Source organism: Odontesthes bonariensis, chromosome 8 (assembly GCF_027942865.1).
Source record: "Odontesthes bonariensis isolate fOdoBon6 chromosome 8, fOdoBon6.hap1, whole genome shotgun sequence".
Classification (NCBI taxonomy): domain Eukaryota; kingdom Metazoa; phylum Chordata; class Actinopteri; order Atheriniformes; family Atherinopsidae; genus Odontesthes; species Odontesthes bonariensis.
The window spans coordinates 7,620,513-7,736,841 of record NC_134513.1 but is presented as its reverse complement, the minus strand read 5'-3'; the positions used below and the strand labels follow the sequence as shown (position 1 = coordinate 7,736,841).

Genomic DNA, 116,329 nt, shown 5'->3' with positions numbered 1-116,329 from the left:
TGTCCCTTGATGTAAATGCTATGTATACATCTATACTACATGATGGAGGTGTTGAGATTTCTTATTTCCAATATTCTGCTAATTTTACATAAACATTACAAGACTGAACCGACTGTAGCAAAAACATATTTTAATCGATGAGGAGGAGGGAGAAGTAAGAGCGACATAGTTAACACAGGTCTACTGCAAATGATAGATGAAAAATGACTGAAAACTGGTTATGTCAACAATGGTTTTACAAAATACAGATAAGTGCTCTTTATAGCTATCATGGTATTTATAAGGCCCAGCATTACAAGCTTCCCAACAACTGAGATGAAACATTTCGATCAAATTTTCTGACCTCTACTGAAAATAGAATAGTCTACTAACAATATAGAGCAGTGCAGATGACAAAAGTAAACGGAATAGTCTTTGTGTTTAGAATGGGCTTTTTCTTGATTTTCCAAGGACACTGCAGAGTCCTCTGAATAAAAGGGTGACCAATTTGGCCACAACCCAGCACAGGGGTGCTCTATTGATCGCCTCACTTCGACCAAGCAATAGACTCAAGGTACTAAAAGCCATGACGTCTACCTCCAAAAGTCATTACACTATCTGAAGAAAGACAAAGCTATTAAAATTCTCCAAAGGAGGCTGGCTGTGAGTTATTTTATATGTGGCTCCTTAAGGAAATACAGCACTAAAAAGAGAGAGATACTACTGTAGTCAAGGAAGTCATGCAAGCATGAATTCAGACTAGAATACAAAGCAGGTGGCACATAGCTTGGGGGGGTCGACAAAAGCCACATTCATTTCTCATCTGGTCTGTGTAATTTGAGGTATTGCACATTAGAACCATACACAGAAGAATCTGTTTTAAAGGGATATGCCACCCCCAGGCCAAATTAAGAGTATCCCCGCATTCCCGAGACATAAATAAGTGTGTGGGAGCGTTTTCCTGGCGACCCAGGCATTGTCCGAATCTCACAGCACTGACCACTGCTTGGTTGTGCGTAATACATACATGCTAGCGTCGCCAGCGTCGCCAATCGAAATATTTCGCCCAACATGAATTAATTTACTTGCTTTACCTTCTAATTACTATGTGAGTGGTGTACTTTCACATCGAGTGCAAATGACTGTGTAAACAACACGCAAGGCTTGGTTTGCTCATGTCGGTTTGGGAACTAGTAGCGGGGAGTGTGCTTCAGCTGTTTTCTGCACAGAAAGCAATGCTGTGAAATTGCCTCAGTTGTTTTCCTCTGTGTCAACTCCCTGAAACTATGGTCTTTGGGTTTTTAGATCCATCCATCCATCCATCCATTATCTTCCGCTGCTCCGGGGATCGGGTTGCGGGGGCAGCAGCTTAAGCAAAGAGACCTAGACGTCCCTGTCCCCGGCCACTTCCTCCAGCTCTTCTGGGGGGACCCCGAGGCGTTCCCAGGCCAGCCGAGAGACATAGTCTCTCCAACGTGTCCTGGGTCTTCCCTGGGGCCTCCTCCCAGTGGGACGGGCCCGGAACACCTCACCAGGGAGGCGTCCAGGAGGCATTCTCACCAGATGCCCGAGCCACCTCATCTGACTCCTCTCGATGCGGAGGAGCAGCGGTTCTACTCTGAGCCCCTCCCGGATGACCGAGCTTCTCACCCTATCTCTAAGGGAGAGCCCAGACACCCTGCGGAGGAAACTCATTTCGGCTGCTTGTATTCGCAATCTCATTCTTTCGGTCACTACCCACAGCTCGTGACCATAGGTGAGGGTAGGAACATAGATTGACCGGTAAATCGAGAGCTTCGCCTTCTGGCTCAGCTCCTTCTTCACCACGACGGGCCGGTGCAGAACCCGCATCACTGCTGACGCCGCGCCGATCCGTCTGTCAATCTCTTGTTCCATTCGTCCCTCACTCGTGAACAAGACCCCGAGATACTTGAACTCCTCCACTTGGGGAAGGATCTCATTCCCGACCCGGAGAGGGCATTCCACCCTTTTCCGGCTGAGGACCATGGTCTCGGATTTGGAGGTGCTGATTCTCATCCCAGCCGCTTCACACTCGGCTGCAAACCGCTCCAGTGAGAGATAACACAATTTAACACCATTACTGGTCTTGAATTGCTTTTTTACCAACATTTTTTAATGTGTCGCATGACTGAAATGCCGGAAGGGATGTATCCTAACAAATCAAGTGAAGTCAATGAGACAAAACATGAAATGTCTTGGGTTGATACTGTCTGTCATGAAAGATAAGTTCAAATAAATGTTATCAAAATGTGTCACAGACTCATATTTATTTATATTTTAGCCCCTCTTTTAGCAGGTAAAACAGTGCTCTTTAGACAGTAATGAACACAAGTAAAGTTGTACAAGCAGTAATCGTGTTAAGGCATCGTAGTCACATTGTACTTCGATTGTAGTCACACAATGTACACCACATCATATCACGATTATTTTGTGAGTTTTCGCAGCACCTGACGACACACACTGCTCTTTTACAACATGCACCCAGGCTCTGGCTAGAGGGAGAGTCTGAGAGATTTGGGTTTCATTAAGGCTTTAGACAGGTGCCTCAAACATCAAAATGGTGTACGGAGACATTTTTTTTAGTTTTCTGTTCAACTTGATTAAATATTCTAGTCATCAAAAGCAGACCTGGGGACTACTTTGGAGCTGTGGAAGAATAATTTTACTTTTGCCGTCTTGCGTGGGGTTACGAATTTTAAATATCCACAAATACATTCTTATTCTTATTGAATAATCTGGATTCCTGGAACATGCTCCCTCGTAGATTTGTGATATATGCATGTAATCCAGACAACAATGATATAATACAATCTGACATACTGTATTTGACACATAAAAATGAAAAAAAAAACTGACAAGTAAATACTAGCTGTAGATATATATAAAAGTGCAATAATAACAAATCATAAATTAACAGCTTCTCCAAGTAAGAATTCTCCTGCAGATATCCAAAATTCACATTCCAGATATCAAGACTATTTCTATTTGTTTAAAGAAAATCCCCTTTTAATTGACAAGTAACACAGTTTCTTATTTTGATTTTTTTTTTTTTTAAAGTATCCATACATTATATTTTTATCATTTATTATTTATTTAAATCTTTGGGCAAATTCACACATAATTCAGTATAATAATAATTTGTGAAGGAACATATTAACATTCTTAATGTTGTTCATTGTGAAAAGATACAGCTATACAAAATGTATACGAATTTTAATATTTAGTTTTTTATTGATGTATATATAGTATATTGTATGTAGAATTTAAAAAAATATAATAATTTAAGATTTATTTGAAGTTGAAGAATTTTTGATTGGTTTTGTTATTGAGAGATTAGTTTAAAAAGTAAAAAAAATGTATATAGAAATTTAAAAAGACATTAATAAAATAAGAAAAAAAACTGGGAGTATCCCGAGCAAACACAGACTCGTCTTGTGTGAGAATGCTAAACTCTGCTGCTATTTTCTCTCCTGATGTTTTTGCCTTTGTATAGTCGCAGATGTTTTGGCGTGATACATTTTTTTGAAGCTCCTCCACATTGAAGGCACCTCTGGCCTTTGCTTGAAAAAAAGGTTTCCATTGGAAGAAATTCCTGCGCTTCTGCAGTGATTATGTAGACATCTACTTGTTCTGGTCCTCCAAGTTTTTGAGACACGTCTTCTCTGCATGTTTCGCAACTGGTTCCATTTCGATGACAATTAGAATTTCTTCTTGAATTTTCTTTGGAAGTATTCCATTTCTTTGTCCTCTTCGGGTTCAGAAATCTTCTCCGGTTCCTGGACATCAATCGGTGGAGAAACTTCCTCAGCGTTTCAAGGTTCCTGGATGACTTCAGCAGTGGGTTCTACCGTCTTTTTGTAGTTGCGCTGACGCTTTTTGGAAGAAACGTTTTTTTTTGATGGCTCAGAGACATCTCTTGGTTCTTGGACTAATTCCATTTCGATGTAACTCAGCAGTTCTGGGACCATGTCTGGTTGTGGCACTCCAGTCTGTTGAGCCAAGTCTGATGTAAGAAATTCCTGTGATTCCGCAGCGATTATGTAGACATCTACTTGTTCTTGTTCTTGTTCTTGAGACACGTCTTCTGTGGCATGTAAATGGTCTGATGGTTGAGAATGGTCTTGTGTGAGAATGCTAAACTCTGCTGCTATTTTCTCTCCTGATGTTTTTGCCTTTGTACTGTCGCAGATGTTTTGGCGTGATACATTTTTTTGAAGCTCCTCTACATTGAAGGCACCTCTGGCCTTTGCTGGAAAAAAAGGTTTCCATTGGAAGAAATTCCTGCGCTTCCGCAGCGATTATGTAGACATCTACTTGTTCTGGTTCTTGTTCTTGAGACACGTCTTCTGTGGCATGTAAGTAGTCTGATGTTTGAGAGCCCTCTGCATGTTTCACAACTGGTTCCATTTCGATGACAATTATAATTTCGTCTTGAATTTTCTTTGGAAGTATTTTCCATGGCTCAGAGACATCTCTTGATTCTTCGTCTAATTCCATTTCAACATAACAGCAGTTCTGGGATCATGTCTGGTTGTGGCACTCCAGTCTGTTGAGACAAGTCTGATGGAAGAAATTCCTGTGATTCTGCAGCGATTATGTTACATCTACTTGTTCTGCTTCTTGCTCTTGTTCTTGAGACACGTCTTCTGTGGCATGTCTGATGGTTGAGAGTCCTCTGTGTGTTTAGAGACTGGTTCCATTTCGATGATAATGACAATTTCTTCTTGAAATCTTCTCTGGTTCCTGGACAACAATCGGTGGAGAAACTTCGTCAGCATCTTGAGGCTCCTGGATGACTTCAGGCGTCGTTTTTTTGGAGTGGGTTCTACTGTCTTTTAATTTCTTCAAAGACGCTTCTTCGATGTAATGTTCTCCTTCGGTGGGTCAGGGATCCCTTGTGGTTCCATTTCGTTGACTCTCTCCACTTCAGACACCATTTCTGGATTTGATACTTCAACTTGTGAAGCCATATCTTCTGCAAATACGTTCTCTGATGGAAGACTTTTCTGAGCTTCTTGGAGTTCTGGGATGATGTCTGTTTTTTCTTCTGGCTTTACAATGGCTGATGGATATGAGGTCTTCATTAGATCTGCCACCTTCTATTCCAGTTTCTTTGTTGCCTCCTGTGCTGTTTGGAGGCAAGTTCAATATTGGAGGCAGTCTTTTCTTTAAGTTGCTGCTTTAAGCTCTCCAACTCTTTGAGAACTGACTCGTGTTCAGTTTCTGCTACAGGTGTTTGAAATCTAAAGTGGGCTGGGATGAAAATCAAACCTACTAAGTCTAGAAGTATCTCAATAAGGAGAGGGAAATTAAGTGATAGAAAGTTTGTAATAGATGAAGAAAGCATTCCAATAATAAGGGAAAAGGCAGTGAAGAGTTTAGGCAGGTGGTACCAGGCAGACATGAATGATGGAAAGCAGTCAGTGCAGTTTCGTGAAGATGTTGTTGAGGGACTGGATAGAATAGATAAATCAGAGCTTCCAGGAAAGTTGAAGCTGTGGTGTCTGCAGTTTGGATTGTTTCCTAGGTTGATGTGGCCACTGTCTGTGTGTGAGATTACATTATCTGTTGTAGAAAAAATGGAAAGATTAGTTAGCTTTTATATTAGGAAGTGGCTAGGTGTTCCTAGATGTTTAAGTACTGTGGCACTGTATGGGAAAGGCATACTCCAGCTCCCCGTGTCTAGTCTAGTAGAGGAGTTTAAATGTACTAAAGTTAGGACAGAGCTCCTGTTAGCTGGGAGTAAAGATGTGGTAGTTAGTAAGGTGGTTCCAAACCCAACCAAGGGGAGGAAGTGGAAACCAAGATTGGCAGCTCAGGAGGCAGAAGCAACTCTTAGACATACAGAGATTGTGGGCAATGTGCAAATAGGCCGGGGAGGCTTGGGGCTTGGCCCAGGCAAACTAGTGTGGAGTAGAGCAGGTCCCAAGGAGAAGAGAAAGCTAGTTGTTGAGCAGATTCGTAGACAGGAGGAAATGTTAAGGGGTGCAAAGGCAGTGGCTCAGGCTAAGCAGGGACGGTGGGTGAATTGGGAAGGTGTAGAAAAGAAAAAGCTTAGTTGGAAAGAACTGTGGAGTATGGAGGAAAGGAGTATTAGATTTTTGATAGGGGCAACATATGATGTATTGCCTACTCCCCAGAACCTAAAACTCTGGGTAAATGGAGACCCGTTATGTTCGTTATGTTCAGGTACTGCAACTCTAAAGCATATTTTGTCAGGTTGTAAGGTTAGTCTGTCACAAGGCCGGTATACATGGCGACATGACCAAGTATTAAGAAGTTTAGCTGCAGGTATTGAAGATAAACGAAGGCAGGTAAACTTAGGAGGGTCCAAGGTACAGAGAGTTGCAATTCAGTTTGTTCAAGAGGGGGAGAAAGTTAAAAAGACGATAAGGAGGCACGGCAGCTTGGAGGATGCTTGTGATTGAGATGCAGGTAGATTTAGGAAATAAGCTTGTTGTTCCCCAGGAAATAGCCTCTACAAACTTAAGGCCTGATATAGTCTTGTGGTCTAGGAGTAGAATGAGAGTCTATTTCATAGAGCTGACTGTTCCTTGGGAGGAATTGGTAGAGGAAGCATATGAAAGGAAAAAGCTTAGATATGTGGAGTTGGGGGCAGAAGCAGAGCAGCGAGGATGGAAGGTTAGAATTTGTCCAGTGGAAGTAGGATGTAGAGGATTTGTTGCAAAGTCTGTTGTCTCATTGTTGAGGGAGCTGGGTGTAACTGGACAGAGTGTGAGAAAAATAGTGCAGGAGGTTTCAGATAAAGCATTACAATCCAGTCAGTGGATTTGGATAAGAAGAAGCAATAGCAGCTGGGGGCCCAGCAGGGGGAGCACTTAGGGTAAACAGACTTTTGAAAAAGCAAAGAAGAAGTTCAAGCTATTTAAGTGGAGGGTTTGGCACATGTGATCCTTTTGAAACCAGGCGGCCATTTTGGGTGAGTTGGCTTGGAGTGAGTTGTATGGATTTGTTTTTGCTGGTATTTTAGTGATTATAGGACTATTTAGGTGAGTTTATCTGCTGAATCTGCTAGTGTGTCTTGTCCTTCCTCCACCTCTGGCACCCTCTATATTTTCACTACCCCTACCCGAACCAGGGTTTGAATCCCATTCCTGCTTTTCTTACCTCTTTTATTTCTTCCCCCTACCCGAACCAGGGTTTGCATCCCCACCCCGCTGTGACTGGTGTGCAGTTGGTGAGAGTGAGTTGTATGGATTTGTTTTTGCTGGTATTTTAGTGATTATAGGACTGTTTAGGTGAGTTTGTCTGCTGAATCTGCTAGTGTGTCTTGTCCTTCCTCCACCTCTGGCACTCTCTATATTTTCATTACCCCTACCCGAACCAGGGTTTGAATCCCATTCCTGCTTTTCTTACCTCTTTTATTTCTCCCCCTACCCGAACCAGGGTTTGCATCCCCACCAGGCTGAGGTAGATTATGGTCGTTGTGGTGTGAGGGGCAGTGTTGGCTGGCATTAGGGGGGTGACTCCGGGACGCCAGTGGTCATTGTCTAGCCTCCTGGAGGTGTCGTGGGCCCAACTAGACGAAACACTGATGAAAGGAGGTTCCCACCTGATGACCCCAATGATATGTTGGTCAGCACTGCTCATTGATCTATATAATACGGAGTGTAGGGAATTATTCACTGAGTCTGGTCCTTTATTTTATTTTATTTTATTTTATTTTTTTATTTTCTTTAGCACAAGTTTCTTGTGTTTATATTGAACAACTCACAATACTAAAATGGTTTCATTCTAATGCCTGAGTTCCTGCTCAAACTTTTGGCTGAGATAACGATCACACGTCAAAGTGTTTTCCACTTTCTTCAGTTTATCTTCATTCATGCAGCAGCCGTTCTCTGCCGCAATTCTTCTGTCTTTTTGTCGCTTGAGAAAGAAGTTATTTTTCTGCAGCTTAGTCCTGATAACATAAACCCGATGGTTTATGTTAGATCGTTGATCTCTTCATTTTTGGATTGAGGCCGATGACTTGGCCGACTTTCAGAGTCTTGGAAACTGAAATTCTCCTGCGAGTTCTCTGAGCCATAATCTGCGTCGTCAGAAGAGTCGTTTGAGGGAATCCACTCGGTTGTTGAAATTGGAAACTTCCACTTGACGTGACGAGCTGCAGAGGCCTGGGGACGATCCTGCACAGGCGGGACATCCTCAGAGCGAGGAGTCACGGCGACAGCAGTGGCCTTTTCCACTTCGTTATTTACCGTTTGAGGAGATTGGTAATCTACAGAGACCTGGGACAGGTCTTCTCCCAACAGGACATTTTCTGAGCTTGATATTACATTTTCTGGCCTGTTGATGGGTTCCTCATGACTTTAGTTGTTGCTACTTTCAAAAGTATACATGTAGGAACCCTCAGACTCATTTTCCCGAATATCTTCATCTACAATGTCATCCCACTGAAGTGGAGTAGATGATATTTTGGTGTGACTCATTTTGCTTGTTGCTTTTAAGTGCCTGTCAAAATTACTATTAAAGTAAGTAATGAAGATCAAGTGTTTTTAGGCAATGAGAAAACCGTTTGACTTTCAAATGTGCTTCAAAAACTGGACGCGTTTCTTTGGATAGTTTTGGGAAGCTTCATCAGCAACACCAGCATTCAGAAGATTCTTCTGAGCGAAATAAGTTCGCAGATAACATCACAATGTTTCACGAAGCAGAACAACAATGCTGATTTATTGGAATATGCCATGCTCTGGGTAAATGCATGTGTTATTCAGTCAATCATGCTGGTAAACGAGGTGACAAAACGATTTTATTTCAGACAAAAACATGGAGGGTTTGTGATGATAATCTCAATGTCTTGGGGTTTTGGAAGGTTGGTGAGGTCATAATAAATAAGCAAATGTTAGTTGAACCTCTAACAGTAAATATCTACAACTACTATTTTTCGTGTACCACAACTGGGAACATTTAAGGTTTCCCTAAGCATCAGGTCAATTTTCACTCCCCAATCACCTTCTTTGCCACAATGTTTAGACTATTGTCTGTTAGATTCGGTTCTTTTAGTAGCCTTAATGAGAAATCCAGTACCATCTCCTTATTTTGCTGTTTAAAAAATTCAAATCATCTAGGGAACACATCCTCACGATCAACATCAACACAGTTGGTATAATCCTTCTTTATAGGACAACACCAGAATTCTCACCAAGTTGCTGTCCAGCATTCATGAGAACTTCTGTATTATCCATTTATTCTGCTGTGGAAAATCATTTAGACAGTTTTGGGATCATGACAACACACAAACAACACTCAACACCAGACACCACAGGTTAGGACAACAGATGACAACAGATGACAAACATATATCGCATTTCTGGGTTTGCCCAAGCAACCCTCATGTCTTCATTTAGGCCTAAGTAAACAAACTGTGGTCCTCATATTATGAGTTTGATCCATGTCTTCCTCTTCCAGGTCCAGGAAGTCTTAATGCAAAAGAAGACACAAACACACACAGAATTTTTGGGAAAACTTGAGAAGTTTGAATAATTAATTGTTAATTAATTGCCGAACTGCTCCACTGCAGTTTCTCCTCCTGTGTTGTTGTTTGCTGCAGGACAGAAATATTTGTGGTTAAATCTCATTTTGGGAGCAGCACAGCATCAAGAAAGCAGACATTTTTCCAATGACGAACTGATTAACTTGATTAGGATAAATATTGTCTGTCCTCTCTGAATTCAGGTCAGAGCGTTAAAAAATAAAATTTCAGCATAACCTGCTTTATTCTTACTTGTTAGTTAGTAATAATGTTGTTTACTTTTTTCAAGTGGCTGTGTTTTTTGATGCTGAGCCGTACACAGATAGTTCAGGATCAGCATTAAGTTTTTTTTCCGGTTCTAATTGAATCAGAAACACCTCATGTGGCACCAACGGTGTAGCCTGGCGACGCCATCCTACGTACTTCCGCCCAAAGATTTTGGCTCCGCACATAGTCTGGCCAAATCCCCCTACCTCGGTTCGCTCAGTGTTTTGCCAATCAGCAAACAGTTGCGAGTGGTGACGCAGAACTCACGCACGGAGTCCATTGTAGTCCATATAATTGTAGTTCAACCGCAGCGGAAATAAACATGGCGACGGAAGAACGCTAGAAGCTATCCATGAAGTTGTCTCAACTCTGGAGAGCATTACACAATTAAAACGAGAGCAAGAGGAATGCCTCTTCAATATTGTTAGTGGCAAGGATGTCGAAGCTCTCCTTCCAACTGGCTTTGGGAAAAGTTTGATTTATCAAATGGTACCGGTATAATGAAAGCGGATGTGGGAAGCGTGATTCGCGAGCTAGAGCCTCGCGAGAGGAAGCATGAACCTCGGCGCATAACCAACGTCATTTCTAAACATTATGATTGGTTAAGGGAACTCCGTTACTCCAATGAATTTAAGTTGCTGGGTAAGGTCCCGCCCTCCATGGAAACGGATTCCTCTTGGGTTTTCCCAGACTGTTTGACAGAGTCAACAGTCGGCTTTCGCCCAGGCTACCAACGGTGTGACATCAGAGCTGTTCCTAACATCACATGATACCATAACAGGTTTCCATACAGATATTAAAAGCCTAGTTTAATTTTATTTCTTTATTTAGCCTAATTCATCCTTTATTTTTCTTTGAGGATCACATTGTGATCCCTGCTTCCAGTATGTGTGGCGTGTGTGTGTGCGTGGCTTTATATGTGAGTGTGCATGTGTCTGTATGTGGCCTTGGGTTTCACTGCTTCGTTTGATCTGAAAGGTCTTTGTTCTATATTTTCTTGGGTTGAGAAGTGCTATATAAACTGCTATATAAATAACGTCTGATTGATCGATTTAGTGTAGTAGATTAAAAACTTTCTGGTCATCTCTAATGGAACGTCTTCCGATGATCCAAAACACCTAATTACAGAACATTTCATTCATCCCATTCATATCCTTTTTCTTTCAACCATCACGCCACCTATTGGCGTCCTTCTCCTTCTCCCTCAGGTAGCCCTTGTCCCCCAAGCCGTTAGTGCCCCTTTGGGAACTCCCCCTTTGGGAACTCCTCAGCCCCCACTCACCATGGCCATCGCTTGGCAACCGAACCTTTTTCCCACATTAACACAAATCCTCATAGTGTCCCAAAAAAGCTATGGACAGGGTATTTTCTCCTCGTCCAGGCCTCATGTGGGACAACCTGAAAACATTCATATATAGGTCATATATTATATCATATAAAATAGTAGGTTAATTAATGCATAATATAATGCATAATAGGGATAGCTTCAGCCAAATTAAGTCTGTGTCTGCATAGATCATTATTTTGGCTAACCAAGTTGCACTCTGCTCACTGTTTTTAAATGCGCCATAAAAACAAACCTTGACTTGTCTTGTTATGGCTCAGTCTTTGCTGCAGCTGTCCTGTTGCTATTCTCCCTAATCTATCCAAACTTCTATGAAGCACTTTGCTGCTTTATTAAGTTAGCATATTAATTGTTTCATAAATCTGTTGCAGTTAAGTAGTTAAATGATTTAGTTAAATAGTCAAATGGTTTAGTTTGAATCTAAATATTGGTGATAACTATTGACTCCGAATTGGTGACAAGAGGCAGGAAATTCCGAGCAGCTAAAATTTTAAAGTCAAGTTAATATCTCCTAATAAGAATAAAGGCTAAGCCTCAATAACTTTAATATGTTATCAAATTGTTTGATATCTGACCGTCTGGCTGCGATATTAAATCCTAAATCCTGTTTTTTCCTTTTAACTTATGTCATTTGGTCTGACTGCCTGCTCTCTGTCCTGTTTCAGGTGGAGAAAATGTTTTCAGATTGTATTTTAATTAAAGGAGCAAATCTCCTAAACACTCTGCTTGTGTTTATGACTTTTGCTTTTTAAGAGAGCTGTTAAATCCTTTTTCAGCAACAATTTGTATGAATGTTTCAAACACTATTCTTCCTGGATTTATTGTTTCTTATCTCATCTCTGTGATTTTTTTCATTGTAAAGCTGTTTTCAGTTTATCTACATACTTTGGTGTCTTTCCTAATCATATGCATGTTAAAATAGATGGATCAATCAATACGATTTGCTCTAGTACAAAATTAAACCCCTATTATAAGCAGTATATCATTATAAACTCAGTCCAATGATCACCCAGAGTCTGTTTGGATTGTTGTCACTCAGGTTTGAATGAGAGAAAAAACAGGGTTGAGAAAAGACAATCTTAGGGTGTGCGCATTTATGACAAAGAGAACAACTATAAAATTAAATTGGGAATATTATGGCTCAAAAAGTGTTTGAGGCTTTTCATTATTCATTATTCATTATTTCCTGTAATGCTGCTGCACAGCTGATCTTTAGTTAGTAACTTCAGGCCTCAGGTCAAGCCTCCAAATCTGTTAATTTTTTCCTTATAGGTCTCTTATTAGTGCGTTGATGCTGAAAAAAAATTATTAACTTGTCAAACTTTGGGATCAAATATATCATATATCAAGTTTTTCCTTCTGTACCCTGCATGTGCTTGATTCTTACACTCTCGTTTGTTTTGAAAATATTTTGAACACACACACTCAGCCTCATTGGAGCAAACTCGCACACTCTTTTTCTGCATTTCTCCAGTCCAATTTATCTGTCCCTCGTTTTTCTTCTCTCCTCGGGACCATTTTCTTCCATCTTTCATTCATTTTTTTTTGTGACATATTTTCGAAAGTTATACACGTGTTATTCAAAGTAGCCTATATGGAAGACGTAATTGCCCAAATGCTGAAAGTAGTGAAGAAACTTCTACGCAGAACGCTGTGTTCTGTGCGCTCCACCTCTCGGGGTTACCCCACTTATCAAAGCATTTGTTTATTCCAAAACTTTGGGTCACTTTTAGTCATTAAGTGGTGTTCTGCTCACCTTTTTCTTGGCGCCTGATTGTCTGAAAAAAGCTGTCTCCTATCACCTCGAGGCATCCTCCCTCGGACGGGGTCGGTCTCACGACACGGTGGTCCTTTAGCCTTCGAACCTCGTGTCACGGCACCATTTTGTTGGATTCGGTTCTTTTAGTAGGAAGCTCAAGAACGGACCGAAGTAATTCAAGTGAAAATGAAGTGTTTATTGGTAGTCACACATCAAAGCATATCAGCGCTGGGCTCAGTGGAACAGAGCTCCCGCAGGAAGTCTGTCAGACTGGCCATGATTTCCGGTTATCATGTTTATTTATAGTCTCATAGGTTGGACTCACATTCGACCGAGTATGATTGGACATGAGTAGGTTCAACATGCTTCGTCATATTCTCTGGATCAGCCCAAAACAATGTGTGTGTGTGAATCTGCCCTTGCTTTCCCAGGCTTTCCTAATTGTTTTGTCTTTCTACTCCTGTATCACTTTAGGTCATATGGAAAAGTACTGAGCCCTATTTCATTCATAATGTCTAAGAACAAAGCCAATTTTAACATGTCTAACTTAACAAACTGGAAAAAGTTGCTCTATGATGTATGCTGCTGAATCAAGACAAGCAGGATTGTCAGTGATTCTAGCCATCACAGTGATGGCCAGTAGTCAGATTCTCCAGAAGCTCTTTCACTCCAGACTCGTCCTCAACTTAAATAAAAACCCTTTACTTATCCCCTGCTGAGCATATAATACAGTCAGAAACCCATAGACTGCTGCTATGTCACCAGGTGCAGTTATTAGCGTGAAATACATTAACTCTAATCTGCAAAATTGTATGTATGGAAATTTCCCCCCAGAATATTTTATTCAATTGTCTTATTTATATCTTGTCATTTCTACTCCATTGTGTTTCTGCTATCGAATGTTGTTTTTTCCTCTGTACTCTTTTTATGTTGTAAATGACAGTTAAATTAATCCACACGATCTGTTCATTTTAGAATTTGGGTTTGGTGTTGTTTTCTTAAATGACCTGTAGATGGCGATGATAAGCAATTCAGCCTCGTGTAAGATTGGTATTGGTATTGCGAATAAGACGGATATTTGTCGGCAAAGTTTGTTAAATTATTTCGCGGTGTAGTTTTCATTATTGATATTAATATATCAGATGTGTTAAGATGTCATATGAACAGTCATGGGCATGTAACGGAAAGTAACTACCGAATTAAACCACAAACGTGTTTTATCTACTACGCCTGCGCACTCTGAACAGACAATTGAGCCGCCCTTCCTCCCCGCCAACTTGCACCGCAGGGTCGAGCAGACGTCGACTCATAACAGCCCTGAGTTGATTTCCTTCTCTAATTGATTACTCTCCGACACAGTATGGAGAGTCCACATAATACCGAACATGGTAAGCTAAAGATAATTTGACCACCTGCCTCTCGTCAACAGTTATCAGGTTTTCTTTCGGAGCGTGTGCGCCCGATTTTGAACATGGCGTACCCCGATCTGAGATGGCGGTGGCTTTGTGCTACGTTGCACCGCCGGAGGGTTCATGTGTGCGTTAGTTTAAAGGAAGGGGTTTGAAATTGGTCTACATAGCACACTGAGGCCAATTCTATTATTTTAAATTGTCACAAGTACCTTAATGTAATTAGTTTAGATTAAAATGAATAAGTTTGCAGTTATAAACACTAACTGTAACGGCTAACAGATGTTGCCTTTGAGGGGTTCTACTAAACCCGGAGTTAGCAATAGTGGCTAAAAATAACAAACGTCCGAAAGCCGAACAAACATTTAAACAGACATATATGTCCAGTTTTGTTACGAGACTTGCTATAAAAAGGAGACTGATACCATCTCAAAGGACTGCAACTATTTCATTTTTGTCAGTTGCTGTATTTGCTCAGCAAGTAACAACCACCGGAGCCGTATTTATCTCTGTTTGGGGGGTCAGGTTTGGTCTGAAGTTTGTTATTACGACACGAGTTGTGGATCCCTGAACGCATCGAGGGGTCTTAAAGTTGCACTTTAACTAGTCTAACAGGAGTTTCTGTGCCTAATGCTTGGTCTTTACTGTTAGACTAGTTCGTAATTGAGAACAAATGTTGTTTGAAAATATGTTGGTAAGCTCCACCAACTGAAATATTGTCCAGCAGCATTGTCAAAATCCAGTTTCCAGACTAATTATTGATTAATTGTCTGATTCCTTCAATCCTTTTAACCACAAATCTCCATTGTGCATCTTCCAACAATAGAGCAGTAGTTGTTTTTCTGTTATCTGTTGCACCTGAGTGACTATTGTGTTCATCAGTTAGTCTATTAACGGTTAATAGAATATCAGAAAATGATGGGAGAATATAAAATAAATTCCCCCAACATACTGAGTTTGCTCTACATAGCCAGGTGAAAGTTACTCAGGACCCCTTGTCAAGAAAAAATTAAACTTCTATTTTTAATATGAGGATGGAACCATTGCATTTCAAGCAATGAGATGAAAGGTTTAAATATGCACATATACATATATATATTTACACATACTTACATTTTATATTCAGACTAAAGTTACCTCATTGTAAATGTCCTCCAGGTCCACCTCTCCTGCTGCCGTCTCTTCGCCTCTTCGTACCTCCCCTGCGCCTGGTGTCTGCAGCCATGTGGCACATCGTGCAGAGGGGCATTGTGCAGGACTATGGAATGGTGGAGGAATTCATCAGCACGGTGACAGAAATCGTGTCTGACCTGTTGAACGCAGATCAAAAAGCTCAGCTCCTCCTGGGACTCAGAGCGCGGGTAATCGAATGAATTCATGATTGTATCAAGAAGATCCCCTCTGACTTGCGTATCCTGTTGGTGCTGTTCTGTCCGCTATATTTTCACGGGGTAAACCATTTCTTGCAGGTTGTTCTTGAATTGTGTCGGTCTGAACAGATCACAGACAGGGAGTCTGTCGAGATGCACCTGGACCGGATCAAAGCCCTCGTATCCACATGGGCAGCCCAAGTTAGTTTTTTTTTTTAAATATGTCACGTGGATCTGCTGTGCTGTTTGTTTCCCATCAAATTATTGTTTTGTTTTTTTCTGCTTAAGCTACAGCTGTGCATTTCTCTTGGTTTCAGCCATGTTTTGCAGATGTGGAGTTTCCAGAGTCGAACTTTGTGGATCAGGTAGAATTGTTGTTAAAGGATCCTGAAGAGAAGGAGAAGTTCTTCCAGGTCTTTGATTTTATTTGTTAAAATAAAATCTCTTTATCCATACAGCAACAGAATGAGTAGTATGCTGCTGTTGCGTGGTACTCCCACATTGAAATTTTAGCTGTGATTATTTTCCTCCAGGATGTTTTCCCCACGGATTTTGGGCCTGAATATGACAATGCTCTGCAAGTGCTGATGCTGGATTTCCTGTCCAGACTGGAGAAGCTTCTCCCAGTACCGGACATTCAGCAGGTACGAGGACAAGTGTGGCATACGAACGTTTCTCAGCATCAGTCACATCCTCTGGCTGTAAACAGATTGATTGGCTACGTTCGCGCCTTAGCTGCAAGCATGTTTGTGTGGCCACTCGGGAGATTACACTGAGAGACGATTCTGAAAAGGAAGCTATCGCAGCAAATTTGTCATGGACATTTAGCTCTAGGGGCAGTGAACACTTATGAACAGCTATTTGGGGAAAGACTGGGGAGAATAAGAAAAGCTACACAGCCAGCTTTAGCTGTTCTAGTGGCTAATGGTAGCATTGCTGTAGTCGTGCTTCTGATTAATGGGGACTACGCTCAGCACATACGTAAGCAAAGGGCCACATGGAATCAGATGAGCAACCTCCCTCATGTCTCATAGCTATGTGTCAGATGTAGAAATGGCATAACTCTTATTGCTTTAACAGTTATCTCACATAAGCAGCACACAAATCGTTTGAAAGAATTGGCAGAAGGAGAAAAAAAGAACCAAATTGATGATTTTCACGATTACCAACTTAACCGGACGTTGGTTGAATATTGTTTCTTTCTGTTCATGAATCAACCTTTTATTTTCAGTATTTCAGTTGTCAATCATCAACTGAAAGACATCTGTTTCCTCTGTTTTTCTACATGCGTTTTCATTGTCGTCACCAGACGTGTTTGTGATCGCTACACAGTGTGCAGTACAGTTTCTCCAGAAATTTTTGTAAACATTGTCAGGTGTTTTTTTTTCTAAAAATCAGATGGGGTTTATAGATCCTGATTGAAACAACGTGTATAAGTCCCGTCTCAATTCATAAATAAATCTGCAATTATATGTCGTGAGAAGACTTTTAATTTGAACTCTCATGTCTGCTCTCAGACTGCGTCCTTGCTGAGCGCCGTCCCATCAGCCCTGGAGGAGTGTGCGCACTCGGTTCCCGACCCGCAGCACCTGAAAACTGTGCTCCAGTACCACACAACACTCGGACATTTTGATTTTTCTGGTGAGTCTCCTCTGCGTGTCCTGTCGTCTGTTTTTATCACAAGTCATCAGCTAAGTATGTTTTTAAAAAAACACGTTGAATAATTGTTGAAGCTATGAAGTCACCCGATGGTTTTACTGATTTTTCTCAGTTCAGCGGTGAAGAAAATCTGACATCAGTGATCATCAATATTTTTTAAACCTACCAAGAAGGTAAACGTATTCTTCATTTTCCCACAGATGAAACTCAGACCATTCCATCCTCCTTCGGGAACTGCATCCTCTCTTCGTTGTCCCTTCCGCAGCTGGAGAAGGTCATGATCCACCCAGACCAAATCCAGTTACAGTCCACATCTGAGCAGATGCAAGGCTGCATGACCGTGCAGGTGGAAGGTGAAACTGTGACACTGCTGGACTACATACAGATAGAGCAGCCGTCCGGTCTGATTGAGCCTGACGAACATGAAGAAAGCAACGTGGATGAGGAGCAAACAGACGGAGACGCAGAACGGGAGGGTTTGGACGACGCCTTAAAGCCCGCGGCTTTTCAGCCACTAAAGCAAAGCAAGCGGCTCCAGCTGAAGAGAAAAGCTTTAAAAGACACAAACGACTCTGCGACAGCAAAGAGGCAGCGGAAAAAATATCCCAACAATAAAACGTGTGCCGTGTGCAATAAGACGTTCCTGCGAGCCGCAGCCATGAGGCGGCACCAGGAGATCCACGATGCTAACCGAGACCTCAAGTACAAGTGCGGCAGCTGCGACAAACGATTCAGAGACCATTACGACATGAACCGGCACACCATGCGCGTGCACGAAAAGGGAGAGCTGGGCAGCGCCGTTAAAGACGAGGACCCGGGAGATCCCAACATGTGTGAGGTGTTGGAAAATAAAAACTGTTACCTGTGTGGGAAATTTTTTGCTCGGCAAGTCGACATGGAGCGACACATGAAGTCCCATTCAGAGGACCGCCCTTATAAGTGCTCGTTCTGTGAGAAGAAGTTCAAGAATCCTTACGTCTTAAGGAGGCACGAGAAGGAGATTTGTAAGAGCAGGGAGCAGAAAAATCCCAAAAGGAAAGAAGTACCACGCTCGAATCCGCAGCCACCTTCAGATGTGTCGGTGGAGGGCAAAATCTGTCCCATCTGCAGCAGGGTCCTCCCCTGTACTGCAGACATCGCAAAGCATTTGCGATCTCACTCCGAAGAGCGTCCCTTCATCTGCATCACGTGTGAGAAAGGCTTCAAGTACAAAGACACGTTAAAGAAGCACCAGATCATCCACGGTCATGAGGGCATCAGAGAGGAGCAGAGCAAGACGCTGGAGCAGATTCTGGCAGAAGCTGACGCTCAGAATTGTGACGGCGCCGGACTCGACACAAAGGAAGGACATTTAGAAGCACCCCCTGGGACGTCTGAGGAGAGCCCACCTGCGCCGGTTAAAAACGTCGCAAAGAAAGCCCTCAAAGTGTGCCCCGTGTGCTCGAAGGCATTCGATTGTGTGAAAACACTGAACAGACACATACAGTGCCACACGGACGATCGGCCCTATCACTGCATCCACTGCAACAAGCATTTTAAACACATGCACGGGCTGAAAAGACACCAGATTTACGCCATTTGCCACAAAAAGAGCACCCGTTTCTTTTGGAGAAAAGAGTCGAGAGCAGGGCCCAGTCACAGTGACGCGAGCGGCACCGACCACCAACAGGGGCCGTCGGCGAAGATCCCCGTGTGGTGCTCAAACTGCGGCAAACACTTCGAGTACCCGTCCGCCCTGAAGGAGCACCAGGAGAACGTCTGCAAAGTGGACCTGAGGGACGTGATGAAATGTGACGACTGCGGGAAGGAGTTCAAGAGCATGACGATGCTCAAAGTGCACCAGAGGATCCACGACCCGCTGTACTGCAAAGAGTGCGGGAAGATACTTGCCAACGAGCCGGCCTTTGAGAGGCACAAACTGATGCACCGGCCCATGCAGTGCACAATGTGCGACAAGACGTTCACCTTGTTGAGGCGCCTGAGGGAACATTACGAGAAGCAGCACAACTTCACCGGCCCGTTTCCCTGCTCTCAGTGTGACAAAACCTTCGTCCAGCTGTCCTACCTCGCCATCCACCAGAGGATACACAAAGGAGAGTTCCCCTACATGTGCAACATGTGCCCGGAGAAGTTCCGGTCCTCCAACTGCCTGACGGTTCATCAGCGGAAGCACACCGGGGAGAAGCCCTTCCTGTGCTGGCAGTGTGGAAAGTGCTACCGCTCGGCCTCAGAGCTCACGGTCCACATGGGGACCCACTCAGAGGAGAGACCCTGGACCTGCACACACTGCGACCAGGCCTACCGGACCAAGCTGCAGCTCACCAACCACGTGGAGCAAATCCACATCGGGGTTAGGTACCCCTGCAGCACCTGCGGGAAGCAGTTCATGAAGGAGACTTCGCTGAAAAGGCACGAGCTGATCCACACAGGCGAGCGGCCTCACCAGTGTACGGTGTGCGGCAAGACGTTCCTGACTGCCAACGAACTCCGGCTCCACAACCGGTACCACACCGGAGAGCGGCCGTACAAATGCGAAGTGTGCAGCAAAGCCTTCATCCAGTCCGGCTACTTGAAGTCGCACATGCGCATCCACACAGGAGAGAAGCCGTTTAAATGTGACATATGCGATAAAGGCTTCAGGTTGTCGTATCACATGAAGAAACACAGGCGGACTCACGCCGGCAAGCCAAAGAGCTACGCGTGTGAGGAGTGCGGGTTGGTGTTCCTCCAGAAGAAAGCGCTGTGGGAACACTCGCTAACTCACGACGTGAAAATGGAGTCCACTTTCCCGGATGCTGTCGGGATAGAATTTCAGTAGGAAGCTTTGTTCTCATTCGCGCTCTGGTGAGATGGAAGGCTCAGCCTGGTATGTCGGGCTCAAGGTCAGGGTTTCCCATATAACCAAGGCGACCTCTTAACCTGCCACATCGCCGTGGCAACTTAGGCCGCACACACAACCTGCTCCAGATCAGTTTATGTTCTGACGCACCATCCTGTCATCCATCTCCGACAGCAAAATCAGACTAAAGGAACCCTTAAATGTCCGACACCAAAGAGGCTTTGCAGCTAGAGTCGGCAGCTTAATGTAGCTGAACATTCAAATCGATTTCACTTTTTTTTGCTCTTGCATTGTGGCGATTTCCACATTGTTGTAGGATTGTATCGATGAATTAAGTTAAAAGTTAAAAGAGCTGCAGACATATTAATTTACTTCTTTGCACAACAAACTATTTCCTGATTGTGGTCCTTTCTTGTCTTACTTTCAGCAGCGCTGGTGCTTTTTTGCCATCTATTTCACTTTTCTTCACACCTGTCCGTTCATACATCCTCAAACTCTTAATTTGACTTTGTTTACAAACTGCTGTCTTTATTTTTCCTCCTGCGTTTATTTACAAATGAAATGATCTATAAGGCATGTGAACATGTGAAGCTAGTTGCTGGATTTTTTTTTTTATTAAATAAATCACTTTTAAAAATATTTGCTTCTGTTTCTTTGGGGGTTTTTTTTCATGTAAAAGGTAGAAAATTCATAGACGTCCATCAATTTAAGGAGCAAAGTGCTTGGACATGCCCAGACAGTATCAGATTTACATGAATGTGAACAAGTAGATGTTGGGCGAACGTGGAAGAAGGCGTGGTGAGTCACTCAGCAGGTGCACCAACTGGGTGTTATGGGGGTAATGACAGCAATTTCTTGGAGTTCTACAATTAGCTGAATTGATTAAATTCTGACAGAAATATTTTCTGGCTTTCCAGCCTCTCAGCTGGAATTAAAATGGGGAACATAATAGACCTTTCCAGCTGCTGCAAAAGGTGTTTTCTAAAGACACCACTCAAAAAAACTGAGAAACTGGTCAATTAGAAGAGAGATATGTTGTTTTTTTTTATTTTTTTTATGGATTTTGAAGAGCAGACGAAAGCCAGAAAACATCAATCCAGACACCTGGGTGAACCTTGCTGGACTAATCGGCTTAATCGTCGACAGGTGGGTTAACGAGACAGTATAAAAATAGCACTTTGAATTACCTTGTGTACGAATTGTGCTCTATAAATAAAATTGCCTTGCCTAGAAAGGGATTCCAGCTCGCTGGTTTCGCAAAATCAGCTGGAGTTCGTCGTCTGCATTTGTGTTTAAATTGAAGGATTCAGAGAATCCCCTGAACGCAAAGAACAAGGCTTAAAATTGGTACTAAATGTTGTGGTCTTTAAATGCATCAACAGCATAAATTTGCATTGAAATTCCTTGCAAGAGCTCATGGAAACGGTTCAGCATTGTGCTCACAGATATAGATATAATAAAACAACCAAGCATCTTAGCAAAAAAATATGCAAGATACAGAAACACTTCAAGCTTCTCCAGTCCCAAGCTCATTTACTGTGGACCCTGAATAAGAAATGTACGGAAACCATAGTGTGGATGCCGAACAGGCCCGCTCGCAGCTCACTTCTGTCACCAATCTTGCTCGTTGTGAAAAAACTGAATTGTGCTAGTTAGAAAACCTTTTGTTTTATTGTTTTCACAAATTCACCCACAGTTGAAATTCTGAGCAGTGATCATACTATGTGTAAGTAGCCTCTTTGGCCAGTAGATGGCAGCATAGTTGTGCTAATGAGGCTGAGGGTTTTGAGCTGGCAGTGCCCCTCCTGCACTCCATTCCTGCTGCCACAGCTTGTGTTGGAGAATTTTCTTTTTCTCTCTCTCTCTGCAAGCATCCTGTTACATACATTATTCAGTGCCTCCTCTTCATTTGCACCTTTTTATGTCAATTCTTAGCAAACGCAGAAGGAAATGCGCATAAAAGGCCTGTGTGTTTGTGCAGCTTTTCCCTTTATGCTACATTAATTTCACAACTTGTTTACACAGGCCCCAGTCATTGCAAGTCAATATTTATCCTCTGATTTTCCTCAGTCGTTTTCACCTGTTTTTCACTGTTGCAGCCTGAGTGACAGTTGAAACCGCAGGGGCTACATCAGCCCCAAATTCAAGAGAAACTGCTCCCATCTCTGAGAAAAAATCAAAGGCCCACTGCGTCACATTCTCTCCAGAGTGTTGGGAGCAGATCACTTTTTAACCCAAAGCATATTGATTTATATGAGGCTGTAATTGCTTCAGTGTGTCCTGGATTATTCCCCCCCGTAATTGAGGCCTGGCAGAGGTCTCTTTCCTAGACATAGCCTCCCCTGTGCCAGGTGGTGAGTGGAGAGGAGCACCGCACCCACTCTCCATTCAGCAGGAGAGAGCCAGGAACCAGCAGCCCTTACCCTCACGACCACTGCTCTACATGGGATAAGTAAACAGCACAGACAGTACTCTTCCCTGTGTGCTTTGAGGTGTCCCTCCCAGGCTCTTGTCCAGCTCCAAATGCAGCATGAGGCAGCACATTTCTAGTAAATCGCTGCATTATCATAAAAAACAAAATCCGAGCAACGTTTTGTATTGGATAAATTGACGAAGCCATGTTAAGGCTGTAATTACTGTACGTGCTATTGTTCTATTTGTTAGTGTTTTTGTCTCTGACTCAGTGGAACATTCCTAGATGTTGTAATAGAAGGGAATGGTTGCACGCTACAACAGGTCATGACAAAAATTGATGTCAACACTCCACCAAGGAGGACCCAAGTGTGTGTCTTATTGCACCTGCAGCTCAGATGGCGTCGCTTCTGATGCTTTTAGGTCACAATCTTGGACGTTTCTCTGGAGTTGCCAGATGCTTTTAGCTATTTGAGTTTTTTAAATTAATTTCAACAGCAATTTGACAGCAGTTTGTATGCAAAGTATGACGCTACAACCAGCTTAGCTTCACAGGAAGACTGGAAACTGTTTAAAAGACCCATCTAGCACCTGAAAGGGACACAGATTTATCTGTTATATTGTTTCGTTCCAACAAAACCAGTCAACTGCTTCCTCACAACTTCAAAACCAAGATTTTACAACGAATATTGTGCTTGACTGCTTGTGTGAGATAATAATGAACACAGTAGAGCTACAGTTGCAGCTGGAGCAGATGCAGGGGAACGGCTGTGTGGAATCTGCAGGATGCAGCACACAATGCAGAAATGATGTTGTGGAAGTCGCTGTTTTCTGTACAACACCTTCTGAATAGCAGATGAGGCTGTTCATAGTGTTGATGTGTGTACTTCATGCAGAAAGAACAGACACTCACCAGTACACACACTCGCGCAGCGATGTACATTATCTCTCACCCGCTGAGGTTTTACCATGGGGCTGGCTGGAAAACCTGCAAAAAGTCCGTAGTGAATGTTGCAGACATTAGCATTCTCAAATTTCATCATTCTGGAACATCTGTAGAACATTTCAGGACTCCAGTGCATGAATGAAAGAGGCTTATGAAGGGAGGAAAATTGCCCCTTTTAGATTGTTCATATAGTTTTTTCTATTTTTTTTGGTTTTGTTTGACAATTTATTTGGCAATAAATTGTACCGTTTTAGAGCTCTGTGTGTTTAGTATGTGCTCTTTGCCTAATTTTTAATAATTGGATAGGCGCTACTCCTTGTGGTTATTCTTGCTTGCCGGCTTCTGTTACCTCCGAGTTAAAGGATGGTAAAAGGGATGGAAACTGTGGAGCATGTGCAGAGTTCTGAGCCAGTTTATGTTCAACTGAATGTAAAGACAAGGAGTTGTTGAGGACTGTTCAAAAACAGCTGAAAAAGAAGATGACAGAGGGCAAGGAGGGGTACAGAAAGCAAGATCCAGCAGAATGGATCATAGGCTAGAAGGTGAAAGAGGATCAAAATAATAGTAGACTGGACAGAGCCAACAAGCTGAACGTGTTGTTCAATATGTTCAGCTCAGTCAGCTCAGCATGTGAAGAGGCAGCTGTCGAGACCCAACCAGAGCAAGGTTGCAAGTCTAGGTGGTGTCAGCCCAAGGGTCCTGAAGGCCTGCGTGGAGCAGCTATGTGGATACAGCACCTTTTCAACCTAAGCCTTGAGTCAGGAGAAAGGTCCTGTGCTGTGGAGGACATCCTACCTTATTCCAATACCTAAAAAATCTCATCCATCGGCCAGTGACTACAGACCAGTATTTGTGGTTTCCCCTTATTTTTCTTCCTATCTTCTTTAATAACCAACATGCCAATGCCATCACTACAACAAAGTTCTCACTGAACATATCCTTTAACTGCATACAAACTTTAATGGTGAGTGAACAGCAAAAGTGGAATAAGAAGCAAACTTTTTTTCTTGTTTTTTCTATCAACGCGGTCTTGCGTTTGGCTTGTTAAATACTGTAGATAGACTACTGCCTCTTCTGCTTTAAATGGTTATGTCATTTGGTATGAGTGGACATGGTGCCTCCAAGCTGGCAGTTAAACGTGATCTTTGAGGTGTGTTCAAGAGCTATTTCTTTTATTTTTTATTTCCCACAAGATGCAAGAATAGATTACCCTTACATCCCACTGGTTCTTATTGTGTGTTTGATGCACAGGAGCCTGTTTTCGGGGGCTTTTAGAGAGCCCATGTCATACTTAATGATTAGATTTTTTAATTCATCATGTATATTACAATAGGTTCACACCCCTTAATGTTGAAAAAACTTTTTTTCGTGAAGTGAATTGCTCCAGAAGCTCTTGTCAACTTCTGTCTGAGGCGTTCTATTGAGGAATTGTCTCTGCTCAAAAGGCACATTCTGTTTCTCGATCGCGCCAAACAAGCCACTTATTGAAGAATATGCAAATATGATTCATAGAGAGGTCGTGAAATAAAGAAAAGACAGCCAGGATTGCAAACAAGTCTTTTTAAGAGAAAGAATAACTTATTTCTGCCTGCACAGCTTCTTTTACATCAACAGAACGCTATAACCTGCTAAAGGAAAACTCAAAAAAAGCTCAATATGTTCTCTTTAATGTGAGCAGTCCTCACTGAAATGGAAGAATAATCCCTTTTTTTCAACTGAAACAATACTCGCTTTCTATAAATGGTTCATAAACGGCTCACCCTAACCCTAACCCCACCGCAAATTAACACAGTTGGATGCGAACTCAGCTCGTCTGCTGTTATGCAGCGTTTCTCAGTACAATAAATCAGCATTGTTTGATTTCTTATTTAATTATCATGAATTATAAATAGGAAATTAGACTAAAAGTCCTTCCTTTGTCGACATCTGTGTTTTATGTTCGGCTACACAGAACAGGCCACAATCTCATTAGCTTCAGTCCACACTGATTTTGCTTTCATCACCAGTAAATGGGGTGGTACAGCCTCAAAGTTGAGCTTGTTGAAAATCCTGCCACAAACAGTTAAACTGTCCCAGAGGGATTTTTGAAAAAGTAGGTTTTGATCATCAACAGGCACCACAGAATTTCCTGGCCTTTTTGCCAAAATCCTGTGACCCCTGCATGTTACTACGGAAACATAGCGTATCAAAACAAGCGCCCCATTTCTTGCGTTCGCTCCATGACGCACCTTTATTCCTTCCATATGAACAGCGTATGGCACAGCAGAGGGCTTTGATAACAATATCTGCTCTGACGGCATGGACAGCAGTGCCACACACAAACTCACACACCACACCCTGCTTAACCACTGAGCTTGGGAAAGTAATGCACACACTGAGAAATCTGAAATTACCCCTACAATCACTCGCAGCAGATGCCCGACTTTCATTGTTGTTGTAGAGTTGTTTTTGTTTTAGTCAATGCAGAAAGGAGGAAATGTAACACAAAGAAACCACTGAGCTGGAGAAACCCTCAGACTAATCAACAGAATAGAAAATAATTGCTCTCCTAATCAAGTGTGCGTATGCGCATGTGCTTGCATGTGTGTGTGTCCTTAAGTGAACCTGTTTGTGTGTGCCCAGACATATCCCCAGCCTCACACTTTCCCTCCCATCTTGGGTACCAGCCCTGTACTTCCCCCACGCCCCCCTCCGTTCTGCCTCTTTGCTGCAGAGTTCATGCAGGTTTCGCAAAATCAAAAGCTTCATCTCGTTTTTCATCCTCAGTTGGTTCGCTGTCTTCCCTTCATTTGCATTCTGCACTGCTGTCAGTATCCTGTGAGTACGCCTCTGACTCGGATGTTTGTTTGACAGGAGAGACCCACGGGGATGCTGTTAACGCTGCAAAAAAAATTACAAGCCTTTTGGTGTGCTGCTTTCTGTTAACACTTGAACACTCTTCCAAATGAGGTGATAAAACTCAGTCTTGAACCAAGAATCTTCTTCTAAGTTTCAACTCTTTAAAAACATCAGGACGTGGCAGATCTATCATCAATCATGGGAAAATCTCAGAAAATGAAATGAGAATGCATTGTTTGTATGAAAAACAATCCTTCTGGCATGGTTTTTAATGATTTCCTCTAGAATGTCTTTTTCAGGTACACAGCTGAACAAAATCACTTGCAAAGATGGACACTTTTTGCAGTGAACAGTGTCTCCTTTCCACACCAGAAGGGAGTGAAAACAAGCCTTTCCCTGGTCAATGAGTTCAGTGAGGTGGATGTCTCCGTAGGCAAGGCTGTGGGGGGGTTGGGAGAGGGGGGGTGGCGGTGAGGAGGTTCAAAAGTCTTGCAATCAAAGAGAAAAGAGAAGGAGTGAGTGAAAGAGAGAAAGAAACTTGGCACCAAGGCTTTTCAGAGAACTGGGCATTATAGACGCAGAGCAAGAGAAGGTCAGCCCCCTTCCACCCCCCCTTCCTCTTCTTCTTCCCACTACTGCATCAGCAGATGTACTGCACAAGTCCATCACCCATACTGTCAGACCGCAGCCACAGTGATAACAGGCAGATCTGTGATGGAGCATTTACACGCCAGATTGTCTCGGGTTTTTATATCAGTAGGCCAAGAAAGATGCAATCATTTTAGATCAGCTACTGACAGAGAGGCTTATGGGCACGAGTGACCGGCCATATCCCTCATCTGACGCTGCCAAGGTCATCTGAAAGCAGCTTTGTCCTTCTGATTGGAGGAGAGTCATTATCATATTCCACATTGTATCAGCAGGTACCGACAGAGACGCAATCCACCAGGCGAGGCAAACAGAGATGCTGCAGCCCTAAAAAGATCAGTCGCAGAAAGCTTCAGTCGGGACTTCAAAATTGGTAATAAAAGGTCTTTAGATTTAAATTAAAGTTTGACAAGAAGCGGAAATTTAAAATGCAGATGTTATTTAAAGCGGCAGCTGTTTGAGTTGTGTGTTTTGCGATGGTGGTCTGAAAATGTATAATATTTTTGATATGTAGAAAATTAATTTCTGTTATTGATCAAGGACTCAGAATAACTCCTAAAACAATGAATTGAAAGGGTTCCAAATAAGAGTTGTGTACAGCAGCAGCAAAGCCCTTACTTGGGTATGTCACGCTTCCTACTTTCAACATGTTTCATTAGTTTTGCTGTTTGGTTACATTCCAGAGAATTTATTTTTTTTATCAATAAAAAGAAACCCTTACACACATTAAACCGGAACTTGATACACTTGAGAAGAAGATGGACTTGGCTTAAAAATTTGAATGAATCTGACTCACAGGCTCCTCCCCATCCCTCTCTGCTGTGCCTCAGCTCTGGCTGTAAAAAAAGCCTCTCCCAGCATAGAAGGCTGTCATAAATGCACAAGCCGTAATCGTGGTAACCATAAAGAAGTGGCAGGGACTGACAACCCGCTCTGAGGCTCAATCAACAGCTTTCAACACACTTACCTATGATGCTTTCCCAACATTAAGCAATTACTTTGAATGCGTAACAAAGTAGTCTTGACGCATGAAATGTTGGCCTTAAACATGAATCTCATGCCTAGCGGTTGCCTCACATTCATGGTTCATAGCAAGCACTGTAGTGTAGAATGTTCCCTGTATGTGTTCATTAGCCTCGACATCAGTTAATGCAGCAATTTTCCCTAATACAGATACATATTTGCTTCTTATCCTTCGTTTATCAACATTTGTACATACTTTTTGTAATCAGTGTCCCATCACTGTTTTCTGACCCATTGCTCTTTAAGATGGGTCTGTTTAAACAGTGCACATCACGACAAGAGGTTCACCTTCAAAAAAAGTTCATTTCTGTGTTAAACAGAAAAAAAGAAATACCTATATTTTCTGTATCCTTCCGCTTAATCAGCTTGCACTCCAAATGTATGTGTGACCCCAACAAGGGACTTGCCATTTGGACTGCCTAAGGGGACGTTTGATGGTGCTGATGTGTTGTGACCCACTTTGCACCAATAACCCCTAACTGTTGCGTGTCTTTGGTCTCAGTCTCCTTTGGATCCCAACACGCTTGTGATGCACTCACACACGCAGGCCGTGTATGCTGGCATGTACGCTGTTGTCCTGTTTTATGATTGGGTCACAGCACTGATCTCATGTTTAGTGATTGGATCAGTGTTGATATCCCGTCCCTGGTGAAAACGGCTCCATTTAAGCCCTTCGCCCTCGTGTGAAGCCTCAGTGTGTCGCTGGAGCTTTTTCTTTCTTTCTGTGACACAGTGGGGGCCCTTACTTTAACATGATGACAGCAGGTGTCCCTTAACTATTTGCAGCATCAATGTTTATCGCCACAGCTTGGGGCAGAAAGTTGCAGAAATAATATGGCTCAAATGAGAGCAAGATCTCCCTGTAGACCACAAATTACCGCATGTTTCTGTTTTTTTGTGTTTCATCCATTCTTAGAAGCACTGGATATTTGGAGACAACTGTCTTGACTGAAAAAATCTGAAAGAAGTGAGGGCAAAGCAGAGCTATGAGGCATTTTTTTTTTTTTTTTACAATAAATCACAGTGACAGTGGCACAAAGTTTAGAAGGACCAGGACTTCACTTGTGCTCTTTGCTCTTTATTGCAATAAAAATGTCACTTTTTTTTCCATTATTTCTCCATCTCACATGTATTTAGCCTTTCCCATTTTGCTTTTTATTGGGTACTCAAGTCAGAGGCACTGCGGTGACTAAGTGGAAAAGTGCTTTTAATGATTTATTTTAGCGTTAATCAGATCATACTTTGGATATTCTTGCTGTTGAAATGAGCGACGCCAAATTACGCACAACCAATAGTCATATTTATAACCCCCAGCTTGTCTTTAACTGCTCACACGAGTTTTCAGGGCATAAAACTGTGTTGTGCTGTGTGATCTGCAGCTGATGGGGCAGCACCGCTTTTTTTCTATCTTGATGTGAACTACTAACCAAGTCTGAGAGATCAAAATTCAATCCCGTTCAGAGAAAAAAAGAGAAATGACGTTATTTGAATATGTGCCCAAAATCCTTAATGAATAACTTAGGACGAGTAGGAGGCAAATGCTGCCCCAGCTGTTTCCTGTTGAAAATGTCTGTGTAATGTAGATAAATGTGAGGGATTTTCTCTCTAAATCCGTCTCCTGTTCGCTAAATCTCACTTCTGCAAAACGAGCCTGCGCAATGGAACAAAGTCGGAATATTGAGATGTGACATTGCCCGCATCTCATCCTCTTTCTCCCCGTTTTTAATGACTTCAAACAAGTTCATTTTCGCCGGGCTTTGTCTTGCGGAGACCCGTGGGGATGTCTAGCGCTCATTCCTCTCAGTGGCATTTATATGATGTCCTCAAGGTAACTTACCTGATTTCCTTTGACACTATAGATTTTCACCTTGGTTCTTCACTTGCACACTATTTGCACTGAGCATCCTCACTGAGTTTAAAGCAAAGGAAATTTATACTGCTCAGTTGTGTTTTACAGTTTCTAAATGGATGATTTATGTTGATTATGTATCATACATTTATTTTTCTCGTTTTCATTCAGTTGTGGAGCAACATTCCTGTGTGTGTTGGTGATTTTTGTTCTTTAACTTTCAGTATTTAATCACAGATTGTTCACCTTTTGCTTCAATTGACTTTTTCTTGTTTCTTTTTTTTTTCCTTTTGGAGTCTTTGCATGAATGGTGCACGGACGGATGAATGGGGTTTTCGTGCTAAGCGCTTCTGTGCGCCCTGCGCTCCTTTTCACCAGAAAGCTCTGTATCTTTCACAGTAATTACTGCTGAGTCTGCATTATTAAGTGCTAAATATCTAACCCGATGCTGCGGGTTTAAGAGAGAGGAGAGCGTAACGTGAAATGCTTTCAGGGCGTCGGGGCTTTGCGCTTGAGATGCGGATGGATAATGTCCCGTGTTTATTCTCTTTATTGTGTACTTTTGGCCCAGCCAGCTTCCTCCACAGGCTTTGGCGGGAGAGTCCTTTCCCATCTCACGTTTTTGATAGGGAAGGTCCCTTGGTGCCCTTTTTTGCATGTTTTATTTCAATTTTTTATACACTTCTGTGCGTAATAATGCGCTAACTGCTGGTTTTTTTTTTGGCACAATGGAAATGTGGAACTCGTTGCTAATGATAAATGTAATGGATGAATGATGTTGACTAATATGGATCGTTGTTAACTTGCTGCTCAGTAGGAAGATAAGGACAAACGTGTGTTTTCAATTTGGACGGGCTCTGCTTGGTTGCGCACTGGCGCTCCGGAACATCGGGGCTGGTCAGCCTCCCGTTTGAATGACTTTGACACCAAATGGAAGTTTGGATTTAATGTGTTTTCCCCCACTTCTCCAAAACCTAGTAAAATGTGTTTATTATTCTTATTATTTTCGCAACAGAAACACTCTAAATGTTCAATTTAAAAAAACTAACTAACTTAAAGCTCATCGGTTTGAATTCCATGTTTGACATTACCACCGAGCAAAAAGGGAGTTTCGTTGGTGTTTAAATGCAACTCTTGTCCAGATGATGCTCTGTGTCCAGCAGTGAACATGTTAAAGCTCTCCGTCTCTCCCTGTGCGCAGGGTGCGATGTGCTGTATCTCCTGTAGCCACACCCTCTCACTACTGCTGTGCGTCCTCACCCTGACTCCGACGGCAACAGGGGCGGGCCCTGAGACCCTGTGCGGGGCGGAGCTGGTCGACACGCTGCAGTTTGTCTGTGGAGAGAGAGGCTTTTATTTCAGTAAGTGCACGTTTTTATTTATTCATAAAGGTTGGCTGTATATGTCCCAGAGCTCTCCACCTCCAGCGGGCTCATAAATAAAACAGCAGCCAGTTTGGCATCTTGTCTTGACTTTCCCTGCATTAATGTTTCTTCTTTCATTCATTCCCCTTCCGCTGTCTTTTATCTTTAACTATATTCTTGCACTTTTGTTTTAATGCTCCGCTTTCACTGTTTGGCTGAACATGCAAACTGAGATTAAATATGGAATCATTTTAAGTAACTATTGTTGGTGGCAAATCGAAGTTTTGCCCTCAGGGAAAGGGCTTTAAGTGGAATTTGGCTAACTATCTTTATGAAAAAGGAGGGGTAGAAACTAAATGTTGCAGTGAAGTTTTTTCTTTTTTCCACCAGAGAAGGAAAAACTACCCAAAGAAAACCCTAGACCAAGAATCCAGGATTTAAATCTCCAATTTTTCCATTAAGGGTACAACACGGCCCAGAACAGCACAGAACATATGAAGTTACCAAGGTTAGATGCAATGTTCCACCAGCAGCCAGTGTTGCTCAGGACATGTATCCTGATCTTTCTGTCAGACACCAGCAGTTTACTGAACATTAGCAGCTGGTAGAAGCTGCCGAGCTGCAGTTTACAAGCTCATGATTCAAATTTCTTTGGGTGACATCCATAAATTCTGCCAATTTGTATTAAATGTCCTCAGTGAGATTCACGTCTCTATCAAAACCCCTCTTTTCTACAATAATTGATTGTCCCTATGACTCAAGTGCAGTTTTGACCTAACAATCCATTATGAATGGTTTGGTTCTATCCCAAAGGTTTGAAAGATTTTCCACATGTGGTAGACTTTGTCAGCTGCCAGTTCGAAAAGAGAAGAAGAAGATATAAAATTTCTGTGGGAGATCAGCATCTATAACGCATTTGGAGTTGCTCTTTTTTCCAGTAATTGATTACTTTCACCTTAACCTGAACCTGGATGGGTTTGAACATACACCATTTCAAGAACCTGGTGACTGATAGAAGATTGAGAGCCAGAAGAGGGCTGGTCTTGGATTCCTGGCCTCAGCACAGCAGAATAATTACAGCAGTGGTAGCCAATTTATTGTGATGGAAATAAAAAAAAACACCAAAATCCCCAAACACTGTAGATAAGTGCATTGTACTGGTATGATGATAACAAAAAGGTCTAAAGCCATGGTAGCAGCTCAGTGTTTAGCAAGCACTAAATAGCACTAAACACAAAGCACAACTGAGCCTGAAAGGAAAATTCGTCCTCTTAAGAGCAAAAAAAATATCAGTACAAACATTTTGTGACAGTCCATCGAATGGATTTTTTTCATGTTGGACAAGAATGGTGGACCAACGTTAGCTAATGAAGCTAAAACTAACAAATAACTTGTTTTTGATATTTACAGGCAGCAACGAATAAACATACCAATGGCTACTTTTGCAAGCTTTTGTTCGTACCACAGCAACAGCAATAAAGAGCCCACACTCAAAAACAACATTCCCAAACATCAATCACTGCAGCGTTTTCTTAAAGATATGCATGTGGGGTCTTTTCACTGCAGCCAGCAGCATTATTAAACCTCAAAGACAAATGCTGCAAACATAATTCTGGATTGTTACCCGATAAACAAGCAACAAGTTGGATGAGGTGTCTTGAGGAGAAGTGGAGCGAAGTCACAGGACCTCTAAACATACAACTTGCACGAGGCAGTCCGAAACCAACTGGCAGTTTTAATTGTTTACTGTTGACTTTGAGTTTGGACGCCAAACATGGTTAGGTGTGTCAAAAGATGACGATGGCATTAGAAATCCACTGTCTCGTAATGTTAATCCAACACGTCAGATAAGGATGCTTAAATACACTGTTTCGTTATGATTATCTGCCACGCTGAAGTCTGATGCTAAAGGTCCAAGGATCCTGGCGTCATGTTGTCCATGTACCAAAATCAATAAATCAGTTGTTTCAAGCCTGTTTCACTAATTCATCAAGACTGTGTAGTAACATGTGCTTTGACAATGTTCTTGTTAGATATCGCGACAGCTTCAATGGAGTTTTGAATAGCAGAAAAGCCTTTCCTGTATGCTAATAAGTTCAAGTGCAATTTGAGGGCATCTAAAAGCATCTAAAACCGAGATCCATCATTCAATTCAATTCAATTAATTTTTATTTATATAGCGCCAAATACAACAAATGTCATCTCAAGGCACTTAGATAGTAAGTCCAATTCAAGCCAATTGGAATTCAATTAATTAATAATAATCATAATTCATAAAATAATCCAATTCGTTCATATAGAGCCAATTCAAAAACAATTTCCTAGCTAAGAAAACCAACAGATTGCACTGAAAACTTTTTGTTTTTCGGTCCAATCTCCCGGCCTGAGCGTGCCTGAGGCGACTGTGGAGAGAAACGACTCCCTTTTAACAGGAAGAAACCTCTGGCAGAACCAGACTCAGGAAGGGTGGCCATCCGCCTCGACCAGCTGGGGTTTGAGAAGACAGAAAGCTACTTTCCATGTGCTTTACGTGTGCCATGTACTTGTACAATTCAATGCCCGATGGCGATCCTATCTTGTTCATGTATAACTTAGGGAGAGTTGAATTCATATTGGATGAAATAGTAGCAGACGTCACATTTGTTGTCGCACCACTCCAATAAGTATCTACAGAAAACACAAGGGTGCCGGATTTAGGGACAGTGAATGGGAATGCTACCACAGTTCATGTCCTGTCAAACATTAATGTTTGATCCAACCCTTTCTTAACCAAGGGTGTCAATTATGTATCATTGCCATGCTATTGGTGCTTATGCAAAGGCACTGCACAAAGTAAGTCAACGGCATAAAGCAGCCCAATGTAATAACATTTTTAAACAGATTAATCAGTTGTCGGCTTTGTGGTATTCACATCATCATGCACCTTGCAACTTCAGCTCAACTGCAACATTACCCTACTTCATGTAGCTTTTCCATGACCCATCCACACTCTCTGCATCAGGCCTGCCAGACAGCTCTTGGAGACCCACCAAACTACTGCAAAGCTGCAAGTCTTGTTCATCCAGATGCTGCTGGCAGCATACGCATACTGTGAAGTGGTCATGACAGGCTAATCGATTGCCAGTTTTCTGCCTGTTCAGACTTTTTGGTCTATGGATTCCCTTTCCTGCAGCTCCTCTCTTGTATAAATGACCATTAAAGCTGAGAAACTGTGGAAAAATTGTGGACCACATGATCACACGTAATATTTTAGTAATTTCAGGCACAGAATTTCTGTTAAACTTGATTTGTCCTTCGCCATCAACCACTGTGTTGGATTCTAAGTAAATAGATGCTTTGATTTGGACTTTGACATCCTTTTTTTAATCAGTCCCTGGTTGAGCTAATGTTTTATATCTGTTTGCTTGTTCAGAAAATGGTCCCAAGTGTCTGCTGGCGAAGCTTAAACCTGTTAATTTTTAGGATTTTGACAAGGTATGAGGGTGTCCACAGATTGGTTGAAGGGGGAATGTGTTGGCTGTTGATAATGGAGTTTTAATACAGCTTTAGGAATGTTTCTAACAGGCTTGTAGGAGTGCTCATATCCATCTTATGAGAAAGTGTTGAATATAGGCCAATGTAATTCATGAGTCCTCATGCAGGATATAGTTCTTAAACAAGACCAGACCTTTTCGTGGTTGGGTGAATGTATTTGTCTTTCCCGCATTTTACGCTGAGCTGTCAGTGAACTACCCACCATCCATCTATCAATGCTCCACTTTCCTGCTGAAAAAGAGGTGTATTTCACAAACACTCCATCCTTTTTCTGAAAAGATGATGAGGTTTGAGCAGCAGGGTGTTGTGCCTTGGAAAATACACTGTTCACTGTCTTCCTCGGTTTCTCCCTCGCTCTCATATTCTCACCGTCGCTCCTTTTTTCTTTCCCCTCTCGTTCATCTGCTTAAAATACCTGGACAATCTGTCTCGATCCTGTCCTCCATAGGACTTGGCTTGGCCAAAGGAAGCCTGCTTCTTTCCCTGAACTCTTCTCCTCCAGTCTGGCCGTGTTGAACTCTGCAGCCTTCCGATCGATACGTGTTGCAACAAAAGTGAGCTTTCTGTGCTCGCTGTGCTTTTGCCAATCCACCTTAAGCCAGTAAGGTAGCACACTTGCATTTCAAGACTGCAAATTTCCTACCCTGACAGAAATGCTAAACACCATTTGGTGGAAATTTTTTTTTGTAAGCATAATTAAACAAACTGCGGTCTGTCACACAGAAAAAAAACAACCCACAACTGCAGTCAGTTTTTCCAATTATTAGCCTGACCTAGAAATCCTCAGTTGTCTTTGTAATGCTTTAGCAGGCAGGACTGTGGGGTGATTTCACTGGGATGTTCATTCCATGAATCAGATCTGTTATGGGACTCTTTTTGGCTGAAGTGTAACCACTAAGTAGCTGCGTGTCTTCAGTCACGTTTAGGACATACAGAAATAGTCAGCCATTCTAGATTTAAAATGAGATATCTTTATCTCTTCAAAATGAAAGACGCACAAGCTTTTATGAATTAAGACAATATGAACAAATTGGCCCAGAACTTATTGTTGACATTTTATCATGAAGACCAACAAAATATGAAAAGCGGTCATTTTTTGGGTTTCGGCAGTGGCACGTCATCTGAAGACAGAAAGAACCAGGGAGAAAATCACTTTAAGCAGCAATTGAGACTCGCTCCTCAGAATCTATCCTTGTCAATTTTACTCAGAGCTACTTGAGCTAGAGAGAAGTAGAATGTGTAAACAGCACATCACACGCATGCATGCGCACACGCTTTCGCTCAAACACATGCATACTGAGGCCTCGTCCCTCAGCAGCAGGGGATTATGTGGATTACAGGATGATCAGGACACCCCCTCCCTCCCTGGTTGTTCACTGGGCTTGACACACAGCGGAAAGATCTGAAGAAAGACCTCCTGTGTCCTCTCCATCACCACGAAAAGGTGTCGTTTTTCCCATCAAGACCTGAACCAAAAATCCCAGACCTCTCCGCGAATTAGTGCTCAGCAGAACAAAGAGGCATCTCATGAAAAGGACAGGCAGGCCTCCTCCAGATTTAGACCCTGAAGCTGAGACTGGAGGGATTTGACGACACTCAGGGGCTCAATAATACTTTACCTTTGAAACTCTTTGACTTTAATCCAGTTACGTAACGCAGGACCTCTATAAAGAAAAACAAGGATACATCTAGTAACATCAGTGCAGAGATCCCTGAGACTGTTCATCTGTTCCCTTTTCTAGCTTTTTTTTACTTTTGTCGTGATAAATTGCTTTTCGTATCTGTTTGTAGCTGAGAATTCTTGCGCGCTCATCACTGCTGCCAACATGATAAGACTTTATGTTATGCAGGACATTTTTATCCACTTGCATTCCCGTTGGTCAAAAGACACTGACGAACATTTATTATATGAAAGAAATAATTATTTTTATGTCGGTCTTATGATGGAAATGTTTTTCATCAAAATTGAGACGGGTGGTAACTCCTTTGATTCAAACACTTTTTATGATCCTAGTTGAACAAATTTTAGGCTCTGTGTTAAAGATGTTCACGATCGGTCTGAGTTGTCTATGGTAAAGCCTTTAGTTACCAGCGCAGCTATTCAATGGCTACTGTAATTACGCTTTTTCTGATTGATCTCCAGGTCTGTGGATATGAAAAACTTTCTTGACATACTCCTGGACTCTACCTGGTCCTCCTCTGTCACCATTTTCTTTGAATTCATATTTCAGATTAATGTCTTGTTGCGAGACCCAATGCTTCCCAGGAGCTAGTTTTAGTTTTTCTGTAAACTACCTGATATTTACCCTCATGATCTTAATCGTTTTCCTCTTTTTCCACAATACCACTCACTTTGACAAGGTTGCCCAGTGGCTTTAATGCAACCCAAAAGCAGTAAAGTGCCATTACCCTGCAACATGGCATCCAGGTTATATGTGGCACACTGTTGATTAGGTTGGATAGAAGGATGAGAAGAGGTGGAGAATGGCGTTAGGGCTGTTAACTCTACAAAAGACAAAAGGATCGTGACCCATCCCAATGGGTTAGGAGCAACATGGATACGACTTTAGTTTTGCAAAAAACTGGCTTAGGGTTAGAATAGTGTACATAGTAAAGGTTTGCACTCATTAAAATTTATGCATGTATATGATGTGTATATACATATATACATGTATTATAGTCCATAATATACAGCCGAATTGGTCAGACATGTATTCTTTGAATCTGTGGAGGGGAACTAAAGACCTCTGCCATTGAAATGAAGACTTCCAACCTCAAATACTGTGTGATTATTGTAAAATAGGAGGGATCAAAGATTCCATTGGGGACAATCAATAAGCTTGCAAGCAGTCATAAGAATTGTTTGGTTTCTTTGATGTCATATAAGTGCTTCACTACCGATAACTGAGAGTACGAATCATCTTTCATAAAAATGTAAAAAGAATGTATCCATATCTATTGTACAGTTAAATATCAACTTCTCTAACACAACACCATTGCTCACGAGTAAAATCTAATGTATTAGCTCCATACCTGCAATAAATCCTTTATTATATACACATGTTCACAATGCTGTTAACATCTCTTAATTCTAGACGCTGGATAAGGTTCTAGTGTCACAGCACAGGAACACTTCAAATATGCCGTAAAAACTTTGTGGTACCAGTGATAAAAGAGTAAGTTTCCAGTACTTTGAGCAGCTTTTATAGTCCCTGCCCAGCCGTAAACCGCCTGACACTTTGCAGGAAGAGCAGTGCATCGGATCCAAGAATCCACTGGTTTTTATTGACCATGACCAAGCTGTAAAACTTAGATGCTTTCTGTGCCACTCTGGAATGGGGGAATCCAACCATCTCTCTCCAGCACCGCTCCTTAGAGGAATGAACACTATGCATACTGAGCCTGTTGAACACAAACCAAATATGTCTGAGCCACACATTGACATCAGAAGGAACACAGAGTGAAAACTAAAATCCACAAGAAATCCTTTTAAGAATACTTAATTCTAAAGGACCATTCCTAAAAGCCACATCATAGTCTCACATTCAACTAAAAGATTTACTTTTCGAACATAAAACTTTGAGGGAAATGCCAACTTGTCCCACACGTGCCTATGGAAAAAAATACAGCTCTTCATAGTCAAAATGAAAAATAATGTCACTAACAGCTTGAAATTCCCCATTCTGACACACGGTTAGCTGATATGATCGTAGTGCAGATAATCCACACAACCTCAAATGTTGAGTTTTGTATCAATTCTGCATAAAAGATGGATGTTACTTCCCATCTGAAAAATTATGCCAATCTGGAGGTGTTTTCACCCTGCATTTCCACAAATGGCCATCAGGGGGGCAACTCCTTCGGTTGATGAAGAAGTCGGTTTCATTGTGATTACCAAGCTGCTCGTCAGTGTCTAGTTTTCACAGTTCGCAGTCTGATTGTGTGTCCACACACCAATGGGTGATGCCAAGTTGATCTAGTTCAAAAAGTCTTTGTGTTTAGGTTGTACATTTGTTGTAAATGTGATGTTTCATCAATTTCTTGATTGAGTTCCCTTGAATTTAGCACAAAGATTCACTTTGACAATCGAAGGCCATTGTAACCTCTAAGAGCTAAAAAATTTGCAAGTTAAATGATAAAATGATGTCATGATGGTATTAATTACACAAAAGGCCAAAGTTTAGGTCATAATTTTGCGCAAAAGTACTTTTCTGACTATTAAATGCCCTAACACAGCAACAGAATAGGGAAGTGGATATAAGCTTCAACTGAACTAGTTGACAGAGGCATAGCAATCTGATGCAGTAATTCTCTTTTGTTTAACAACAGTTTCTGAAGACAACTCTTTGTTTATGAGGGATTACAGCAATTATCCGTGGCACTGAAGCCTTTAAAACCAAAGCTTTCAGACCTGCTTATTGTATGCAGGTTTTTCCCTGAGCTGATTATTCCACGTTACAACCAGGGCAGCTGATTTCTTTCTTCCTTCCAGCTGTTTGTGCAGCAGGGTGGCAAACTATTTTCAGAATAATAGCGGATGTTAATTTGTAAAGCTTTATTGGGAGGGACTGGAAAACAGGCCAGGCAACAAGGCATGGCCCCACTTTTGGCTTTCAGCAGCCATTATATAATCGCCAGCCAGGGCTCAACGTCATATTCCCCTTTTTGTAAATGTCTTGACATCAGAGGTTGATATAACAGCCAAGATTGGTGCCACTGATACACACCATCTGTTTGGTAAGATGGTCGAGAACACAATGAAAACCTGGACATAAAACCCTGCAACAAATCATCATTTTAAAAGAATAAAGACACAGATTTTAACATCTTTTGATGACAGTTTTAGGCTGTCTAAATGTTTCATTTAGGAGTACGAGATCTGGGTAAATCCGGTTCCTCTGCTTCCTAAATAATGCAAGTGCGCAGTGTATTTTTGGCACCATGCAAAGCCTCGAACACCCCCCCACCCTCTCCCTCCTCTCATTCACACCTCCATTAACTTCCATTCTGCTTTGTGTTTGCGGGTTGGAGGAGAAAGATGCTTCTGTTTCTGAATGAAAGCTGCTCTGTCCAAAACAACGTTGTCAGGACAAGGCAGACAGAAAGCAGAAGTTAATGCACTTTGTCAGCACTGGCAGCCTTCTGAGCCAAGAGCTATTAACTGTGAGAGGGAAAGGCATTTCCTCCTTGTAAATGCCATATTAAATTATTATTATTTCATTTGGTAACAGGGAAAAGCCCATCAGGGCTATATTGTTCAAGGTGAGCAGGGAATTGTAAATGAAGGGCCTGGGCTTTTCTAAGCCACCAAAGAGGGTGTGGGACAAGGGAGTTAAAAGAGGAAGTGTGTATTGGCGTCACTGCAACTTAATGTGGTCATCGAGTCAAAAAGCACACCTTGAAATGGCCTTAGAAATGTAATTTTGACCAGAACGTTTCCACAGCACCTTTGCTCATACCTCCATCTTCAGCATGTTCTCTCGGTAAGCTTTTAGGGTGTTTCTGCCAAATGAAAATGTGAATGAACAGCGGGCCACAGCCAATGGGGGTTGCAGCCTTAAAGGCTGCCTGGATGTTTCTGCAGGTGGATCGGGCTCAAAGGGATTGTGGCTTGGCCTCACTGGATGGGCCTCTGTGTAAAAGATAACCGAGCCAAAATGGCTGGGCAGGATATTCTGAACGTTTGGGTGACTATGACCAAATTTTTTTTTTACAGCTGAGCAGCTGCCAAAATGGGTCCGCAGTGTGCAACGTGATACACTGTAAATTTCACATGCAAGAAATCAATGTCATTAAGACTGTTCATATATCAGGAAAATCGGACTCGTGACTGCTGCTTTACTACGAGCGTGACGTTTGGCCACTCGCCACAATGGGTTTGATTAATTTTGCTGCAAAAATATAAAGCACTGGAGAGGAGAAAGAATTTGATTTATAGGAGCTGAATTGACTATTTGCTATACCTGCAAAGTTCATGTGCAGTTTCTAACGACGGGGGTAAATTCACCACTTAAATTCCATATCAAATTTCAAATAAATCTATAACCCATCTCATAAACAGACCAAACACAAATTTTCTTATTCATTTTCTTTGGGATAGATAATTACCAAGTGAAGATGTTATCAGCTGTAGGTATATTGCTTTATTAAGCAAACCCTATCTTCGCTAATGGATTGGAGGGAAAGCATTGATTGGGGTTCGATGAAATTTGTCCAACCGTCCAGCGTCTTGAAGGCCAAGTGAAGACATGTTACCAAAAAAATATAAATATAAAAATAATGATTATTCAAAATCATCAGTAAGCCTTTTTGAAAACATGAATTTTCTAAATACTTTGGGTACAAATTAAAAACCTACTTTTTGTAAAGGTGGCTGTAACCCAAATAATTCCCCATTGCTCAAATATTTGGGATTCGTTTTCCAACACAAAAGAGTTGGGATCCCCGGTTGATGTTGAATATACCTCATAAAATCCCAGTTTAGGGGAAGGCACTTGCCAACAGTTACAATATAAAGAAGTGGCAGTGACCAGTTGCTCATTCACTTAAATTCTCCTGCTGTTGTTCTCAAACAGGTAAACCAACAGGCTACGGCCCCAATGCAAGGCGGTCACGGGGCATTGTGGACGAGTGCTGCTTCCAAAGCTGTGAACTGCGGCGCCTGGAAATGTACTGTGCACCTGCCAAGTCTGGTAAGGCAGCTCGGTCTGTGCGTTCGCAGCGCCACACAGACATGCCGAGAGCGCCTAAGGTTAGTACCCCAGGACACAAAGTGGACAAGGGCACAGAGCGAAGGACAGCACAGCAGCCAGACAAGACAAAAAAGAAGGTGAGCGCAACACCTGACACACTCTGAATTGGGTTTACTTATTAGAAAAGTTGATCAGTTTATGCACACATAAAATTGTAAGAAAGCTAAATAGTTTGACCTGAAAGCTGAGAAAAGGAAAACAGCTGTGCCCTGAAGTTGCCTGGCCAAGAAACACTCAAACAGAAATGCTTTTATGTTTTATCTTCTGATTAATGAAAGTGGAGAAATATTTTTTTTAAAAAGACTGTTTAGTACTGTAGATGAATTCTGTTGCCTTGGTATGTTGTTTTTCTGAAGTTATTTTTTGAAGAACACTTTCAAACAGAGCAGTTTCTCCTGATAACAGTCTTTGTGCAAAGCTATGCTATCTGACAAATAATAGTAGTAAACATGAGTGTGGTATCATCTCCTTAAGCAAATGAAGTGTTACTTCAAGGGGTCAGTTGGTTCAAGTAATACGCACTTTACTGCATAACAAGAGAAATTAATCCATCCAACTTAAGTGGCTTCATTTTTCTTCCACAGAGACCTTTACCTGGGCATAGTCATTCATCCTTCAAGGTATGCATGCAGTTAGATCTCACATTGATTATCAAACTCACAAGAAGACAAGATTAATGCTGAAATCAGATATGTTTACAGGTTAATAGTGCAGAAATGTTTATATCTTGGATTTAAAAAAAACAAAAAAAACACAAATGTCTAAATGCAAGTTCTATATCATTCTCCACTTGCCAATGTGCAGGAGAGGAATGGGCTTTTTAGCCTTTTCTTAAAAAAGAAAACCATTAGCAACAGAGTAACTAAGTGGTTTTTGTGGTAGACACAGCGGCACTCCTGCTCCCCTGGCAGAATCCCCTCTCTGCTTCTGGACATTATGTCTTGAAATTCAGACATCTCACCATAACAGACTGACACATGAAAGGTCTGGAGATAAAACATGAATATCACCTTTAGTGAACCTGTATCCGCAGTGGTCTCCACGCCACAGTTTTGTGAATGAATTGTCCATCCATCCATCCATTTTCTATACCGGTGGGTGAGCGTTTTCTTAAAGTCATTTACGACTCATGTTGCATCTTCTTGGCCTTTTCAACAGGCTACCATTCACCCTAAATTCCTAAGGGGGCCAACGCTGAAAAAAAGGCTGATTACTTGTAATATTTGCGTTGGTATTCCTGAAACAATTGCCCTTTTTCAATGTTCAGTGGATGGGTATGATGACATTGGTTATATGGTGAGTTTTTGTGCTAGATGTGCAACCCCACAACTGGGCAGCGTTCCATATTTTTTATCAGGTATAGTGTTTTTCTTCTTTACTGTATGTCTAAAAATGTGTTTCTGTCTCATTGCAGGAAGTGCATCAGAAAAACTCAAGTCGAGGTAGCGCCGGGGGCAAAAATTACAGAATGTAAGAGAGAAGCGAATGGACACATGCCCATCGACTTGGGAAGAGAGAGAGGAGTGGCCTTACCCGGTACCCCTGTGGAATGGTTCACTGTAAAAGAAAACAGAGGATGCTAACAATGGCCTGAGTGATTGAAACCTGAGAGCTAAGTGGTGTTTAAGGGTTTGATGAGGGATCTTGTGATTATTTTATACACTGCACCATTCCATATCGGGAGGAATTCTATGTTAACGCAATGTAACAGACTAGTTTAGCTGCTGAGACACGAACAAGAGCTTATTATACCTCCATGTGTGAGCTGCAGCATCCCCTGGCTCCAGGAAAGGTGGGAACATATCTGGGCTTCAGCCAATCAGAGAGCAGAAGGCTGTGGTTGGGAATGAGTGGTCCATCTTGTCCCCTTGAACTTTGTGGAGGTGCATCCTTTTACTCTGAGCGAGTGAATGCATTCACTCCTTTTGGTAAAACGGAATACTTTGTCACCAGTCACATGTAGCCGTTATTACCCCTGTTCAACGCTGATATTTTACCTTCAGAGTTTGTTTTTACGCACCATGCATTACTGTGGATATTTTGATATGTAATTACGTTTATTTTGAGGACAAAGACCAGGTGGTTCATCAGACTTTAAACATTGTTGTTGTTAATTTCACTTTGAGCCCGAGTCAAATCTCTACTAAGTGGAGTCAGTGGAGGGTTTGAGACCAATCCAAATCCCTCCTAAGCTGCAGGAAGTGTTGAGAACTCAAAGGCTGGGTCTACAATCCCCTCAAATCATGTTTCAGCAACAGATGAAGCATAATTTGAGGGGATTTTGAAGAAGGGTGAAGTGCAGTAGGTATTACTAAAACAAAATTGTGGCTTTCTCTGCTTTCAGAAACAGGAACAAATGAATATACAAACTAGACAATAAACTGAAATCATTTTTTTTTTAGCCTGTCAGTGCAAGGTGCTTGTTTGGTTGTCAGTTCAGGCACTGATCTCAAAGTCCATTTGGCATAAACGAGAGGAGCAGTCAAACAGTGACAATCGGATATAATGTTTGTCGTCTGCGTTCTTTTCCCATGTCACAACCCTTGCCAGATCTGATTATTGTCAACAGTCGAGTTAACCTGCAATCAACATTTAAGTCTGAGTGAAGGCCTGTGCTCAAGGTTCAGCTCAAGTGATGAAAGTTCAGTCTCAATGATCAAGTTACCAAGTTACCAGGATCATGGAACACAATGTTCCCAAATCTGACAGTACCAATTTGAAGTAAAAGACAGTGTGACCCTATCTCATGACAGAAGATGTAAAAGCTATCTTGATCAACAGCTCATAACCTTTCAGTTTCAAATAAAGTCTCAAAAAATTGTACAACTATTATATTGTCCTTACTTGTTTCTCCAAAAAGACGCAACTTACATTTCGCTACACGATGACGTGGATGTTTAACATCCTGTTACATGATGATGTCGACGTTAGACTTCTTGTCACAATGACTTCTGCAGTCAGAGTCTCTCCATACGACTATCTGCACCTTCAACAGTGACAAAAGTTTTATAAGGAGGAAGATGGGGTGGTCTGCCCACTCACAAGGGGAAAGACCCTGTTTGAGATCTATCCAACAAAATGTTTTCCACTAATTGTTCTACTTCGCTCTCACTAGCGAATGGTTAGGAGTTAAGAATACACGGTTGAGATTGTAATCAATAAACTTGGATAGGTTTATGTGTTACAAAATACATGGTTAGTGTTACACGATTATACTTACTTGGTGGTCATACATTTTCTCTTTAATAGGTCAAGATTCTTGATCTGTCACACGGAGGCTGCCCAACACAAAACAATAGGCTAGTGATTTGTTACCATCTCACACTTTCTAATCACAGATTGTGCCACTGATACATGGGGACAAACGTACCCAATTTTTGGTGAGACTTGGCTTCAGACAGGCTGTAACTGTGCCCCAATAAACTGAGAAGAGATATTTTGTTGGTTTAGAAATGCGAGTTGTCACTTGGACTGCACAATCTGAAGTGATGGCAAGAGTACAACAAAAATGACACCACATCCAATGCAAAGTCCACCAGAAAAACATGAAAATTAACCAGTTTAGTAAATATTGACAACGGACATGACAAGTCCACCTGGACATGTAAGATACGGGACACATACTAGAACACAAATACACATACAAAACACCCCCAGTGTAAATGAGAACTGTGCAAACATGAGCAAGGGTCAGGGACACACAAAAACCAGTTCTGAGAAGTCCTTGCATGAGGACTAACGGTGACTGCTCTTTGCTTGAGCCTCCATGAAATCGTCCAAGACAACTCATCTCTGGTTCTGCCTCCTCTTCCTGTGTATAATCAAACAATAATCCCATTATGTTAACCTATGCATTACTATCATTCATTGTACATGATGGTTTCATATAACAAAACTGTATAGAATCCTATCCACTGTATAATGGTGCTATTTTATAGTTTGTTACTTGCAAGAGATGGTTAAGACAGACAGATGGCAGGGCTTACATTGGAGGTCTTCCCTTTTGCACAGCCTTGTGGCCACCATTTTAATAGTGTTTTATTTGTAAGCTGTTTCAATAAGGTTGTAGTGTAAGCGAGTAAATGTATCTGTGTGAAATCTGTGAATGCATGGAGAATAAAAAAGAAAAGTATATACAATGTTGTGGTCCCAAGAAGGCAAAATGCTATTTTTTCTACTGTTTTTAAATTATTTTCTCAATATAGATCCCTTATGCCAAATAACTTGACAAAAGTACTGTGAACTGTAATTCTTCCAATAGTATTGAGATTGCTAAAAGTCATGGTGTGCTTTTGTCTGACCGGAGGTTTGTGTGTTTATGTGTGTGTATAAATGCCTCCCTGGAAGCCAAAGTACTGAAGAGTAAAATTATTCAAAGTGAGACTTTGCAACTTTTGTTGCACTCTGACCAGGAGATCCATTATAAATTTGATATTGTGTGTATCTTTAACATTTTCCAAAAGCCATGTTTCCAGCATTTTAAAGAAACACATTAGCAAAAATCTTGTCATTTTTACCCAGTAAACCTAGATAATATGCTCCAAGCTAGTTAATGAAATGTGCCTATTTCACATGTTCTTCATTCTCTTATTCATAAACATTATGTAACTTCATTCCATATTCGCCTTACAACAGTATGGAAACGTACTTGAGCTTGAATGTAGTGTAAGTAGTCCAGAAAAATGCCACAAAATACATTAAAATGTACTAATTAGCATATACAACTAACTATTCACTTTTTTTTAGCAAGACGTAACTGAACCCGCAAAAACACACTGTCATTCTTACACCTTATCTTTTGGACTGAGCCAAGCCAGCCATTTTTTTGTTTCTCTAAGCTAAGCTAAACTAAGCTAAGATAATCAGCTACTTATACTCATTGTAACTTAATAGTTAGCACATAAATATGAAAGTAGTTTATATCGTCTTAATATAAGATTATAACGTTAGCATATAAGTCACTGGTTGCACACTCTTATTGTAGTCATGACACTAAATCTCTTGGCTCTGTTCTTGTTCACAACGTGTTGTGTGTGTGCCTCCATTTTGAATAGGAGTAAAGTCCCTCTTTGGTGGTCTTACACATGTCCACCTTGTAGGAGTCCAAAGTTTGTTTCCCATCCAGTACCATGACTTTTTTGTTTTATTTCATTTTGCCCTTTACACTTCACTTATGCTTTTACTTGTTGTCTGTTTAGGCAAAACCACTTGGTTAGGTTAAGGCATTAAAAACCACTTGGCAAGGCTCAGTTAAGAAAACATCATGGTTTAACTTAAAATTTACCTTCTATCAATGTCTACTGCTTGGTAGAATTCAAGAATTTTTGTTTTGCAACTAAAACAAACTTTAAGAACAAAAGTACAAAACCTTACTCGTGTTTTGTTGCTTACGAATTCAGCTTTTGATTAGTTACTTAGATGTTACGAAAGTTACAAAGTCTCGCTTTAAGAGTAAGCCAGGATTTTGATTTATTTTGCCCAATTTACTACCAGCTCTCCAAATTAAAATGAGATGGCATTTTTTTTGGAGATAGTCCCGTTTTCTTTTAGCCAAAGTTCAGGAGCAGGACCACACCTGGAACCCTCTCTTACTGTCACGTCTATTCAAGCCCACCTGCCCTGCACACCTGTTGTGCTCATTTTCTGTCCACCAACCCCACCCCATTTTTTTTTTCTTCAAGGTGGGAGTCTGCAAGCCCAGGAGTTGCTGCTGATCCTAAACAAGCCTTTACTACACAGCAATTATTTACCTTACTTCTCGTCAACATCGTGCACATAACAATAAACTATTGTGTGAATCTCATTGATGGTGTGGTCTTTGCTCTTAAACTTTAACAAATAATTGTTACAGTGATTTTTATTTGTTTGTTTGTTTTTCATGTCATGATAAGATTTTATAATGGGAGTTTGGCATGTTTAGTTTGGGCCTGGCAATTGAAATGGACCGGAAGCTGGTTGAGGAAGAACTCTGGTCCTCTTCAGATATACAGTACAAACCAAAGACTTTTTGATGAGAATGAATCCTCACTCACCATTGTTATCTTGTCATAAATTAAGCTAGTCACAAAATCATTGATTATTCGATCATGCCAGACCTGTCTCAACTGCACTGCACACTTCACAAACGGTTTGTTGTACCTGAAATACAGCTTGAAAATGAAAATTAACCAGACACTTGGTGTATTTGGTATATTTTAAGAAGTGATGCAGAGAGCCACAGAAACCAACTTCAGATTATTTGACTATGAATCAATGAAACATTTCAGTTTGTCAGATGTGTGAAATAATCAATAAAGCCCATAACGTGGGAGTGTGTGAGTCACTCATGACCCCCTGAGGTGTTTTAATGAGAAATGATCATTTCCTGAAGCTCACTGTCCAAGAAACTGTTTGATTACAGCGCTGTTATCTATGGTGCTCGATTGCCTTCTGTAGAAAAAATACTGACAAACTGTTCACCATTCCTGCTGAATAAACCACTTGTCAACATCACAGAAATGTCTGGAGAGTTCTTTCATGCAGCATGCACATATACTTAGGGAAACAACATGAAAATATGGATTTTATCAGGGGGCCCTGTGGATTTTGACATATAAACAGCAGATAATTACAAAGAGGAAGTTTGTCCCTCTCAAACACTTTTGACAAAGAAATTTTGGCTACAGATAAAGCCGTAAGTCAAGCTGAGCATTCATGCACTGCTCAGTATGAAGCTGAGTGCACTTGTACTGAATGACAAAGTCATGCTTCCTATGAGGTGGTGGGGTTTGCCAAAGCAAATAGACAGGGGTGTGGTTCTCCTTGAGGCCAGAGTTGCATTTTCAGCTCTTTGGCAAACGTTCACAGTGACACTGTCGAGTTCCAGCTCACTTACTGTCAGCACTTTTTAAACGGACGTATATATGGGGCAATGATAAAACCCTCACAAACCGGCTCTTTGGCTTGAACTCGGCAGACGGCAGAGATCGAAATATGGAGCAGCAGGGAGGTCGGCGAGGTCCGGGTCATCGCGGCCATCCTGGATGTTATTTCATCCCTCTCTGTTACTAATACAGAATCAATTATCTCATCCTAACGATCTAATTGCAGGATGCAAGCTTGCAAGATTTAGAGTTAAAAAAAATCGGTGAGATTGTGTGCAGAGAGGCTTGGGCAGTGGCGAGAAACCAAGCCATAACAATTAGGGTAAGCCAATTATCTGTGTGAATATGGATGTGCAGTATTATCCAGATGTCATTTTTCTTAAGAAAACAAACTGAAGGGTGTTTTAGAAATCTGTTTGGTCTTATATATGTGCTAATTTTGGATTACATAGTAAGCCAAGAGAGTGCAACACAGAGATGTTTGAATAACCTCAAACACCAGGATGGTTCTGGAAAGAACACAATCCCTTCACATTGATCTACGTGCACTCAGGGATCCAGTGCATCTGAGGACACCGATTTTGGACTCAGCTCTGAAACACAATCTCTCCACTCTCTTCAACTCCTCATCTTAAGCACACAATTGTCTTTTGAATGACCTTGTGGTCTGTTTTACTACACTCACCAATTTTACTACTTATTCTGGTTGTTTTACAGAAAAAAAAGAGCTTGTAAGGCCTCATCAGTCTTAAGACGTTTATTTCTTTTCCAGTAGCACACACGTTAACTCTGTCAGTTCAGCATTTGTTGTCTCTAATACCAAAAAATCCACGAAAGATCCTCATGTACCGATGCCATCCAGTCTTGGAAAATGATGTGTTGATTGCGACAAATTTCAAAGAAGCCATGTGGTACATTTATTATCGTCCTGAACCAAGGCCAAACATGAAACAGACAGGAGTCCAGCGAGTGCACCGTGCTACCACAAGAATATTAGCAGCAAGATTAAAGCATGTTTGAAAAAAAAAAGTGTCTAAGCCATGGGATTTGGAGATTCTCCCTCTTTCTCAGTTTCAGTCGACAGTGGAAATTCACTGAGGCTTGATTATAGCAGGAGAGTGTTGGCTCAGCTGTGCGCTTTAAGAACCCATGATGTCAGAGCCTTATTTTGCTTGGAGAGACTCTCATCAGCTGCATTGTTCCAGGAAACCATGGTTTGTTCTCTGGACATAAATTATTATTTTTTTTTTAAATCCTGCCCAATGTGCGCCCCCTTCCCCTTTCTTTCCATCTTTGCATCCGCATCTCTGCTGAATGCAGTATGCCGACCTCTGGCTCAGCTCAAGGCACATAGATAAAGTATCCTGTGTAGAGCATCACAGTTCTTAGGATCTGAAGTTTCCTCTCTGCTGCGACAGTGTCAGTCTTTTTCCTAATTTTGTTTTTCACCAGAGGATGAGTGTCTGGGACGAAAAGTGGCTTGTTATTGATACACAATGAGGAAATAACCTTTTGGACCCTGGAGGATCATAGCAAACAGTGATGCTGCTGATGACACAGAGCTCAGACTTCTGAGGTCTCCTTATGCACAATGATCTAGGCGGTGTGATTGAAATACGGCACCAGCATTTGACTGGTGATGCAAGCATCTGACAGAGCTGATGAATAAAACACTCGGCAGCTTCTCAAGGTTCAAAATTTAAAACATACAAGAGGCATATCTGGACACAATTATACAAGACCAATCAGTAGTTGTATAAACTTTGCTGGCATCAACTGAAGATTGAATGAGCTGTGTTGTGTAAACATAAAGATTTCGTAAATATTGTTCATGGAGAGCCTCCAATTCCCATCTGGTTGTTATAAGATTGTTGACTCTTGGCTTTTTTTTTTCTGAGAATTGAGAATTATGATAATGCTTTCCTAGAAATCAAGAGCAGGGGAATAAAATCAGTTACCAGATAAAGACACCTCAGAGTTCACTGAATCCTCTCGCTTATTTCCCAGCTAAAGATTTGATTCAGTTGGACTTGGATTGAGTGATAGTCCATTCATTGTTCATATCAGTTTATTAATGCAGCCTTTATAAGGACAATTTTGGTTAAAGGGAGGGCAGCATTATCAAAGAGAGACAAAGTGTTTTAAAGGTTAAAACAACAGCACAAGGAGCTCACAAGTTCAGTTGTGCTTCTGCTGGAACAGCCTTGCCCCTGTGGACAAGTTCAGTCCTTCAGTAGAAGTCCTCGCCCTCCAACAATAATACTTACAAAATAAAGGTTGACCGCTCCAAGTAAAATCACTTCAGCTGGGTTTCATAGTTATTATTCATGCCCTGGTTCTCCATCCCCTCTGCTACGGCTCCTGTGATGTTAATAAGGTAAGCCCCTTTGAGCTGGGAAGAAGCCTACGAGAAGCTATGTCAACATTTTTGCTTGCCTCCGCCTTTTTATCATCAGCTGAAGGTCGGCACCCTTTGTGTGGGTGCCTGTCCATCAAACAACCTGAAGGCTTGATCACAGGGCTGTGGCATATCAGTTTCACCTGAAAGAAGAAGTTCAAATTGAGCTTTTTTTTGCATTCTTACTAAGAGTAATTTGAGAGAATCAATACCACTCTCTCGTACTGGAATGGTAAACATTACTCTATCCAAAGCAGCTGGCAATCCACAAAGAGTGGAAACAGCTAAGATGGCTCTTTCTAACAACCGTAGCAGCAACTGTAAAGCCCATACATTTACATTTTTAATCTTGTTTGCTTAATCTGTACAGAAGCTACAAAATAAACACTATATTTGAGAAAAATGTCATACACATGTCAACGCTGGGACCACCGTTGGTGTTGGGATATCAATGCTGTTTTCATTTATCCTTAATTTACCTGAGACACAGGACTCTGAAAACTTCAGAACTTTTAGAGTGTCCTTGCTAAAACAGGCAGCACCTCAAATCATCAACGTTTATACATGTATACACACATCATACTTACAGTGATAAACACAAGAAGGAACGAGATGGAACACATCGTGGGTCTTCTGTGGCATGATTGTATTTCTGGACACCTGATTTGAGATCTGTGGATAAGTTTTTATGCGTGTCTTTTGTCTTCTTTTTCACTTTCACTCACTATTTGGTTTGGTTTAGGCACAACCATTTGGTCAAGCTTAGCAAAAGATTGGATGACTGGAAATACGCCACCACAACCTCAACCCTTCTTATTGATAAAATGACAGTAACAGGTACCCATTCTAGACATCGAGGGGCCCTGAAAAGGTGGTGGAATGTGATTCCTTGGATAAATAGATTGTTTTTACAAAGTGGACATGGCTACTTGGATTTGAAAACTTAAGCTAAGCATTCAGCCATCACCGTCTGGTTCTTTTTGGAAGAAGTGACTATATTGGGACAAGAGAGTGAAGCTTAACAGTGATACTTGAAACTTGATAGGGCAATAATATGTATCTTTGATTCCTTTTATCAATTTATGTCTTCAGTAGGACTACCAGCAGAAGGATAAATATGAGTGGTTGTTAGATGACTGATGAGAGAAGGAAGTAAAAAACATTCTGATGTGTACCATATGTTTGATTCTTTGTGAGATGTTGGAAATAATCATGTTTTCATCACTTTGGTGGGACTTGGATGAGGTGTAGGCTCTAATAAACTCACAAAAGACAAGTGTTGGATTTCCTGTGTCTTTATTTGTCTCCTCCTTAGAGAATGATTTATTTTCCACAACATTTCCGGTGTAAGAAGTGTTTTTTTTTCTAACGTGTGTCTGCATCCACGCTGAAGACTGAAAAGTCTATAGATGCAGCAAAAGGTACTTCTCCTCTCGTCATCTCTGCAGGTCTTGAATAACCACCAATATTTTAAAGTAACTTTTAAAAGTAAGCCAGCGTCTGTTGAACCAACAGACCCAGAGTCGTTGCATTTAAGCAGTCCTGTTGCATTGTAAAAATGATCCAGGTTCAGTTTGCTCTGTTAAAAAAGTTGTATGAGATGGAGTCTGAGGGGGGCAGCTTTAGCCTCCCTCTGCCAGAAATCCTTGGAGTAAAACTATGGATAAAAGAAGGGTACAGACAAAAAGGGAAACCTAAGAAGTGATATCAAATTCAATACTGATTGGAAAAGACACAGTGATTAGAAAACAGAGGCAAAGCGTAAATATAAAGAAAGGATCTATAATCTGTACAAAGCAGAGCCAGGAGGAAATAAGAAAAGACAAGAGGGAAAATTGGAGAAGACAAAATGCACTGACCAGATTCAGCATCACTCTCTGTCCGAGACACCCCTATCCCAGTGTCCCCTAACAGGTTGTGAGTCCAAATCTCGTTTCGGCTCCTCAGCTGTGAGAAAGTGAGCAGAGAGCCTGAAAATTCATCACCAACATCCTCTGTGAAACTGGGTCTGTTGCTGAGCTACCCTTGCCTGCTTCACCAAAGAACTTACATGCCTCAAAAAGAGCACAAAAAGAGCAGAACAACTCAAGCTCGTGCCATCTGACAGTGCCTGTGCATGCCTTCTTCATCAGTTTCAGAAGGGACTGAAACCAGCAGTACTAATGTGTAAAACAGCTGCCTGGAAAAAAAAAGAGAAGTAATTTTCCAGAAAGCTCTTGACCGTGCATTTCATTAAGAAGACACCATGAAAGACAGCAAAAAGAGAGAAGCAGAACGCTGGCCGTGCATGAGCATTTAGCCCAGTATGGAGGTGGTTGTGGCGACTGGATGCACAGGGATGAATAAAAAGGGAGGGGGCCCGGGAGGATGGGAACATTACAGGTGTTATACTCTGACGGACCGGCAACTGGTTAAAATGAATTCCCAGGTGCTGCACAGCACAGTTGGTAATGTGCACAAATATGCGGTTTCAAATTTGTGCCAGATTGATCTCAGTTTCCTGGAACTAAAATCACATGTGAGCTCACTCCAGATTCACCATAATTGACTGATGTTCCACAGCACAAGTATGATGTGGAACTAATAAAAGGTGCACCTCTTTCTGTCATCACCCCCAAATCACATCTGCCGCCCAAAACCACAACAGCAACCCCATAAAACAGAGGGGAGGTGGAGGGGGTTTGGCCAGTTTTTGAAACTTGACTCGGGACTGCCATAATAACTCCGTATGAGAATTTACCCAAATGATTAGATTTTTTTCCAGGTTAGAATAAATAGATAAGTGAAGAAAAGGTTGCATGTGTGTTTTTTCGTCCACTACTGTGTATCAAAACGGTCAAAATTGGCCATGGTTTTACCTGGACCAGATTAAACCGGGGTTATTCGGAGCAGCAGACTGTTTATCAGCACCTTACCCAATAGCTTCAAAGGTTTCATCCTGGATCATGAATATCTGAACAATAAGACATGGCGGTCTATCAAACTGCTGTTGAGATATTTAAGTCTGGACCTAAAATGCCCAACAAAGTTGCTGGACACAAAGTCAAGCCAAAGGCAACGGTTAGCATTATGTGTTTCCATGTGAGCTTGTAAGTTAGGGCATTTTAAGAAGTTCAGGAGAATTCGGTATGTTTGCTTTCACAATGTTAAAAACAAAAATTTGATCATTGTCCAAGTCTAATAAAAAAATTCTTTTTGAATATGTGTTGATATATTCGTCTGAATGAAACTATACTAGATCAAATTTTAAATACATAGATAAAGTGGTTGATGGACTGAAATTGGCCAAGGTGCTCAGCATATCCCCCGAGGTTCTTCTCCTGGGCTTTGACCAAGTACCAGAAGATGGCGGCACATAGAAGAAGAAGCAAGAACGGAGAAAACTACAAGCGATAACATGCATCTCATTTAAAGAAAAAAGACTAAATCATACAAAAGTAAATGTACAGAGCTGTAAGGCTGCCCAATTCACCACTCAACATGGTACCAACTTCCTCCTAACTACATTATTTGTCAATTGTTTTGGTCTGTGAGGTTATGGTTAAATTGGAAAAAGCTTGATATTATTAATTTGAAAGGGGGCATATCGTCACGTGTTGAATTGGAGTTCAACATATAGTGCTTAAGTCAATAAATCAATTCCCTTACATGCTTCTATACTGGGACAAGGACAGTCGTCCAATTAGATAGCTTGGTTGAGCTATCTGACTTAATTGTGCATTTAAACAAGCTGAGTGTCTTCTAAAGGAGAGAATAACTTACTTTAGTTTGGATTTTAGGCTTCGTAACTTTGCAGACCAAGAGTATACATATGGTATTATGTTCTGCTATTAGTAACATCAAATAAGGTTTTCATAACTGTTGCAGCTTTCTGTCAAAGGTCTGTCAGTAGGATTTGTTTAGCCTCTGATGCCACTCAAAATGACTCCCTCTAACTACTCAATGGGCATCTTTTCTAGGCAGCCAGTCTCTGTCTTATCCCCTGCTGAGTTAATTTCACCATGTGGATTTGAAAAGAAAACATCTAGTATTACTTCCTGCCCTCTGACCTCCTGTGTGCCTTTCTTTTTCCCCACACTGACGTGGCTGAAGAAAGATCCAGCCATGTTTCCCATCTCAAATCGTGTGAATTAATAACCTCTTTAAACAGACTAAACAGAGCTATTCATTCTTTTCTTTCCCATTGATGGGATTGTAGCACATATGAAGTCACCTTTAACTTGCTGTGACCTTTGATCTTTAAAGATGGATGCATTGGTTTAATTTGGAAGGGTATTTCATTCTGTCTCTATATATAAAGCAGCTAAAAGCCCTGCCACAACAGTTATTAGATAAGGCCAGATTAGTGAAAGTCTTGAGTGCTGAATACTGTATACCATGATCTCCGTCTACTCTATCCTGTTCACTTTAGTGCTGTTCTCTGAGCTTGGCAGCCACTTGGTCACTGTAGCCATGCCTTCAACTAAAGTAGAGGATGGAGCAACAGAGCAAGACGGCATTGATTCCATATTGGGTGACCTGCCCATGAGTGAGCCTGCTGTGGTTCCACAGGTGTACAGAAGGAGCCTCACCCTGGACAACAACGTGAGGGATGATGGGACCCCGAGAATCCTCATCTTATTATCGGTAAGGGTTGTCATGTTCAAGATATGTTGACGCTTTAGTCAAAAAGAAACTCTATCTATTCATCAAATAGTTTTCTTAGCTAATTCCTTTATTTATTGATCTACAGTCAATAACAAATGTTACAGTTTTGAAGCTGTTCCCAAATCTGTCAACTGAGTATTTTTTCCTGTTAATCAGACACATAATTTATTATACAAGAGGAAAGTCATAGATCATAGCATATAATGAGCCAATAATAAGGAAAAACGATACCATTCACCAACATGAACTTAAGTATGAGCGGAAAGTTTGCTCTTATGTTTGCTGACTCTTATATATCCATCTTTGAGAATGATACCAGCAGACCAACTCAGTAGAAATGATTAGATTTTCATTCTCAGCACTGAAACTATATGTATATAAAAAAAAAACATAGGGGGCATGACATGATTTTTTTTTTGTCATTTGGGTCTTTAACAATGTTGATTTAAATAGAAATATACAGAAATCCATTGTTATTGGCAACATTATTGAGGTGAATTCAGTTAAAAAATTCTTTGCAGTTTTTCGAGCACCATAGGTAGTCATTGTATGAGATTTATTTTGAAATAAACATCCGCAGCTAGCCATAGTTCAACAACAAAGAGCACATTATCTCCACTCTGTGACTGTATACTTGACCCCTCTCAATTGGCCACCATCCTCTGGTCTACTGTTAAGTCAATATTTTACACACACATCTATAAAATGATTTTACTGCAGCGATGGAAAACTGGGAAATACTGTTAGCCGAAAAGGTCAAATGATCACAAGTCTATAAAGATTTATGGAAATCACAGTGGGAAGAATGATGATATAATGGTGTTCCATCAAACATTTGGCTGCGATGTGTTTATCTGGAGTTTCTCTGGCAAGTGTGTCTCCTGTGTGTCATGAATATGGTGGTTATCTATGTGGTAATGCTGAATGGGGAGCCATAATGGAGACAGCAAAGACATCTGGGTGAACTAGAGCTATGGAAGAAAACAGAACACTGTGATATAGTAAAATTATAGGAACACATTTGTTCCATGTGGAGAATCAGTGGCTTGGATCAGCTCATAAATACAGGTCCAACACCTGAGCTACAAATGAAAATATCATCTTTAATAAAAGCTGGTGCTGCAACATGACCATCCAAAGTCCACATTTAGCAGAATGTGAATAAACTTGAGTTTAAATTGTCCCAATTGAATGACTGATTATGTTTTAGGACACAAGGCTGAAAGAGCGCAGTGTTCATGGGCTGAATTCTGCATTCACTCGGAATCACCCTCTGCTCACAGACCGGAGTTTGAGCCATACTCCTGGAGAGTCCAGTTTGAAAATAGATAGAAGAGATACCGACCTCGACAGTGAGTATCTGGAAACCTATCGCTAAGAAATTGTTTAAGACAATTTTTATTTTTAACTGTCCAGGTCTATTATTTCTGATTATTTAATGTAAACTAATAATGTGCTTTTCCCCCCTCTGTCTTGTAGTGCTGCGATGTATGATAGGAAGAGTATACCGACCCTGTTGGGAAGTATAAATATCCCCGTGCTGCTGCTGGTTCAAGAATATGCTGTAAAAGTTTCTTCCTTGTGTGTCACATTGAAATGTATTTCATTGTAGAAAATAAGTTTGGACAGACATGTAAAACAAAATAAAAGTTTATTAAAAATTAAGCCTGCAATGTAACTTTACAGGTTAAAGAAAAAACAAACAAAAAAACATCTAACTTTACAACTGGTAATTAAATACACTTCTCTTGTCACATCACTGGTTTATGTCTCAAAGATAATTCAGAATAAAGTGCAGTGACCAAATAGTGAGTCACAGTTGATATGTTCTGGTTGCAGCCATCCACATTTTCCCTGCTGCTAAAGACGTAAAAATGCCATTCTAACTTGGGAAAACAAATAGTTTGGTTAAAAGAATTCAAAAAGGTACACTTCATTTACATAATTTAAAAGATAATGTGAGAATTTGAGAAGAAATTAAATTAGGAAACTCATTCACCTTCTTGCTCAAGAACTACTAAGTGTCGCTGAGCTAAACATTTGCAAGCAGTTATCCACATATTTAAATAAAAAAGACAAATATGTGCATTTTCCCAAAAGCTTGCAATTTATATATAGAATCATGGATCAGTTTAATAATACATACCATAATTGTAACAAAAATTAATCTGTAAATTTGATATGAAACCATGTCTAGCAAATAGTAAACTAGCTAAACAGTACTGTTAGCGGTTTTCCTCTGCTTCCAGTGTTCATGCTAATCTAAGCTAACCTTTCTTTAGCGCTACACACATTTGCATACATAAAGAGTCAAACTCAAAGCCAAATTAGGGTATTTTCCAAAATATTTTAGGCATTTAGCATTTATAGTGATTATTTTGCACAAACTAAGCCCGTCTATTTGATTAGCTGTGTAATGTCTTTAAACTTATTCATGCAAGTCGCCATTCAGCTTCACTTGCACAACGGTAATCAGGCAGCCATAAAAAATGGTCCCGAAAAAGAGGGCATTACTCGACTAAGAGTAAAATTATTTTAAAAGGGGAAAAAACAAAACACGACATGAACTCAACAGTGGGTGAACTCAACCATTAAAATACTTTGTATGTACCACATTTGACAAACACGTGGTGAATTGGTGTTAAAAAAAAAAAAAAAAAAAAGCTTAAACCCTGAAGAAGCTGGTTAGCTTCCCCTGTCCTGCTATAAGCTTCTTCTTATTCGAGGTTTTGCTGACATTTTTGCCGGGCACTTTGACTGACACATGAGTGTGCTGTTTCTTCTCAGGAGGCTCATTCTCTGATCCACTGTGTTGATCGGAATCCAGCTGCTTCCTCTTGTTACCCTTTCTCTGCATCTGAATGCCAGTTTTCTTTCTATTACCCAGACCCAAACCTCCGTTTTGGGCATTTCCACTTCTATGCTCGAGAGCAGCCTCCCTCTGTACCTCACTTTGCTCTTTTTTCCGGCTTTCAGGGGCAGGCTTGGCTGCAAAGATTGAAACAAAGCAAAACCATGTTTGACAAGTTCATAGCAAAAAAAAGGGAAAACACTGTGACGAAATTGCTGACGTTAGCTGCAAGCCCAAGCAGGCTGTGTGTTTATTCTATAAAGCTAAAGTTCAACATTTGTCATGTAAACCTGATGGAGTTGAGTCCCCCGGAATTGAATTCCCACGGAAAAAAAAAAAAAAAAAACACAGAAAGGGAAATGGGCAAAACGTCTGTGAGTGTGTGTGCCTTATGGTTTTTACTATAGATGTGGGGGTTTGCATATTTTACAGAATGGGGATTTAATGGCTGGCGGTAAACACCAGTCCCAGAGCAGGACTGGGAAGGGTTCAAGGCAAGAGTTGAAAAGGTGTGCCTGGGCCACAGTCCAGCTGTGTAGCGTCAGAGGAAACAGGTCGGAGCAGATCAAGCACAACATTGTTCTTTTCATGTAGTATTTTCACAAGCAAAGTTTGAATTTGTACCTGTGTTTGCATCCTGCATATCATAGCTGAACCGGTCATCCACAGCCATGGTGGTTTTTGGCTTGGGGGCTGGGTGCACACAGGTAGGGACCTGGCTGGTGCTTGGGAAGTCCAGCACCCGGTTAAGTGGTGGGTCTTGATCTTTGTATGTGCAGGCAAACTGGGACCGGATGACCTTGTTTCTGGCCTGAAATGAAACAGCAAAACATCTCCAGGTGATATGGTGACATGGTTGATGAGCAGTCTCTGGCACCCAGGCCAGGTGGCCCTGGTCCTCTAACTCATTACAATTTCATGAGGTGCTTTTCCATTCCATTTTAAATTGCAAGTAAGGAAACGGCACAAAGTCTTCAGATATCAGCAGCTTACATCTGTATCTACTTAGTTGCTGTAAACACCAGGTACAGTCGAAGCTGACTGGAATTAATTTTGCTTTGCAGGTTTTTACAAATAAAGTACCCGTCAGAGGTACTTTTGACTTGTAGCTCATCCTTAAGGGAACGTGAAGGTCTCTGCCAAGTTTCTCAGAATTCCAAACAACAGACGTCAAGGCATTTCACCATCGACAAATATCAATGGTGGCACAACATACAAAGTAAAGGGAATCGGGGAGTGAATCACTGTGGATAGTTTACGGTGATACAGCCAGTATATGTCAAGATATTTTATTAAAAACAAACAAAAAAATTGATCAGTATCTTAGATCTGGTGGCTAAGATTCCTGCCTGGCTTTTAGCTGAGTGTTTTTAAACAACAAGATTACCCAACTCTATGCGACACCAACAACAGATGATATCAAAATAGAGGAGGAAGCAAACTGTCAAGCAGAACTTAATTAATACGGCTCCAAATCAATAGTTCTGTCTATCATTAGACCAATAGACGCTGATGTAGGGTTGTTGCACCTCAACTCACCAATTCATTCCAATTTCTGAGCTGATAAAACTGGTCTTGGAGACTTTTTTAAAATTCTGAACAGTTTTGTGTCCCCTTTCTAAACAATAATAATATTATTCTAATTATTATTATAATATTACTCCATTAAATATCTCATCACAAATAGAACCCTCTAGCATAGCATTGGCCAAATGCATTCCCTGGTAACCTCTCAGTATAATAAGTAGGTTTACATAATACTACGTGTGTTGACATATTAATCTTGATTAAATTGTACCAAATATAGGTTTCTCGAAGCCAAACTAACACACGAACTCACATACTGTGGCTAGGGTCAAATCATTCCTGCATAATTACGCTCAACTAGACTCAAATGGTCTTAGTTCCATCTTTTCGTCTCTTCTTGTAAAAACAGTAAAGTGTAAGTGTATGTTAATACAGTCGGCTACAGCAAGTCGCCTGGTTACCAATACAACTGAAGAATCAAACGTTTACATAAAATGCATTCAAACTTCATTTTTGGGAAATAAAATAATAATAAAAAAAAAATTTAAAAAGCGATGGCACTGAGGAGTGCATGTGCGAACAACTATAGATAAAGTTCAGATCCAAGTCTCTGCATTCTTTCCAGACATTCTCCGGTTTTCATGTGTGAAATCGGCTTCAGATGAGCTATAAGCTCCCATCAACGTAAGAGAAGTTTTCATGTCAATGTTTTTTTAAGAGAGAGAGAGTTGGCTGTGTTCTTGTGCCAATTACAGACCACCTAATGACTATCTTGATGTGATTAAAAGAGGTTGATTATCCATTTATTAGTCCACCTTCAAGCCATTGAATCAAGAGAGGCGTTTTGTTCAGTCTTACATCACAGTTACGTCTAAGACAGCGGCAATGCAACTCATTAACAGCCTTTCTGAATAGCCAAGTTATAACAAAGTGAATGATACTGAAGGCTACAATCCCTACCCTGGGGCACACAGATCCACAGCCTTTCATCCACTGTTTGATCTACGTCTGCTTGGGATTATCGCAATCCAAGGATTTCACCCTTCAGGCCAGTGGGCCACAGTAGGGCGGAGGAAATCTGAGGGGAGGATGGTGGGGTGAGAACAAAGGTGGATGGGTCCATGAAACACAGAGGTGTCAAATTCTTTGTCTTTAAGATGGAGACATAGACACGTGCGGAGCTCTACATGCATGGTAATAAACACAAAAAAGGGGAGATAAGGAGTAACTAATCCAGCATTAGTACAGCAAGTGTGTATACCAATACGCATATGTAAATTTGGTATTCTTACATTTGCACTCGCATGCAGGAGATGGAACAAGTAACAGGTGCACCATTAACCGGAGCAGAAATTGAAACATGATCCTTATAAATAAATTAAAAAATACTCAGTTTCTCCTTTATGTCATAGAGGCACAACAGTGGAGTTTAAGGGAAGGTTCTCCAAGTCTGGATCATCTGCGGCATTGAGAAACAGATTTGGAAAACAGCCCAAAAACAGAAACTAAATCTGTCCATCTCTGCGTGTGCCAGTTGACGTCAGTGCATGATGAAACCGCTGGAGAAGTCTGGGATTAAGTCATTTAGCAGACAACAGGAAACAATAACCTTTCAAGTTTCCCTTGCTAGTCGAGTTACGCGACTGATATGGCATCTTCAAAGGGAAATTGATGCAGAAAGCTTCCGCTCGCCGAGTTCAGGAAGCGGTGAGCTGCCCAGGGACCATTACGGCGCACTCAAACAGGAAGGCAGCCAGATTGTGGGGAGCTAAAATGACATCTGGTAGCGCAATCAAATCAGGGAGCCATTTCATACAATATGTTCAGCATCAGGTTCAGAAAACAAAAGACCAAAAAAATTTTAAAAATTGGGGTTCACACAGCTGATCAGCTTTATATACATCTATATATATATATGAAAGATCACTTAACTTAAAATCTTACATTGATCTTGTGTTTTTGGGGTGACGAAGCATTTGCAAGTATAGAGCCATGCTGCACATTAAAAATACTCAGCAACACAAACTCATGTTTTTTTTCCCCCTAATTAATGCTTCTTTATCAGGAACAAAGCAGGATTTAAGTTTTATAGATCAAACGTTGCTACCAGCTCATAGTAATTACAAAAGGTCACAATATATACTTTCTGAGATTTTCCCATTCCTTCGGTTAATTAAGGGTTTCTTGTGAATATCAACTGCCTGATATGGCTTGTTGTGTAGTCCCGCATATTCTTCCTTTACTTAACGACTTCACCATGAACCCTAGGTACATATATGCCTGTCTCGTGGATTGTTGCCCTCTATACGTTTTCTGCTGAAAAGCACAGAAAGTTTTTGTCTCTGTTCCCAAGATTTATTCCTTTTAACTACAACTAAAGCCTGTACAGAGTTTGAGGAAAAAGCTGAAAAAGTACACTTGAATCCAGTTCCAATGCTACCTGAATCTTAAAGAACTGGTCTCACTAGATGAAGTTACATCTGAAATGTTCTAGATGCGGGAACATCTGGCCTTGACACTCTTGAAAAAGAGATTATTAGTCTCAGGAGCTTTAATGTCCTGGTTAAATATAGGTTTCACTGCTCCAGCACTCCTGGCTCAGACTGATGACATTCTGCAGAACTGGATGATAAACTGGTGAGGTGATCCATCCATTTGGCATACCTGCAAAACCCCTTGACAACTTTTTCCGTTCCATAGGAGGAAGCTTCCTAACTGATTGCACACAGGTATGGCATGCGAATATCACAGCATGTCACCATAAACGTGTTACGGGGACGGTTGAAACTGCATCTGAAATGATTGGTTCAGCACTACCACAGCTTTAAGATATCTGCACCACCCACTGCAGGACAAAAGCGCAATGTATCAAACACCACATATCTCCAATCTCCCGTAAGGGAAGTGTTTAGAGTGCATCAGTGCTCAAACCTCTCACCTCAGAGACAGGTTTTACCCGCAGATGGTTCGGCTTCAGACAAAACAAGGCTTAAATAAATGTAGATGCTGTGGATTGATTTATGGATGCTTTAATCTTTCATCTCATTTTCCTTCCAGGCATGGTTTTAGGTAGTTTTATGGGTCGAGAAAGAGCCGAGGGGAAAACACACGTCTTTGTACATGTACTGCAATGCACACGAAGACCAAACATGGACATAAAATGGAATCAGATGTGGAGAAGCCGGAGCATCTAAAACATGTAAGGCACTTGGTTTTGGAGGAAACACTGGTTTAGAACACTGAAAGGAAAAATGAGCCGCTGCCATGCATCTTTATTTATTTATTTTTTTCTATTTTAAAACCAATCAGAGCACAGTGGGCATTTCAGGGGTGGGGAGCCTTAAGGAGACAGGAGCTAGAACAGAGCGTTTCAGACAGGAGACGAGGGATGCTGCAGAAATGGACAAATGATGTGAACATCAACTCGTCCGGTCATCGGCCTCTTCTTTTTGACCACAAATATACACTTTTGAACATGTAAATGAGCAGAACGTCCTCTTTAGCACAGTCAAATGTGCCGACTACATGACGGGCAGTTTAAAAAGGTAGAGATATCTAATAATAATGCTTTCTACTTCCTCATCAAAACCTAATTACCCACAAAGCACTCGATCGTAGATCGCATTGTGTTCAGCAAAGGAAGCTTTGAGCTGCAAACCTAAAGTGGAGATGAAGAACAGCCCAAGATGTCTGCTAAACAAGCTTTTTTTCTGCATTTTCAAACTTGTTGTCATAAAATATTTGTCAGTCTGAAATGTCCTGCAGTAGAGTTCTCCTTATTATGATGTCATCGTGAAGTTTTCACTTCTTCGTGTCATCTCCGTATTCAGGTTGAATAGGCAACAGAAAGAGGTTTCTGTCAAAATGTCTCTTTTTCAAACTAACTGAAGAGAACATCTGAGTGAAAGAAGAACCGCTCAGTTCTCAGCCAAGACAGATGGAAGAAAGAAAGAGATACTGATATCAAATACACAGTATACTGCACTGTAAGCAAAAGGGCCCCGACAATAACTTATCATCAAGATTGGTTAATGGTTTGAATCCCTCACAAATAACTCATTTTATGCCCCAGACTTAAACTGCACACCCAAACCAACACTAAGAGCTAAAATGCAGCTGTGCAAACGTGAACGGTGGAAGTCAGTAGTGAGCTTCAGCTAAGCAAATAAATAACCCAATACTCGGGAGAAATTACAGGATGCAAAGACGTTATTTTCAGTGTTTGCACATCTGATTCGATTTGAAGTAAGCGATGGTTTGGATTTGGGGCTCTTGGATGGAGATGCCGCGTTACCTTGGGTTTGATCAGGTCTAGTCGGCTCTGGACTCTGTTCCTCAAGGGTTCTGGAGAACATCCAGTAGACATTTCAGGGGATCTGCATAGAGCACCACAATGAGAGGCAAAGAAGAGAGGTTTACAATATTAGAGAAGCTAGAAGATTACATGGTTAGACTGACCAAGAAATCTGACCACCATTTCTGAAAACACAGTTCTCCCAATTTTCAACACGTAAAAGATGTTTCCACAGTCATCAGACACTTGGTGTCATCCGCCTCAGACATAGCGCAGCTCCCCCTCAAACATGACCAGTGGCTATTATTTTATAGTATTTTTATTACAGATGTTTGACCAGATAAATTGTTCCAGTGTGATGTGGGTGGATTTTCCTCCATATGGTTTCACTGAGCGTTGTAGAGTCCCATGTTGGTCTGATTGTTGCTTCGGGGGTTTTCCTACTCTCACAGTGTGTAAAAACAGTCTAATCTTATTCAAACTCAAGAAGAGGAGTTTTACCTTAAGACTTTTTTCCATTAGGGACAAAAAAAAAAAAAGTTGTTTGAGACACATCAGACTTGTCTGGAGGGGTTAGTGGGAGGCTGCAGTGCAGAACAGAATGAAAAATGTTTTCAACTACTTTAACTTATTCAAAGAATAATAATAATAATGATTAAAAAAAAAAAGGGAGACATATTTGGACATTTGACCCTTTTGAACAAATGATGCATTTTGTTTTCTGCTGGCATGATGTTGCCTCTCTCTTCGTACGCCGTCTGTCAAAAGCCTCTTTAACTGTGGGAAACTTTCTAATTAATATTGCATTATGTGTCATTAAATATCAAAAACGGCCTTCCCAAAACTCCTCGAGCTCAAAGTGTCTCAAGAAAAAAAGTCTTTCTTAAAGAAAAATGTCTTATTTTATTTCACCGAAAATCGAACGACCCAAATATCCACATGTTAACAATAAAGTAAAGCAAAATGAGACGATGTGATCACAGTTGGAGCTCTGATGATAGCAGTTTCTGCCTCTCAACTTGTGATGGTGATGCTTCCAACGTTTCTACTTGTGTTCAAATACCTGCAAAGATTCCCACCAGCATCTGCTATACTTTGTGCTACAGCAAATACTAGCATGATTGAATACCAAAAAAAAAAAAAAAAAAACCTGGTATGGTGAAAACCAAATGCACCATCTTCATTTAAAATCTGACTCATGCCCCTGAATTAAAATTCCCATGACCCAGTGTGGCCAACCTGAATAGCATGAGGACGCAGGTTCCCTCAGCTCCACCGAGGACGGGCTGATCCTCAGACAGCAAGTCTGCCTTGTTTGGACATGGAGGAGTCAGGGCTTCCTCATCCAGCAGTGCCATGAGGACTTTTAAAGTGTCTCGACCTCCTAATGCAGTGGCGTGATTGATTGCGTACGCTTTCGGCTGGGGATGAACACAACAAGAGTCAGAGCAGACAATATAAGAAGATGAAATGGGTGGTGTGTGAATGTAAAGACTTGTGGAGTCAAAAAAAAAAAAAAAAAACATCTGGCTGGAGAGCAGAGGTTATACATTACCCTGGCAGGACTGATCCCTGTCCCGCTTCCATTAGCAGCCCGTTTCTGGATCTGATGCAGCTGGAAAATCCTGTCCTTCAGCTCCTTTGAAGTCTCTTCAGCTGCAGCATACACCTCGTCTCCACTGCTGCGTCCCTTCACCAGCACTGCCCTGATGGCGGTCACCAACCTGGCCCCGCATGCACTGAGAATTCAGCACAGGGACAGTCAGTGACAGATGTTGCACGAGCCGTGTCCTGCTACAGGTTGAGAAAAAGTTGGAGTGTAGTTGTTTTTGAAAAGTGCAGGTTCTTCCTTAACACACAAGTTCATCTGGATGGAATTAATAGAGTTCAGGAGTTCAGACAATCTTTGCCAACATGAATAACTCTTAAAACGTGAAAAACCAAGAGAAGCTGGGGCCATATTTTGAATGTCCTCAAAAGATATACTGCAGCTTCATTTTCAATTAATTGAACACTGACTTTAAGGGCTCGGTGTAATTGCTTCAGTGTCAACTTCCAGTTAAGCTTTATTTCACTGCAATGCTTGGCCAATATTAACAGTTATGAAGCAGAAAATATGTTCTAAAGCCATGTTAAGGTCACCATGGTCACTGCACTCAGCTATAGACTGTTAGCACAGAAACACCAGGATTTACCAGCTTTACAGTTTTGGGGGGGGATTTTCTTCCGTGGCAACATACCACTTATGTAGGTTGCTAACATTCATGTGCACTATAGCACGTAAGAAAAGTCTGCTGTAAGGTGGAGAGGCCGAGGACCAACCCTGACCCGGTACTGAATGGAGCAAGTGGGACTCGGTAACAGAATCATTTGGGAAAACAGATGTTCACTGAACAAGGGATCCTGAACTCACCACAGAAGGTGTTTGTATGAAGAAATACAGTACTCCGCTGAGAGTGTAAAGGCACGGCCTGTTGAAAGACACATGCTGGCCGCCTTAATCAGTGTCTCATTAGACGGGAGCTCTCTCATCAGCTTGCATGAACTGAGAACCCGCAGAAGAGCAGCAAGAGTTGAACACATACTGCACAAACATTACAATGTGTTGTTACGGCTCCATCGAGTGAAGCTGAAGTCACTACTGGGACTGCTACAAAGGGTGCCTTCAACAGCTTAATCTCAAAGCTCACATGATTGAACGGCTAAATCATTTCTGATAACCACTTTTGTTGTGGAGCCAAATGCCTCGACATCTAAAATAATCTGTAATGGTATGGAGAATGATCTGGAGAGCTTAGGGTTTGATCAAAGTAAGTCGACCAAACGAAGACGAGCTTTGATGTAGCAAAGATGAACATGCTTTAGCAATCCAAATGTTATCATGAGGAGCTTAGATGGGAGTCATTATAGGGATTTGGAGGAAATAATAACAAGCTGCAGTGGCACAGGTGGATTTTATGATCACAGGTGTGATTTCAGTGCACAGGTGTTTACCGGGCTGATACACCAAGCTGGAAGTATTCTCACCAGTTGTAGCTGTGACATATGCATAGAAAATACTACCCGATTTATCACATTTCTCTCCAAATTCATTAAAGAGGAACCTGGTACTCTGAATTAAATGAACTTTTAGGGCAGGGTGATATCTTCAACAAACCTTTGAAAGACAGATTTACATGAAACAAAAAAAAAAGACCAGGTTCCTTGAACTCTTACGAATGATTTTCATACAGTTTGCGAGAATCCACCTTGCCAAGGTGAAAACAGCCAGTCGGGCCCAGATGGAGCCTCTTACTGGCGTCAGTCACTGCCACTTCTACAACTGCCTGTTCTGAGCCTGAACATTCATGCCTTTGGTGGCAAAGCTGAAGCACAGCAGAGAGGGCAGGTCTGTGGTATTGTTTAAACTTTTAAGCCAAGTTCACCTTCCTCTCAAGGCTATCAAGTTAAAAAGAGAGAGATAAATGTTTTGATAGATTTGACCTTTCATTTCTATATTATGAATATGACAATGAATACAGTGGGCGGTTGGCATACTGTCAGTTTAGCATAAATGCAGGGAGTATTTTGACATGGCTTTCCTTACCCTTTTTCAAAAGAAATAATTTAGAAATAATTAGAAATTTGTATCTATTTTTTTTATTTAGCTTCATGTCTTATACCCTGAATTTGAAGCTAAAGTTGGGAGGTGATCGTGTTGATAGCTTAGCTTAGCATAAACACTGGAAACTGGGATAAATTGCTATCTGTAAACGGTTTAGTAAAATGAGACATGTTGTACCACTCAACACATTTTTAAAGTCTTCACAAAATTAGGCTGGCTTCTCTCCTCTGTCCCAAGTCTATTCAAAGTTAAGATAGCAACTGCTAGCTGTATTTTTACACCTAAAAGGCAGTTTTTCATTTTACCATTTGCCAAGAAAATGAATAAACCTAAACAAAATACAGAATTATTCATGATAAAACACTAGGTTCTAGTTGTTGAAACTCTTGTTGCAGCTTATATCCAAATCTGACCAAAATTCTAAACTGAACCACAACAAAAATGACGTGATATCAGACTGAATGGTCAACCTGCTGTACTCTGTAAATGAGTCAAACATCTGCAACCATGCAACACCTGATTGGAAATACATTATGTGATAATAGCTTAGTTCTGAATGGAGCACATATCCTCCTCCATGCACTGAAGCGTGTCACAGGAACTGATGCATCAACCCAAATCCAACAGTAAGGCTGATATAAGCTATGCTGTTAACCTTGGGTCAGGAATCTCCCCAAGTATTTCTTCCAGGTTGTCTAGAAACTGGACATAGTCAGACAGCCCTTTGACATGCTTCCTCAGTGGATTGGACTCTGCTGGAGCATAGCCCTTCCCTCCAAGCTGGATGGCCCTAACAAATGATGTCACAGCCTGCAAAAAAAAAAGAAAAAAGAAAAGTGCCCCAGATGTTACAGTTGACAGGATTACTCCAGTTTTTAAGTCATAGCTTTGACTTTCTAGTGATATAAAGCACAAATATATGGACACTGAAGCGGCATACACAAGGAGTTTGGAGGTTTCTTACCAAGAATAGAGAATTTTTGCTGTCATGGGAAGCATGCTTAATGTCAGTAAATGCCTGTCGTCCGAGGGTGCGACTAGGGACGTCGAGGGTGAGCGCCAAGGCCATATCATTTTTGGAGTTTACAAGCAAACTTAGATAGGAGCAGAAAACACGCCTCACTGCCATTTTCACCTATTTACATCAAACAGAAAGCACAGCACTTTAGTACACGAATGTCAATCGAAGGCAAAATGGGAGACTGCAAGAGTGTGTCATTCTTAGAAATACAAATTTAGCTTTAGAGTGATATATGACAAAGGAAACAGCAACAGTACGGCCTCTATTGTAAAGTAAAAAAATAAATTGATACATCTTTTTGTGTACTTTCCTCAGTACAAAAAACAACTTCAGTAATGTTGTAATAAAGTATTCTCGACCAGCATCTCATTATTCCGGTTCCCTAACTTATGCAAAATATGCTGGGAAGTTTTACCTCAACTATAACTTTAGAAAAAAAAAACTTTTGGACCGAGATGTGCATCGACACCCAAAATGAACAGGACAGGAGCTTCACAGTACGAGTAAAACCACTAAAAACAGCAGCCTGTATTTGCTCCGAAAAGATGACATCACTGTATAATTAGTAATACAGCAGCAAGCCTCGACTAAAAATCTCATAAATTTGCAAATGACAGAAGAGGAAGGAGACTGTGTTACAGAAGCTCTTGTCCAGCTCCACACCACATCGTGTTTTAAACATCTGTGTGGTAATTGAATTCACACTGCCCTCTTAAATCTGAGTGATATGATATAGAGGTCCTGTCAATAAGAGCAGGATGAATTCCAGACAGAAATGAAGTGCACTGAAAGGGGTGGAAAAGAAAAAGCATGGGTTATTGCCTGCAGGAGAAAGGCATTTCATATTACTAAAACAACTTTATTTAAGGATAGAGGGCATAGTGGAAAAGGGGAATTTCTCATGAGAGTTTATTAAGTAAATTGCACCTTTTATTATTCATGCAGAGAAGTGAGGTCTGGCCTACCTGTGAGCTGCAGGGCCTGCTTTTACTGCATGGTGTTGATGGAACGGAGGAGTCTGGCAGCTCTGGGACCTTAATGTTCCCAGATAGGAACTCAAACAACTGGATCTTGGCAAAAGAATAAAGAAAATATTAAAGAGATCAATTCACTGGCCTTTAACTCAGTAGCCAATCTGATCCTCCACAATCAACATCAGCTGGATTTCAACTATCTCTTGCTCACCGGGCTCACAGGCTCCTCTGGGTCCGTGTCCACTACTCTCAGCTGTTTGTACATTGAGAGGATATCAACCAGGTCCACGGTGTTGGAGCGTTTCAGGAAAGACTCGTATGCCTCCAGGGTGAGATCATAGGTCTCCAAGCGTGCAAAGCTTGGGGGTGGCAGGTGAAGTTTGTCTAACAATAAGTGTTTCCAGGCCATCAGGACATCACTCAGAGCCACTTTGAACTCTCCGCCGCGCTGTCATAGGAGGAGAGAAGACAGTGAAAGCAGCAGCCATAATTACTAACGGCCTGGAACCAATCAGTTCAAAAGCAAAAAGACCTTCTGCTGCAGTTCAAAAATAAGCCATGAGCGGACTCAATTGGAAAGCTGTGGTAATGTGGCTCAAACTGTCTGACCATTTGCCCACTGGATAGCATGCAGCAAGAATTATGCTGCAGCAGATAAAGAAACATTTTAATGTTTTATTCTTGTTTTTTAGTTTCTTTATTCGGATTCTTTTGTGATAAATTAATCAATTCCAAGCATGCAGAAAGCAGCACAGATTCCACATTTAGCTTTACATTGAATAGGTTTCTTTTAAAGGCAGCCACTTTCAGATAAATAGAAAGTTAACTAGATCTAAATATTTTAAGAGGATATAATTGTAAGGGGTTGGCCAGCTATGAATTTGCTTTGCCATAAACTGCTGGGTTTTCCCACTCTTCCCTTTGATTATCCTAACTGCACTTTTTAAACTGATTTTATGTTTGCAAACTAATTGTGTTTGAAAACTAAGGGTATACCAACCGTTACCTGTTTATTTACTTCTGCCATGGCCAGTTGCAATACCATTAGCATGCCATCAGCTCCGTGAATGGTGGTCCTTTCAGAATGTAAAACCCTGCTGCACTCCCTTCTGAAGGTTTTCACCATCAGCTTGAGACGGTCTCCTAAAGCCTCCATTATTCCCTATAACAACAAGTAAAGGAAAATGCTCGCTAAGTCTGATTTATTTGCGTTAATCGGTTTGCAGCAGGACACCGAATACCTTGTGAAATCTAAAGGAGCTAAATGCATCAATGCGAACTGAAAGCTAATTCAAAAGTAATGTATAACTAATTTTTCCAATTTCCTTGAAAATAAAACCATCATTCTTGCAGCCGGTGGAAAGCATTTTTTGGGTTAACTCACATTCATCTGTAAGTATGCAGATATAAACCCGCAACAGCAAAAGAATGACTGAAAAAAGTTATATTAAACACTTCTAACCTTTTATATGTTGAACCAGCCTTCAAGATTACAAGCCCACGACAAAGGTCCCAACTGTTTTGAAATTTTAAATTGACGATGACGTTGCTGTCTTATAGCCAATCAACTTGCAGCAAGTAGGAGTGGGCCGTTACTGGAGACTATTTTCTGACCCATCATTCAAAAATCATTATTTCTAACATATTAACAGCGACTAATATTAGAATGTGTGCTAAATTATTTATTACTATTTTGTTTCCATATGCTGTGAACTGTTTTCGATATTCTCATTTACATTTGTCCAATTCCCCCAGACTTTTTCACTGAGTGGTACATTCCGTGTCGTACCCGGAAAAGCATTAAACATATTTCAAACGCGCGGAGTGTTTGATTCAACGATTTCATTGAAAATAACGTGGTAATGTATTTTTGTCATTACAGTATTCAGGGTGGGAATAAAGACTTAAGAATTGGTTGCTACGATAGTATTTCGGGTGTTAAATGCGGAAAAAATGTCTAAGTTAAGCTTTGTTTTGCTAATTGAAAGCTAGCAGTACCCTCACGTTTTAGCTTCTTGTCAGGTGAAAACTTATGTTACTGTTAGGTTTCCGTCAAACATCTGGAGTAAAATGTGTGTTTTTACGTTTGCCGAATTGAAGAGTGACCAGTATAGTTTTCTGAAATCATCGCAAGTCTTTCGTACTAACTGTGCATGTGCTGTAAACTAGAACGATACGCAAACTACGCTTATATTGGAGCAAGATTTGGCTCTCAGTTTCACAAAACATTCTGACCAAAACCATAGTGTGTGCCTGGTTTCAAAGTGTCTGATGTAATTCTGTAAACGTGCTTTTCAGCTTCTGATTAAGTATTGTATTTGTGCTTCAGATTTATTTATGTATTTGTTTGTTTATGTGCCGTTGATTTAGAGAATTGTGAGAATTGTCACGGACTTAGTTAATTGATTCTTATCTTATAAATGTCAACCATTTTTATTACTTTATCTTTTTTGGGGTCCTGGTCAAGCATAAAAAAGGGACGATAGCTCAATATTTTAATAGTATATGGTGTATGGACCTATCAGTTCCTGGAGTAGTAAGAAATAGGCCAATGTAAGGATCTGTGCGACTTCAACATGAGTCAATTTGAACATTTGAACCGCAGCATCGAGCAGGGGACGAAAGTGTCCCTGTAAGATCAATCTGAGGATATGATAGATGATATCTTTTTATAGTTATATTAGAAACTTTATTGCCATCATACAATACATTGCAAGACAGCAATATAATGAAACCATAAAACCAAGTGCAGGTACAAAGTCATTCTTAATAATGATAAAAACATTAGGACATCTTGAAAGCTGCTACGAATAACATATATATTTTGAATGCAGTGTAATGCTATGGGCAGATGCTGATCATGATTTGGTCCTGACACTCATGTGGATATTGCATTGACGTGCTCATCCAGCAAAACAGCTAGTACCGTTACATGGACAGTTTAGTCGAGATACGATTACAGCTTGATTTGACCAGCATGCTTGCATATACATGCAAGAGAGCGGAATTGGGATATTGACTTCAATTTGTCTGACTCCACGATGCTGTGGAATGTGTGAGTTAAACGTTTAAGATATTGTGCCGCTTCTAACTTTCGGTGTGGGAGGTCATTGTACATGTAAATGTAGCTGAATAAACTGAACATCTGTTGTCTTTAAGTTACCTGAATGGTGAGTTTATCAGATGAAGCTGCAGTTATAGAATTGGGATTATTTTAGAGCAGCGCAGCCATCTGGAAATGCTTTAATTGACCACAAGTCGACACGCCAACTTAACGGGATGAAATTCAGCCACAATCGACACAATCGTATGATTTGCCATTTGACAAAGGAAACAAAAAAATCTGTGAATATTGGCAGCTTTATTGGGAAGTTGGCTGCATTAATATGCACTTGCTCACTGGACTCACATGAGAGTACAAGGTGTTCAATTGGCCTCTGGATTCCCTACATCTCGGTCTGATCTGGAATCTGATTTGTGGTGGCCCCACCTCACAACTTTCAGGGCGATTTGCTGGTTGTTTTTTTTATGCTTGATGTAAGTGGGCACCTTTCAATCAGACATAAGATGGTATTAATTTATCTTTCCTTGTAAACCTACCTCAACTGTCTTTCCACTCCTACACGGATGTATTACAGAGGAAGCCAGCTTTACCAGTACACACAACATGCAGGAGGACTCTACCCGCAGTCCCAGCTACACGGTCCCATGTGAGGACTACGTCCACGTGGTAGAATTCAGTCCTTTCGACTCTGGCACCCCTGCCTCTCTCCTGGCCTACGGTGGAAACCAATATGTGGTGGTGGCCACCTGTCTCTTCCAGGTCAGAGATTCAGCTTCACACAGCCTAGTTTAGCCACTACACAGTGTTTTCCTTCTTTCATGACCATAAATTTGCTCCCACAGGAGGAGGATATGGAGGTGGAGGGAATTGAATTCAGTGTTCTTCGGGCTTTTCATCATGAATTGCGTGTTGATGCTCTGGCGTGGAGCCCCGAGTCTCGGCTGGACAGAATACCAAATATCAGGTATCACCTTTTGACTTGATGTGATTTGATTATTTTACATATTTTGATTAGTAAGACGATACTATGTTATTATATTATTATGTGTTATTTAATCTCTTAACTTTAAAATGAGTGAAAAAGACCAAAGAAATCATAAAATAGGACTGATAGTTGGAAAAGAAAAATACTTATTTTGTTATGTGGCCCACACACGGTACGTATTCACTTCACAATGGTGTCAGGCTGTAGGGAAATGATATCCATGTGCAGGAGTACAGTTAAAGTTTATTTTTGCTGTAAGGTTAACCACAAGAGCACTTTGGCTTCTCAAGTGCTCCTCTGTTATTGCATTAGGGCAAATGTTTTGCTAGCAAGTGTCCAGTTAGGGTTGAAAGTTTGCTGTTAAAGCAACTTTTTATGTAAGAATCCATTTTATTTTTCAAAATCTGCGTACGCTTATTTTTCTTGGCCCAGAGTGCCATCCTTTCAGGCTGCAGTTGGGTTTAATTTTTTGATATATTCATTTATCTTTTTCTATGTGTTTGTCACGACAGGAGAGTAGCACTCTTGTGAGAAAAGAAAGTGCTTCCTCTTTGACTATTATGAAATGCATCAGAACATAATGAAATATCATTAGGTAGATACAACCTTGGATGAAGAATGAACCATATTGCACCATGTCATTATGTATTATGAAAAAACAGATCCAAAATTAATCTCTGACTCTACAGGCCTCAGTTAGCATGTTAAATGTTACAGTTCATGACACAATTAGCACAATTAGAAAAAGACTGAACTGTATGGCTCTTTTGGAAGGGCTGCAGGTGGAAGCCTCTTCTCTTTAAAAAGAACATGGCAGCACAGCTTAGTTTTGTAAAGTTGCATCAGGACAAACCACAAGACTTCTGGAACAATGTCCTTTGGACAGACTAGACCAAAGTGGAGAAGTTTGGCATAATGCACAGCAGCACGCTTGGAGGAAACCAAACACAGCATATCAGCTCAAACACCTCACACCAACTGTCAAACACAGTGGTGGAGGGCTGATGATTTGGGCTTGTTCTGCAGCCACAGGACCTGGGCACCTTCCAGAGTGAAATGTGAGGCCATCTGTCTGATAGCTAAAGCTCGGTAGAAACTGGTTCATGAAACAAAGCAATGATCCCAAACACAGCACCAAATCTACAACAGAATGTTGAAATAAAGAAGAATCAAGGTGTTGCAATGGTGTCAAAGTCCACACCTCAATCTGATTGAAATGCTGTGGTGGGACCGTAAGAGAGCTGTGCAAAAATGAATGCTGCAAACCTCCAAGATCTGAAGCAACGTTGTGAAGTGAAGTGGACGAAAATTCCTCTATAACAATATAGAGGAGGCTGATAACATCATACAGGTGGTTCTACAAGCTGCTGAGTCGTGGGGGCGGATGGCATTACAGACGGTCGTTCCTCCAGCTTGACCACTTGGATATCAGTGATTGTTAAATACTGCGTCTTTGAACGTAGGTCTGATTCGTCAGATCACTTTATTTTTAATTGGAATCTCTAATCAGAACAATTGTAATCAGCCTGAAATGTTTGTTCAAATAACTACAGCTCGTGGCTCCTTTTTCTTTCCCACGCTCATTGAAGCCCATCTATTTAAGATGCATTGACCTCTTTGGTGTGCTGTCTGTTTTTGAAAAAAGATGATGTGTACGGCGGGACATCTGAAGCTCAAGCACCTGTTGTTATGCAAGAAGTCATAAGACTGTTGTTGTAGGTTTAGAAGCTTTCAAGCCATGCTTCACTTCCATATTAGAAACCTGACATCTGTGTCTTTAACATAACAGGATGATTTTTCTGAGAAAGTACAGCAGTTGTGCTCTGAGAAAGTAGTCATCACCACCTCTTGCTGTCACATTGCAGCTACCTGGATGTGAGCCAAGTTGTTTCAGGTGGCTTTGGACTCGAGGGTAGTTGCCAAGCTGTAGATTGTTAGAAAGCAAAGAGTTTCCGCCTAATTGGAGCAGTGGATGGGAAGGCTCTGCAGTCCCCCTGGAGGTGTTTAGGCTTTGTGTAATTGAAAAGGAAAGGCAGCGATAATTCTTGGCCTTCTGTGGTTTACTCCACAGGACCCTCGAGCCAGCCCTGTGACGTGCGCACATGTTATTGCGCTGATGATTACCCACTCAGGTTCCATCCCTCCCTTCAGTCAGCACGTAGCTGTGCCTTCCAGGAAAAGTACAACGTTCTCACGAGCTTGAGGAGAGGAGAGGGGGCTTGAACTGCCACCACAGCAGCTTGTATTGAGAACAACCCTGAAGACTATTGAAACCACAGACTTCCACTGCACACACTCATTTTTCAACCTTGGCTGTCACGTAGTAAATACAGTGGCCAAAACGCCAGACAACAGGCTTTTATTAGAGAGTTTACACTAAGGAAAGGAGAGAAAATGATGGGGATGACATGAAAGAAAGCGCTCGAGCTTGACTTTGAACTGGGATGGTACAGTTCATGGTCTGGGGACTGTATCCCAGGATGCCCAAAGATATGATTACAAGGTGCATTACAGGGAAAACAAGAATCGATACTGATCGATACTGCCTTGAAATACATGAAGTAATTTGCCTCTCTGTAGCTGTCTGATGGAGTAACGACCCAAACCATATCGCTACAATGTCCCTGACCCAAAGAAGACTGTTATCTCCAAGGGATCTTCCAGCTCAAGAGCATGTTATTTCAGCACTGACTTACAGTAAAATCTAACAGGACAACTTTGTTCCTATCATTGTTCACGGTATAAAACATGTTACGAGCCAACGACAAATCTTAAAGGATAACTGCGGTATTTTCAACATTAAGCCTCTTTTCTGAGTCATCTGCAATGTTTTAGAACCCCCCTCACTGCTTTTTTGATGTTTACTGCTGTCTCCGGTATTTGTCTAATTTTGATTTATCTCAACCTGCTTCAGAATGGCAAGTCAGAAAAGAGGCTTAATGTTGAAAATACCGCAGTTATCCTTTAAGCGATCTTTTGAAGATTAGCAAAAAAAAAATGAAAATGTAAATCATACACCTTTTCTGTTAAATTCGTCAGCATGGTGTTGCCAGATAGTGGTGGTGTAGGCCGTGTTGCTAGTGGTTTTAATTCAGTAGACTAACTAGTAGTTGTCTTTCCTGGAAACAAACCTTGCAAACAAAAGCAACACCTGCGGTGGACATCAACAAAAGGAAAATAGAGAGAGCCCTCAGCTGGGGATTACTTTTGATCTCTGGGTATATATGGAAAACATTTTTCCAAGGTGCAACATCTTATTATTATTTTCTACTATTACAACATGCTATCACTAGCCCCTTTCACACTGCGACCCGCTACCTTAGCGGGTCCAAATTGCACCTTCGACCCGCGTCGAGCAATGTGAACACTTGGCGTGTCAGGGTGACCCGTGTCGCCTGAAGCCGAGTTCAGGGGGCGTTGCCTAGTGGCAGAGCGTCACACGAAACACATAAAATGCTGGGCGTGTACAATGACGTAGACACAAGCCACGCGTCGGAGGTAGGGTTAAATACACCTGTCTGCATCAAATTTTTCAAACAAACGATGGCGGGACACCTTGAGAACTCGTTTTTGCAATTGTATATGCAGTTCATGGAGATGTTACTTTACGGTGCGTCTTGCTGCGTGGGAAACCGCGCTCTCCCATCTTTCTCGCCAGCCCTTCTAGCAGAGGTCCATCCTTCACCGTCCCCGACATGTGGCGGTAAATAACGTCCTCTGCTCGGGGGCTGAGGAGCTCGCGGACCTCCTTGTCTCACCAGTTGGCCATCTTCAAAAATGTCTCGAACTTGATGTTGGCTAAAACAGAGTAAAACTTGTCCTCACCTGTCGCTGTTGTTCTGAATCAGCTGTCCATTCTGTCTTTTAAACTCCTCATGTCACGCCTACGTCCGACCCGCGTCGATTGCGTTCACACCAAACTCGGCTCGGCAAAAAGACTAGGGTCCGACGCGGGTCGAAAGGCGAGTCGAGTTGACACGGCAGCCCGGGTCGGCAGTGTGAACGCAACAGCGGACACGCTAAATTCGTGAATTAAACGCGGGTTATTCGGCAGTGTGAAAGGGGCTACAGGGTACTCAACCTCAACAGGCTTCTGGAAGCTGGTCAATCAGAAGACAGTAGGCCTTAAAGAGACAGGAGCTAAAAATGGCTCGTTTCAAATGGAGACAAACCGAGTGACTAATAAGGGCCAATGTAAGATATTCGTTTTCATTTTTTTTAGACCATAAGTCAGGCAAAAAGAGTTTATTGGAGTCCCTGAGTAAAAATATTGTTTAAATAAGTTTTCTTTAAGTAAAATGTCAAAGAAAAAATGTCTTCTAATATCCCCCAATAAACATTTCGAAGTATTTCAGTGAGTGCCTTTAAAGGGTTAAAGATGTTCCCATTTCCCAAAATCTTTTTTATAAAAGTACAAAGACCATGGAGTTAGAATGATAGCAGCTTGGTAAGTACTTGTCTCTTTTTTATATATTTATATAAAAACAAAGCCTAAATTTACTGGTGCAGAAAATCTGTAGTGTTTTCCTTTTTCAAACGAAAATTACCTTGACGTTAAACTTAAAAAATGTACAAAGAGGTGGTGTGTGTTTCATGTTTTAAAACAAACACTAGTTAGTAGGGTTACAGGACCTGTCCCAATATTATCTAATCTACTGTAGCAGCAAAGCCCTGAAGCACGTTAAGGGTGTTTGTAGTGACATCATGCCAAATTCATCTGTGCCTGCGACGGAAAATGTGTGAACCGCTGTCTGTTTATTCTGGTGATATGTGTGTGTTTTTCTTGTCATAAGTGAGTTAGTGTAATTGTGTGAATAATTGCAGGAGCTGGTATATACTTGGACTGATTAGAGGGAAAGTCCTCTGCCTGACTCTGCACAGGTTTTTTGAACAAAGACGCACATGGCGTGAGCAATCTTGTTTTTCTCTGTGTTTATCTTTGCTCGCAATTAGAATCTCCCTGGCAGCGTTTCCACTGATCATATTCCAGCTTTCTGCCACACACACACTCTCATCCAGAGGTGTCAGTCTAGGCGGTTGCGGGCATGTATGTAGACAGAGGTGGTGTCTGTTATTGGTATGTTTTTATGTTCCCTCCTTGTTTATTGAGTTAAACTTTTGTCTTTCTTCTCCTCTTCCTCTCTTTGCAGTTTTTGCACCGCGGCAGCTGACAGAAAACTACGGCTGCTGACTTCTGATCTTCAGGAGAGGAGTGAAGTCAAGGTAGTGCAACATCTGGAGCACATTGGCCAGAACTGTGCTTGTCATTTGGCATCAAGCTTTTCTACTTAGTGCTGACATTTGGTACTTAGCGATGCAGGAAATGTAGCCGCACATACAGAAAGTAGAGCTGCAGCCTGTGTAGTAAAGCAAAGTTTGCTCAAAAACATTTGTGAAAACAACTTTACTGATGGTGGGTTATCTGTTTTTGTTTGCTAATGATATTAACCATGCTGTCGCCTAGGTGATGGAGGGCCATACCAGCTACATTAACCATTTGGTGTTTGAGCCCACAGAAGGGAAACAAATTGCTTCCGTCAGTGATGACCACACTTGCAGGTCCAATCCGTTTTATTTCTGTGTGTGTGTGTGTGTGTGTGTGTAATGCATGTTTTCCCAGCTTCTGATTTTCAGTTCTGTTCTCTGTTAATGGTGCAGAAAGTCTTGCCAGTGTTTCCACAGTGAAACATGACGCTAAGCACAACATGCTCCAATGTGACTGTGCATAAGCACAGAGCTGCTTTGTAGCTTTTTTAGCTAATTGGTTAAATATGGAAATCCAATTAGCTGCAGAAAGATTTTCCTCTCTTAAGGGGGGGCTGTAACAAGCTTCCCAAATTTTCCTTTTCAATTAAGACTAGTGCTGGGAAAAAGTGTGTCAGTAGTCAGGGTCAATGGCAGGACAGCCTGTGTACATGACACTGGTCCTTTTAGCTGTATGTTTAAGCCTTGTAGCTACTAGTCTTAGCTGTTATTCTTTATCATTCTTTTTCGCTATCCTTTTACTATTTCAGCCATATCTCGCATGACTTCAGTTTTAAACATTTTTCCCAACAGCAGCTCTTTAACACTAGTAATCAGATCGTGTTGCACTATATGGATCTGTCCTTATAAATGTAATGTGGAGTGATCATGTAAACTTTTTAAGATAATTCTGATTATATTAAGATCGAAACCATAAGTTAAAGGCAGTTGAAGTACAGGGCCGCAACTGATAGCTATCAACCTGATGTTTAGAGTTTTTGCTAACAATCATATAAAGCTGGAAACATCAGCGAGTACTTACTGTTTGTTGGATTATACCGAAAGACTGAAATAAGCAGTTGGATGGAGTTTTTAGTTCCACTGTGTAGAATGTGGCAGCATCTGTTGAAAAGCAAAGAAATTAAGAATCCCAATGCATAAATCTTATGTTTATGCACTGCAGACATTATTTACTCGATGTAATAACCAGGTTTCTTTTTTCTTTTTTTTTTTTTAACCAATTCATACCAAAATTTGTGACCTTTCTGACTTCCAAAGAATTCCAGCGTTTAAGCCCAAGTGGTTTGGGCCTCTGAAACAAAGCTGCTCAGTTGTTAAATATTTCCAAGGGAACTGTGTCTGACGTCATGCCAGTCCACTAAAAACAAGGAAGGAAAAAGGAAAAAAAGCTCTGGGAAGCGTAACTCTGTGACAGAGACTGCAAAGCATTAAAACGTCTTGATTCGAGAAATCACAGAACTGCAGTTAATAAAGAGACTGCAGAGTTAAAGCCATATCGTTTTAAAACAAAAACAAAACAGTGCGTCGAGAGCTCAGCACAGCTGTATAGAATGAAAGGCCTCCCGGTTTCAAACCTTTTCCATAAAATTTTCACGCTATTCTCCTTGTTCAGAACCAATTTGCATCTGGAGAACGCCCAAAAGAAGCCTCTGATCCCGATTGACTGACAGCGAAGCACGGAGGTGGTTCTGTGATAGTTTGGGTGGCTGTATCGGGCGATACTTTTGATCTTGAAGCAGCTGGAGCACTGGAGGGTCTGCAGGGCTGAACATCTCCCTGAACGCTCTGAAATGAGTCCTACAGAAAATTCTCCCTTTGTTAGCCTTGAACACACCTGGAACGGGGATACTTCTATAGTATCACTTGCACAAGACTGTGATATTCACTGTGCTGTTTCCTTTGTGTCATACACTGACTTCTCCCTACAGCACGGCTGTCAAGGTTGAGTTGTGATGGGATCCTGTTTGGTGCTCGTGGTGAAAAGATATGTTAATAGTGGACTGAGACAAATATATTACAACATGAGGGATAAAGCTGGTTTATCATAAACAGTGGTTTCAAATGGAGATGTAGGCCGGCTATTGTCCAGTCAGCCAGAGTAAGTGAACACGGACCCGAAACGGGTGAAAAAAAGATGACAGAAACTGTTGATTTTTAAATCTCCCACCAGCTAAGAGGTCCAAGTGGCAGTTGAGGTTGCTACGGGGACGTTAGGTGAAGAAAATTCACAAAAGAAACAACTACTGCTATTTAAGGAAAAACTGTAACTTCTCCGGTCACTGTTTTGTGACATTCCTGCACACGTCGGTCTGGCCGTAGGGCGAGTTGAAAGCGATCACTTTCGGTTCATGGGTGCAGATGGGCGTATTCTGGTCATTTTCGAAGCTTCTAGCACCACTCTACTGAAAAGTCTGCTTTGACAGTTGCATCAGAGTTGCATAAGAAAGGAAGCAAATTTTTTCTTTGTTTCGATGAGAAAATAATGCCTCAGGAGTGAAAATTGTGGGTGCTGCAGCAAGTTTAAAGAAATAAAAAAAAGAATGTTATTATTCAGCCTTTCTCGCTCTGTTGAATGTCAGTTACACTCTAGCCCTAAACATTCCCCCCCATTTATTACATGGGGATTTTTTTTTTCCAATAAACGATAGATTTATTTATTTATTTATTTATTTTTAAAGTGGTACAACACGTGTCTCAGAAAAGTCACGTGAAAAGAGTTTGTTGTTTTAGCACTTTCACCACATTTCTACGTGGAACGGTTCAGACTGGTCGGTGGGCAATTATCGAGGGGAAAAAAGGGTTTTGGGGTTGTTTTTTCTCTCTCGTTAGAATAGCATATAGTGGGGTTGAGCTTTGAAGCTGTCCTGCCAATTACATGAAAATAATCTATTGGACCTACTTGTAGGCTGATTTATCTGTTGAAAGTCTATTAAAATGTCTTTGGTTGTTGTTAATGTTACTCTCTCTGCTGAATAATGACATTTTTGAACAAATAAAACAAGAGGATGACCGTTTTAAAATCATTCTCAATTTGCCTGTATAGGTAATGCATGTGAAATGGAAGCCTCCGCAGCCCGGAAGCCACAGAAAACACCTTCACTTTGTTGATGATTCAGATTTATTTGACAACAGGCCATTAGTTTCTCATGACGAAACCCTTTGACAGCCATCGGCGGGATGATCGTCTTTTCCGTCCATGTCTAGGATCACACGGGGTTGAACAAGTCTCCTCCACTCCCATCTACTGTCCTCTTCTCCTCCCTCCCTCTCACCGGCCAGAGAAAACAAGAGTGCGCTCCATCTGCTGAAAGATTTAAATTCTGTCATGTTGAGAAAATATGGGACGCGGGAGGAAGACAGAGGCGGAACAAGGGATAGATCAAGTTAAGAGGAGAAGACCTTCCAGTCAGCCCACACAAACTGAGCCTCGATGTGAGAGGAGGGAAGTGGTCCCGCAGAAAGGGAGGGAGGTTTATGTCAGCATGTATAGGTTCATGACCTCTCCATCACACTGTTGGTTTTGGCAGGCGCGTCTCCTCTATAAGTTTGCTTTGTTTTGTCATCGCTGTCCCCTGCAGCTGAGGGACCTCTTCTGCTGCCAGTGCGCAACCTGACGCCACGATATCTAGGTGGGGAACCAGACTCTACTTCCTCAGGATTCATGTAGTCTAAACAGCTCAGTGGGTCAGTATAGATTGAGCGGTGTGGAGTTGGTGGAGGAATGTGCCACCTAGAGGTCACAAGGGCACACTGCAGGCTCCTGAGAGGATTTGGAGTTGACAGAGTTCGCAGCTGAACTCAGAATAGCACTCACCTGCTGCCGCCGCTGCGTTATGTATATGGTTTAAAACATTTTGTCCTTCGCTCAGTGATAATCCGTTTGTTTAGTTTTTCTATATTGTGTAAGGGAAGCAAATAAGAGCAGTGTGAGCAGGCCCCTCTAAGAACTAAACCCGTTATATTCTAAATGTGCTCATCTCAGATTGTTATTCTGTGGTGGATGTTGGTTTGGCATTGGTGTCAGTGTCATGCTGTTGTAATATGCTCAGAATGAGGTTAGACATAGTCTTCCTCAAATAAGTGCAAAGAAATTCCTACTTATTAAACATGCACGTCAGTCATATACGCATTCGTAAGTAATCCACTGCTGATTAATCCCACATACTCCTAAACGCCTCGCTTGTGTTCCTTTTGCATTCAGAAATGCCGTCAATTAACCATAGATGGAAACAAGTCATCACTTTAAACACCACATGGAAATTGCTTGTGTTCCTCTTCAAAATATTGGTCAAGAGACTGAAAAGAAGAAACTTTACTTTTGTTTTGCGTCCTGAGTGATGCAGCCGGACTCGGTGACGGTTAGAAGGCGCCTGATCTGTCTCCTATCTCACACTGGAAAGTGTCAAAAGCCCCGGGGCAGACAAAAGCTGCGATATGCACCGAAGGACCATTTTATCGCCGCAGCACGGGTTTCAAATCATGGTCTCAATCTAACATTATCTCTTTTGGGAAGCGGCATCTGCTCCGAATCTTCTTTGCGCGCTCACTAAGTAGATCAGAGCGGAAAATCTTCTCATAACGCCAGATCAGCCGTGATACGTTTTCAAATATCTGTCTGTCACTGGGTCTTTTGTAAGTTAGGTTGCATGTCTGTTTCGAACTAAACACAATTACCAAATGAGTACTTACGAATTTGAGGAAATAAAGAACATATGTGGATGTTGAGGTTACGTGCCGTGATGCCATCAATGCTTTCTGTTTGCAGTTTCCCTGTTTATTCGGTGAGATTCTGTGCATGAGCATGGCCAGAGCTGCGTGTTGGTACTGTACAAGTTGGTAAATTCCACAGTTAAGTGTGGGAGTGCTCTTTCACACTCATTACACATACATCTGTGCGTCGGCACGGTTAACAAATGATTGTCTTGCTGAAATAAGCAACATATTTGAAAAAGACGGCAGCATATGTTGCTCCGAATCTTGTATGCGTTGTTCAGAAGTAGCGGGGCCTCCATAGATGTGCAGGTCACCCGTAATGTGCACCTCTGTACCATTACAGATGTGGGCTTTTGAACTGCCAACAAGCTGAATGGTTCTTCTGCTCTTTAGCACGGAGGATGAAACGTTCATGATTTTTTTTTGCAGCGATTTCTAAGCTGAAGCTCACAGCCTCGTTTCCAGTTTACAGAGACTGGATTTCTGGGTTGTCTGGATATTTTAATGATGCTTTTCCCATTGAGAAACACTATTCTTTCCAAGAGAGAAAACTAAACAATTGGTCTTCATTTCTGAAAGAATCCCTCTCTCAGAGGATCTTTTTACCACATCTGTGGAGTCAGCCTTTTGCTGTCCATTTGACTGATGATTTATTTACTTTTTCTTGTTCCTTTCTGAAGCTTCCCTTTTAAATTCGGCTGTCTCTATTAACAATTTAGCCATCCTGATAAATAATTCATTCAACTCCTTACTTTTTTTTACCTTTAACTGCTCAAACCCCACATTTATTAGTTTTTCACTTTCAAAAATCTGATTTAAAAAAACACTCGGTGCAGATGTTTTTGCTAACTTGGAGCTCAAATGATTTCCGTTTGTCTCAAAAGTGAAAGTGTTTCGGAGCTCAATGAAATCCCGCTCAGGTCCTGTGTGAATAGATGCCGACGCAGACATCGCACACCTCAACCAGGATGACCGAGCCAGGCACTGGGAGGGGTTTATATTTGCTCGACTCTTCCAGTTCTCTCCCTCCAGAGAGCTACCTTCGATTATTTACTCTGCTCTCTACAAGGATCACATCACGCAGTGCTAACGGCGTTTCCCGTTTCCTCCACTTATGGGAAACGCCGAGAAACCGTAGCGCTCTGCCCTGCTATTTTCTCATGTTGATAACACAACACGGGACTTCAGATGCCCTTTTCAACCCTGTTGTACATGGAAACAGACTGCTGTTGCTTGATGTAGTGTTATGCGTTTACACAGTGTTTTATCAGTCGCGGTCACGCATGTTTTCGTGTCTCATGTCTTTCACATCATTCGGCAAGGGTTTTGTTGTTTTTGGGAAGCCGGCGCTCTCCATTTGCAGGGCACAGTGGTTGACCACAGTTTGGCCGTTGGTGGCGTAGCGTGCAACTGAGCTCTTGCTTGGCCAGTGGTCTGAGAGAACAGGGTTTAGTCCTTGTTTTCCTGATGTGGTCTGGGGGTTTTCTTCTCAGCCTCACTCATGCTCCACAATGGAGGCTCTGGCTGAGTCCTGACATGGGCAACAGAAAGAAGCCCAGAGTTTTGACAGGACTCTATCCTGCCGCAGGGGATATGAGGCAGGAAAAGTTGAGCGTTTGCTGTGGTCTTCATCTGAGACGGGGCATATCCTCCCTCACACCGTACCACTGAGGACATCAATCTCCTCAACAACACACTTGACATTTAGATGGTCTTTGGAGGTACTTTTTGGGCTTTATTACACTGCATGACCTCATCAGTCAGCACCTTCCCATGCCTCACAAGCGTTTGTTTTATATTCCCAGAAACACTTGCAGCCTCCCTTATGCCCCCGTCCCCCACCTTTTCTCCTAATTCAGGGACCGTTGAGACTTTTTGAAGTATAGATGAAGGTCGCAGGAACTCCAGCTGTCTGCATCCAAGTGATTCGTCACACCCCTGTTGTTTCTGAGCTCCTTTTGCTATTATTTAGATGTTAGTCACCACCTTTTTAATAAAGAGTGGCCAGACTGGGCTTCAAGAGTGCTTCTGTTTCCTTTGCAGAAAGCAGGATGCAGTTGAACGTATCTCCACTGCTGATTTGCTCTCTGTTCACCAGCAGGCCCCACGCGGCGAAACAACTGCTGCAGTGCGAGTGAAGAGTGAACGCTGCCCCTGCTACCTTTGCTCATTGTGATGTGAGAATGGCGTTTTCCCTGTAAGAGGGTTCCAGGCGAAAGTCTGTCTGTGCTCACAGCTAAAGGCCCTGGATGTGAGAAAAGAGCTCTTTCCCCTGGAAAAACTACAAGACTCTGTCCATCATTTGCACACACAACACAAACAGCAGGAGTTTGATGAATTAGGAGCAACATGAAGTTGAACGTGAGCCATCGTTGCACCATCGCGTGCTGTGAAAGCCATTTACGTCTTGTATTGAGCTGCAAAAGTGGAGTTTAATTGTTTCTTCAGATGTTTATTCTGAAGGATACTCAGGCATAGTGTATGTGGACATGAAAACTTGTGGGATTATATCTGTATGGGTCAAGGAGTTGTGTTTCATGGTTGCTAACAAAGAAACCTTTGGGAGGCGAATTCTTTCAAGTGTTATGTAAGGAGCTACGGGTGGTTCAAAATCCAATGCTATTTTTAGCAGTTTGCTCTTAAAAAAAAACGTATTTTTTGATAATTAAAAGGTAGCGGATTTTGGTTTTGGATCTTGTGCCAGTAGCGGTTCACATACCAAGCAGAATCCATCCGTAACATTACTAATTAGTAATTACTGAGACAGCTGAGCAGGCTTTTGTGATGAATTCTCATGGAACTTAAAATGAAAACACGTTAGCTCCAATAAAAACTGCAGTCAAAGTAGATCAAACAAAGGGGAGGTGGATGTATTTGAATGGTGTTAATTTTACTCCTTGTGTGTCCTATTTACAGGGTGTGGGACCTAGACGGAAATGAAAACTTTGTTCTCAGACTTCGCTCTCCTGGCGTCAGTGTGTGCTGGCACCCGGAGGAAGTCTTTAAGGTACGAGAGGCTCGTCTCCATATTTATTCAGACTCATCCAGACTTACAGTGATGTGGATGTGCAAGTGTTCCAGCTTTAAAATTTGAAATAGAGCATCACTGCCTGAGGTCAGTCCAGCTCTCGGACTCTTCTACTGTGAAGCCATGCTGTTATGATAGAACAGATTTTTTTAATTGAGTGCTGCTAACAAGCCGGATGGTCCCCCTCCTCTTTAGTCCAGAGGACGCAGCGCTCATCATTTCCAGAATGATTTTCAAAGTCTTCACAGTTTTAGCCAGAGTAGCATTATTTTAAAATGGCAACAAAGTTTTAGATCCACTTTTTTGCTGATATCTGAACCCTGTCTATCTTTACTTCAGAGAGACTGCCTCCCCAGAATTTCTTTTTTTAATACCCAATAATGTTACTAACCAATTCACCTAATTAGCTGCAACAAGTTTCTCCAGCTGTTTCCTTTAGCCCCCCACTTACTTTTACAGCCTTTCATTGCCCCCTTCCCAACTTTTTTGAGACATGTTGCTGCCATCAAATTCAAGACGAGCTCCTATTTTACGTAAAATAGTCAAATGTCTCACATCATCGACATTTGATACATTTTTTTTTTATGTTCTCTTGTGAAATAAATGTTCATTTATGAGATTCACAACTTTTTTGGAATTACAGCTTCTAAATGACTTGATGTCAATGGCATAAATAAATATTGTAATATTATGATAATATTACAACCATCATGGAGCTGAGATTTATTGGTTATTAGACCTCCATTGGCTTTAGCTCATTGATAGTCATCAGTTGATAGTGTCCAGTATTTCCACTTTTTTTCCACCTTTGCCACCTTTGTTGAACTTTGTACCAACGTTTCGGCCCTTCTGACTCGCACCTCCTTTCTCTTCAGTTAATGGTGGCAGAGAAGAAGGGGACAATTCGCTTTTACGACCTGGTCACCCAGCAGGCCATCCTGTCGCTGGACTGCGGACCGCTCATGTCGGCCGACTGGTGCCTCACCAACACGATCAAAGTCGGCGCAGTGGCGGGCAACGACTGGCTCATCTGGGACATAACTCGCTCCAGGTGGGAATCTGTGTGGCACTGATGCAGCTTGAGGTGTCCATGTGGGATAGGTCGAAATCATGTTTTTGTTGTTTGCAGTTACGCACAAGAGAAAAGACCCGCCCACAAAGACAAAGCTCGGCTATTCAAGTAAGGAACTTCTGTTGTATGCCTGGCAAATCTGCCTGTACAGCCTGTTTGTTAAAGTAAAACAATAGTCATGATAAACAACCTGTGTGTGCGAAACCAGTTCGTACGTCTCGTATCTTAAAGCTTACTCTTCAGATAATGTTGTTCTCTTCAGGTGGTCTCGGGCCAATGAAAACCTCTTCGCTACCACTGGATGTCCAGGAAAGATCAGTTGTCAGTTAATCATCCACCATCTCGGCCACCCGCAGGTCAGCCCGCACTTCTCAAAGTCCAGATCGTGACCTTTTCTGCGTTCCGTGCCGCTCACGCACATGTCTAATGTTGTTACAGCCTGTGATGGTCGGATCAGCCCCCGTCGGATCGGGCCTCAGTTGGCACCGGACGCTGCCGCTCTGTGTGGTTGGCGGTGACAGGAAACTGTGCTTTTGGATGACTGAAATGTAGCAGCGCTTTGGATGGACGTCTCCTCTCCGTTCTAGTGAATTTTCAATAAAATATTTTTCCGAGTATTTACGAGTTCGTGTTGGAATCTGATGGGAATGACTGCATGCTTGAGATGGTTTCGGATTACTCCTTCAGGTCAGCGACATCATTTCTCATTTCTCTGAAGTAATGTCAGCTGTCTGTTATGTCCTGCCAGGAGAGCTGGAGCTCAAAGAAATGCGAGGAGCCATCGGTGCCAGCTCTCCACTTCACCAGTCGACTTGATCTTCGTGCTGCAGGTGTTTTCTCTCCTCTGTTTCTCTCACTATCAATGATCTATGTACGGCTTCCTCTGTCTAATCCAGAGAAGGGCAGGGTGGGGGGCAGGCCTTGCAGACTGAGCAGACAGTGAGATTGCAGGTAGTGGGAGAAGAGACGCGCCTTACCTTATTATCAACGCTCTACAGACCAAACAGGGAAGCGAAGCGGTATCTTGGCAGGGATTTTCGGTGCCCTCAAGTCAAACCTGGACTCATTGTACTGTCACAGGAAGGCCATGTGTCAGAAACCACCCTCTTGGTTTTCAAAGCAGTCAGACTGTGTGCCAGCTAAGCTGCAAAGAGTGCTCATTTAATTAACTTGATCATGAATCATGCAAGGTGACAGCTGATCGCTTGTTTCCACAGATGTGCAGGATCAATGTGTTGTCCAACAGGGCAGCTTATTGTACCTCCCTCAGCTGAAACACTAGGTAGTATTGTGTCTGCATGACAGCACGGAGCAGGCAGAGGCCGCAGAGAACGCCACTCTTTCAAACCAGTTCATCAGCCTCATATATTTCTTGGACGGGACACGCTCACCACTATCCACAAAGCATACCGTGCTACTGCTCTCCTCGTCCGCCCTTTTGTTTGAACAAGTCCAATGTGGTCTCCGCTCTCTCCATTTGCTGTGCTGCAGATGCAGGTGGTGCTGGATTAGCTGCATTTAAGATGTCAGAGCAGGAGGCTGCCATTTTCAGCTGTGCAGTCTCCAAAGAGCATAAAAGAAGCCATAGAGGGAATCCATGTTTCCCCTGAAACACGAGTCACGAATCTCAGAGGCTCTTCTAATCCAGTGACTCAAGGGCACCATCTGATGGCTGGCAAACAGAACAGCACCGTGCTCCCTCCAACATGTGATCCATCTTGGACATCAAACAATATCACCACTTTCCTGGAAGCACGTCCTCAGATGTCACTGCCCGCGTGCCTCCGAGTTACCTTTGATGTAACCTCAATGAGGCTTTTGTGCCTCACAAGCGATTCGTTCCCTCGTGCTGGCGTGCGCACTAATAACAAACTGTGAAATGGATGAAAGCGAAATCAGACCGCCTTAAAATCCTCACCAACTTTCTCTTAATCTCCCCCTCAGATAATTCTTCTGCGGCCCTGCCAACTTTAAGCCCAGGCTCAGCGAAAAGGGAGCAAACAAAAATAACGAGGAGCATGATATGAGGGGAAACAAAGGGAAGAGATTAGAGCTCTTTGAGGCTCTTTGTTTGATTTAATCTCACGGCTGGTTTGTTTGCGATGCTTTCCCAGAATGAAACGATTTGCGTGTATCTTGATAAGAGGAAGAGAGCCATTGTTTTTCGATGGAGTTTACGTCATGCACTTTGTAGCAGCTGTGTGGCAACTTTCTACCCTTCTCAGATGGGATATACTTACACTTGTTGCCTATGTTAATGGACAATGCATACTTTTCAGTTTTAGGCAAAAAGTGACACCTGTTCCTTTTTTTTCCCTTTCAAAGAATGCTCCTCTTTTCATTCAGTGTGTTTTACTGATCGTTTTACAGATACTGTTCATCAGCTGCGGATGTTGGTTTTTTTTAAGGCCTGACAGTATTTCTTCTCTTGTCTTCCATTTGTCCAGTTTACTCAAAATCTTTAAGGACACACTGCGCACCATTCTGGGATTTGCCAAACATTCACTTAATGGCTCTTTGGAAATCAGCTTTGTGGTGCAAAACTACCATCCGATGCCTGTCAAAGTGTGTTATCTTTGTTATTTCTTGGAGAGGAAATTAGAACAAATTGTCTTTGTGACAAAATGCATCTTGAAATTGGTTCATGTAGACACAAAAGTGGCTCATCCCTTGAGTTAAGTGTCATTTTGTATACTTTAAAGATTTATAGATCAATGTTAAGTGGCTTAACAAACAAAATAAAAAAAAGTACAAGGACTGCACTGAAAATAAGCGAAAAAGCAGCCAGTTTCAGGCATGAAAAACTCTGAAAGACCTTCAGAAACGCCCGGAGAACCATATCTCAACACCGCTTGAAAAGGTTACATGTCTGGCTGTTTGGAAGCAAAATATGAAGAACCAACAGGTGAATCGCAGCGTTTGCTCAGTGCCGTAATATTAGATAACATTTCCGTTTTTGATTATATGTTGTGAAACCTTTGCCGGCTGTGACTGCCTGATGTCTGGCACCCACGGACATCAGCAAAGAATGGATTTCCTCCTTTGACCCATTACATAAAGCAAACGGACGCAGTCGGCGAAAAGGGGCTCTCACCTGCCTGAAACCTGCCCGTGGCTGCCACTCTTAATATGCTAAGATGGCTGAATTGATTTTCTTGTGATCTCGGGATTCTCAGAAGAACTCGGATGCTTGGTGAAATGAGGCTTTCGCTGCTGCTGTCCTTAGATGATCATTCTGGATCGCATCATTCAAATAGTTTGGAAATGGACTTATAACCCCTTCCCAGATTGATGGGCAGCAACAATTACTCTGCTACGATCATTTCTGATGTCTTTCCTCCTTGGCACTGTGTTAACACACACCTGAATGCTCCAGTACAACAAACTGGCCAAACTTCAGCTTTTAAAGAGGTGCTCACACCTGCTGATGATGATAATAAAGTGGATGTACTTTGCATAGCTTTGTGTTTGTTGCATTACAAATGGTGTCACATGTCATGTGTTGTTGTTCATCTGAAGTTTTATGTGCAGATTGTTTTTTTTATCATGTCCTGAGAATGTTCTTTTTCATTTGTTGTATAAGCAGAGGAAACAACGAGCCTGGCTTTGCACTTCTGCTAACATGACATTTCTCTCAGCTCCCTGCATCACTTCTGATCAGAGCCTTACCCCTGGATGAGATTCCTCTGCACTCACAATCTTCCAGGTTTCTTTCACCTGGAGAAGTCAACATAACCTGCACGCTTCCTTTGGCCTCAGATCAAAGCACGTGGCCCAGCTGGACGAACTGGATAACCTTATTTTCTGTCCAGTTCTTTCCCATATTCTTGTTTTTTCTGTGTAACTCATTTCAGTGTCCCCATTAGCAGTGAGAACCATTCTGCTGTTGTTTATATATAACCTCTGTATTAAGTTTGGACTTTTAAGATGCACCCAGAGCTCCACCCAATCATAGCTGCCTTCTGAAGTAGCCAACTAATTGCACAAACTTTGAGTTGAGGACGGTAGAGGAGTTATCAGGACATTTGTGAAAACTTTGGCTCTGCTTTCATGGGCTGTAGTTGATCCCTAAAGCAGAGTATCATTCTCAGGCGTGAGGCCAGAGTGAACCTGATGACCTTGCCTTGAGCCCGGGCTCCTCCGGAGGAGGCATCTGATCCAGTTTTAAGGATGGGACGGCCCTGACGTCAATAAAGAGAACGCTTTTGCTTGGATTCAGGATGATGCAACGTTTGAGATTTGCGGTGCGAGTGCAAGGCACAAGAATGGAGCTGCATCGCTGAAGTGGTTGCCCCATTGCCACGGCAACCTGCTTTTGTTTGGCACCCTGTAGATTTGCGTCCTGGCTGCGGTTTCATGGAGGATTTGTGGATATAGACTGAGATACACTTAAGCATAAAGTGCAAGACCTTTGAGTTGTGTTGTTTGTGTCAATTTTTTCCTTTTGTTTTTCTCCACACACAACATTTTTTTCTTCTGTCTTTTCTGCAAGCACAGGCTTTCCCAGAGAAGCCAGAGCAAGGCTTGATTTACTGTGCAGTAGAATTATGGGTAGGGAACGCTTCCCAACACAAGGTGGCCGGCGTGAGGGTTTGCCAGCCACTGTCTTGATGATGCTGTTGCTTTTCGAATCCCGCAGATGGAGATGATTTGTGTTCTCGAGGGGAAGCTTTGACGTGCACGGCTCTGATGTGCATTGTCGCCTGCGTGGAGATCAAAACGCTGGCCACCCGTCAAAAACACACAGGGCCAAATCCTCCAGTTGAACGCAGAAAGAGAAATAAAGAGAGAAGAGCATCTGTCAGCAGCGCAGCTCCGCGGACCGTGCTGTGGTCGACTGTGAGGTCCCGGTGACCTGGCCCCACTGATGTGCTGGGCCTCAGTGCTGGCTCTGGCCTTGACCAGCAGTGGGAACACGATACTTAAATCATTCATAATTAGCTCCTTCCCTTTGCTTAACAACACATGAAGATAAATGGCTTCCAAGAATTTTCCAAATGGAAATAGTTGGTTTGGATTTAGAAGCTAGAAAATGGTCTACAAGCTGTGTATTGTAGTGGCTCATTTTTCTTTTTTCTTTTTTCTTTTCTAACAATTTTTTTCTCCTCAGCACCTTTTTTTTTTTCCTTTCTCCCTTCTGCTGCTCTTGACTATAAAACGCACATTTTGAGGACACATCTTCATGAAAATAAAACTTTTATTCCTTTTTACATCATCTTCACCGTATACACACAAATAAAAGGCCCTCGGGGACCTCACTACATTGTGCTTTTTACTCAGGAAAACTCTTGTGTCTTGCGTGCGAGTTTCTCTGCCTCCGTGGCTTTCTGATCTCTGCTGCAGATCTGGTCTTAAGATGAGCCGAGCTTCTCCAGAGCACTGTGAAGGGTCTTCAGGTCCTCTCTCATCTGGCTCAAAGCGTTCAGGATCTTGCTCGACTGGTCCAGAACCTCCACGCTGCAGGTAAAGGGGTCGTAGCGAACTGCAAAGGGGCGCTTGATGTTGGCGGAGTATTTCCTGTGGAAAGAAAAGCATGCATATGGCTTAAAAACATTTTGTTTAGTCCTTTCACAATGCCACAAGTATATGGCTGCGGTGTATAATATAGGAATATGTATTTTCAATAGTGCAAATAGTCATTTTTGTTAATTGTGACATCCAATGAAACCGTCAACCTATTAAAAACAGACTCTTTGTAAAAGCGCCATTGACGTGCATGCCAGTCTAAACATCTTAGCATATTTAGTTAGTCCATCAGTTTTACAACCTGATGTGAGAAACTGGGCACTTTCTTGTCTTAATTTGGTATACAACTGTCTTTAAGGTCAGTGTAAACCTCCATATTTAAGTTTAGATGTGAGGTAATGCAGCAGGTATTATGATAAAGGAGTAAGTTGATACCTCATCTTAATCTTTGCATCCTCAAAGCTCTCTGACACAAAGTAAACCGGCTGGTAGGTTTGGTCCTGGTACGGCTGCACGGCTGTCTCCTCCGGGTTGAAGGGCTTGTACTCCGGTTCGTTCGACAGGGCGTACTGGGAGGATGGGTGAAAGACCGTCAGCACAACGAGTACACACAGCAGAACACGCGTGTGCCGAAAATGAGAACAGACTCACAACAAGCTCTCCGTAAGAGGAGAGGAGTCCCGCGCCGTAAGCTTTCACTGCATCGTTCTGCTTGCAGAGGCCGAACTCCACAGTGAACCAGTAGAGCTGCAGATGAAAGATGAAGTTAGCACATAATTTTTGTTCAGCAGCAGCACCTTCAATACTCCTCATTATACCTGCTTCAGTCATTCATCTCTATATGTCTTGTTCCATCAACCCCACCTCCCTTCTCATCCATCCATCCATACATAATCTATCCCTCTTTCCTCTTTCACATTCATTCATCAGTCTATCCAACCAACATCTATCGGTCCATTCTTCCTGTTTTTCTCATCTATACATCCATTCATCATCCTTCCTTTTTTATATCAATCCATCCAACCATCGTCATCCATCTACCCTGCCTCTCTTCCATCCATCTATCCATCCTTTCTTCCTCATTCTTTCTCATCCAATCATTATTTTTCCTCCCAGTCCCTTATCTATCAGTCAATCCATCCTTCCTCCCTCACTCCCATTATCTATCCATCCATCTTTTTCAGTTTACTGCATCCATCCATCCAACAATCATCTATCGTCTCTTTTCTTATTAAACCAGTAATCTGACACGAGTGCCGTCTTTGCCTCTGGAAAAACACTTCCTAAATAATCTGGAGTAACAGAATGACATGCAGTTATTCCGTTTAACCACTAGATGGCACCGAAAGCTCATGAGTGCAGCATCTCATCTGCATGAATATGTTAAAACTCTTTTATGTTTGGAAATAAATCATACCGTTGACAGTTTTTCAATGTCTTCATCTGAAGCTCCGAGGGAGGCGAGCCCAATCTCCTGGTAACATTCAGTAAAAAACATAATGAGATTACATGAAGATTTGGCCAAACCAAAGAAGGAAAAGTGCATTCTGCTGTAATCACCTGTGAAAACTGGGCAAATTCTTTATCTGCCAGCATGGGAATATGGCCGAGAAGTTCGTGACAGCAGTCTCTGTGAGAGCAGATTGAAGTCAGTGAAAAAATAAGCAGCCGATTTGCATAAATAAATAAAAAGCCGGGTGACAGAAAGTGATAACTCACGGCTCGGGGGAGTGCATGGGTGCAGAGGAGTGTCGGATGTACTGAGTGCACTGAAACACTCTGAAGGCCAAGCTGGCGAGGAAGTCTCGGGCGGACAGCAGGCCGGCAACTGGACGCAGCTGGAAGCCAGTTTTCTCTGAAGTGGCCAGAAAAAGTATGAAAAGGAAAAAGAGAAATCATATAACTTAACTTTATTACTTTACTGTCGGTACTTGTTCATCCTTCAGTAATAAGCTCGAGAAGGGCCGAAGTGTGTTTTTAGTCCTGTTTTTGAACAGTATTCCATGAAATAAAATAGATCATTGATAGACTGTAAAATAACTTTCAGCAACAGAGGAAGACAAGGTGCTTTACAAGTGACATAAATGTAAAACTAGTGTTACTCATACAGAAGCTCCTGTAGCTCTAAATCTGGCGTCCAAAGTTAATTTAAACCTTTAAATTTTTAAACATTAAAATTGTGCCTGTGGACACAAATCAGTATATTGAATTATAGCTTTACTCAGTCTCAGTCTGTTCTGATTTATCAGCGATCGAGCTGTTTTTGAGTATGTGCCAAACTAGCTACAAGGCAAGAAAAACGCATTTGAGCTTGTTTTTTATATCATTGAGCAGAGGAAGAAAATCTGTGGGGGAGGAAAAACTCCCTCTGGTGTGACTTTGAAGACTTTTTAACTATCAAGAACATAAATAGGACATTTGACCTCTTTAAGCAATTTCAGCATATACTTTTTCTCACCAAATAACATGCTTTATCTTTAGAGTGAAGGAGCGCCCTCTTAAGCCAGAATACACACACTTTAAATTCTGCATGTTTTGTATAGTCTTAGTTATCTGTTGTGCCCCCTTGTGGACGCTTCCATCAAAGAGAGGAGTACATCAACAGCAAGTATGCCAATAAAAGAGCGGGTTTCCTACAGCAGTGCAAGGTTGAAAAGCAAATATATTCTTGGCCTTATGGTATAGGTGGCTTCAGGCGCATAGAAATATCTTGTTTAAACTTTAACACCTTTCTAACAGCAGGAAGCCCCGCCGACTGCATTCATTTCTCTCGTTTGATTTAATAGTTGCAGAAGCTTCACAAACCTAAAGTCATTTTTCACTTTCTCTTCGTTTACAGAGGAAAATGTTTGCTTTAAGATGAATTTTAAAGGGTAGCATTACAACTAGAGTGGTCACGAAAATATTTTTGCATTATATGATTGTCATAGGCATTCATGATAGCGACATAATCGCAATATCAATGGGAAACATGGAAAAATAAAACCCGTTGTTGTCACATTAACTCCTCTTTGATTTGAAGTTCTTGTCTTCCTTCTTTGGCATTGAATTGGACTCAAAAACGGAGGTGGGAAACTTTTAAAAATTAAATAAAAATTCTTTTAATATCATGATTATCGTCAGTATCGGTTTATCTCAACACAAAAGCTGACACAAGAGGTCACTCTCTACACTTTCAGCTTCTTAAATGCCATCTCTGTGTTTCGCCATGTATAAATATAGATTTTGAAACTTGGAGTTTTGGATAGTTGGTCAGACGAGTAGACACACTTTTTAGACAAAATGACTGCTTGACAAATCAGCCTTTGTCAATATTCTACATGTCCTCCATCTTTTAAGATAGAAACCTTCCTTAATTCTACCTTTTGCTTCTGTAATAGAAATATTTACGTGTACTTTTTACTTTTTAGGGGTTAAATACCAGCCCTTCATTCTTAGTTTTCTTGCCTTTTTTTAATAGGTAATAGAATAAAACAAACATCTTGTTGTACTTTTGCCACCAAAAAACTTTAAGTATTTGTCACCTTTCAGGAAGGCAGACACCTCTCTGAGCTGAGGGATGCGCTCCTCTCCGTAGCCGCACTCTTTCTCCAGCTGCTGCAAGCCGTCCAGAAACTGCCTGCAGGCCAGACTGGGGTAAATACTCCGCAGCTGCTGGTAAACCTGCCTCCTTTAAACACAATTGCACCACACCGTCACGCATTCTGTTATAGAAATCATTGGCACACAGCACATCTGAATCAGGAACTGTGCAAGTCGATCTCACCATGTTGATATCTCCTCTGCTGTGTACTCCACTGTAGGCAGCGGGTCCCCTCTGCAACAAGGAGTTGGTTTAGGAGACAATTCTTTAAAAAAAAAAGACCAGACTGTCTATTGAGATGCAACTCACTGTTTGTGTCTGAAGGCAAGCTCAGAGATGCCCGCCCGTCTCTTTCTGTATTCTGAATCATTGTATCCCTGTAAAAGAAGACAATGAATTACCTGAAAAAAGCTTAATTTTTTTTTTCCTTTGTATATTTTCGCAGTAAAAATGCGTAAACACTTACCGGATGGTCGTGGTCCAGGTCTGGATCAAATTTGGTTATTAACATGTTGCATCTGTCCAGGTCTTTTATCTGTCGAGGAAACCAGGGAACTGTGATGTGGACAGAGAAACAAATTAGTGCTTTTGTACTGAGTCTGGCTGCATGTTATTATCAGCATTAAAAGATAATAAGCAGCACGAAAAGAACTGAAAGGAGCATTCGAATAAGGCCAGTGATGAAGCTGGACAAATGAAATGAAACGATAAGTAAAAAAGGTGCTTGCCCTTTTCTTCGGGTATGGAGCGAACGTCGTCGGCCACTCTTTTCAGTGAGTTGATGAACACGTCCAGGTCAGAGCTGTGAACTTCACACTTCATGAAGAACTCAAGGTCAGGCGAGCTGTTCTTCGACTTCCTCCCCGGCCGGCTTTCGATGTGGAGAAGCTTGGCTTCAAATGCCTGATAAAAGGATGCAAAACAGGACTTAAGAAATGTGCTTTTCCTAATGTTTACACCTTTATCAGGTTCAGCTTTTGCATCCTAGACTGTGTTTGTGCTTCAGTCTTTTAAGTTTCTTACGTTTTTAATCAAACTTTGGATATTTTCACTCAGATTTTCTTTCAAACGATCATCTTTGTCAAATGTATTCCCACTCTGACAGAAGGACTACTCAGAAAAAGTATAAAACTAAGGGTGTATTTTAAGAAAGAACAATAAATATTATACATGATATCTATACTTAATCAAACACATTTTGCCCTCATTGTTTAATACAAATACCAAATAATTAGTTGGATGTTTTTCATTATTTTTCATTTATATACCAAAATCTTCATGTTACTAAAGAGTATTTTCGAAAGTGAATAATCTACCAGTTATTTTTATTAAATGGAGCTTTGACAACGTGAATCTTACTTAGAGCTTTAGATATAGTTTTCACATTGAGGTTTATAATCATTTTATAAAATGTGTTGCATTGCTATGGATTCAAATCAAACATTATTGAAAATTGGCTCTCTGTGCCCAACCTGATTTTCCAAACACGTATTCACCAAATGTTTGTCCAAATTAGCACCCCAATCATTTCTTTTAAAACATTACAGGGTTATCATTTAAAACGTAATACATTTCTACAAGTTTAACGTCACTTTTCTGCAGGTCTTTGTCACCTTCAGCTCAACCTTAACTCCTGTTTGAGTCCTACCTCAAATATTTTCCCCGTTTTGAAGAATCCCGCATTTTTCTCGCTGCTGAGCGCAAACACGACGTTGAGAGTGACCCTGCCGTCCTTCTCCTCGAACACGAAGCCGTCTCCAAACCTGGTGGGCCCCGGGGAGCCCGCGGAGCCGCTGCCGCGCTCCCTGCGCGCATCCTCGATGAGACTCTGCTTCCTGCCGCTGAACGTTTGCGCCGCGCCGTCAGTCTTCATCTGCCCGTTCTCTGCTGGAGGCTTCACGGTCACTGGAGCAGAGAGGTTGTGTACCCTCATCCACTCCGCGGGCAGCTTTAAGTAACCCGTCATGTCACGGCTCAGTGGAGATGAGTTGCACAAGGGCCGCACGTACGCGCGGCTTTTTTGGGGACCTGTTGTGCGTCATGGTGTTACTTCTATTTATGGGGCTCTATTAGGAGGGGAAACGGGTCAGTTTTACAGTGAAGCTGACCAATTCAACCAAAAACAATATTATGGGTTACATAAAGGTCACGTGGTAAAAATTACAAAAGGAAAAATGACCAAAAGGCACCAAATACTCCCTTTCAGCCATTCAGACCTCCCTATGGCAGACAGCAGATATGAATCTTATCCTGTCATAGATTATGATGTTTGTGGGACTGTTGAGTCTCCTCTGTGCACTTTGTAATGCATTAAGTCATTTTCCTCAATTCATTGTTTACCAAAGAGGACAGGCTTAACAGCTTTGAGGTATGTGATATACAACAGGGCTGTTGGTGTCAAGAAGGAACTCATTGTTACAGCTGTGCAGCGGTGTGAGCAGCCATTCAGAAGGTAGTAATGCTACCAAAAAGAATCAATTTCTAGTAAAAGTTGAGGGACATTGTGCATTGATCGGCATTACTGTGACAAATTCTGGCCTTTAGAATGAACTCCCAGCAGGTCAACTCATCCTGAATCTGCGTGACTGACCGTTGAACTGACTGCATTTCAGAGTTCAAATGAATTACACTGCTTTTGGAGTTATTTAGAGGACATTTAACTGAGCAGACATTGAAACCTCTACTGCAGTGTTGCAGCTCCATTATTTGGACTCATGTCCTTTAATTAAGTGCACAACTTCATCCAGATAACGTTACATTTCCAGAGCAACAAGGAACTAAAACTGCGTGAAGAGTAATAATGATAATTACGATGATTAGCTAGTCATCAACTCAAAAGGAGAGTTTAAGCATTATCCTTAACAGCCATTGAAAGAACTCCAAAAATATGACCCTCAACTTTAAAGGCTGGATTCAGAGCAGGGCGATCTTGTGATGCTGAAGTAAAGTAAACCTCTCATTTAACAACGTGAGCCTGTGGAAAAGTTGTGAAGGCGCCCTTTGAAATGACAGTTAGATGACGTGAGGTGGATGAAGCAGCTCAGTAGAGGCATTATGCAAAGAAGTGACGGCAAATGCAAAGTTAAAACACATTCATTCACATGTACAGAAACAGCAGTGTGAATTAAATTTCTTTTGTGTGATATTAGATTAAACAGAGTCGATGACACAAATGGCTTTCCATCTTAATTACGCTGTGTACCAAGCCTAAAGGACGGAGGACATGAGCAAATGAATGTCCAAGAGGATTAATGTTTATTTGCTTTATTTCATGCATACAAAACATTTAATTATCTGAGGAGAGTCTTTACTTCTTTTTTTTTTTTTTTTTCTTGAAATGCATAGAAATAATCAGATTAATGCGGCTGTGCTGCATCACATTGGAGGCAAAAATTTCACTTTGGATTTTAGATTCATTAAAGTCATCCAAGAGAAAAAAACAACAAAAAAAACAACACTGATTCTTTAAAAAAATGAATTCAGTAACATTCATGTGGGTATAATACTAACTGTAACACATTACTTTCTATTATCTTTAAGTAACATGCAAAGCTTTATCCACTAAAATACACAGTTTCCTACTGGCTGGAATACACTAATATGGTCATCATCTAACTTGTATATTTGTTCTAATACAAGGAAAGCTCATTTTCAAGCAAACTAAGCAGAACTGCAAGCAGCCCGATAACCTAGCAACCATTTGATGAAGGAGAGAAGAGATCCAATGCGACTGGGTGTGCAGTCAGTCCAGTTTGCCCAGGGCTTCACACAATTTCCCCATTTCATCTGAAGAGGATAGAAAAAAAGGCAAAGTGTTAAACAAAATGAATCCAAGGAGCCTCAAATAGTCTAAAGGTTGTTATATTTCCCGTCCGGCTGAAAATGAGGAGCACACCAATAGATTTCATAAGTAGGTGATTAAATAGATCTCTTATGTTCTGCAGTTGGCTGGCTAACCGCCCACGGTGCTTATTTTAGGTGTCATTTTTCTATCTTTTTGTCTTTTAAATGCAGGAGCTGCAAGATAAATCTGACGGACCGCAAGATGACAGTAAGGTAGAAGTACATTGTTCATGCAACACAAAGTTTTCTGGATCTACAGCATCACGCTCTCATGATTAATCGAAATCAATCTAACATAATGATTTGGAATAAAAAATGCAGGTATAAATATAACTTAAAAACTTTCTGAGAATCATCCCGTTTTTTTATACTTCGCGGTAATTCACAATAATACAGGGATAGTTGTGATAATATTCAGCAACTTAAGCTCCGTTGTGGGCGTAATTGTTCCTGTGTATTATGCCTGTTACCACAGGATTCCACTAGGGGGCACACCCGATGACTCGGGCCAGAAAACAAAATGCCACCCGCACTCCATTTCCAAAAACGGAAATCCTATTTTCACAAGTATATTTGTCACAAGTATATCTGTGTTCTGGCAAAGACGCATTATAAAGATCTGGGTAACTGCGGGCTTTCACTCCAAACATTTTACCACAGCCAACCCTGTGACCCTACATCCGGTCAAATTTAGCCCAACAGTGTCCTTTCCGGCCAACTACATTTAGCAGCTTGTAAACACGTTCATTTCTGAGGACAAGCACAAACAATACGCCTAACAAACGCAGGATGTGAGGCGGCCATGATAAACGCGCGTATCCATAATTAAATGCAAGTAGTGCTGCTTTGATATCTTAACCTAACCATGTATTTTTTTTATGCCTTAAACAACTGCGACTGACTTAATGCAGCTTAATGCAAATTTCATACCTGTTACAATTTTGTAGAGCACGCTAAAACATACCACATCTGACCATTTTTTTTTTTTTCTGTGAAATCTCTTTTGAGACAAATGTAGCTGTTTTTATAGATTTCTACGAAAGCCCTAAAAATGTCCTGATAACCTATGCAGCTGCTCTTGATGGGCCTCGGTAAATCATATTACTTGGTCTCAAGCCAAAGCAAGCTGGTAACCACTGCTTTGGTTGATGAATAAAACAAATGTATCCACAGAAAAGGAGACTGAGGAGGAGAACTGTGCACAATGGTAACTGATGTTAAAGTGGAGCGTACTGTTGATGCAGTCCGCCAGATTCCTGAGCTTCTGGGTGTTGTCCAGCACTTCGATACTCTGGGTGTAGGGGTTGTAGCGCACTGAGAAGGGCCTGGGGATAGTGCCTGCAAATTTCCTGTAGACACAGACAAGAGATGGGGTCAGCACACAGTCTAACCTGACTGCACACACACTCTGCAAAAGTAATAATGTAAAGTGCACCTGTCTTACCTCACTTTCTCTTTGGCATCTTCAAAGCTCTCTGCGACAAAGTAAACAGGCTGGTACTCTGTGATGGGGTATTTCTGCAGGCTGGTCTTCTCGGGTTCAAAGGGGTCGAGTTTGGGTTTGTCTGTAAGGCAGTACTGAGAGAGAAAAAACAACAAAAACAGCCAAATATGTGTCATTTGTGTTTCAGTTTTTTTGAAAATATAGATTCATATTTCTGAATGAGCGTCTCTATTGCCACTAAGCAGGATGTGCAGCATGACTCAGGTCTTTGACAGAGTGCACATCCTCTGCTGACAGCAGCTGATGTAACCTGTGACCTCGATCTGCTCATCCTCTCTATGCCTGCTCTTACCCACTCAACCATCTCCCCGCCACCCCAGTGACACATTAAACCTGAATCTGAGTGGACCACTAACCCATTCCCCGCACATCTGCTGTTGAGCAACAAGGTGAATGTGCTGAAACATGCAATGCACATAAAGCAAACGGTGTTTGGCTGATGCAGTATTCAAGCCCAATTTGCAGGTTTGATGCTTTTTAACTGGGTAACAGGTTTCCATTCATTTGGATTGAAGAGTTTTTAATAAAACATACTATTTAAGTTGAATTATCATGCAAAACTAGGCAAAATTGCCATAAAAGCAAAGACCATTCAAATTAATAGTAACCAGGTTTATTAATTTGTATTTAAACAAATCTCATATCATCCAAGTAATTTAATCTGACTTGCCTCCATCAGTACAGTAATTTATCTAATTTGATGTGCTTTAACGGGATCATTTTAAGCAGTTTTAACAACCAATAGATTTATCCTAACTCTAAGTAGTATATTTAAAAAAAAAAGACAACGCTACAATTAACTTCTTTTTAATGTGTTGGGGTGTGTGCTCCACTGAAAGCGATTTCTTGGTGTGAGTCAGCTTCCTCTTACCTGCAGCTCTCCAAACGATGAAAGCAGGCCAGCTCCGTAAGCTTTGATCTCAGAGCCTTGCTTACACAGGCCAAACTCCACAGTGAACCAGTACACCTGAGGGAGGGCACAGGGTTCATAAAATGTGATCAATACATCAAAAAGCAAAAAAGAATCTGCAAAAAATGAGACGGGAGGGAGGTTTGCAGACGGGCTTCTCAAGAATCTGAGGTCGTTTGAATTGAAAATGCCAGTTACAAAATCACTTGAGACTGTACAAGAGCAATGTTTGTGCATGTTTACTGTATATGTGATATGATAAAAGAAAAGGCCACATCTGACCAAGAGATTAACCAATTTCTTTCGCCGACCATAAATTACTTTTTAATTTTCTTCATACTGCACCAAACTACAGACATCTTTAGGTTGTAATCAACAGATATAGGGCCAGTATAATCACTCAGCATTGATGGCAAGTTTTTGTTACGGAGCATCTCTGCTTTATCACCAGGTGGTCTGTGAGTGCCGCCCATGTAGTTAAACCGCATGACAATGTGATCGATGACCGCTGTCATGGACATTTCCTTTCACCACGTTTCATTCACAGCTACAAGCTTTTGTTTCTGATGGTTCAAAATCACGCAGTGCCGATGACCTCTTCCATACAAATTCATCACAAGAATGGGTTAAAGAGGGCCTCGCAATTGTTTCAGGTCAGGAGGGAGAACTGTTGTACCCATTTGCTGTTATTTAGTTTAAAACGCTATTTGCTGCGACCGTCTTTTTTTACAATACACTCACAGTCGCAAGTTTCTCGATGAACTCATCAGGGGCGCCAAGAGATGCCAGACCAATTTCCTGTGGAGAGTGGAATAGAGCACATGTGTTTGAAAGAAAACCCAAAAAATGTATTTAGGTATTTAATCCGTATATAGCAGATGAATAATTGACAGATTCTGCTTTGAAAAGGCAACTACCTGTGAGAACTGGGCAAAACAAGGATCAGCAAACAGAGGCACATGTCCCAGCAGCTCATGGCAGATGTCCCTGTATGTAAAAAAAAACCCAAAAAACAGGGCAATTCATTAACTTTACGCTATTTACGGTTTACTTTATATTCTACAGATCGATGCCCAAACTCTCAACACTCACGGCTCAGGTGTGTATGTTGGGTTGGAGCTGTGACGAATGTACTGTGTGGAATGGAAGACACGGAAGGCAAGACCAGCCAGGAAGTCCCGGGAGGAAAGCAGGCCAGCTACTGGGCGAAGCCGAAAACCTGTGCACGCTGCGGGTGAGCGGCGGGGAGATGAAAGAGAGCACAGGATGAGTGCTTGTATTGAATCAGAGCAGACTGAGGAAGTGGGGCATTTGAACCGGTCCTGCCTCCTACATTCACACAGTAAGGTCTTCAAAATGAGCTGAATGATGTATCATGTATTGTGTTATGTAACAACTGAATGACACATTAGAATATTTATTTACACACACATATATGCATACATAATTTTTGAATGTCCACACATTTTAACATTTAAAATTGATAGTGCAAACAAAAGGGGTAAAATCCCAGATTGAAATTGAATGTTTAGCCAAAATGTGGGCCATTACTGAGCCATAAGTGCCAAAAGTAGCCAAGATTAGACCCAAATGTGCCTGCTTTCTGGGTCATGTCAATTCAAGTAAAAATAAAACAATGTACAATATAGAGTAAATTGCATAATAGATATAAGGATGTGAATTATTTAATTCCTTTTAATTTAGCCTATCCTAGTGATACTAAATTGACCCTTGGAGTGAGTGTGAGTGCACATGGCTGTTTGTCCTGTTTGTCTCTATGTAGCCCTGTGATAGACCGGAGGCCCATCCAGGGTGTACCCTGTCCCTCGCTCCATGGCAACTGAAATAGAATAGGCTCCAGCACCCGAGCAACACTGAACTGGATTGAGTGGGCACACAAAATGAATGAATGGATGGATGGATGCATGTTTTACTGCATTTGAGAGATTGAATGAAACACCAAAAAAAAGCAATGCAGCCAAAATGAATGCAATTCTTCCTAAGAAAATTAGAGGCTGCCTCACTTTGAATCTTCTTGATCTTCTTGTTCACTGGGCTTTGTGGGACCTAAGGAGCCCCATCAGAACAGAACTTACACTTCAGGAAGTTGGAGATATCCTCCAGCTGTGGGATGTTGTCCTCCCTGTAGCCACAGTATTTCTCCAGCAGGGGGAAGACCCGGTTATGTTCGCGGCAGGCATGAGTTGGATACAGAGTCTTCAGCTCCCTGAACACTGTGCCCCATGTGACCTTTTCCTCCTCTGTGTACTCCACCTTGGGAATAATTTGGCCACTGGGACAAAGATGAGATCACAATAGTTAAATACTGTACATAAACAGCTGCCACGCACCAAGAAGCCAACATGGGTGCATTAAAATCAGTTTCTTTGTTTGCTTCATCTGAATCTTTAGATTAACGTGAGATTAAGTGACTTTGGCCCACCTTCAGAATCCACACCTAAACATAATTTATTGATTTTCCACATCTAAACTAAAATGTGTTTTAAAATGGCTGCAGGGGTTTTTTAGCCCTGCGTCTACTCTACATTTCTGAGTAAAGCTGCAGACTTTTTTCCAGAATTTGACAACTTAATGACAAATGTTAACGTTCCCATTATTTTGGTCCCTATTCTGGCGTCGCTAAATGTCAGTGCATGTCAGCATCACAGTAATTAAGGCTATGTGAAAGAGGGCCCCCTCAGCTGGCACTGCAGTGGGTTTGGTGCTCTTGTAGTGCAAAAGACCACGACCCTAAATCCTAAATCCACCACTTCTTCCCTGTTAGTTATCCATATTATCATTTAAAAGGAATTGAGGGATACTACTCTCAATAAACCTTTTCCAGCTTTAACTTCTCCCTACAATTGAAGTATAAAGTTTTTTTTTTTTTTAAAGGTGTAGTTACTGTCTGTAGTTGTAAGCGATGTCAGCAAACTCCTTCCTGCGGGCTCTGTACACTGGATCTGTAAAACCCTGAACACACACACACACACACACACACACACACACACACACAAGAACACACAAAGGAGAGCCACGTTAGATCTCATGATCGCAGCCTGGCAGCTCACAGCTAAATCAAAGAGTGGAAATCCTCTGCCGAGGCTAAACCCTGTGGCCTTTGACAGCATTATGCACTCCGTCTCTAACAACAGTATGCAAATACATATTCAAATGAAGCCTTTGTAGAGTGTTTTTCAGCTTATGATGAATACATTTTGCTTTAATGGCGGTGGCAAAAGGGAGCAATTATCTATAATTATAGGGGCTCAATTAAAGCAATGACATCAATTTGTATGTCTACATAGTTTCCATTAGAATAGATGGTGGAGTGCGCCCTGTCATCTCCGCAGCCCTGCTTTTCATGAGACATGTAGGTGTGAGTGGACATGTATTCACACAAACACACATGCAGTGGGCAGGATGTGCTAAACAGAAGGTGACGGATGAGTCAGAACTTACTGGGTGATCAGAATCCAGCTCGGAGCCATAACTGAGGATCTGGTTGGCAAAGCGGTCCAAGTCCTGGATGTCGTTGGGGAACCACGGCACTGGAGGATAATGATATTAATCATTTATGGGTTTTTTTTCAATTTTTATCAATGAATGTCCATTTTTTTTTAAGAAGCAAATGCTTAATGTTGGCAGAACAATGAAAACATTCATACCCTTATGCAACATGTGATGCCAAGTTAATCTCTGATACATTGAAACAATTTGCAAAACAATTACTTCATAAAACTTTCAAGCAGAAGTGAGGTGACATCTTCTGCCAGTCCCAAACCCAAAGTTAGAAAATGGAAAAAGTGGCAAATATTCACCTAGGAGAAGCCAAATCTGTAGATTTTTGCACTTTTGTCGCCTTATTTAAGCTTGAAACATTTATTCCATGTCAAAATTATGGACTAAAAAACAATGATCTGATGAACAATTTAAACTATGTATTTTTTGTCTCAATACAAGAATATTTGCTGCTACTTCAATGATACAAATGACCATGGCACAAATTGATATTGATAAGCTTCATGAAGACATGTACGTTTTTTGCCTATAGGATTTTTTTTCAGAACTGTGGCATTTTGACACTCAGCAGAACAGTGGATGAGGGGCATCTGCTTGTTCATATGGATTTATGACACTAGAAAACACTGGGGCCCAGTCATTAATCTAGATTTTTGCAGTGTGGTCCTGCCTGAGGCCCCAGGAGAACAACAGACCCCTGCCAGGCTCCTCTATAAACAGGCTGTGTCCAAAGCATGCTGTAAATACCCCTCATTCACTTGACCCTGACCACCAGACCACAGGGTCTACACTGAGACCAGAGGATGATCCTTGGTGGCCCCGTCTGTCTCAGCCTGCGTGACCTTGGCATGCAGCACTGCCTGTGTTAGTCTGGGGATGAGACACAGGCGTCCTCTGTTTCTAGCAACCCCGTTGGTCCTCACTAGCCAAACTAATGTCTTTTTGGAAACAACTAATAAAAGGGTCTAGATGCTGGAGAAAGGACATCCGTCTCATTGGCGACACTTGCTGTCTGTTACCAAGTCTGGTTGCAGCCCAACACCAAATACTGTCCCGAGTTGATAAATCGACCATTTAAGCAGTATTAGTGTCAGTTTAATTTCTCCTGTGGGTCTATGGATGCCAGTGTTGGTGCTCTGATTTGGTCAAAACTGAAATATCAGAATTTCAGCTGAGCATTCATAGTGTCCAGATAAAGATTCCCTATTTTTTTCCTTTAGCCCTACTATGAGGTTCACAGTAAGCAATAACAGCTAATGTTAAAAAAGGGTTTATATAATCGTTTCTGAGGCAACTAAAGATCAGCTGAAGGGAAACTCTACACCAATCTTGTTTGTTTTACTGTTGGCAGCTGATGATGCTCTGGGCACTGGAAATGCTGCTACTACTTAAATATACTTTAAAAAAGTGTCTCATTATACAACCCTGATTCAAGGCACAAATGGTTTCAGCAGAATGGTTTCGAAAGGAAATATGCGTCATAAAAATGTAAAAAACTGTCTGAAGAGGTCAAAGTGACAGCATCACATTCTCAACAACCAGAGGAGACGTCGAGGGAATCTTCACAGTAAGTCTATGGCAATTTTATTTGTCAAACAAATATCATACACTAAGGTAAGTCAAAGTTCTTAATGTAATTACTTAAAAAGCTATATACTGCAATTTAACATTTTAAAGACAAAAAGGCAACTAAACAATTGTTAAAGAGTGAAAAGTATTTGTATTCAAGACACTACTTGTATTGTGTGGACATATATCTATTATGATCTTTAGAAGAACTTGTATATCTGTTTTTACCAGAAAATGACAGTAAGAAAAAAAAAATGATAGACATTCATGATCACCTGAAGATTCACCCTAATTTCTTTAATTTGTTGTAAAGCTGAGTGTTTGGCCCTGAAATATTTTGGGGTAAAATTGTTTGTCTGTGATGTACATTAATCTTCTGCAAGTGGGTTTGATCAGAACTTAGCTCGTTCTAGCACTAATACAAACCCAGGTGGGGTTATCTCATGTTCAGCCAAAATGCAGAGAAACATTACAACATTAAGAAGAACAACATTAATGCCATTTTATAAGCATCCCACTGTATTTGAAACCACTGGTTAATAATTTCATCCATTTGTTAAATCTCATCACATAAAGAACAGTGACATCTAAACACATTCAGAAACTTCTCCATTTCGAGGATTTATGCTTGAGTTATTTTGCTGGACATCCTCATACCACAACTGCACACTCACGAACCTGTGTCCTTCTGTTTGTTGCGTGATAGCTCATGCACTTGGCCGCTGATTTGTGTGCGCAGGCCGTCAATAACCTCATCCAGGACCTGAGAGCAGGTGGAGTCCACATTGATGAAGAACTCGTACTCTTCTTTGTTCATCCGCGATGGACGGGACTCAATGTGCATAATGTTGATTCCCTTGTCCTGCAAAAACAATGGAACACAGGGGGTGAGAACATAGCGGATGTATGGTGGTGTAAGCTGTTTATGTGCCCATCTTTGAGTGGAATTTATTTTTTTAGACGATAAAAAAAAAATCTGTTGTTAAAACGAGGTCAAAATAAAAAAAAAATGACTGCATGCTGTAATCAAATAAGCAGGGTTTTGCTGTTGCAAACTGCAACAATTCCTTTTTTCACCACTAGATGGTGGTGTTTGGTTACTAAATTGTTGACTATTTATGAGACTGTGTTGCCAAGCATGACCTCCTGCCTGCAGGCTTGAACTTTATCTGCAAACTAAATCAAAGCCAGATACACAGGACTTGACATAATGAAGGGTTCAGGATACATTGAATTTATTGAGTGCAAAATTGTGATATGAATCATCCTGACGTCGAGATAGTTTAAGCCCTGTGGCGTGACACAAAACCAATGGGCTTCCAAACTTTTCTTGTTGTAATTAACAACTTCTTCTCAATTACCAACATGAAAGGAGTCTCTCCCACGTGTATGGGATGTTGATGGTCAAAATGTTTTTTTGTTTATGTAACTTTTGGGGAGGAAGAGGGTGTATGTTGTTCTCGGTCTACTATAGGCTCAGTAACAAGGAGGGCGTGAGCAGCAGGGCCTCCTGTTTTCTCCCATCTGGATCTTATTCCCCGTTTAGGTAGGTTTTATATGGGACCATGTGGTTATGCTTCCCTCTGGCGTAACTATTGGCATGACCAAAGATGAATCCAGGTTGGCACCTTAAAGAAAAACGTGACTTTATGGACTTTCTAAACATATTGGATAATAATAAACCACTGTTTACCCTTTGAATTGCCAAAACTAAAATGAGATCTACTCTACATACAGAAAATGAGATGAGATGATATTAAATTGTTTCTAATATTCTTATCTTTTAGTTACATCTAGTGAATTTAAAATGGAATTCTATTTTTGCAAACATGTTTGTTAAAAGTTGGGCGACTTTATCTGTTTTTTCTGAGTAAAAAAAGAAGGCTATCAACAGATATTGCTGTTCGTGAGCAAAAGAAAAATGCTGTGTCATGCACACTATTGGTGGCCTGGTCCAGATTAGAACAGCAAGTCCGAAACCCTACAGCCGGCAGGATGCAGGGTCTGTACCCCTCAGAGCTGTCCCGCCGCTGTGAGGCTGGTGACAACAAACGTGACTCGCCTGAGGTGTGAGGGCAAGGTCGGCCCCTGGCCTGACTCGTCACAAGAAAACCATGCTGCTGTGTCATGTGTCCCATGTGGATAAGCAGTGAGCTCTTTCAGAACAAAATATGGAGATTAGACATTAGAGGGAGCACATGATAGATGCCACATGGCTTTACAGAGCAGCCGTATCAGAACATACTTCCAGGATTTTCCTGGAAATAAGCTCTCTTCAAAGCTGTCAAAGACTAGAAGTAATTGTTTTTATATTCAGCAGGGATTCGGTACATGTTACAACACAGCAGGAGAGGGAAGTTTGCGTAGATGATTTGGGGGACATTTGGTCTTTTTTTTTTTTTTTTTTTAGAAAAGTTGGAAAAAAAAAAAGGTAGTAGGAGGAGGGGGTGGAGCAGGGGGAGGATTGTTATGGAGGGAGCTCATAGGTTCAAAGAGGATCCTAAAGTTTACTGTTGCAAGTTGAGGGTAGCATTTGGCACGTACTTGGCATTGATCAGAGTCAAAACACCCACATCTCCACCCCCAAGAATGTGTGAAACTGAAGGACATAATTTCTCCACAAAAATGCGCATCTTTAATCTAAAACACAATTCATGTCGGCTGTTTTCCGTGTTGTTGTATTGTTTTGGAACATGGAGTTCAATAGATGTGTTTTGGCGGAACGAAAAGTTCAACCTGTGCCTTAGTAGAACTGTGTTGCCAATCATTGTTTACTCAGGGCAGTCATATGGTCACGTACGCACAGAGACGGGTTATATTGATAATGATAAAAAGAAATAAAAAAGATACACAAACCTTGTGGTTGCAACTACTAAATTCCTGAAACCAAAATTTAAAAGTAGAAACCCAAAAAGGATTTCAAGTAAAACAACAGATGGTACTGATGAATCAGAAATGAAGTTACTTTTTGTCACAGCTACAGCTGTGCTATATTTAGGGACAGCAACAGCTGTGAAATTCTGGGAATACGGTACCAATAATAAAGACAGTCGTTTTGATCAATCGGTTGATCGTCGATACAATTGTTTACCCTGTCAAGCCAAGGTAAACAATGAAAAATGCACTATGGAAAATAACTGTTATGAATACTAATATTTAATAATGTAAATAAATCTTGTCAGTTTCAAAGCAAAGTCAATACAACACAAATAGGACAAACTGGGGTGGAATTTCAGTTGCTTCTGATGTTGGGTTGATATATCTGTGCATCCCTAGTTGTATGATAACAGCATGGTAATTGGACACGCTTCTGACAAGCTTTTAAATTAGATTTTAATGTAAGCATTTACAAGAGCAACACTTGGGTTGTGGTAGCATCTAGTGGCACAACTGCAGATTGCAACCAACAAAGCATCGCCCCAACTTACCCTCCCCTTCCAAGCAAGAAGACGTAACCACAGTGGCTGCAAAAAATTGTGATAATTTGTTTGGCTGCTTTATACAACTATTGTGACAACGTTGATACAAGTTGGTAGTCCTAAAGAAATAGGACATCTGTAGGTCTAAAACCCTTCTTGTAGAATAATGGGGAAAAAAACGACAATTTTTATTTTTACATGATTCTACACCAATGAAAACATAGGAAGAAAGATATGAGGATGCTAAAACAAGCCAATCCTTTCCCAATACCAGAAGTTGCATGTTTACCCTCTCCACAATTGGTCTCTACAACTACATGCTAAAGCAACGTGAAGGCATGGTATTACATTGCATCCCGCAGGCTGTGTTGGACCACTGTTTCTAATAATCATGACTTCCTGAGATAGTAATTAATTCTTTTTGACTGTACCATAGATGTGAGCCCACACAGCTTGACTAAAAGTGAGTTTTTAGCTTTCCTGCAGTCAGGTAAAATGGCTAAATCTCTTCTTTTTGTGTGAAGGTTTTCTGCTGTCAGTTTAAGGGTCTCCATTTGAGACATTAAAGTCAGTAAAAGTGTATTTCTGTAAAGAAATAGTGAGCTGTGCCTACTTTTACAGCACAGTGGGCAGCTCCCTCAATAAAAATGGACATGCTCACCCGTGTTCCAAACAATACCAATTGTAGCCAGAGCCCATAAATACCGTTGACTACAACAGAGTTATTTGACGTAGGACTAAATAAACTATTTCCACAAGCCATGTGGATGTTAGAAGTTTTTCTGACCAGTTAAAAAATGGCTTTACACACCAGAAAAATAATGTGCATGAGATACTTCACCCCAGCCATGCAAGCAGCCTGTATGTTGACAAGCCTTTAGAAATATTGTGTCATTATTAAGGTTGTAATTTAAGCTGGAATTTATGGGACATTATCTCCTTTCCTTTCATAAAAGGATGATCCAATATTTCCATAGGAAAAAGATAAGGATTACAAAAATGTCCTGGTACTTTTCCTTAATTAAATCCATAGTGATTTATAAAGTCAATCTGTATATAAACCCAGACTTTTAAGTTACCTGTTAACTGTTTAAAGAAAATGAAAAATTCTAACTTGTGAATCGACACAAGCCATCAATTCACAACCACAGAGGTAGGAGAATTTTCTCTCGGTGCTGTCTTTTATTATTACAGAAACCCTGAAGCTACTTGCCATATTTGCACACGACCGATACACAAACATCTGAGATAAGCGCCATTTGTTTGGTTTACTTTTTCAAAGGGCCAGAAAAGGCCAGGGTAATGAAAGTGATAACAAATGAGCACCAAATTCATCGTCCTAAATGTTATTTTACCACCCAAACACTGGTGCAGTTTACTGCAGATCAAATTAAAATCACGGTGTGGATTGTGACAATGTGATAAATATATTTAGAACCTAGAACAATACTTCCTGCGAATATGTCTTGTTTTGTTTAATGTTAATCAGTAACTTTATGGACCAAAGAAGCCGGAGAGTGCGTCACCAAGTGCTGGTCTCTGATTCATTGGATAATTAAAGGAATAGTTTTTTTACACAGTTAAATGACTAAACTGATAACAGAAGCCAAAAGTTCTCTTTAAGTTTAATCCACTGAGAGGTGAAAGGTGGTGTAAATTGTTTGCAAGAAAACCTAAAATACTGAACAATTCCTTAAAGCATTCAGCCTTTATACTCTCTTATAAGCTCTTTTGGAAAATGCATCTTTTGTGGATCTCAGTCATTACAATCCCATAAATGTTTAAATTTCATTATGTTTGTCTTTGAATTTCTCTTAAAGTGGACAAGATTGGCTTAACATCCAATTTAGAGATGTGGATTTCTTACATTTCCCCAGTCTCATTGTAGAATAAAGCGCCACACTACAGCCCGTGATGGGACCTTTTACCTCAAAAAGTCGCAGGGCCTTCGCTAAAGCCCCAACCTCTTCTTTCAGAGAGAAGATGCAGGAGGTCACCCCGGACTTGTTGGTCTCCTCCTCCAGGTACATGGAGCCCCTTCTCTTCTGCTCAGAGAAAGACATAAAATTTAAAAAAAACACACAGCTCCAGCTAGGAGTCTTTTTTTTTTTTTAACCCTAACTCTAGCAGCAAATCAGTTATAAGCTTACAAAATACAAGCTGTTTTTTAACTCGAGAATATGTGGGAATCTCAAGTATCTTAACACTTTTAACCGCAGCCATACAGGCAAGCATGTCATCTTGTTTAAATCCACGACATTCTACAATCAGGATATGAACTAAAAACTCAAAGCTTTCCCATATTTTAACCTTTGGAGGCTAAAATGAGGCCCCTTGTGGTGTTTTCTAGACCACATGTCCTCAGTGGACTTGACCCAAAAAAAAAAAATCACGAAAAAAACAAAATTTCCTCCACAATCCTACTGGTTATAAAGCATGTGACTTCAGCAGGTGAAACAAAAGCCCTGGCGAGATGGCATTCCAACATGTGGTTAAATTCATTTTTTGAAAAGCCAGTGTATTTTTTTCTAAAATGCTCAAAGTGCACACAAACCAACACCTGAAATTACAAAGCAAAGTCCTTTCAGGAGCACCTCATGTTTGACACTTTTGGCAGCAAAATACAACTCCAGACTAATTTTCGCTCAATAAACTTTAAAGGTCATAGTTGTTCGTGCATCTGATTTCCCAGGTGCATAATGAAAGCGCGCATGGTTTATGTTTTTGTTCGACCCTTTGTCGTCGAACGGTGCCTAGAATATTCCAGCTATGACCAGCGTTGTTATCGTTCTTAAAAAAAAAAAAAAATACTCATCTAAAACGGTAAATTAGAAATTATTTTCTCACGATTATGATAAATAATGGCAACACGGCCCAAATAAGTTGATATGTGACTACGGTAAAGAAAAAGACAAATGTCGCAGGTCTACTTAAACATGTCCATAGATGAGGTTTACCCCTGGGCCCCTCGTCTCTGCCTCTGGGCTGTAGGTTCCGTTCACTTTCTTATAAGCAGCGTCCATCCTCTCGCGGTGCAGGTAAGCAGTCTGTGCGTGCTGATGCTGAGCCGAGAGCTTCACTCCAGTTTGTGTCAGCAGCCGCTGTCTATAAAAGTACGTGGACCACGTGACGCCACACCCCCTCTGCATCGGTATGTAACTGGACGATTGTTGTGAAACAGCATTATTATGGCACATCTGGTTCTTGTTGCGCACCGCTGGGTTGGACTCCTTGTGGGATTTGTCCGAAAACTTTTTTTTTTATACGCAGCCTTGCTGACCTGAGAACAGGTAAAATAAACTACATGCATAAAGATAAACGCGCTTTTATTACTCGGTTTGATCATATTAACAGTAAAAGTAAAGTAGGGCCTTCACCCCTTTTCAAGGTTTTATGTATCAGCACAAAATAGAAAGAAACAAATCTGATCCTTATCGAGTCTTACAATTAGTTCAACCTCAGATGAACAACAACACATATTACATATTGCACCTTCCCCTCATTTATTTAACAAAACCAAAGCTAAACTGCTTTCATAGGAATTAAAAGAGTACACAGCAGTCAGGGGCTGCTAATCAAGTGCTTCTTAGTTAATGACTCAATATCAATCACAGCGAGTATGTCTATAAAAGCTGAAGTTTTGTCCATTTGCTGATGTGGAGCATTCAGATGTTCGTTAACACAATGCCAACGAGGAAAGACATTAGCAATAATCTTAGAGAAGTACCTGTTGCTGCCCATCAATCTGGGAAAGGTTACAAGGAAATATCCAAGCTATTTGAAGTCAGCACCTGTCATCATTCTACAGTGATTGAATGACTGATGATACAGTGATAAGGAGTATTTGCAAGTGGAAAACATTCAAGAATGACGTCCCAGCAAGTTCACATCAAAGCCAGACTGCAATGCTCAGAAAAACAGCAAAAAAATCTAAGAGTATATTAAATGTTAAAGTTAATGATGGTATAGTTTAAAAAAATAATCTATGTATGACCTGTTTGGAAAAGTTGCAGGTGGAAGCCTCTTCTCTCTAAAAAGCTCAGTTAGGTTTGTAATGTTGCATCTGAACAAACCACAGCACTTCTGGAACAATTTCCTTTGGACAGACCAGATCAAAGTGGAGATGTTTAGTCATAATGCACAGCAGCACGTTTGGAGAAAACTAAACACAGCATATCAGCACAAACACCTCACACCAACTGTCAAGAACGGTGGCTGATGAGTTGGACTTGTTCTGCAGCCACAGGACCTGGACACCTTGCAGTCATTGAGTCCACCATTATCTCCTCTGTACACCAAAGTATTCGAGAGTCATATGTGAGGCCGTCTGTCTGACAGCTCAAAACTGTGTGACACTAGTTCATCCAAGAGAGAGCAGAGTGGCTTAAAATGAAAAGAATCTAAGTGTTGCAATGGTCCAGTCAAAGTCCAGACGTCAACCTGACTGAAATGCTGTGGTGGGGCCGTAAGAGAGCTGTGCATAAACCAATGCTGCAAATCTCAATGAAGTGAAGTACCGTTGAAAAGAACAGTTTGTCAAAATTCCTCCACAGCAATGTGAGAGACTACAAACATCATAGAAAAAGATTACTTTTTTTTTTACTTTAAAATATAAAAAAATAAAATAATTCTAATGAGCTTGAAAGTCAATATTCGGTACAAGCACCTTTTTTTCTTCAACACCACCTGAACCCTTTGAA

General features: G+C 41.3%; 7 protein-coding genes across 7 annotated transcripts; 4 read left to right on the top strand and 3 right to left on the bottom strand.

The window, feature by feature from the left end:
- Positions 1 to 14,078: 14,078 nt before the first annotated feature.
- Positions 14,079 to 20,770, top strand: LOC142385216 (uncharacterized). The gene is made up of 7 exons (XM_075471516.1): positions 14,079 to 14,252; positions 15,432 to 15,634; positions 15,743 to 15,844; positions 15,961 to 16,056; positions 16,177 to 16,287; positions 17,161 to 17,284; positions 17,503 to 20,770. Exons 1-7 carry the CDS (start codon positions 14,225 to 14,227, stop codon positions 20,118 to 20,120), a joined length of 3,282 nt encoding a protein of 1,093 aa, XP_075327631.1. The 5' UTR covers positions 14,079 to 14,224; the 3' UTR covers positions 20,121 to 20,770.
- An 8,872-nt stretch (positions 20,771 to 29,642) lies between these two features.
- Positions 29,643 to 44,923, top strand: igf1 (insulin-like growth factor 1). The gene is made up of 5 exons (XM_075471529.1): positions 29,643 to 29,836; positions 31,059 to 31,218; positions 41,331 to 41,584; positions 42,092 to 42,127; positions 42,922 to 44,923. Exons 1-5 carry the CDS (start codon positions 29,789 to 29,791, stop codon positions 42,979 to 42,981), a joined length of 558 nt encoding a protein of 185 aa, XP_075327644.1. The 5' UTR covers positions 29,643 to 29,788; the 3' UTR covers positions 42,982 to 44,923.
- Positions 44,924 to 55,104: 10,181 nt separating this feature from the next.
- On the top strand, positions 55,105 to 57,080 carry pmch (pro-melanin-concentrating hormone). The gene is made up of 3 exons (XM_075472479.1): positions 55,105 to 55,394; positions 56,626 to 56,767; positions 56,895 to 57,080. Exons 1-3 carry the CDS (start codon positions 55,146 to 55,148, stop codon positions 56,942 to 56,944), a joined length of 441 nt encoding a protein of 146 aa, XP_075328594.1. The 5' UTR covers positions 55,105 to 55,145; the 3' UTR covers positions 56,945 to 57,080.
- Positions 57,081 to 57,107: 27 nt separating this feature from the next.
- Positions 57,108 to 71,202, bottom strand: parpbp (PARP1 binding protein). The gene is made up of 11 exons (XM_075472477.1): positions 71,149 to 71,202; positions 70,693 to 70,848; positions 69,898 to 70,134; positions 69,678 to 69,782; positions 68,656 to 68,826; positions 68,347 to 68,501; positions 65,643 to 65,826; positions 65,327 to 65,508; positions 64,088 to 64,169; positions 58,891 to 59,077; positions 57,108 to 58,403 (listed from the first exon to the last, which is right to left on the bottom strand). Exons 2-11 carry the CDS (start codon positions 70,840 to 70,842, stop codon positions 58,081 to 58,083), a joined length of 1,776 nt encoding a protein of 591 aa, XP_075328592.1. The 5' UTR covers positions 70,843 to 70,848; positions 71,149 to 71,202; the 3' UTR covers positions 57,108 to 58,080.
- A 248-nt stretch (positions 71,203 to 71,450) lies between these two features.
- On the top strand, positions 71,451 to 88,636 carry nup37 (nucleoporin 37). Its single transcript, XM_075471514.1, has 10 exons — positions 71,451 to 71,545; positions 73,325 to 73,509; positions 73,593 to 73,714; positions 78,886 to 78,958; positions 79,200 to 79,294; positions 86,630 to 86,720; positions 87,617 to 87,792; positions 87,871 to 87,921; positions 88,076 to 88,169; positions 88,252 to 88,636. Exons 2-10 carry the CDS (start codon positions 73,354 to 73,356, stop codon positions 88,363 to 88,365), a joined length of 972 nt encoding a protein of 323 aa, XP_075327629.1. The 5' UTR covers positions 71,451 to 71,545; positions 73,325 to 73,353; the 3' UTR covers positions 88,366 to 88,636.
- A 4,356-nt stretch (positions 88,637 to 92,992) lies between these two features.
- Positions 92,993 to 98,875, bottom strand: th2 (tyrosine hydroxylase 2). The gene is made up of 12 exons (XM_075472476.1): positions 98,511 to 98,875; positions 97,591 to 97,765; positions 97,329 to 97,417; positions 97,172 to 97,239; positions 97,046 to 97,096; positions 96,804 to 96,949; positions 94,999 to 95,134; positions 94,840 to 94,909; positions 94,697 to 94,753; positions 93,931 to 94,026; positions 93,715 to 93,848; positions 92,993 to 93,330 (listed from the first exon to the last, which is right to left on the bottom strand). Exons 1-12 carry the CDS (start codon positions 98,826 to 98,828, stop codon positions 93,165 to 93,167), a joined length of 1,506 nt encoding a protein of 501 aa, XP_075328591.1. The 5' UTR covers positions 98,829 to 98,875; the 3' UTR covers positions 92,993 to 93,164.
- A 1,286-nt stretch (positions 98,876 to 100,161) lies between these two features.
- On the bottom strand, positions 100,162 to 114,698 carry pah (phenylalanine hydroxylase). Its single transcript, XM_075472475.1, has 13 exons — positions 114,587 to 114,698; positions 113,558 to 113,674; positions 108,889 to 109,072; positions 106,582 to 106,670; positions 106,025 to 106,092; positions 105,216 to 105,412; positions 104,212 to 104,347; positions 104,037 to 104,106; positions 103,861 to 103,917; positions 103,081 to 103,176; positions 102,150 to 102,283; positions 101,939 to 102,054; positions 100,162 to 100,648 (listed from the first exon to the last, which is right to left on the bottom strand). Exons 1-13 carry the CDS (start codon positions 114,650 to 114,652, stop codon positions 100,605 to 100,607), a joined length of 1,374 nt encoding a protein of 457 aa, XP_075328590.1. The 5' UTR covers positions 114,653 to 114,698; the 3' UTR covers positions 100,162 to 100,604.
- Between the last annotated feature and the right edge of the window lie 1,631 nt (positions 114,699 to 116,329).

What these genes read in the sequence shown, in the direction of transcription:
- th2 (XM_075472476.1), bottom strand. Translation starts at nt 98,828, where the DNA reads ATGACGGGTTACTTAAAGCTGCCCGCGGAGTGGATGAGGGTACACAAC. An exon ending in GCAGAGGAGATATCAACATG is followed by an intron (nt 96,950 to 97,045) that starts GTGAGATCGACT and finishes TTGTGTTTAAAG; the next exon opens with GAGGCAGGTTTACCAGCAGC. An exon ending in GATGCAAAGATTAAGATGAG is followed by an intron (nt 93,331 to 93,714) that starts GTATCAACTTAC and finishes TTCTTTCCACAG; the next exon opens with GAAATACTCCGCCAACATCA.
- igf1 (XM_075471529.1), top strand. Translation starts at nt 29,789, where the DNA reads ATGTCTAGCGCTCATTCCTCTCAGTGGCATTTATATGATGTCCTCAAG. An exon ending in AGAGAGAGGCTTTTATTTCA is followed by an intron (nt 31,219 to 41,330) that starts GTAAGTGCACGT and finishes GTTCTCAAACAG; the next exon opens with GTAAACCAACAGGCTACGGC. An exon ending in ATAGTCATTCATCCTTCAAG is followed by an intron (nt 42,128 to 42,921) that starts GTATGCATGCAG and finishes GTCTCATTGCAG; the next exon opens with GAAGTGCATCAGAAAAACTC.
- parpbp (XM_075472477.1), bottom strand. Translation starts at nt 70,842, where the DNA reads ATGGAGGCTTTAGGAGACCGTCTCAAGCTGATGGTGAAAACCTTCAGA. An exon ending in CAGGGATCAGTCCTGCCAGG is followed by an intron (nt 65,509 to 65,642) that starts GTAATGTATAAC and finishes GTTCATCCCCAG; the next exon opens with CCGAAAGCGTACGCAATCAA. An exon ending in TAGACCTGATCAAACCCAAG is followed by an intron (nt 59,078 to 64,087) that starts GTAACGCGGCAT and finishes GTTTCATTTCAG; the next exon opens with GCCAGAAACAAGGTCATCCG.
- pah (XM_075472475.1), bottom strand. Translation starts at nt 114,652, where the DNA reads ATGGACGCTGCTTATAAGAAAGTGAACGGAACCTACAGCCCAGAGGCA. An exon ending in AGGCCCTGCGACTTTTTGAG is followed by an intron (nt 109,073 to 113,557) that starts GTAAAAGGTCCC and finishes TTGTTTTTGCAG; the next exon opens with GACAAGGGAATCAACATTAT. An exon ending in GTTTTGCCCAGTTCTCACAG is followed by an intron (nt 103,918 to 104,036) that starts GTAGTTGCCTTT and finishes CACTCTCCACAG; the next exon opens with GAAATTGGTCTGGCATCTCT.
- nup37 (XM_075471514.1), top strand. Translation starts at nt 73,354, where the DNA reads ATGCAGGAGGACTCTACCCGCAGTCCCAGCTACACGGTCCCATGTGAG. An exon ending in ACCCGGAGGAAGTCTTTAAG is followed by an intron (nt 86,721 to 87,616) that starts GTACGAGAGGCT and finishes CTTTCTCTTCAG; the next exon opens with TTAATGGTGGCAGAGAAGAA. An exon ending in GACAAAGCTCGGCTATTCAA is followed by an intron (nt 87,922 to 88,075) that starts GTAAGGAACTTC and finishes TGTTCTCTTCAG; the next exon opens with GTGGTCTCGGGCCAATGAAA.
- pmch (XM_075472479.1), top strand. Translation starts at nt 55,146, where the DNA reads ATGATCTCCGTCTACTCTATCCTGTTCACTTTAGTGCTGTTCTCTGAG. An exon ending in GAATCCTCATCTTATTATCG is followed by an intron (nt 55,395 to 56,625) that starts GTAAGGGTTGTC and finishes ATTATGTTTTAG; the next exon opens with GACACAAGGCTGAAAGAGCG. An exon ending in AAGAGATACCGACCTCGACA is followed by an intron (nt 56,768 to 56,894) that starts GTGAGTATCTGG and finishes TCTGTCTTGTAG; the next exon opens with TGCTGCGATGTATGATAGGA.
- LOC142385216 (XM_075471516.1), top strand. Translation starts at nt 14,225, where the DNA reads ATGGAGAGTCCACATAATACCGAACATG. An exon ending in AGAAGGAGAAGTTCTTCCAG is followed by an intron (nt 16,057 to 16,176) that starts GTCTTTGATTTT and finishes ATTTTCCTCCAG; the next exon opens with GATGTTTTCCCCACGGATTT. An exon ending in CGGACATTTTGATTTTTCTG is followed by an intron (nt 17,285 to 17,502) that starts GTGAGTCTCCTC and finishes ATTTTCCCACAG; the next exon opens with ATGAAACTCAGACCATTCCA.